Source organism: Rhinatrema bivittatum, chromosome 11, assembly GCF_901001135.1.
Source record: "Rhinatrema bivittatum chromosome 11, aRhiBiv1.1, whole genome shotgun sequence".
NCBI classification, from domain to species: Eukaryota; Metazoa; Chordata; class Amphibia; order Gymnophiona; family Rhinatrematidae; genus Rhinatrema; species Rhinatrema bivittatum.
The window spans coordinates 95,184,317-95,328,495 of record NC_042625.1 but is presented as its reverse complement, the minus strand read 5'-3'; the positions used below and the strand labels follow the sequence as shown (position 1 = coordinate 95,328,495).

The 144,179-nt window shown below is 45.1% G+C and overlaps 2 protein-coding genes across 3 annotated transcripts; both read left to right on the top strand.

Moving 5' to 3' along the window:
- Positions 1–45,853: 45,853 nt before the first annotated feature.
- LOC115073419 (angiopoietin-2-like) lies at positions 45,854–109,735 on the top strand. Its single transcript, XM_029571828.1, has 9 exons — positions 45,854–46,348; positions 70,327–70,482; positions 70,612–70,733; positions 75,778–76,010; positions 76,834–76,958; positions 86,426–86,527; positions 96,269–96,435; positions 104,000–104,130; positions 105,828–109,735. Exons 1-9 carry the CDS (start codon positions 46,046–46,048, stop codon positions 105,986–105,988), a joined length of 1,500 nt encoding a protein of 499 aa, XP_029427688.1. The 5' UTR covers positions 45,854–46,045; the 3' UTR covers positions 105,989–109,735.
- Positions 109,736–124,608: 14,873 nt separating this feature from the next.
- Positions 124,609–136,678, top strand: LOC115072957 (probable beta-D-xylosidase 5). 2 transcript variants are annotated; one of them, XM_029570999.1, is made up of 15 exons: positions 124,609–124,714; positions 126,992–127,309; positions 127,825–127,985; positions 128,608–128,767; positions 128,851–129,021; positions 129,396–129,487; positions 130,489–130,646; positions 130,727–130,830; positions 132,696–132,920; positions 133,009–133,094; positions 133,607–133,743; positions 134,226–134,315; positions 134,568–134,776; positions 134,961–135,167; positions 135,563–136,678. In XM_029570999.1, the coding sequence occupies exons 2-15, from the start codon at positions 127,157–127,159 to the stop codon at positions 135,848–135,850; spliced, it is 2,241 nt and encodes a 746-aa protein (XP_029426859.1). In that variant the 5' UTR covers positions 124,609–124,714; positions 126,992–127,156; the 3' UTR covers positions 135,851–136,678. The 2 variants fall into 2 exon arrangements, with proteins under 2 accessions (XP_029426859.1, XP_029426858.1); XM_029570998.1 differs by having other exon boundaries at positions 124,658–124,829.
- Positions 136,679–144,179: the final 7,501 nt, after the last annotated feature.

Genomic DNA, 144,179 nt, shown 5'->3' with positions numbered 1-144,179 from the left:
CCAGTCTCCTAGCCATTGACTGATTGTCTTTAACAACAGCAGCGTGAAATTTTAAGTTAGTCTGCTCTTTTTCCTCCAGGGTTGTTACACGTTTTGAAACCTGGTCAAGTTTCTTTTGTAAATCAGTGGTATTTTGAGAGCTTTGAGAAGCTAATGTTCTTACTTCCTCACCCAGATGATTTACGACTGAAGCTACTCCCGCCATCAAGTCCCAAAGGGCAGCCATTGTCACTACATCAGGGCGATCTGGTATTTTCAGGGGTTTAAAAGTCGGGGTAAGTGTTTGCGGTCTTTGCAGGATAAAACTCGCAGAACTTACCCCCGCTGCCCCTTCTCCCAGTCCGATGTCCGTTGTTCCCGCTCTGGCTGCTGTTCCTTCAGGGGCGACCAAAATTGTTGCTGGTGTTAGTATCGCATCAGTCAGCGTTGGCGTCTCTGCAAGTGACCCGGAAGGAGTTCCTTCAGTCAGAGCATCGAGTTGGAAAAAAAGCCCTGACCCTTGCGTTGGAACTGCTCGCTGTTCTGGGCTCAGAGTAGTCTCCTCCGGAGTGGTTTTCTCACTCTCCGATTGCCGCTCCAAGGGTTCCTCGACCTCTGGATTGATGGTTGAGGAGCTAAGGAACTTTGTGATCTCCTGCTGCAAAATCGATAACGGAGGGGGTGCTGAGGGATAAACCCTTACTTTTCCCTTCCGTTTCGGCGACATGTCCACAAAGTATTCAGTAGTAAAGAGAACAAGCAGGAGATTCTGTGGCTCCGGCTCTTAACGTGCCGCCATCTTGGATCCAATAAACCCAATTTAATGGGACTTAACCTCCTTTTATGTTAGTATTGAACTATTTGACCACTTTATGGAAGGGATTTTGTAAATTTTCATGGGACTTGCAGGCCACCGGCCTGTAAATTAATTTTCAAAGGGGAGCTCCTCACCCTGCAGGCCCTGCTTCTTGGTGGTGCAGCTAAAAGTCTCAGCACAGGTACTGTTACCCACACAGAACTTACATTATGTGGGCAAATTCTGCCAGCTTTTAGCCAGCATAACGTGTAGCGTGTGGCGCTGCCTTACGTTCCCTTTCTTCTGTCTGGGAGGAAGACGTGTGGTGTGCTCTAAGGAGACATAGACTGTTGCTGTTTAATTTGCCTCAAGCTGAAATTTCCACAACCAAACCTCTGCTGATCTTATCCAAAGACAATTTCAGGAACCTGGCTGCATTTTCATATTTTTCTGCGTCAGCACATGAAAATCCCAAGGCACTTGGCACCAGTGATGTCTGAAATATAACTGAATGAATCCAAGTTGGGCCAGGGCAGGACAGGTGCATAGTTGTTCAGCAGCTGACTTGGGTGGAATAACAGGAAGTGCTGTTACAACAATGATACTGAAGTCCTGGGAGAGATTTTCTTTACGCACAGCTGGAGAGAACAATGTTTAGAAAGAAAACCTTGGTATCTTGAGAGGGCTTGTTCTCTGCTGCACACATACTACTGGATCTATTGTACTCGGTGTCCAAATTGATAGTTTGGGACCATGCACAACTTGTGTTTTCCATATCCTGGGTAGGACTCAACAATTTAGCTTTTATTAAACTACATTTTCAAACAACTTGTGGGAGCTTCCTTTTAAAAAATGCTGGAAACAAATCCATTGTAGTTTCGGGATACTATCACATGAAGTGCCCCAAATTTTAAGTGATTGTTCTAGAACTGGTAGGTGCTGACATCTGCTGGCCTTTCATAAGTCTAGCCAACATAAACGATGTACTGGATCTAATCAAATTTTGGGAAACTCAGCACATATATCCACTAATGAGCAAGTTATGGCCAAAAACATTTTTTATTTGCTAAGACCTTAACAGTCTACCTATACATTTCTGCTTTCCTTCATGTGTTAAGTACATTTTTCTAAGGATTTGGGAGTGCTCTTGCCCCCTGAACTTAAGCTGGAGTTAAAAAATTGCTCATCTTTTTATCAGGCTAATTTAGACACTCTTACATAAGAACATAAGACGTGCTGTACTGGGACAGACAAATGTCCATCAAGGCCAACATCCAGTCTCTGACAATGGCCAGTCCCAGCCCCTTGGAAGTACCCAGCAGATCCTAATGGGGCGATCCTTTCCCTGTTGCTCATTCCCAGAGCCACCCAGTTCATAATGATAAATAATAAATTAGAGATTACAGGAGTACAGTCAAATTTAACAGTTGTACATGCTTTCTGGAGAGAGGGGTTGCATCATTTCGGGTGCATTGACAGGTTTTAATGCGCACTGTTATATTGTGCACATTACAACTCAGTGCACACTGCAGGCTAGGTAGCAAAGAAGGCATGCCTGTCAGATGCAATGCTTCCTGGCCCAATAAACAGCACTCCCACATATGTACAGCCCATGGGAGTACACTGCAGACTTGTCTAATTTGAATGACAAAAGCTTCTTTCCAGAAACATGAACATGCATTGCTTATAGAAGTTTTACAAACTAAAGTCTTACTTCATTGAAAGCTGGTCTTGTGTATTTTTGCTTTTATGTGTAAACCATGTTGATCCCTTTATGTATTTACAGTATACCAAGAAATAATTAAACTACTCTAAAACTAAACCTCATTTATGGAAGTGCTAAATAACTGTTGTAGACATTTCAGTTCATATCATTTGAACATGTTAAATGAGCATATCAAGTCAGTCCATTTGCTGGTCTGATTGTTGAAAAAAGTCACAAGATGGATGGATGGATGGACACGATCTACCCATATGGTGTGTGTAAATCAATGCCTGAAAATGGTTTAGGTCTTCAGCCAATGGAAAACACATAATCTGTATGTTAAACTGTACCTGTGGACTTCCGGTCATACATGGCAACTGAGAAGTCCAAGAGGGCCTATTTTATTTTTGATAAGCGCCCAAAGTTGCTGTTTTTCTTTCACCTTGGGAGCTCTTTATTGTTCCTGCATACTTCTTGTGGCTCCTGACTGGTAATGTCGGTAAAATCTGTATGTGCAGCAAAAGAAAAAACGAAAACGACTGAGGACAATATGGCAGCTGATCTGGAGAAAAATCTCACCACCATTAAAGAAGACCTGATCCAGGAGATTTCCAAATTGCTCTCAGTAGCTTTAGAAGATCACCTTTCTAAGTTCAGTCATCTTTGGATGAAATCAAAGATAGTACGAAGAAACATACCGAAGCTTTAGTAGATCTGGAAAATCAAGTGGCTGTGCAAGAAATATCTGCTGATCAGTTGCAGATGCAGGTTGCTGAACTGAAAAAAAGATAATTTTGTGTTGCATGACTGGCTTGAAGATCAAGAGAATTGGGCTAGAAGGAACAATTTGTGGATCATTGGTCTCTCAGAATCAAAGAGTTGATTCTTTCTCACTTTGTTTAAGTCTGTCTCCCTGAACTCCTGAGCTTTTTCTTGGAAACAGAGCCGATAGTGGTGGACAGAGTGCATAGAATCGGCACAATAAGAGAAAATATGCAGCATCCCAGACCAGTCATTGCCCATATTCTTAATTTTGTGAATAAAGTTTGCACTATGAAAGCTTTCAAAGAAAACGGAAAGGGTTACTGAAGTATGAGGGTCAAAAGCTTATCTTGTTTAATGACTTTTCCCAAAATGTTTCTGAATTGCACAGAAAAATGTCACCCATATGGTCCAAGCTGCATCAAAGAACTACCCAGTGTACACTTCTCTTCCCAGCCATCATTAAGATTTTCACAGCTCAGAGACCATTTTGTTAAGAAACAAAAGATGAAGCTAAGAAATTTATGGACTCTCTGGAAGACAGAAGAAGAGGTGGAAGTGCATTTGAAACCATTGTCTGCTGGTTAGCAATTTGTGTTGCAGTTTCTTTTGAAATAAGTGGGAAATTAGTTTGAATGCGGAGAGCGACTTGGAACAAGAGAAGTAAGAAACCTTTCTAGTTCTCAAAGGAGGTGGCTGATAAAAGCAAAAAGAACAGCGTTCAAGAAATACAAAGGATCCCAAAAAGAGAAACACAAGGAAGAATATCTGGTGAAACTGAGGGAGATGAAGAAAGTAATCAAGAAAGCAAAAAGCCAGGTGGAAGAAAGGATTGCCAAAGAGGTAAAGTGAGGTGAGAGAACATTTTTCAGATTCATCTGAGAAAGGAGAAAGGTCTGAAGTGGGATAGTAAATTTGAAAGGTGATAAGGATCAATGTGTTGAGAGAGATGAAGAAATAGCGGAAATATTAAACAAATACTTCAATTTGGTGTTCACTAAAGATGACCCTGGAGAAGGACCGTCGCTAGTTAACAAAACTCTATTTACAGAAGAGATTGTATGGGACGAGCTAGGAAAACTGAAAGTGGAGAAAGCCATAGGTCTTGATGAAGTTCATCCCAGGATATTGAACACCACAGGAGTGGTGTCGAGTGATTGGAGAAGAATGGTGATGGTCCCGCTTCACAAGACTGGGAGCAGAGAGGAAGCTGGAAACTACAGGCCGGTTAGCCTCACCTCAGTGGTGGGAAAAGTAATGGAGACTCTGCTGAAAGAAAGGATAGTGAACTATCTACAATCAGGAGGATTGCTGGACCCAAAGCAGCATGGATTCACTAGGGGAAGGTCCTGTCAGACAAATCTGATTGACTTTTTTGATGGGTGACTAAAGAATTGGATAGAGGGAGAGCACTCAATGTGATTTACTTGGACTTCAGCAAAGCTTTTGATACGGTCCTGCAGAGGAGGCTTGTGAATAAAATGAGAAGCTTGGGAGTGAGCGTCAAGGTGGTGGTGTGGATTACAAACTGGTTGAAGGATAGAAGACAGCATGTGATGGAAAATGGAAGAGAGAACGGTGTTAAGCGGAGAACTGCAAGGATCGGAGTTGGGTACGACCTGTTCAACATCTTTCGGGCGTAAAAAAAAGTGCGGCAGTGTCCGGCACCCGCTTATTTGACGCGCGCACATTTTGGTTCGCAATCCGCTTGATTCAGTATTCAAATTAGAAGCAAATCCAAGTGGTGCCAAAGGAGCGCCAAAAGCGCGCCTATCAAGTGGTAGGCGTATATATTAGTCAAATCATCAGCGTTCACAATCGATTTTACTGTATAGGATGTTATAGCGCGCTTATACAATATCCAGGGTGCACTGCTTCCATACCTGTCATTTCTATGGAACGGCAAATGTCATTTTGAAAATGTAACGAATGTTACATTCCAAACTTTTCATCGATCTGGAAACTTATCCCGTTGTTCCCCCTTTGTGACATCATCGCTGCGTCATAATCCTACCTTGGACGTGTATATAAGTCGCATCGCCAAGTAAAAAAGTCCCTTTGTATTTGGTTCGGGCCAGGACAGAGTGGTTACAGGGGTACCTTTGGATATCATTCGAAAGATCGGCAACGCTTTCAGCAGGTAATTGGATGGTTCTTTCCAACAGACCCCACATGGACACCGAAGGACACCGGGACCGCTGCCCTGAGCATCCGGACGTCCATGATCGGAGGCCCCACTACCTTCCACGTCCGGGCGCTCAAGGTAGCGGCCATGGATGTTGGAAGGCAGCAGGCCCTCTGATCATGGACGTCTGGAAAGAGGCGGGAACGTCCATGATCGGAGACCCCTACCTTCCACGTCCTGGCGCTCAAGGCGTGAAAAACAACACAAGAAAATCAGCATAACCTAATACATCTTGATTATTCATTTAAGAAATAGAAGCGGAGCCTCAAGGACGCCTAATTCACGACGCCGGAGGAAGGTCAGGTGCAGCGTCCATACAGGTGTCCATGTCTGCGATGGACCCGCGGAGCTGCAGGGACGCCTAATTGTAGACGCCGGAAGAAGGCCTGGCGCGGCATCCTTCTCCCGGCGTCCGTGTATCTGCTGGACCTGCGGAGCCTCAGAGACGCCCAGACAGAAAAATGCTACTGTTAGATATTAAAAAACAACACATATACATACCTCCTCCAGTCTTTGTGCTGGGTTCTCCTGTTGGCTGTTGTCTCCAATAGGGCGTCTAGAATTCGCTCGCAGTGCATTTCTTAATCTCGTTCTCACCCATAGAAAAAAGATCGCCAAAGCTATTATATACATGTAATCCATGACGCTGTCCGATGCTGTCTGTTGGATATTCACGACTGTCAAGAGCACAGCCCCACACTAATGCCAGGGTCAGGGTAGGCAGTAAATATTGAGGGTAAAGACGCGGACAATGTGCAGGTTAAAGACGCGCTATTTTGGGCGCATGTTACTGTATCGAGGGGAATAGCTAATCAGGTCATTAAACATCATTAAACACTTTTAACATACCATCTACATGTGGCGGGCGCTAATTGTAACGCATCGTTCTCAGCACACGCTAAGGACGCAGTAGAGCATATACTGAATCGCGCGTCTGTCTTACGCATCTAAAACGTGCATCCAATTTGTGTTAAAAAGCATGCAAGGTGGGCCGCGCTTTACTGTATCATCCCATATGTGAGTGAAATTGCAGAAGGGATAGAAGAAAAAGTTTATCTTTTTGTGGATGAAACTAAGATCTGCAACAGAGTGGACACGCCGGACGGTGTAGAGAGAATGAAACGTGATTTAAGGAAGCTTGAATGGTGGTTAAAGATATGGCAGCTGGGATTCAATGCCAAGAAGTGCAGAGTCATGTATCTGGGGTGTGGTAATCCAAAAGAGCTGTATCGGATGGGGGGTGAAGGGCTGATGTGCACGGAACAAGAGAGGGACTTTGGGGTGATAGTATTTAGTGATCTGAAGACATTGAAGCAATGTGACAAGGTGATAGCTAAAGCCAAAAGAATGCTGGGCTGTATATTCCCCACAATAAGGAGGACACATCTGACACAAATAAGAGATCATGTGTTTTCCATAGCAGGTCCAAAACTCTGGAATTCTCTGCCTGAGACATTAAATACTTTATCAGATAGAAAGAAATGTAAAGGAGAGCTAAAAACATGGATATTAAAAAATGCATATGAATTGATTTAAAAAGTTAAGAATATATAGAGTACAGTCAAGAAGGACATAAGATAATAATCGAATCATGAAGAATAAATCAAATGACAGAACGTAAGATTCCCAAAATAACCCACTGACTAAGATATGAAAACTATCATTTCCATTTATTTTAAATACTTTTTTCCTTAAGTACCAGATCTATTATTAATATGTACTAGAAAACTCACTTGATAAATATTAATGCTTGTCTATGAATAACACCTCTGTAACAAATCGTTGATTGTGTGCTGAGCTATAACTATGAATGTCACTTTGTAAACCGTTGTAATCTATACATGGAACAACGGTATATAAAATGTATAAATAAATAAATAAATAAAATAGAGAGGAATAACCAGTATGAAAAAGTAGGTGATAATCCCCTTGTACAGGTCCTTGGTGAGGCCTCACCTCTAGTATTGTGTTCAGTTCTGGAGACCGTATCTTGAAAGGGACAGAGACAGGATGGAGGAGGTCCAGAGAAGGGCGACCAAAATGGTGGGAGGTCTCCATCAAATGACTTATGAGGAGAGGCTGAAAGATCTAAATATGTACACCCTGGAAGAGAGGAGGTGCAGGGGAGATAGGATACAGACCTTCAGATACCTGAAAAGTTTTAATAATGCACATTTGAAAAACCTTTTCTGTTGGAAAGAAATCAGTAGAACTAGGGGTCATGAAATGAAACTCCAGGGAGAACAACTCAGAGGGTGGTGGATGCCTGGAATGCCCTTCCGGAGGAGGTGGTGAAAGCAAAAATGGTGAAAGATTTCAAAGGGGTATGAGATAAACACTGTGGATCCCTAGAGGATGGGAATGAGGAAAAGAGTGCATGGGGGTAACTTGCTGATGTGGTGGTTACTACCCTTAACCAATAAGCCTTCATACTGTTGATGCAGCTCATTAATGCTCTCTGCTTTAAGAGCAGGGGGGAAAGAGGAATTAGTTTCGGACAGCAACCAACAAGGACATTTAATTTTACGGTCTGGGAAAACAAGCATGGGGGTAACTTGCTGATGCGACTGTCACCACCTTAACCAATAAGTCTTATACTTGTGATGTAATTCCAACATTGCTCTCTGCTTTAACAGCAAAAAGATATAAGAGATAATGGGGAACTGGACTCGGATAGCAACCAACAAGGGCCATGATTTTAACAGTTTGGGAAACTATGGGGGTAACTTGTACAGCACAGCAGTTGCTACCCCCTGATGCTAACACTATAGGGGAGACCTGTATGGTGCGGCTGATGCTACCATAAGCTTGCTGGGCAGACTGGGTGGACCGTTTGGTCCTTTTCTGCCATCATTTCTATGTTTCTTTGTTTCGTGGATAGAACTTCCTCTATCACTATTTGGTAGGACTGCATTATTTAAGATGGTTCTTTTTCCTAATATATTATATAGATTGCAGATGTGCCCCATTGGCTTCGGAAGAAAGATGTCCAGCGGTTGCAGTAATGGGTTTCCTGTGGAAAAACAAAGCTAAGCGTATTAGTTATACTACGTTGCAGCAAGAAAGTGGCATGGTTTGGAATATGCTTGCCTGATTTTCATTTGCATAATTTTGCATGCCAATTTTGATTTGCAAAAGAATGGGAACTTCATAAATATCAAATCTGTGTGCCAGGGTTGGTTGACTCAGGTTTCTCTCCTGTTTCTCCATGGGCGGTGTTACATTTCCCCAATAAAAGTATTCTGAAGGATTTAAAGTCTTATCTATTGCTTCAAGCCATACATCAAGCCTGGAAATTTGTATGCTCCTGGTGGGGTTCTGATTTTGAAAAGTCAGGCTTATTCTGATAATGGGCAATAGTGCATTTGAACCTGGCATGCAATATAATGTATGCCAGTTGTGGCAAAAGAAACCTTTAATATTTGTATAAGATCTATATTCCCTGGCTGATAACTATATTTTTTCATTTGAGCAGCTGAAAGATTTGTCTGATTTGCCATCTTCTCACTTCTATGTATATCTCCAAGTCAGGCATTATGGGGCAGATTTTAAAAAACTACGCCCGCATGCACTTTTGTTCGCCACACGTATCTTTTGAAATCCGGGGTCGGCGCACGCAAGGCTGCGCAAAATCGGCAGCCTGCACACGCCGAGCCGCGCAGCCTGCCTCCGTTCCCTCTGAGGCCGCTCCAAAATCGGAGCGGCCTCAGAGGGAACTTTCCTTCCACCCCCCCCCCCCCTGCACCTTCCCCTCCCTAACTCACCTCCCCACCTCTGCCTATCTAAACCCCCCCATCTTTGTTCGAAAAGTTATGCCTGCCCGAGGCTGACGCTGCAAAAAGTCAAAAAAGCACATCTAGAAAACTGAAAGATTTCATTGCTTGAAGGTTATGAGCACAGAAGGAATTGAGACAAGTTGTAATCTGAATAGCACTTTAGTGCAAATCAGCTTTTTGCTTCCCAAAATTGAATATATGAAATCCCTGGCATAGGTTTCAATGAAAAATAATAATCAAAACAACTAATTATAGCAACCTCCTTCCAAACTGATCTCAAAATTATGATGTCTGGAATAAATTAAAATTATTTGGGGGGAACTGGCAGTAATTATTATGATGTGACCTCCTGGGGCAGTGAGAGTGATGCATTATGATTTGTAAATGGAAGATTAATGCTGGAGGAGATTGGTAGGGCTTCTGCGGAGCAATAATTGGCCATTATTAATCCTCTGGCATTTGGCAGTAGGAGCTTGTCAGGAGTTTAACAGTAGAATTTCAGCAAAGTAATCATTTTTTTCAATGCCTCTTAGTCTCCTGTTTGTTGCTTAATAATCTCTTTATAAATATGCATTTTGAGATCATGCAAACTACATTTTCTTCAAATGTATTTTGAAGGGACTTTGGCCTCATGCTCCTTTCTTAAAGTGACAGAGGGCAGTGTAGATGAGATTGCACAACGTTAGACACCGTGCTCATCACTTTCACCAGGTTTCCCATCCTGTCACTAGAGATCTTCAGAAGATCGGCTTCCTGCATAGCTCAGATGGTTACCAGAGAGCAAGCTGGCAACTGTCACTGCTCTTCAGCTTCCGCTTTTTTTAATGGCTCTTCTGTAGCCAACAGCGGCCAGCTGGCACCTTCATGTAATGCCCTGCAGTAGACTGTGCCACATATCCAGTAAGCGGCCCAGAGTCAATGTTTGCTAATCACCATAATTTGTGTTATTTTCACAGCTACCTTGATATGAGATGGTTTCAGTTCAAACTTGTACTGTTTGGAGAAGTTCCTGAAAGAAAAGTCAATAAACCACTATTAGCTGCTTATCCCTGGGGGGGTGAGCAACTGTGGGATCCTCGGGCTCCTTCACGGTGACCCTGGTTGGCCACTATCGGAGACAGGATTCTGAGCTGAATGGATCCTTGGTCTGACAGTCACCCAGACACTTTTACGTTTTTCTGCCTCTAGGAATGCTTGGTGCTAATCATCTGTCTGTGTCTAGAGAAGAGGGTTACTTTCTATCTATAGTGGCTAAGGTTTTGTTTATCTGGCCACTATTAACAGCTATTAAGTGAGGATATGCAGATCTCAGATACTGCTTAACAGGCTTATGTTTACCCTATGCTGAACCCATGAATTAGAAAGGGAGAAAAATGACCAGCTACCCATAAGATAACTCCATTTTTTTTTTTTAAACCAAGGAATTTCACTTAAGCTTTGAAGATATCAAAATGGATGATGTGAGAAAGGCAAGGAGCATGTCCAGAATTCTTTGCTCTGCTGCTGGATTAACAGTCAGATGTATGTAATTTATCTGGGTTTTAGGTGGATCATGTGGAAAACCATATAATGGACCTTTTAAACTAACAGCCACAGCACTTTAAACACTGTCCTACATCAAACCTCAGTCATAAGACAGACCGTTATCAGCACAAGGTTAGCTGCCCCCATTTTCAAATCTTATGAAGGAAACTTGTTGAAAACAGAGAAAATTAATGCTGCGCTCGTGCTGAGCTTGCAAGTAACTGTATTGAAATAATCCCTGGACACACGGTGTTGACAGTTTGCTGGTTCTACACCTTTAGTTATGTGCGGCTTGCAATGTCTTATCACAACTGATTGAGAAAGGGGGCTGCCAGCTCACTGGATCCTGACATTGGCTTTATTAGCAGAAGCCTTCAGGAGCTGGGGTGGGAAAGGGAGGCTCATAGATCTGCCTGCTGACATACGTAAAGGAGGACCACCACTGATTTTTTAACAAATGCGTGAAAACTGATCACTCACCCCGGGTGGCTGCAATTTTGGAAACTATTTGAAAAGGCACTCCTTCTTCCTATGGTGCTATGAAGTGGGAGCTGAACGTTCTTTCATGTTTTCCCTATATCCATATTTAGAAATTTAACTGATTCCTTCAGTGAATCCATAAATTCCTTCAAACACAAACCAGGCTGACCTTGTGTTTGACCTTGAACTGTTCCCTCCTCTCTGAGGTAAAAAGAAAAAGCGTGACCAAGATCACACGTTGAATGGGCCCGCGGCTCGAAAACAGGATGCTCAATTTTGCTGGCGTCCGGTTTCCGAACCCGTGGCTGTCAGCGGGTTTGAGAACCGACACCAGCAAAATTGAGCGTTGGCTGTCAAACCCGCTGACAGCCGCCGCTCCTGTCCAAAAAGAGGCGCTAGGGATGTGCTAGTGTCCCTAGTGCCTCTTTTTACCACAGGCCCTAATTTAAACAAATTAACTTACTGCTCGCCCACTCTCCCGCGATTTTTACTGTATCGGCCTGTTAGAGGGAAATGATCAAACTGCCCATGTTACTGCAAACCCTGTAGGTAGATTTCACTCTTAGGGTTTGCAGCAATAATCAAAACAAAACGTTTGTGTGTAGTTTTTCTTTGATTATTGCTGCAGGAAAAAAATACCTGCAGAGCTTTATAATAAGATAGTAAATGATGGCAGATAAAGACTTTGTGCTGCTATTTCTGTGGGTATTTTATTTTCGCCAAAACAATGCATGTTGTCACCTCTCTTTATCAACCCTGCTGGTGGGAACATGGGCCAATATATTCAAGAGCCTTGCAGCATTGCAAGTCACCAACTGCTATGTTCCGGTTATGCTTGGCCGGCTCTGTCTTACTAAAACATTGCGCCAGGCTTGCACCAATAGCTCCGTTTTAGCTGGGATACTAATTTTTTTCTGAAAATTCTGATGCTTGTCCCGGATTACTAGTGAGGGTGCTGTCTTGTTCTCTGAAGATTTCGAGTTCCAGTGCTCTGCTATCATTATTACATCAGCGCCACTTCTGTGCGCTGACAGAGAAAGAAATCAGCTGGAGAGAAAACGGCGCTGTCTGACCCCAGCCAGCTTTCTCCTGAGAGCAACCAGGGACACATCTGGCTCACATTCCAGCACTGAAAGGGTCAGTTATAAATTTGTGGATTTTCACTTAAAAGTGCAGGGGTACAAAGAAAATCAGTCAGTAGCTGGTAGCTGCAGAATTTTGAAAGTATGGCATTGGTCCAGGGAAATGAGACCATAGTATAGTACATAGGAACAGCTAGCCAGTCAGGTTTTCAAGATTGCCACAATGAATATGCATGAGAGAGATTTCCATACCCGGGGTCCTCAATATACGCAAATCTAACTCATGCATATTCATTATGGATATCCTGAAAACCCGATTGGTTAGGTGTGCCCTGAGGAGAGGGTTGGGAAACCTGGTAAAATATACATATGTTCTCTCTTTCTTGCTCCTGACTACGGATTACTAACCAAAAGCTGGCTTTATTGGTCTTATAAACCTCAGAGTAAGAATCCAGCTCTATTCTTTCTACATTATAGACAATAATAATTAGCAAGGAATAGAAAAACACAGCCCAGCAAAATGAGTTGTGGTTCTCCTAGTGGCTTAGCAGGGTAACTGCTCAGAGGTGGTCCCATCGCTTGGGACCAGAAGGTTGCAATTACAACCCACAAGTCCTCCATTTGGAAAGAGTCACAAGTCCCCCACTTGTATGGTTAGGTCTCTGTTACGTAAGCTTCAGCCATGCACGGAAAGCTGTGAGCTGTTCACGCCTTTTTTTGATGACAAGCTGGGTAAATTGCTAGACTTGTTGCAACAAGGTTGCCCCTCATCTCAGCCCTCTGTACCCTTTGATGAGCCTTGCTTGGCGGAGTTTCAGTCAGTAGGGCAGACTCCTGCTTACGTAACATCCCTCTTCTCTGATCCAAGGGAGACTTTAAGTAAGCCTTGGGCGTATTTGATTGATATAAAGTGCGGGGTTCTACCTAAAGCCACTGCTTGAGAAACCTCAACTTGATGTTGACAATTTGGATAGCTTTAGGCCTGTGGCTAATCTTTCTTTCTTGGGTAAGGCGATTGAGAAGGCTTTTGCATCTCAGTTTTCTGATTTTTTTTTTTTTTGGAGGACAAGGGCTGTCTCAAGATAGATCAGTTGGGCTTCTGCCAGGGTCACTGTTCTGCTAGCTCTGTTGGATGAGCAGTGAAGATAGCCTGCTTGTTTTATTTGATCTCAAACCAGCTTTTGACACTTGGAATTGTAACACATTGAAAGCAGTGGGCAGTGGGGGGAAGGTCTGGGCCTGCTTTCACATTGTCCTGTCAGGTTGCACCCAGTCCCTATGTGGTCAGGTGGCCTGCAGGATTCGGTGCCCTCACCACTGTGATTTAACCTTTACGTGCCGCCTCTGTTAAAATACTTTACCATTAGAGTTGTTATCTGTTTGCTGAAGATGTACAACTCCATATCCCCCGGGCTAGTGCACCTCCTCTGCTCTGCAGAATTTAACCTGCTGTTTGATGACTTTTCAATCGTGGCTTAGGAGTAGATTTCTCTGTTTAAATCTTGCAAAACTGAGATTACACCCTAACGCCTTAACGCACGTGATAAAGGTCCATCCCTATTTGATGAATGACCCTGTTAATTAATTATTCCTAAATGAGCAGATAAGAAGATAATATTAGAATCTGGAATGAGTCAGACTGCTTTGTTATGGGAATCTTGACTTCATGTTTCAAAAAGAGGTCTGTGGCATGTTTTCCATCTTGGCACAGTGATAAACTCCATTAGTCCTTTGCATTCAGGGATCTTTGTAAAATGAACACCTCTAGGCTGTTTTTCACCAGCCCGAGGACCTCAGTTAATCAATTGAGCTACAGTAACTGGAAAAATTATCCTGCCTGTTTACAATACTTTCTAGATGTAATCCTTCAGTTTTTCACTGCTTTGAAGGTTTGACATAGGACCCTATCTATTTAGATCTTGGTCCAGGTGTGTTAGAGAAGGCAAAGGTTAACAGTAATAGGATTACCAGTCCTTACAAGAGAGATGCTCAGTGCCAAAAAGCTATTTCCTCTGAAGGAATAAACTGAGAGAGGTTCCTGAAATGGGATCCAGGTGATGAAATGGATGAGTTTCTGGTGGAGATGAGCCACCGCTCATACAGCTATTGTTAAATACCTTAGGGATTAGTCTAATGAATGAATTGTTTTCCAGATATACGTCTATGAATAGCAGTCTGTGTATCCATCATTTCATATTCAGTCCTAAGGCATTAGAAAGGACACACAGCTTTCTCCTTGCTATTGTAGTCTTTTGCATTGTAGATTTCTCTTTCATGCTGTGTTTCATCCTGTCCTCAACAGGCTGCTGGAAGATTAAAATATCACTTCACAAAAACAAGACCCTCCAAGCTTTATTTGGGATTTTCAAGCTGAACATATTTAGAAAGAAGCACTCTTTGATAATCGAGTTGTTGCATGGGCTTTGCGTGCTTTCCCAAAGAGCTTTGTGGTTAGACATGGAAGGGCGAGGTCCTGGGTGTGATATAAGTGAGGGATCTGCCTAGGACTATAGAGTACAAGGCAGAAAGATGACAAAAACTATTCTGGATAAGAAGAGGTATCTTTACGGCTGGCAACTGGGATATATCCTTGGCAGTGAGGACAGGAATTACTACAATGTTATGGTAATACTGCAAATTGTACAATTTTATAGAAAAATATTAGAGATAGCTCTAAGAGAAATAGAAATATTGTCACTGAATCACATTTTTACAGACTCTTTTGGAGAGTCTCGCTGAAAGGGACACCTCTCATCAGGTTGTGTTAAACAAAGAATCATTTTTTATATGCTTTAGATTGACTGGTTGATGCTGCAGATCATGCAACTAGTTCCGAGCTTGTTACAATTCGCATCTCTCAGGAAGTCAGCATGTGCCATTCCATGGCTTTGCTCTCCATTGATCAGACAAAAATTCCCTAAGGAGGTCATCACACGATGGGGGCCTCGAACAGTAAAATATCATTTTGAATAATAGAATCCTGTATGAGATATTCAACACATAATTTACAGGGGATAAACACAGGGAGGGTAATTTTACCTCAGATTTTCAGCATGAACTCATGTGCATAGGTGGCCTGGAATTTGCACAAAGTTCTGCAGGCTCTATTGAGCACATAACTTGTGTGGGTGAATTTGCACTCACTCTTTAAAATACAGAAGTGTATGGGTAAGTCCCAGTTCCACCCCGGAATGCTATCTGCAGTGTGCACAAAGATATGCAGAAAATTGGGTTAGGACTGTACTTGTAAGCTACCTGATCCCCATGCTATTTTATAACAGCGTTTTATGCTGGGAATTCACCCTTGGATTGTAGATTATGGGGCCTAATCCAAGCTTTTTTCCAGGTCTATGTCTACCACTACTACTTATTACTTCTATAGCACTACTTGATTTACACAGCACTGTACAAAAACAGATAAGGGACAGTCCCTGCTAAGTAGTGTTACCATTAAAAAGTCAAACATACAGGGCAAAAGAGACTTTGGGAATTTCATTTATTAAGAAACTTGTTAAAATAATTAGGCTGTGAGCACGGTAATCAGGGATTAAGATTTAAAAACAAACTCAAAAAGATGGATTTTCAGACTGGGTTTGAAAAAGGCCAGAGAGGAACCTGATGCACCAACGCAGGAAGTCTGTTCCAAGCACTCAGCACAGCAAGGTGGAAAGCATGGAGTCAGCAGTTGGCTGTGGTGGAGGAGACGGGCATAGATAGGGAAGAGGGGATTGGTAGTGAGGAACTGCAGGATGAATGCTCTTGTAAGTTAAAGGAGCTTGAATTGTATGCAGACATGGATAGGGAGGCAGTGACCTGAGAAGAGGGGTTACATGGGTGTAGTGACTTTGGTGAAAGATAATTCACACAGCTGAATTTAGGATGGATTGTAGTGGAGAGAGATGGTTCACTGGCAGAACAGGTTGCAATAGTCTAAGTGGATGTGATGAAAGAGTGGATAAGGGTTTTGGCAGTGCGCTCAGAAAGGAAGGATGGATTCTGGAGATGTTATAGAGAAAGACACCACACATTTTAGTAGTGTTTTAGATATTTGTAGAGAAGGACAGTAAGGAATCAAAGATGACCCCAAGGTTACAGGCTGAGTGAACTGGGAGGATTACGGTGTTAGTCACAAAAATAGAGGAGGAGGAAAGATAAGGAGTTCTGGCTTGTCCACGTGGCAGAATAAGCAAGCTGAGATTTGGGACTTGATTCCTGATGTAATTTCTGATTAGAGAGGTAAAAACATAAGAATTTGCCATACTGGGTCAGACCGAGTCCAAGTCCAGTGTCTGGTTTCCAAAAATTGCCAATCCAGGTCACAAATACCTGGCAAAATCAGCATAAAGATGGTACTGAAAGTTATATAAGGAGATCAGAGCACTAAGGAAATGAGTATGGAGAGCCAAGAGAAGAGGGTCCAGGACAGAGCCCCGAGGCACGGCAATTCATAGTGGGATGGCAATAGGGGAGGCTCCACCAGAGGACACAATAGAAGCTAATGGGAGAGGTAAAAAGAGACACAAGCAGGACAGAGACCTGAGAATCAAGGGAAAAGTGATGATGACTGATAGCATCAGAACCAGTGGATAGGTGAAGGAGGATAGGAATCGAGTAAAAGAACATAAGAACATAAGAAAATGCCATACTGGGTCAGACCAAGGGTCCATCAAGCCCAGCATCCTGTTTCCAACAGTGGCCAATCCAGGCCATAAGAACCTGGCAAGTACCCAAAAACTAAGTCTATTCCATGTAACCATTGCTAATGGCAGTGGCTATTCTCTAAGTGAACTTAATAGCAGGTAATGGACTTCTCCTCCAAGAACTTATCCAATCCTTTTTTAAACACAGCTATACTAACTGCACGAACCACATTCTCTGGCAACAAATTCCAGAGTTTAATTGTGCGTTGAGTAAAAAAGAACTTTCTCCGATTAGTTTTAAATGTGCCCCATGCTAACTTCATGGAGTGTCCCCTAGTCCTTCTACTATCCGAAAGAGTAAATAACCGATTCACATCTACCCGTTCTAGACCTCTCATGATTTTAAACACCTCTATCATATCCCCCCTCAGTCGTCTCTTCTCCAAGCTGAAAAGTCCTAACCTCTTTAGTCTTTCCTCATAGGGGAGTTGTTCCATTCCCCTTATCATTTTGGTAGCCCTTCTCTGTACCTTCTCCATCGCAATTATATCTTTTTTGAGATGCGGCGACCAGAATTGTACACAGTATTCAAGGTGCGGTCTCACCATGGAGTGATACAGAGGCATTATGACATTTTCCGTTTTATTCATCATTCCTTTTCTAATAATTCCCAACATTCTGTTTGCTTTTTTGACTGCCGCAGCACACTGAACCGACGATTTCAATGTGTTATCCACTATGACACCTAGATCTCTTTCTTGGGTTGTAGCACCTAATATGGAACCCAACATCGTGTAATTATAGCATGGGTTATTTTTCCCTATATGCATCACCTTGCACTTATCCACATTAAATTTCATCTGCCATTTGGATGCCCAATTTTCCAGTCTCACAAGGTCTTCCTGCAATTTATCACAATCTGCTTGTGATTTAACTACTCTGCACAATTTTGTGTCATCTGCAAATTTGATTATCTCACTCGTCGTATTTCTTTCCAGATCATTTATAAATATATTGAACAGTAAGGGTCCCAACACAGAACCCTGAGGTACTCCACTGTCCACTCCCTTCCACTGAGAAAATTGCCCATTTAATCCTACTCTCTGTTTCCTGTCTTTTAGCCAGTTTGCAATCCACGAAAGGACATCGCCACCTATCCCATGACTTTTTACTTTTCCTAGAAGCCTCTCATGAGGAACTTTGTCAAACGCCTTCTGAAAATCCAAGTATACTATATCTACCGGTTCACCTTTATCCATATGTTTATTAACTCCTTCAAAAAAGTGAAGCAGATTTGTGAGGCAAGACTTGCCCTGGGTAAAGCCATGCTGACTTTGTTCCATTAAACCATGTCTTTCTATATGTTCTGTGATTTTGATGTTTATAACACTTTCCACTATTTTTCCTGGCACTGAAGTCAGGCTAACCGGTCTGTAGTTTCCCGGATCGCCCCTGGAGCCCTTTTTAAATATTGGGGTTACATTTGCTATCCTCCAGTCTTCAGGTACAATGGATGATTTTAATGATAATTTACAAATTTTTACTAATAGGTCTGAAATTTCATTTTTAGTTCTTTCAGAACTCTAGGGTGTATACCATCAGGTCCAGGTGATTTACTACTCTTCAGTTTGTCAATCAGGCCTACCACATCTTCTAGGTTCACCGTGATTTGATTCAGTCCATCTGAATCATTACCCATGATAACCTTCTCCAGTACGGGTACCTCCCCAACATCCTCTTCAGTAAACACCGAAGCAAAGAAATCATTTAATCTTTCCGCGATGGCCTTATCTTCTCTAAGTGCCCCTTTAACCCCTCGATCATCTAACGGTCCAACTGACTCCCTCACAGGCTTTCTGCTTCGGATATATTTAAAAAAGTTTTTACTGTGAGTTTTTGCCTCTACAGCCAACTTCTTTTCAAATTCTCTCTTAGCCTGTCTTATCAATGTCTTACATTTAACTTGCCAATGTTTATGCTTTATCCTATTTTCTTCTGTTGGATCCTTCTTCCAATTTTTGAATGAAGATCTTTTGGCTAAAATAGCTTCTTTCACCTCCCCTTTTAACCATGCCGGTAATCGTTTTGCCTTCTTTCCACCTTTCTTAATGTGTGGAATACATCTGGACTGTGCTTCTAGAATGGTATTTTTTAACAATGACCACGCCTCTTGGACATTTTTTACTTTTGTAGCTGCTCCTTTCAGTTTTTTTCTAACAATTTTTCTCATTTTATCAAAGTTTCCCTTTTGAAAGTTTAGCACGAGAGCCTTGGATTTGCACACTGTTCCTTTTCCAGTCATTAAATCAAATTTGATCATATTATGATCACTATTGCCAAGTGGCCCCACCACCGTTACCTCTCTCACCAAGTCCTGTGCTCCACTGAGAATTAGATCTAAAATTGCTCCCTCTCTCATCGGTTCCTGAACCAATTGCTCCATAAAGCTATCATTTATTCCATCCAGGAACGTTATCTCTCTAGCGTGACCCGATGATACATTTACCCAGTCTATATTGGGGTAATTGAAGTCTCCCATTATTACTGCACTACCAATTTGGTTAGCTTCCCTAATTTCTCTTAGCATTTCACTGTCCATCTCACCATCTTGACCAGGTGGACGGTAGTATACTCCTATCACTATAGTCTTCCCTGATACACAAGGGATTTCTACCCATAAAGATTCAATTTTGTATTTAGTCTCATGCAGGATGTTTATCCTGTTGGACTCTATGCCATCCCGGACATAAAGCGCCACACCTTCTCCCGACTGCTCCTCTCTGTCATTGCGATATAATTTGTACCCCGGTATAGCACTGTCCCATTGGTTATCCACTTTCCACCATGTCTCTGAGATGCCAATTAAGTCTATGTCATCATTTACTGCTATACATTCTAGTTCTCCCATCTTACTTCTTAGACTTCTGGCATTAGCATACAAACATTTCAAAGTTTGTTTTTTGATTGTATTTTTATTCTGCTTTTTAATTGATAGGGATAAGTTACAATTTTTTAGCTCAGGTGAGTTTTTAGTTACAGGCACTTGGACTACTTTTCTAATTATTGGAACCTCACTGTCGGGATGCCCTAATTCTAATGCATCATTAGTATCCTTTAAAGATACATCTCTCCGAACCATGCGCTGCTGAGCGACTGTCGGCTTTCCCCTTTGTTCTAGTTTAAAAGCTGCTCTATCTCCTTTTTAAAGGTTTGCGCCAGCAGCCTGGTTCCACCCTGGTTAAGGTGGAGCCCATCCCTTCGGAAGAGACTCCCCCTTCCCCAAAAGGTTCCCCAGTTCCTAACAAAACTGAATCCCTCTTCCTTGCACCATCGTCTCATCCACGCATTGAGACTCCGGAGCTCTGCCTGCCTCTGGTGACCTGCGCGTGGAACAGGGAGCATTTCAGAGAATGCTACCCTGGAGGTTCTGGATTTAATCTTTCTACCTAAGAGCCTAAATTTGGCTTCCAGAACCTCCCTCCCACATTTTCCTATGTCGTTGGTGCCCACGTGTACCACGACAGCCGGCTCCTCCCCAGCACTGTCTAAAATCCTATCTAGCCTTTGGCTGTAGCCACGGATCTTGATAAAGGAAGCCCAGTGTGGTGAAGTCATCACCCCAGGGAAACAGGACCCCGAATGAACGGAGCAGAACAGTGTTGTAGTGAATCCGTTCCAATCTTGTTCTTTTTTAGCATAAATTTTAGTGAATTATTACAATAGCAGCCAAATGTACATAATAACATTCCCAAACCAATAATTCACCTTTTTCAACAAATAATATACTTAAATCATAATCACTCCAACAGCTGTTGAAGGAGATGGGTAATGTTCCCAGGCATATTGTATTGGCTGGGGATGTGACATACCCTCAGTACTTGCCGAGTTAATAAGAGTTTTTTCAAATGCCTCAATCTATTGTTTCGAGGTGCTGCAGCTCCTCAATCTTTGAATGGAATGAAAACCAGCATGGAGGATCCTTCACTTCCCGCAGAAAATGCTCCCCAATTCACACCTTCTGCCATTTGATTTATAAACAAAATATTCCATAGAATGAGGGTAGCGAACTCAGCTTGCAGAAAACCCAAACCTTTTACATGGAATGCTTGCCAGCATTGCCTCAGAAGTGTGTGGGGGAGGGGGAAGAGTGAAGGGATGGAGAGGGGGTGTCTAGTGGGAGAGAGACCCATCTTAAGGACAATATGTCAGATCTAATGCAACAGCAATAAAGACCAAGACTTTTCAATATGGTCTGAGCATTTGTAAAATATTTATTACTAGTAGTAAAAGTCCATCCAAGGATGGGGAAATACGGTGAAGTGAAGGAAGCACATAATAGAGAGAGGGGGAGGGTGGAACTGGAGTGTACAGCCAGAGAGAGGGGTGGAGCTTAATTTCCATATTTGTTAGAATAGAATGGATTGCACAATATGGGGGGGGGGGCCCAGAGCCGAGAGAGAGGGGCGGAGCTCAATTCCCAGTCACGTCCAAGTATACTTTATGCACATAAATGTGATAGTATGTTACGTATACACGTGTAACTCCTTTGACATTTACCTCCTAAGACTGCTCTGCTTTTAGTGCTGTGTTTCTATGGGTACAGGTCTTGCCTCGTTCAAAGAAAACTGAGGCAGTCAGAAAACTGGTGTCTGTCAAGGAAAGGCACACGCTGCCTAAATGCTAGGCTTTAATAGTGAACCTCCAGGGAAAACTATGGGTTTAGTATTTGGCGTTCTGCATTAGTGTTTCAGCATTTGACAAGTAATGGAGCCTGATCTTCAGAACACATTTGCACATATAAATTAATCCAAAAAGAGACCTCTGTCAGCATGCCCTGCTGAAATGGTGTTGTGGATTGAACGTGTAATAAAAACGTTATTACTGGGACACACACATACCCTGATATGGCAGTCTCATAAGCCTTCCCTTCAGAAAGTAATCTAAAACTGGGAACTCATACTGAATTTGCTTCTCTTTTGTTTCTAAGAACATAAGAAATTGCCATGCTGGGTCAGACCAAGGGTCCATCAAGCCCAGCATCCTGTTTCCAACAGAGGCCAAAACCAGGCCACAAGAACCTGGCAAGTACCCAAACACTAAGAAGAACCCATGCTACTGATGCAATTAATAGCAGTGGCTATTCCCTAAGTATAATTGATTAATAGCCATTAATGGACTTCTCCTCCAAGAACTTATCCAAACCTTTTTTGAAACCAGCTACACTAACTGCACTAACCACATCCTCTGGCAACAAATTCCAGAGCTTTATTGTGCGTTGAGTGAAAAAGAATTTTCTCCGATTAGTCTTAAATGTGCTACTTGCTAACTTCATGGAATGGCCCCTAGTCCTTCTATTATTCGAAAGTGTAAATAACCGAGTCACATCTACTCGTTCAAGACCTCTCATGATCTTAAAGACCTCTATCATATCCCCCCCTCAGCCGTCTCTTCTCCAAGCTGAACAGCCCTAACCTCTTCAGCCTTTCCTCATAGGGGAGCTGTTCCATCCCCTTTATCATTTTGGTTGCCCTTCTCTGTACCTTCTCCATCGCAACTATATCTTTTTTGAGATGCGGCGACCAGAATTGTACACAGTATTCAAGGTGCGGTCTCACCATGGAGCGATACAGAGGCATTATGACATTTTCCGTTCTATTAACCATTCCCTTCCTAATAATTCCTAACATTCTATTTGCTTTTTTGACTGCGGCAGCACACTGAACCGACGATTTTAAAGTATTATCCACTATGATGCCTAGATCTTTTTCCTGGGTGGTAGCTCCTAATATGGAACCTAACATCGTGTAACTACAGCAAGGGTTATTTTTCCCTATATGCAACACCTTGCACTGGTCCACATTAAATTTCATCTGCCATTTGGATGCCCAATCTTCAAGTCTTGCAAGGTCCTCCTGTAATGTATCACAATCTGCTTGTGATTTAACTACTCTGAATAATTTTGTATCATCCGCAAATTTGATAACCTCACTCGTCGTATTCCTTTCCAGATCATTTATATATATATATATATATATTGAAAAGCGCCGGTCCAAGTACAGATCCCTGAGGCACTCCACTGTTTACCCTTTTCCACTGAGAAAATTGACCATTTAATCCTACTCTCTGTTTCCTGTCTTTTAACCAGTTTGTAATCCACGAAAGGACATCGCCTCCTATCCCATGACTTTTTAGTTTTCGTAGAAGCCTCTCATGAGGGACTTTGTCAAACGCCTTCTGAAAATCCAAATACACTACATCTACCGGTTCACCTTTATCCACATGTTTATTAACCCCTTCAAAAAATGAAGCAGATTTGTGAGGCAAGACTTCCCTTAGGTAAATCCATGTTGACTGTGTCCCATTAAATCATGTCTTTCTATATGCTCTATGATTTTGATCTTGAGAATAGTTTACACTATTTTTCCCAACACTGAAGTCAGGCTCACTGGTCTATAGTTACCCAGATTGCCCCTGGAGCCTTTTTTAAATATTGGGGTTACATTGGCCACCCTCCAGTCTTCAGGTACAATGGATGATTTTAATGATAGGTTACAAATTTTAACTAATAGATCAGAAATTTCATTTTTGAGTTCCTTCAGAACCCTAGGATGCATACCATCCGGCCAGGTGATTTGCTACTCTTTAGTTTGTCAATCTGGCCTACTACATCTTCCAGGTTCACAGTGATTTCGTTCAGTTCATCTGACTCATCACCCCTGAAAACCATCTCCGGAACTGGTATCTCCCCAACATCCTCATTAGTAAACTCGGAGGCAAAGAATTCATTTAGTCTTTCTGCAATGGCCTTATCTTCCCTAAGAGCCCCTTTAACCCCTCTGTCATCTAATGGTCCAACCGACTCCCTCACAGGTTTCTTGCTTTGGATATATTTTAAAAAGTTTTTATTATGAGTTTTTGCCTCTATGGCCAACTTCATTTCAAATTCTCTCTTCACCTGTCTTATCAATGTTTTACACTTACCTTGACAATGCTTATGTTTTATTCTATTTTCTTCAGATGGATCCTTCTTCCAATTTTTGAAGGATGTTTTTTTGGCTAAAATAGCCTCTTTCACCTCACCTTTTAACCATGACGGTAATCGTTTTGCCTTCCTTCCACCTTTCTTAATGCGCGGAATACATATGGACTGCGCCTCTAGGATTGTATTTTTAAACAATGTCCAAGCCTGTTGAACACTTTTAACCTTTGCAGCTGCACCTTTCAGTTTTTTTCTATTTTCCTCATTTTCTCAAAGTTTCCCTTTTTAAAATTCTGATCTGAATTGTTTCCTTTGCAAGGTCTGACATAAAGTCCTGCAGGTTGCCTGTAGATCTCAGACTGAAATTTGTGCTGTCAGCCAGATGAGTATTGAACCAGGTGTGCCTGCTGGTACTGCTATTGTCAAACATGAAGGCAATATGAAAACGTTATTTCTGTGACATGGGCTTGGATGGGGAGTGGGCAGGATTATTGAAAGGAAAAGAAATAGCAGTTTTGTACATGGGATGGCAGTAATATAGTTAGGGCTTCTGATTTTAGGTTTTAACTGATAAACCCTAATAAAACACCCCCAATGCAAAACAAAACAAAATAGGTGTTTATTAGATAAACCCTGGAAAATCACCCCTTCCCCTCCTACTCTCTCACCTCTCCTTTGCCTATCTTGAATCTTCCATTTTCTTTTTATGCCTTTTCCACACTAAAGGCTTCTCAGCTGCACAAATGTCTGTATTTGATTCAGCTGGAAAAAGTACCCAACAACAGTGCAGGTGCCATGAAACCACCGATAAACACCGAGTTTTGGAACCCACAAAGAACCCCTAATTAGATGGAAAATAAACCCTTAGATTTACAGTTTATAGTCATTTAAATCTAGTCGATAGCAGCAGGTACAGAGTCGATAGCAGCAGGTACAGAGTCGATAGCAGCAGGTACAGAGTCAGAGTCTTCCCAGTAGTTCTGGGCTACACTCTGAAGGACACTTTCCAGCTTTCAGCAGTAGAAGCTTGACTGCCTGTAATATAAGTTGTCATCTTCTCTCGGTCTCTACCATCCTGAGTAGATTTAGCCAATACTTACACCAACATCCAGGAACTCTTCCAGATATCTCACCTACTAAGCTTTATAATAGTCTAAACAGCTACTACAACTAGGGACACTGCTCATGGTGAAAAGGAGGGGGGGGGGGGTGTTAAGCCTTTAAAAAGGAAAGGTAAGAGGCTACGTTGCTTTGTATTTGCCCAATGTATGTTACTCAGCCATTCCTGAATTTTGCACAAGCCACAAATATTGTACCCGAGCTGTGTGGAGAGGGAGTGAATTGTAAGACTGAGCAGATGAACTATTTCCACTGCCAGAGCAACATTTTCTGGGCAACTGGAGCTGCTTGCTACGAACGGACTTGTGTGCCAGTAGTCGCTTAAAGACCCACCCCCTTAGCGTAAAGCAAGGGGTGTTTGTATTTTAAGAGCCCTGAAAGACCCCATTGTCCTAATATATAAGATCTCCCTCAGCCAAAAAGAGTTTTCTGTTATTTTATCAGCACATGAATGGCTTTGGTTTAGAAAGTCATTTTTATCAGGTACTATGTAGTCGCTGAAGCTCATTTCCAAGGTGCATGGCACCCGGGCATGTGGGCAGTACTGGGAAGGCACTGGAACACAGTCAGCTTGAACATGGGCTTTTGGCATCTGATGCCAGGGTCATAAGTTAAGCAGCAGTTTATTACCAGAAATGATGGCCTTCCTGCCAGGGGATATCATGCTACTGTTATCTGCTGTCAGGGTGATTTTAGACTTTAGTTTTGTATCATGGACAATTCAAGCTTTCATTAACGTTCTTCACTAAATATATTTCTTTTGCATGGCAGAAACTGCATTTGTGGACTTTTTCTGACCTAATGAACCCTAACTCTTTAGAGTACACCCCTTTGGTTAAAAAATAAAACACCACATAAAAATAAGAGCTGTAGCTTGTGTGTCTGGATATTCTAGTTTTCATGTCAGATCTGTGGAATTTATCAGTTTAAAGTCACTTATTCTCCACCTTCTGTTCCTGCACATTTAAAATGAACCACAAAATCTCGGGGTTTTCATTTCCTAGATTAACATTGGAATGATTTTTAACATAATTTCCCCAGTGCCCTCCAAATAAGAATTCATTGCCACTCTGCCACAAGCCACTGTCCCAAGCCTGACTCCAGTAACCTGTGCTGCTTTCTTTGGGTAAATCTTCTATCCACACATCAGCACGACAGCCCATTCATTTCCTGGAAGGTCGGGCATTCATCAGCTTGTTTCCTTTGCCTTTAGCATTGTTTTTCCTGAATGGACTAGTCCAGGGTTAATGCAGCAGACATTTAGTGGTGTAATTTAAGGGAGCATTTGCATAATTTAGCTCTGTGCAATTATGCAGTCTTACCTAAGACTAGGACCTATGTCCATCCCATAACATAACTGTTACAGGATACCGATCTCGAAAAAACCAAATAGAACAATATTTGGATATACAGAATGTCAACAAGTGTCATCAACTTAAATAAGAATGATATTCATTGAAGAAAAGGCAAGGAAGGACAGAAAGTGACATTTAAAATCTATGGTTTGCAAGATAATTACAGGCAGTGATTGTAAAATTACTGCTTTTGCTTTTCTGCATTTTTTTCATACAAGGAAATGAACAGGCTGAACCATTCACAGAAACATGATGGCAGGAAAAGACCGTATAGCCCATCCAGTCTGCCCATCCATCCAGTTAATTTAGCATTATCATTCCCATCGCTTCCTTAGAGATCCCCTGTATTTATCCCATGATTTCTTGAATTCAGATGCAGTTTTTGTCTTTGCCACTCCACTGGGAGGCCGTTCCATGCAACCACTGCCCTCGCTGTAAAGAAGTATTTCCTGACCTTTCTTTTTGAGGGGCAGGGTTCAGTAAATATTCATTATTACCTTCAACATTAAGGAGGGGGGGGGTTCCAAAGCATTTATATGCATAAAATGGCTTTTAGAAAATTACCCACAGGTTGTACACACAAAAGTACACACAGAAGCGATTTTGCATGTACTTGGAAGAGGCATTCCTGGGGTGGATTTTTAAAAAAGTGAGCATAAATGGGCACGTATACATTTACATTTGCTCCGAAGCAGGCATAAATGTGTGTGCATATGCCATGCAAGGGTTCACATGCACCCACTAATTTTCAAAGCAGACTAGAGCTAAAGACCACTTGCACTTCCTGTGTAGACCCCAGACTTCACTGGTGTTGTCCAACTTTCATTGATGGGTGTCATGGAATGTGAGCCCTTGACTGTGGTGTGGTTGACGCAGCCTAGCAGGCAAATCCAGCAGGTGGACACGCTCTTACTAGGATTAGGTCTAGGTCTCCACCTATACCAGCTCTATTCTCCATAGGTTGAGCCCTTGGCTTCCAGGGGCGGCAGGGCTTAGGCGAGAGTCCTGTAAGGAGTGGCTAGACAAAGTCAGGTAGAAAGCCAAGGTCAGGGCAGGTAGCAAGCAAGCAACAACAAAACCTAAGCAGAGTTCGGGGCAGACAGAAATCAGGCAGTGTCGAGGCCCAGGCAGAGTTTGGGGCAGGTGGAGATCCAGAAGCATAGTCAAAGTCCAAGGCCAAGGTCAAACCAGAAGTCAGGCAGAGACAGCCAGACAAGATCAGGGCAGGGGCAGGATAGGCAAGGGAATGATAAAGCAAGGCAGGACAAGAGCGACATGCACTGCAAGGCTGCAGGAGGACCTGCTGCTGAGGTATCTGCTGTAGCACAGCCAGACATGTGACATCATCATGGGCACCGGCCCGGGGAGGAGCAGCATGGTGGCATCCTGGCCATGTTGGAAGTGTCCCTGGCCACAATGTTTGGGGTGAATGTGGCTGGTCATAAGGCCATCCTGCGGCCAGCTAAAACATGAGAGTAGGTACCTGAAGACTGGAGGATAGCTATTGTAATCCCAATATTTAGAAAAGGCTCCAGGGGCAATATGGGAAACTACAGACCGGTTAGCCTGACTTCAGTGCCAGGAAAAATAGTGGAAAGTGTTCTAAATATCAAAATCACAGAACATATAGAAAGACATGGTTTAATGGAACAAAGTCAGCATGGCTTTACCCAGGGCAAGTCTTGCCTCACAAATCTGCTTCACGTTTTTGAAGGAGTTAATAAACATGTGGATAAAGGTGAACCAGTAGATGTAGTGTACTTGGATTTTCAGAAGGCGTTTGACAAAGTTCTTCATGAGAGGCTTCTAGGAAAAATAAAAAGTCATGGGATAGGAAGTGATGTCCTTTCATGGATTGCAAACTGGCTAAAAGACAGGAAACAGAGAGTAGGATTAAATGGACAATTTCCTCAGTGGAAGGGAATGGGCAGTGGAGTGCCTTAGGGATCTGTATTGGGACCCTTACTTTTCAATATATTCATAAATGATCTGGAAAGAAAAACAACGAGTGAGGTAATCAGATTTGCAGATGATACAAAATTGTTCAGAGTAGTTAAATCACAAGCAGATTGTGATAAATTGCAGGAAGACCTTGTGAGACTGGAAAATTGGGCATCCAAATGGCAGATGAAATTTAATGTGGATAAGTGCAAGGTGATGCATATAGGGAAAAATAATCCATGCTATAGTTAAAATATGTTAGATTCCATATTAGGTGCTACCACCCAAGAAAGAGATCTAGGCGTCATAGTGGATAACACATTGAAATCATCGGTTCAGTGTGCTGCGGCAGTCAAAAAAGCAAACAGAATGTTGGGAATTATTAGAAAGGGAATGGTTAATAAAACAGAAAATGTCATAATGCCTCTGTATCGCTCCATGGTGAGACTGCACCTTGAATACTGTGTACAATTCTGGTCTCCGCATCTCAAAAAAGATATAGTTGCGATGGAGAAGGTACAGAGAAGGGCTACCAAAATGATAAAGGGAATGGAACAGCTCCCCTATCAGGAAAGATTAAAGAGGTTAGGACTTTTCAGCTTGAAGCAGAGCTGGCTGAGTGGGGATATGATAGAGATGTTTAAAATTATGAGAGTTCTAGAACGGGTAGATGTGAATCGGTTATTTACTCTTTCAGATAATAGAAAGACTAGGGGGCACTCCATGAAGTTAGCATATGGCACATTTAAAACTAATCAGAGAAAGTTCTTTTTCACTCAACGCACAATTAAACTCTGGAATTTGTTGCCAGAGGATGTGGTTAGTGCAGTTAGTATAGCTGTGTTTAAAAAAGGATTGGATAAGTTCTTGGAGAAGTCCATTACCTGCTATTAATTAAGTTGACTTAGAAAATAGCCACTGCTATTACTAGCAACAGTAACATGGAATAGACTTAGTTTTTGGGTACTTGCCAGGTTCTTATGGCCTGGATTGGCCACTGTTGGAAACAGGATGCTGGGCTTTGATGGACCCTTGATCTGACCCAGTATGGCATGTTCTTATGTTCTTAGGGGCAATGGCAACAACAGTGCATAGTGTTGGTAAAAACCTAAATTCTTCACTGGCTTGTGTAGGCTCAGCCAGCGCTAGTGAACAGAAAATATATGTACTATGAATCTGAAATTCAATAAGTCTAGGCACCTCTACTTTTGAAATAAAAAATGTGTTGGCATGGAAATGGTCTTAAAGATACCCAGATAAACTTATCTGGATAACTTGGAGATAAGAACATAACATAAGAACATAAGAAGTTGCCATATTGGGTCAGTCTGAGAGTCCATCAAGCTCAGTATCCTGTTTCCAACAGTTGCCAATCCAGGTTACAAGTACCTGGCAGAATCCCAAACTATAAATAGATCCCGTGCTGCTATTGTGCAGTGATAAACAGAACTAGTCCCTAAGACTACTTGGTTAATTCCAGTTTATGGGCTTCTCCTCCAGAGACTTGTCCAAATCTTCTTTTAAACCCAACTAAACTAACTGCCTTAACCACATCCTCTGGCAATGAATTCCAGAGCTTAATTGTGCATTGAGAGAAAAATAATTTTCTCTGATTTGTTTTGAATGAGCTACTTATTAATTTCATGGAGTGTCCCCTAGTCTGTATTTTTTGAAGCATAAATAACCGATTTATAATTATCCATTCTATTCCATTTATAATTTTATAATTTTATCATATCCCCCTCAGCTGTCTTTTCTCCAAGCTGAACAGCCCTAACATGCTTAGCCTTTCTCATAGGGGAGCCATTCCATCCTCTTTAACATTTTGATCACTCTTCTCTCTATCTTTTCCAATTCAACTATATCTTTTTTTGAGATGCAGTGACCAGAATTGTACACAGTACTCCATGTGTAGCCTCATCATCGAGTGATACAGAGGCTTTATGGCATTCACCTTTGTATTCTCCATTCCTTTCCTAATAATTCCTAACTTTCTGTTTGCTTTTTTGACTGCTGCCACACACTGAACTGAGGATTTCAAAGTACTGTTCGTTATGACACACAGGTCCTATTCCTGGGTGGAAACTCTTAATATAGAACCTAACATCATGTAACTACGGTGTGGGTTGCTTTTCCCCATGTGCATCACTTTGTACTTGTCCACATTAAATTTAATCTGCCATTTACATGCCCAGTCTTCCAGTTTTGCAAGTTCCTCCTGCAATTTATCACAATCCCCTTGTGATTTAACAATTTTGTGTCACCTGCAAATTTGATCACCTCACTTATTTCCCTTTCCAGATAATTTATTAATTATATTAAAAAGCACCTGTCCCAGTATTGATTCCTGAGGCACTCCACTGTTTACCCTTCTCCACTGAGAAAACTGTCCATGTAATCCTACTCTCTGCTTCCTATCTTTTTACCAGTTTGCAGTCCATAATAGGACATTGCCTGTCTCCTATCCTGTGACTTTTTAATTTTCTCAGGAGTCTCTTTTGAGGCACTTTGTCAAACGCCTTTTGATAAGTTTTAACTGACCATTTGCTCTCACAAGGAAAGCCATTTGCAGGCTAGTCCTAGTTGGGTTTTTCAGAGTCTGCCCCCTCTCTGTAGAATGCTCTGCCTCTAGACCTAAATGGTGAATTAAAAAAATAAAAACTCATCTATCCACCTTAGCTTATCCGATGACACCTTAGAAAGAAACACTACTTGACTAATTATGTAATGATTCACTGTACTATTCTGAATTTTTGACCAAGTTATATTTTATTTCTGTGTTTATTTATCATGACTGTCTATTCAGTATGCTATAATTTTAGTCTTTCTTGCTTTAGTGCATGAGAACTGTGTGTATTATATGCTGTTTATGTTTTATTGTGATTCAGTTTGAACAGATGGCTGGAGTTGGCAGAATATATATGTTTTAAATAAATAAAGATCAGTATATACATGTTTTAAATAAATAAAGATTAGTACTCCAGGCCATCATTTTTTCCAAATTAGACTATTGCAATTCAATTCTACTAGGTCTTCCCAGCTCTTCCACCAAACCGCTTCAAATGCTGCAAAACTCCTAACCAAATCCTATATATTTATCCTAACCTAATAATATCCTATTATATTTATCCTAACCAAATCCCAGTTCTTACTTCCTGTTATCTGTAAGACACTCATATGTTATGTCATCCCAAAGTTACTTGTAAACTGAAGTGATTAGTAACATTGTTACTAGAACTGCGGTATATAAAAAATGTTAAATAAATAAATAAAATAAAAACTCGGCCGCCAGAATCTTATCAAACGTCAACAGAAGAGACCACATCACACCTATTCTAAAAAATCTGCATTGGCTTCCTATAAGCTTCAGAATCTTACACAAATGTCTCAGCATCATTCACAAATCCGTTTACAATCAAACCTCCATCGATATCCAATACCCACTCACTCTACACACGTCCCTAAGACCCATCAGAGAAGCCTACAGGGGATCACTTCACCCCCCCCCAGCCAAATCCACACTCCACTCAGCCACCAAAGAGAGAGCCTTCTCGACAGCGGCGCCTACCATCTGGAATGCTATGCCCTCTGACCTTAGACAAGAACCCTGTCTATTGACTTTCAGAAAAAAAGTGAAGACTTGGCTATTCCAACAAGCCTTCCCTTAATCTGGGACCTCCCCAGCTACAGGCTCACTCCAAGGCCCTCTAGTCATCGCATCCCCTTGTTGTATTGATATGGTTTCGTTCAGAATTCCTCTTATTCCCAGTTTGAGTACCCCTGTTTTATTGTAACTTTCGCTTCTTCTTGGTTATGTTAATGTTATTTCCCTATGTTCCATGTAAACCGATATGATATGATCTGTATCATGAATGTCGGTATATAAAAGCACTAAATAAATAATTAATTAAAAATAAATAAATAAATAACAAAACCTAATTAGCCTGTGATTGTGCTATTTTAATTTTGTGCCCGCTAACCTCATGTAACCTGGTTTAGCATGCCTACTAAGCAGTTAGTGCATAGCGTGCTATTTTTGTGCGTTAGCATGTGGGCTAAACTTTACTGTCCAGCTCCCAAAGGTTGGTTGAAAGATAAAGCTGAAATTGGATTCAGACAGCACCCAACAAGGGCCCTGACTTTAACAGTTTGGGAAACTAAGTATGGGGCTAATTTGTACCACGTGGCAGTTGCCACTCCCTGATGATACAGGGTGGCCCATGGAAACGTAGCCTGCCCTGTGTGGCACTGGTATTAGAGGCGGGCTGCTTTTCCATGGGCCACCCTGCAGCATTATAGAGGAGACCTGTATGGCGCGGCTGATGCTACCATAAGCTTGCTGGGCAGACTGGATGGACCATTTGATCCTTTTCTGCTGTCATTTCTATGTTTCTATTATATTTTTTTTTTTTAAATAAAAAGTGTGATTCCCCACCTCTCACCCTCCACACCCATTTGTGAAAATAGTGAAGCACTATGAATGTGTACAATGAGCAATTGTGAAAATAATGAAGCACTATGAAAGTGTACAGTGAACAATTGTGAAAATAGTGAAGCACTATGAATGTGTACAATGAGCAATTGTGAAAATAGTGAAGCACTATGAATGTGTACAATGAGCAATTGTGAAAATAATGAAGCACTATGAATGTGTACAATGAGCAATTGTGAAAATAATGAAGCACTATGAAAGTGTACAGTGAACAATTGTGAAAATAATGAAGCACTATGAATGTGTACAATGAGCAATTGTGAAAATAATGAAGCACTATGAAAGTGTACAGTGAACAATTGTGAAAATAGTGAAGCACTATGAATGTGTACAATGAGCAATTGTGAAAATAATGAAGCACTATGAATGTGTACAGTGAACAATTGTGAAAATAATGAAGCACTATGAAAGTGTACAGTGAACAATTGTGAAAATAATGAAGCACTATGAATGTGTACAATGAGCAATTGTGAAAATAGTGAAGCACTATGAAAGTGTACAGTGAACAATTGTGAAAATAATGAAGCACTATGAATGTGTACAATGAGCAAGGCAGGTGGAAAGCTCTGAAAGAATGAGGGAAATAACCTGAGAATGAGAGGGAGCCCAGCAGTGAGGGAAGTAAGGTGGCAATGAGCCAGATTTCTGAAAAACGTGGGAGCTGTGCTGGAGATGAATGCATGGGAGTCTGCCCAGCTTATAGGCTGAGTGAAGCTTAGCGCCCATGCCAGAATCTCTGCCTACAGAAAGCAGAGGTTCGCAAGACTTAGGAGCTGATGATTCAGAATTCCAGTCTGAGTAAACGGATCAAAGGTGATCAGCTTTGTAAAGCCTGGATGCATTAACAAAGAACTGATGAATGCACAGAGTTTCTACTGTAAAACAAGACCCTTTTCTGTGTCGTTCTTTTGCTGACTCTGTAAGTTTAGCAGGCACAATGCGCGTCTCCCAGCAGTGCTGGAAATCAATGATGCACTTCTGGTGTTCGTTTGCTGCCCCAGGGATCACAAAGCAACTTATGCTTCAGGGCTGCAATCCGCTTTTGTGCCCCTGAATTGTTTATTGGGGGGGGGGGGGGGGGGGTTCCCATTGTTAGTGTGAACTGAACTCAGAAAGGAATAAATAAAGAAGACGTTTCGTTTTTTCTGTCTGTGCTTTTCATACTCTGGTGTCTCCCTTGGAATTCACTCTTTCAGTTTTGACGCGGTCCACATCTGGCATCAACATTTCTTAGTTAAGAGAGAGGCATTGTATTTCTAACAAAACGGCTTGGTCCCCTGGTGAAGTTTGCCATTCTTATCACCAGGACAGAAATCTTAATTTCATTACAACTTCATGCCACTGGAGCTGGGACGTATCCCCTTACCTCTCTGTGCACCAGTGATAGGAGCCAGAGAAGAGCAGTGTAGGCGCCCATCTGCTCCTATGGCCGGTGCTTCCATGAGGCAGAAACCTAGGGCACCAAAAATGTGGGCGTGGCAATATTCCGCCAGCTGTGCCAGAGCTAAATCAGCCGCCCAGAGATACATTTACACACTTGAAACTGAGTTTTATACATGTAAAAGCACTTTACCCTACTACAATATATGCCATTGAATTTTGTTCTACCCGTGTTAAGTGCACTTAATGGGGTAGATTTTAAAATCCATGCTCGCGGCGCACGCAGGAGGGTGAATTTTAGTAAATTACGCGCGGAGACACAATTGGAACTTCCCTACCTAAACCCTTCATTTGAATTTACCATTTTTTTGTTTTATTACTTACTGGTCCCCTGGAGCAGGAGTAGTTTGCGCTTCCCCTCTGTCCCGCCCTGCCCCTCCCTGCCTAGACCATGCCTCCGTCCCGCTCCTTTTTCAGGGCCCAACATTTGTGCGTGTATCGGGCTTTACGTGCGTGGCCGGGCCCTTTTGAAAATGCTAACGGTGCACGCAAGGCCCGGCCACGCGCGTGAAGCCCGATTCTTGCATGCATGGGCCTTTTAAAATCCAGCCTTTTGTGGGTAAATGGCTTCTGAAAATTGCTGCAATAGTACATTTGCATGCATAACTCCTTTAAAATTCACCTGTAAATATGTAATTGCATATTTTGAGCTTTATTTTTGTATTTTCTTTCGGGTAAGAGATTCTCTTGAGGAACTCATCTTCAGAAAAAATATTTTCTGTTTCACATGTATATTTTTATTTTTGTAAATTTGACATTAGGTAAGAAATCTCATTTCAACGTTTTTAGCTCAGTATTGTCTTTAGAGTTTTCGAGATTTTTGTGAACTTGCTTCACACTTTTGGAGGCTCAGGTTCAATATGTAACCTCTTCAAGATTCATGAACATGCCATGACTATGTGAAACACTTTAAGCAGAGGGCAAAATACTAACTTGTATTGATTTTATTGCAGAGACGAATGTTATAAAGAACTAGTAGTGATTCTATAAGGAACTAACATCCACAAAAAGATGATATTTTTCTAATAGTGTGGAAATGATGATGCCTTTTCAACCTGAACAGTTTTTAAACTTCTGCATACAGTCAAAAGGAAAGAAGACTCAGCAGCACTTCATATGTAGCACGGAGAGCCTGAAACAAACCAGAACCATCTGTTCCAAGCCTGACTATAAAGTCTCCATAGATTATACTTCTCAGTTTCTGTTGAGATACTGCTCCCATATCCATAATATCTGAACCTTTGACATCTCAAAATGCACTGATTTCAAGTGTCAGCTATCTTTTAACATTTAAGCGGGCACATATTCAAGGACTCCTGCTTGCCAAGGAAACTGATAGAACAGCCTGGAATGCCTTTAAAGATTTCCTTGCTCTTCCAAAGTCATTGACTGGCAGATACAGAGCTTAAGACGAATGATTCATATGTGTCCATATTTTGGGGGTTTACTGCAGAATCTTCTGAAAGTTTGATCCCTCCCCAGGCATCAAACATGAGACAAGAAACATAGACAGAAGACAAGCCCAAAGAGTTATGCTTTCTGAATCCCACTGGCCTTTTTCTCCTCTTCTCATTGAGTAATTTAAATTTTCAGTGGGAAACCAAGCCATTTTTATTTTTGTCTGCTTAAGTTTTTCAACATGATTTGTGTCTTTGAGCCTATTCTTTGTAAGGCTATGAGATATCCTGGGAATATTGATTTAAAACAATACAAGCCTGTTTTTATTTTACTGTCAAATATTTAAAGTAACCCATTGGTATAAGAGCTCCGAGGTTACTTTATAAAGAGACATTTTCAGCCTAGCCAGCTCAAAGCTTGCCCACGTTGAATGTGCTCCTTCAGTTTTGGTTCTAGTACCAGAGACACCTAAGAGGAGCCAGTGACTTTAAGAAGAAAAAAAAGGGTTTCTTATTTTGTATATATGATTCGGCATCTGGTTTATGCCAAGTGATCATTTGTTCCTTTTCTGGCAATGGGTCAGCACCCTACTGACTGTCTCACAGCATTACGTCTGTCTGAGGAAGGAAAGAGAAAAGTGTCCAAAACTTGCACTAAAACTGTGGTTTTCTTTTCTTTGGGCCATAAAGATGCTACATTTTACTTCTACAGAACAGTTGGAAGCATTTCAACTTGGCTAACTTTTGATTTGGAGAAGCTGAAAAGCTTCTCCAATGTACTGAAGTCTAAAATTACAGATAAATCGGGCCAGAAAGCCTGGATGGTTGACACAGGGAAATGGCCTTTCATCTCTGGGGCAGCAGTTCAGATCCATCTGAAAGTTGTTAGCAACTCAAGGCCTTCCAGTTGGCAGTCCTGATCCAGCATCTCTGCAAGGTGACACCTCCACATCACTAAAACCCCCAGTTTTGACTGGCTTTCTATCAGGTGAGAGGCTGAAGGCTGAGACTGAGCTAGCATGGAGGGTGAACTCCCCTGTCATTCAGAGATCAGTTTTTCCAGATCAGGATTGAGGCACAGTAGGTGGTCTGGTTTGGAAGTTAGCAAACAAATGAATGCAAACTATAGGTCATGACATTAGAAATTGTACTGAATAATACAGATAGCATTCCAGAAAACAATAGAGAAAATGTCCATTAGACAGGTGAGATCAAGGCATTCCTTTCATTCCAAAGGTTAAAAGTCACGTTCTTCCTCTGGTCATTCTAAGCTGGGGTTTTATATGCCGCCTTCACATCTCCATGCAGATAGATGTAGTATTAGCTGCAATTGCACATGACACATGTTCATAGACTTGTAAAGAGCATATAATTACTGCAGAACTAGTCAAATCCCTGGCTTCTATGAGAAGAATTTGCAGACAAGCTATCTATTGTTCATGGTCATGTCTGCTGTATGTTCATAATAATTGCTGAGTTCAATCATCAAACTCTCAGGGTTGGGGGGGGGATGATTTATTTATTTATTTATTTAATTAGAAGTATTTATATACCATTTTTAAAAAATACATTTTGTCAAAATGGTTTACAAAAATATGAAATAAACAAAATTAGAAGATAAATTAAAAGAATAAAAATACACAAACTGGTATATAACTAGTAGGTAACTAATTTTAACAAAAAATCTTAATACATGGGGACTGGGCCATGGATCGCTTTATGGTCATAGGAAGGGGGAGAGACAAGGGAAGGACTAGAAGGTGTCTAGGGGATAATATTCTCAAGAGAAGGAGGGAAAGGAGTGGATAAGTCTGTTTTATTGAAATGGTTGGTGGGGGGGGGGGGGGATACTATAAAGGGAGAGGGAAGGGGGTTGAGTAGTGGAGGTTGAATGGTTGGTAAGATGTTAAATGCTAATTGAAGCAGATATGTTTTTAGAGATTTTTTGAAATGAAGTGGATTTGATAATAAGTGGAGAGGGTTCTGTAAAGAATTCCAGAGGAAGGGTCCTGCTACAGAGAACGCTCTCCTTCTGGTGATGTCTAATCTTGCCTGTCCAGGTGCTGGAATGTCTAATAGATTTTGTGTTAATGATCTTAAGTGCCGAGTGGGTTTGTAAATGCAAAGCAGAGAACAGAGCCAGCTGGAGGAAGAGTTGTGTATTAAGCCATGAATGATAGTGAGTACTTTATATTTTATCCTGAATTTTATGGGTAACCAATGGAGGGATTGGAGAGTAGGTGTGATGTGATTTCGGAGGGAGATGCCAGATAGAATGCGGGCTGCACTGTTTTGAACTAGTTGTAGAGGGTAGATTGAGGAGTCAGGTAATCCTAGATAAAAGAGCGTTGCAGTAGTCTTGGCCAGAAAAGATTAAGGACCGTAGAATAGTTGGGGGGGGGGGGTTTTGCACGAGTGCTCAATACCCTTGCACCAGCCCTGCCCATAGCACCAGCCCATTAACACCATGCTTGCAGCAGCCTGCATAGGCTCGCATGGGATGAAAGACAGTAGAAGGGGGATTGCTTGCAGCAGCCTGCACAGGCTCGCATGGGATGGAAGACAGTAGAAGGGGCTATGCTTGCAGCAGCCTGCACAGGCTCGCATGGGATGGAAGACAGTAGAAGGGGGATTGCTTGCAGCAGCCTGCACAGGCTCGCACGGGATGGAAGACAGTAGAAGGGGGATTGCTTGCAGCAGCCTGCACAGGCTCGCATGGGATGGAAGAAAGTAGAAGGGGGCATGCTTGCAGCAGCCTGCATAGGCTCGCATGGGATGGAAGACAGTAGAAGGGGGATTGCTTGCAGCAGCCTGCATAGGCTCGCATTGGATGGAAGACAGTAGAAGCGGGATTGCTTGCAGCAGCCTGCACAGGCTCGCATGGGATGGAAGACAGTAGAAGGGGGATTGCTTGCAGCAGCCTGCACAGGCTCGCATGGGATGGAAGACAGTAGAAGGGGGTATGCTTGCAGCAGCCTGCACAGGCTCGCATGGGATGGAAGACAGTAGAAGGGGGCATGCTTGCATCAGTGCACACCAGTGTGCTTGCATCAGCTTGGGTGCCTGGAAGGAGGCGGCAGCATGCAACTGCCCTCCCATCAGCCGGGGCGGGGGAAGGTAGCTGTAGCAGCAGGTCAGCAGCATCAGACTGCTGAGGTTAGGAAGGAGAGGGAGAATGGTGGTCAGCATGGAAAATTCCACAAAAGTTTGCCAAGGGTTTCTTAAATGGTTGTATTAAGGAGGAAAAGCCTGGTCCTGTTTACTGTCCTTTATTCACAAGTGAAAGAAAACCAACTAAGTACTAAGTAGTTGTGTCTAGATGCAGACTTGTGAGACTATTTAGATTTATTATGCCTTTTGGAAGTAACGAGCTCTTATTTCCCAAGGAAGGCACTTGCATAGTCCAGAAACAGTGGATCTTAACCCAAGTTATGTCAGAAGTGGTCCAGATGTTCTAAGGGTTTTCTCCCATCTTGTGTCTGTGGGAAACATGCTTGGTGCATAGACCCCAGCAGAGGGTACATTTTCAATACGGTGCCTAATGGGCAATGTACACATGCACTTTTCAGCTGTCACAAGGCCAGCTGAGTTTCAAACATAAGATACATTGTGTTTGAAGGCTGGCTCTTTATGTGGATAAAAGTAGATGCGTACACTTGCAGGGTCTCAAATAGCAGGCCACACAGTTTGAACATGTAATGTGCATAGTTTCCAAACATTCTCTGAAAGCGTCCTCCCCTTTCCCTGGAATGTCTCTTCTCCGTACGCACTTTATAAAACTATGCACAATGGTTCTGGCTGCTAAGAATCCACTTGCCTGGATATAGTAGATCCCGGCAGGTTAACTTTACTTTTACATGAGTGAAAGGAATCTAAGACTTTGAAAATGTGCCCCAATTATATATCATGAGAACTTTCATGGCTGAAATAAAGTTGTGTGGTTACCAAATTGCTCCATTTGAATGCTCAGCACTTTAGGTCAATAATCAAAAAACATTCTATAAGGAGAAGCTTTTTATTGCACTAACTGAATGCATTTTTTCCTAGCTTTACTCTATTCCTCGGGTGGATAAAAAGCCAAATGACTCTGTCATGCCTGCAGATCATGTTTGCATCTCAGCTGCTTTTCCTTCTAGTGAACATCTGGTTGAATATCTTTCAGAATCTGCAAATCCAAGCATATTCTTGGATATCGTTGCGGTATGCTACTTATTCATAAACAGCTATTTAAGTCTCTGCTCGGAAACATAACAGCAAAAGCAAGGACCATGACAAGTACAAATCTGCTCTCCCAAAGGTGAGAAGGTACAGAGTTAATCTCCAGGGCATGCTTTTGGCAGCTTAAGTTAGAAAAGTCTAAATCTGCATTTCATTTGTGGCTGTGTTGTGAAATAGCAGAGCTTGCATCAGGAGCAACGAGAAGGTGTATCATTCATTTTTGTGATGCCACCTGCACCATGGCAGGGTTTCATTACCGACAGTAGGGACGAATGATGCGCATCATTTTTCCTGACAGGCTGAGTAGACGACATTTCTGTTCAGCTGCAAGAAAACCTGCAGTTCTAAAGGGCTCTGTTTTCTAATCTGACTGGCTGATTCCAGATTCAGCCATGGATTTGATGAATTTAGGTTTGAATCAGGCTTTGACTGGAGATGCAGGCTGCAATGTATAGGGTGGCTTGACCCAGTGACTGCATGAGCATCAGAAAGCTATTACATAGAAACATAGAAATGACGGCAGAAGAAGACCAAATGGCCCATCCAGTCTGCCCAGCAAGCTTCCCTCATTTTTTCTCTCATACTTATCTGTTTCTCTTAGCTCTTGGTTCTATTTCCCTTACATAGAAACATAGAAACATAGAAATGACGGCAGAAGAAGACCAAACGGCCCATCCAGTCTGCCCAGCAAGCTTCACACATTCTTCCACCCCCACCATTAATGTAGAGAGCGGTGATGGAGCTGCATCCAAGTGAAATATCTAGCTTGATTAGTTAGAGGTAGTAGGGGTAGTAACCGCCGCAATAAGCAAGCTACACCCATGCTTATTTGTTTTTACCCAGATTATGTTATACAGCCCTTGTTGGTTGTTTATCTTCTCCCCTGCCGTTGAAGCCGGGAGCTATGCTGGATATGCGTGAGGTATCAGTTTTTTTCTTCTCCCCTGCCGTTGAAGCAGAGAGCTATGCTGGAAATGCATCGAAAGTGAAGTATCAGGCACATTTGGTTTGGGGTAGTAACCGCCGTAACAAGCCAGCTACTCCCCGCTTTGTGAGTGTGAATCCTTTTTTCTTCTCCCCTGCCGTTGAAGTTATGCTGGATATGCGTGAAGTATCAGTTTTTCTTTTCCCCTGCCGTTGAAGCAGAGAGCTATGCTGGAAATTCGTGATGTATCAGTCTTTCTCCCATGCCGTTGAAGCAGAGAGCCATGCTGGATATGCGTCGAGAGTGAAGTATCAGGTACATTTGGTTTGGGGTAGTAACCGCCGTAACAAGCCAGCTACTCCCCGCTTTGTGAGTACGAACCCTTTTTTCTTCTCCCCTGCTGTTTAAGCAGAGAGCTCTGCTGGATGTGTGAAGTAACAGTTTTTCTTCTCCCCTGCTGTTGAAGCAGAGAACTATGCTGGATATGCATTGAAGTGAAGTATAAGAATGGAGTGATCAAGCTAGTTGAAAGGCATCAGGAATAGAGGAAGGTGGAGGTAGTAATTTGGTTATTTGGTTTGGGGTAGTAACCGCCGTAACAAGCCAGCTACTCCTGTCTTTGTGAGTGCAAATCCTTTTTTCCACATTTCCTCTTGCTGTTGAAGCTTAGAGTGATGTTGGAGTCACAGTAACCATGTGTATGTTTATTGAATAAGGGTATTGTCTCCAGGCAGTAGCCATCATTCTGGCGAGTCACCTACTCTTCATTGGCGGCCTCTTGACTTTATGGATCCACAGTGTTTATCCCACGCCCCTTTGAAGTCCTTCACAGTTCTGGTCTTCACCACTTCCTCCGGAAGTGCATTCCAGGCATCCACCACCCTCTCCGTGAAGAAATACTTCATGACATTGGTATTAGATATTCATCATTTATTTATTTATTTTATTTATTTAAGTTTTTTTATATACCAACATTCAAGACGGTGGTCCCATCATGCTGGTTCACAAGAAACAGGGGTGAAACTTTACCATTTAACAAAAGTGCAGAAAAGCAGTTACATAAAACAAGGGAAAACAATAACTTGGAATGAGAAGGGAAATGAAGATTAGATAGTAAAATATAAGTATAAATAACATTTTGAAAGGTGGCTGTTAACGCTAATACTAGCGGAGCTTGTTGTGTGAAGGGAGATTAGATGGGGTTGGAGTTAGGAAAGGCCTGCGTGAACAGCCACGTTTTGAGTCTTATCTTGAATGTTGAGATGTTGGGTTCCATTCTAAGATCCGGGGGAATGGAGTTCCATAATGTTGGACCGGCTGTGGAGAATGCCCGATCTCTAAGCGTGATGTGTCTGGTAGTCTTGGCTGGAGGTACTTGAAGTGATCCTTTGTAAGCATCTCTTGTCGGTCTTGTGGAATGGTGTAATCGGAGGGGAATATGGAGATCGATTGGGGCTAATTGATGGATGTTTTTGAAAATGGTGAGAATGGCCTTGTAGATTATTCTGAAGTGGATGGGCAGCCAATGGAGGTCCATCAAGATAGGTGTTATGTGTTCTCTTCTCCTGGTGTTGGTGAGTATACGGGCGGAGGCATTTTGTACCATTTGTAAAGGTTTGGTGTGTGATGAAGGGAGACCAAGCATGATGGTGTTGCAATAGTCCAGCTTTGCGAAAATGATTGATTGTAGGATCGTTCTGAAGTCATGTGTGTGGAAGAGAGGTCGTATTCTTTTCAGCACTTGGAGCTTGTAAAAGCAGTCTCTGGTGAGACTGCTTTTACATCATCACTTTTACATCATCACTTTTACATCATCACTTTTACATCATCACTTCTAAAACCAACGCAAGGTCTCCCTCCACTTTTGATCTTGTGTAAACCGATGTGAAGGCCTGTCCGATGTATCGGTATATAAAACTTAATAAACCATAAACCATTACAGAAGGTCCTGTGTGTGATAGGAAGGAGATCAGAGAACAGACCCAATTTAACTCCTTTCCATCAAGCATGGAGATTAAACTGGCACCGTCCCCTAGCTTTGCAAGGAATTTGGTAAAACCTAAAAAGAAATAAATTATGAGCTGGGAAGACCTTTGGAGAATCTGAAAGTGCAGGCTATGAACAGAGAAGAACTAATAAGTGTAAACGAGAAAAGCTTAAGCTGCAAATGAAGAAATGTAATACTCCATGCTGTGGTTTTATGCAGCTCCTGTAGCATTGATTTGTGAGTCTAAGCTCTGCTATACAGCTTTCTAAACCATATAACAATCTCAAAGCTTTCTGTTTTTATTTGTTTAATTTCAGTTTAAACCCCACGCCAGACCTCTGTCCCTTCTGCATGTAAATGTGGTGCCTTTCATACAAACGGGATTCGAATGCAGACAGACCCCGGCTTGGGATGAAGTCTTGCTGCCTCTTTTGGTTTCATTTTGCTCTGCTTCTTCCTCCTGCCTTCAGTTGAAACCAGGGCCGGGATCTGGCACCCTGAGCCTTCCCCCAACACCACCATTTTAATAGACCCTGCCACTGTTTCCAGTCAAGTCAGCGACGGAGCCATGTCTCATGGGCTCTTAGTCAGCGGCGGAGCCATGTCTCATGGGCTCTTAGTCAGCGACGGAGCCATGTCTCATGGGCTCTTAGTCAGCGGCGGAGCCATGTCTCATGGGCTCTAAGTCAGCGGCGGAGCCATGTCTCATGGGCTCTTAGTCAGCGGCGGAGCCATGTCTCATGGGCTCTTAGTCCAGTCGCAAGGTGCCCTCCTTAGAGATGACCATGACTCCCTCTCCCCCAGCCCAGGGGCCGTGAACGCTGACTCTGCAGTATCCTCATCCCAGGCTGATCCCAGGATCCACTGTCACCGAGCAGAGTGAACTTCTACTGCCCCAAAAGTGACATCGACGGGCACATGGGATGGTTTGTTGAATCTCACGCCGAGTCAGTGGCAAATCAAGGTTTGAACCCAAAAGATCAGGAACTCTCCTGGGTCGCGCCTCACTGCTGCACCCCTTTCATAGCCCTGCCAGACAGCAGCACCTGAAGCTGTTTCTAGTTACCCTCGTGCAGGCAGCATGACGCTCCTAGCCTGATAAAACAGTCCTGCCGGTACAATATCACCAAAGATGTCCTTTAGGAAAAATGAGGGCCAAACTGCCAGGAGCCTGCAGGTGCTGAGGCTGAGCATCTGGAAGGGAAGCCATTGTGCTGGTGAACTCTTCTCTACAAACCTCTGCCTGAGCATCACATGGAAAAGCTCGGCTTTTGGGTCTGCCCTTGCAAAGCCTTGGGCTAGAGATGCACTGCTTCAAATTTGAGCAAGCAAATAAAGGTCACCAAACACACTTCTTTGTACAAGCACATCCCTATGTCTGGCCTACACATTTCTAGTGCCGTTCCATGAAATCTGTGACCATCTCCATGAAGAATCAATCTGTACCCTCTCCCTAGTATCCAGCTGTGCCTGCTGTTACAGATACATTGATCCAGCTGTGCCTGGTGTTACATATAAATAGCTTCCTCCCCCTTTGATCCAGTTGTGGCTGCTGCGTTTGGCAGCCCCGAGTGCAGCTGCTGTGTCACCGGGCAGCCTTTGAAGATAGATGGGGACCTGGTTTTCTAAGGCTTTTCTTCCATTCTGTGTCAATGGGGAAGAAAAGCAGAGGAAGCCTGACCCATAGATATGGAATCAGTCTTGTCTGCTCTTTATTGCTTTTACAGGAAACCTCCCAGTAACTTTGCTCTGGTCCGGCACGTTCAGGTTTTCTGACTGCGTGTGTTCCTCAGAGCACGGGTGTCCGGGCTGAACTCTTATCTCCTGCCTTGTCTGGCAGGCGCCCTCTGACCCCGCTGCTCTTCCTTGCCTGTATCTGGTTTCCCCCCATTAAGATGGCCACTAGTGCTGCCTAATTTGTAGTCGATTCAGGTAGAATGGGCAGGCTGGTCAGACAGTTCCGGATGGGATGGCTCTTAATGGGGAAGCCCAGGTTTGGAAGAAAGGTTAAAGTGCCACATCTTCTATTATTCTGCTGCCAGGGTCTTTTCAAGGACCACACAAAACGTCCCTTGCTGTGTGTGGACACCAAAGAACTGCAGAAGGAGAGTAAAAGTGAATGAATCCGCAGCCCTGTGAACTGCTCCGGGCAGCTGCCTGCTTGTGTGCACAGAGCTTGCACGGAGTGGTGGATATTAGAATAGCCCCGCAGCTGCTCTCGGGGACAGGGAGCTGCTCCTTATCTCAGGGGGAAACCCGTCCAGCGAGTGGCGGGGACCCCAGCTCGGGCGTTTCGCATCCTCCCTATGAGCAGCCCGAGCTTCTTCCGCTGGATCCACTTTAATACTCTTGTTCATCCTCCATTCCTGCAGCCCGAGCCGACATAAGTACATGATACTTTTGTTTTTCATTTGATTGTAATGAATTTGAAAGTTTGCTGTGCTGACTCAGTCCTTCTTATCCCCCTAAAAGTCAGAGTCTTCCTGGCTGCTGCCCACAGATAAAATCCATCCCCAGCCCCTCTTGCCTGGGAGCTTATAAAATGATCCCAGTTACTAAATAGGTTTATGCTATAACAAATAGCTGAATGTGGTTTACTGCTAAATTGTTTAAAATGGTATTTATTAAAGAGGAAACAATATTTCTAATTGGCCTAATTTGAATTTTGTTTTGGTCATCAAAGAAACAGGGAAGAGACGAATATTCCCGGTGCATGAACTGTGCACCTTCACTTTTAGCAGAGAAAAGCCCAGCAGCGGCTTCCTGAGTCCCCCTGCCGGTGAGAAAGCCTCTGAACTGCGCACATTTACCCCGGGCGCTGAATTTACCGCGCCGGAGCGCAAGCCACACTCTGGAGATAAGCTTCACGACCCCCCCATGGTGTCGGACCCTGGAGGGGCTGGAAGCCATTCTCGTACTCTAATTATCTCCTCAGATGGAGCTCGGCTCAACTGTTTGGTAGACAAAGACAGGACTGGGAATCCTTCCAGCAAACTTGCTCATGGAAGGGGCGGGACGGGGAAGGGGGGAGCGCCGGCCTTTGCCAGGAGGAGCAGCTTCCAAAAAAAAACAACCAGACCTTCTGTAGCTGTCGGGACAACGTGGGCCAGAGGTATAGGAAGCAATAAAGTGCTTTCTAATTGAGAGGCAGGCACGAGGAAGCAGACGTCCTGGCCAGGCTGCCCCAGGGACTTGTGAGCACTGCGTGTGCGCTCGCAGCGAAGGCGATAGGCGCCCATTTGCAGCCCTTGCCGCGGATCGCTATGCCAACCCTGCCCGAGTTAGTGGCGCTCGGATGCTGCATGATGAGCCTTGCCAGCTCGGGGCTGGGCTCCCATCTCAAGGGCATGGACCAACCCGAGAGACATCACCACCAGGTCCAGCACGGACCCTGCAGCTACACCTTCCTGCTGCCCGAAATCCAAAACTGCCCGCCCTCTGCAGACTTCCAGGTGACCAACTCTCTGCAGAGGGACGTCCCCCCGCCGGTGGAAGCCGCATGGCCCAGCAAGAAGCTCCAGCAGCTGGAGAACATCATGGACAACAACACCCAGTGGCTGCAAAAGGTAAGAGCTGAGCGCAGCCGGCACGGCGGGGGCAGGGGCAGGAGAAAAGGGCAATGTCCAGACGGAGAAGGAGGGAGGGAGAAGCGCGCGCGCGCGCACCCACAGCGCGACTTTTCAGCTCCAGGAGCGCAGGTTTGCTTTTAAAAGGCTGCTGGCGTCTGTCCCGCTCCGTGGCAGGACAGAAGCCGCGCCGAGAAAAGGCATCGCAGGCAAAGGCATTTAAACCACTCACAGGTGAACTCTTCCAAAAGTATTCAGGGAGGCTGACAGGCGCTTTAAGGAATGTCAAGATGCATCCCAGTGACCCCAACAGGGGGTAAATCTTCAGGAGTGCGAAGGGAGCAATTCGACTTTCGGACAGCAGGTACCCGTTTAACTTTAGGGTTAGGGTTAGGACTGAGGTTCCCCACCTGAAATGCGCTGCTCCCTCCCCCTGGCACCGCACAGCTCTCATGCACGGTAGGAATTTGCACGCACAATTGTAGGCGGCTAAATGTCCAGCACATTCAGCCCTTGTAGAGGCACAGCGCCTTACTTTCCACTCGGGCATTTGAGAAGGTTAGGGGAGACGGGAATTGTGCTGTGCTAGGAGTCCTTTTCGGGGCTGGGCACCAAGCTGCACCACTGATTTCCAAGGCTGGAAGGAGCGGGCGCCCTGCAGGTGCCCATTCCTTGCAACCATCACATCCCGTGCCAACCGGTTCACACCCTCAGTAGGCAGGGCCTGGCACAGGAAAATAAACGAATTTTCAGCGAAACAATAATGCTATCCACTTCCACTAAAGAAAAAAAAAGCTGCGGCCAAGATGGCATAGAAGATAAAAAGAAATCTGACATAGATGAGGCCAAACAGCCATCAGAAGAAGCTAAAACCCAGTGGCAGGCAGGGTGGCAACGTCTTCTCGTGCGGTCTTTTCTCTCGAATGCTTTTCAAAGGCAAGGCTTGTGCCCATTATCGCCAGCAAATGCTTAATTGCAACAGGAGTTGGCCTGATAGATTTTTGCATTGCTGAAATAAAGTAAATCCGGAGCTCGGCACGAGGAGAGAAGATGGCAGTCACCCTAGACGCGCTTCGGGCAAAGTGCGCGGGGGAATTGAAAACCTCGGGCTTTCGGCCCCAGGGCGGTTTTCCGGAGTCAGAGTGATTTGTCTTTTGCTGTAATGACCCCACCGACGCTACATATAAATAGAAAGGTTTTCTCATGCACAGTAGGGAGAGGGACCCTGATGGTGCAGGCTTGCAGTGAATCCAGTGAGGGACCAATTACAGGGGAAATGCTCCCCCCCCCCCTCCCGAGGCCTGGATTCCCCAATAGGTACACAAGGCCTGTGCCTAGGAGGGGGCACAAATCTGGGGGCGCAGCAGGCCCGCCTAAGATCTGCTGCCTCCCAACTGTGCTGAATGTCTCTCAGCCTTCTGCTTCCTGCTGCAGCCTCCCCCCCCCCTCCCCTGCAAAGAACGTGAGGGGAGGGGTAAGGCTGGAGGAGACAGAGCACAGACAAACTGCTCTGTTCCCTACTCCCTCCCATGCCCTCCTGCTCTCTACAGGGAACAGGAAGAGAAGGTGAGGCCAGTGTAGACTGCAGGGAGCAAAGAAAGGCCAGGCTGCTCCCTAACCCCGCCCCCTCCTCTGAGGGGAGGAGCCAAGCCTGAAGCAGGGAGAGCCTGCGCCTTATACCTCCTGCTCTAGTGTTCCTTGGGTGGGGGAGGGGGCAGGAGCATCAGCACCATCAGTGCCTGGGGGGGGGGGTCAACATCCCTAAATCGGTCACTGCCCCTCCCCTCCCCATGACTGACTCTATTAGTTCACTGCTCCCGCATCTCATGGTGATCAGCAGGAAGAATGTGCCTTCAGTTGAAATGAAATGGGAAATTTTAATGAAGGTTCCTGTTTTGTTTCAATTCATTTTAAAACCAAAATTTAAAAAAAAAATTTTTTTTCATTTTTTTTTCATTGTATTTTTAAATTTTACTGCCATAGACAGAGCCTCCCCCTCCAATCCCTTCACTGCCCATTTGTTTCCTTTCCGGCTCCTGCTCTGCCAGGAAACAGAGAGTAGGATTAAATGGACAATTTTCACAATGCAAAAGGTAAACAGTGGAGTGCCTCAGGGATCTGTACTTGGACCGGTGCTTTTTAATATATTTATGAATGATCTGGAAAGGGGCAGGATGAGCAAGGTGATCAGATTTGCAGATGACACAAAATTATTCAGAGTAGTTAAATCACAAGCAGATTGTGATAAATTGCAGGAGGACCTTGTGAGACTGGAAGATTGGGCATCCAAATGGCAGATGAAATTTAATGTGGACAAGTGCAACGTGTTGCATATAGGGAAAAATAACCCTTGCTGTAGTTACACGATGTTAGGTTCTATATTAGGAGCTACCACCCAGGAAAAAGATCTAGGCATCATAATGGATAATACTTTAATATCATTAACTCAGTGTGCTGTGGCGATCAAAAAAACACATAGAATGTTAGGAATTATTAGGAAGATAATGGAAAATAAAATGGAGGATGTCATAATGCCTCTGTATCGCTCCATGGTGAGACCGCACCTTGAATACTGTGTACAATTCTGGTCACCGCACTTAAAAAGGATATAATTGCACTGGAGAAAGTGCAGAGAAGGGCGACCGAAATGATAAGGAGCATGGAACGGTTGCCCTATGAGGAAAGGCTGAAGAAGTTAGGGCTGTTCAGTTTGGAGAAGAGACGGCTGAGGGGGGATATGATAGAGGTCTACAAAATCATGAAATGACTTGAACAAGTTAATGTAAATCGGTTATTTATTCTCTCAGATAATAGAAGGACCAGGGAGCACTCCATGAAGTTAGCAAGTAGCTCATTTAAAACACATCAAAGAAAATTATTTTTCACTCAGCGCATAGTTAAACTCTGGAATTCATTACCAGAGGATGTGGTTACAGAGTTAGTAGTGTAACTGGGTTTAAAAAAGGTTTAGCTAAGTTCCTAGAGGAAAAATCCATAAACTGCTATTAATTAATAAGCAATAGTAGCTCATGATTTATTTAATGTTTGGGTACTTGCCAGGTACTTGTGACTTGGATTGGCCATAGTTGGAAACAGGATGCTGGGCTTGATGGATCCTTGGTCTGACCCGTATGGCATCTTTTATGTTCTTATGTTCATTGTTTAATTTTGTCTATTTCTTTTTTTTTTTTTTCATTTTAAATAAATGAAAAGAAAAAAACCCAACAACAAATGAAGTGAAAAACAAAGCATAAACAATGTCTGTGTGCACTCCTACAGAAGAGCATGACCTCGCTTTGTCAGGATGCTCTTTGATATAAAGTATGATTTTGTCTTCTACCACAGGAGGATGGAAGGTTTCCTGTATCTTTAAGTCATCTGTCTTATCAATTAAACTATGCTACACTTCAGGAAATGTTTTCCATCAGTAATTGCACTGTACTAGGATTAATCTAAAGAGACACATTGATTGTACTGTGTATCTGAGAGCAATCAATCAGATCCTGACAATGCTTTAGCCTGCTCTGAATATTATAAATACAAACAGATCGGGCTGACAAGCTTGGACTGTTTCTCCTTCCGTGGGCCTGGCGCCAGGTGCACTTTAGAGTGACGACTTTGAAGTCGATAGTCCAAGGGTTTGTCTGGCTAACCTTAAGAATTTTTAATATTTCTCACCTCTTGTCAGTTAAATTGCCCACACAAATTAAAAAAGAAAGAGGAGATGCTGTGAGTATTCGAACCAAGGGTAGTGCACATCAGGTCATGCTTAACAAGAGAGAGCTGCACAGTTTGCAAGAAGCAAAAATTTAGAAGGTGGTTGTGTAATTTGGACTCATTATTAACAAAAGTCATTTAAAATTTCAGTTTCACAGGAATTTATCAACTTGTACTTTGACTTGAAAAAAATGCGGGAATTGGTAAAGGACAGAATGCAATAAAGAATGAATGACCCAAAGCAGAGTAAATCGCTTGCAGCATTGTATTTTAGGAGGCAGCAAACAGTCGTAGCCCCTTCCTATTTCCCCTCAGTGCATGGCAGGGAGGGCAGCACAGGACAGGACAGGGCCACCTCAGCTGTACTGAGCAGATAGCTCCACACGGACCATGTTCAGCTCTGGTCAATATTATCATTACTGAAGAGGATCGTCAATTCTGAAAAGAGTTTACCTGGGTAATGAAGTGCTGCAGCCACAGGACAGTGCGGATAAAGCAGGAGAGCTGGCACGAAAACTTCCAAAAGATAGCAACACATTATCTCGTATGTCAGCTTCCACAATCCCTCTTCTCAAACAACACGGCTTCGTGAGTCTTGCTTTTTTACAATTTTCTTATTTAATTGCTCTGTCCAAGTTAAATAAATGGAACTGAGCTGATATATTGTATCACCGGCTGGGATTTAATGACTTATTTTGAGAGTTTTTTGTTCCAGAGCTGGAAAGAGAAAACATGTTAGTGAAGTCTGTGGCAAGGTCGCGTGGGAGAGGAGGCCACGGCCCCAGTCCTGTATAGCAGAGAGCTTATTACATGAGCACACAGGACTCTACCCCATGGGGTTATTGCTAATGCCCCACTCTCAGGCAGCATTCGGGGAATGAGAGGAGATAGGGGCAAGCCTGGATCAGACAGAGCACAGAACCACTCTCCTTCCAAATCCAGCCCCTCCCCTCCTGACTATGTACACTCTACTGAATGACAGGAGGGGAGGGGCAGAGCCTGGAGAAGACCCTGCAGAGCAAATCCAGCCCCTCCCCTCCTGTCATTCAGAGACAGGAAGGGAGGGGGATAGCCTGGAGAAGACCCTGCAGAGCAAAAAGCCACTCTACTTCCAAATCCAGCCCCTCCCCTCCTGTCATTCAGAGACAGGAAGGGAGGGGGATAGCAGAGAAGACCCTGCAGAGCAAAAAGCCACTCTCCTTCCTAATCCATCCCCTCCCCTCCTGTCATTCAGAGACAGGAAGGGAGGGGGATAGCCTGGAGAAGACCCTGCAGAGCAAAAAGCCACTCTCCTTCCTAATCCAGCCTCTCCTAGTTTCCCCTCCCTTCATTTCTTCAGGGAAGAGGGAGGGGGGGGGGGGGGGAGGGTTGAGGCTGGAGTGCACAACAGAGCAGAGACAATGCTATTTATGTCTGCATATTTCTGTTTCAAATTTGTGATTACTTATTCTGTATTTGATGAGGGTTTGTATTTTGCGTGTGTGACCAAGGTGATGCATTCTGCTAGTGCATAGTTTTCTGAGTAAGGATCTATAGTGTCTGACATGTTCTGTTTTCCTAACAGGGGTTTATTGGTGTTCTAAGGCTCAGTGAAATGTTTGCAGTGTTTCTGTTTCATATAGGGTTCTTGCTGTTTGAGTGCTGGGAGTTAGTGCTGTTTTGGTGTGATTGGTTTCTGTATAAATTATAAGTGATTTTTTTCAGATTTTTGAGTTACTGCACAAATATCTGGTAATGGAGGGAGTTGGTATCACTGTAACTGGAGTGCCAACAGAATTTGTATATATTTTTTTCTATGGTGTTTATTAAGGGGAAATATCCAAATTCAGGCTAACCAGATAATTCAGAGATTGCCTTCAATGCAGTATGGATTTTGTTTAATTTATAGCCCTTGAGACTAGTCTAGGATGTATGGAAAAATGAATGAATTTCTCATTAAAACAAATTCATAGACAAATAGCTATGACAACAGTATGGCCAAGGAGCCTGAGGTCAGCTGGGGAAATGATTGAAAATGCCATGTATCCTGCCTTATTTTGCTTCGCTGAAAATTTGCCATTAAAAACCTTGGAGTCTGGGAAGCCACTGATGAGTTCTCTAAAGATTAATCTGCCTTCTCGATGCCTCCGCTACATTAAGCCATTGAACATAATTTTTGCTTCTTGAGAGATTCTGCAAAGGAGCTGATTTCCTTGCCAAGAAAACTGCTTATCAAGAGCCTCTTGCTTGTAAAAAAACATTCTGCTGGTGTCTGTACTTATGCTGCAGATCCCAGAGTTGATATTTTACAGAGAGTAATACACGCTCTAGTAGAAGTGGCTTTAACACATGGGACTTATTTATTATTTATTTTATTTATTTAAGATATTTTTATACTGGCATTCTGTGTTCAGTCATACTGGATTACAATAAAACAGCTATATAAATATAAACAAAATAAAACATACATAAATACATTAATAAATGAAATCATCCTTAAAATACAATCTATAAAATAGCATTAAAAAATCAATACTTAACTTTCATTACATATTATTTAATTATATATTGTGTGCTCTTCTCCCTGTTCCTAGCTGCATGCAGAATGCCTTTCCTACATGCCGGATGTCATATTCTGCAATATTTTGTCTGACTCAAAGGAATTCCCTGTAAGAACTTTACAAGAGATTCCCTTTTCTTGGGAACAATGGTCTTCCACCTTATAGAGATTTAGATGAAGGACATTTTCCTCTTCTGCAATATATCCAACCTGTGGGAAAGGCATTCATCATTGCAAAATTGAACTATAAATGGAATAACAACAAAAATTACTGATAATGCAGATAAAGATTTTCATTCTTATTAGGAATGGCAAAGGGCAGATTGCTTGGCCGAAAGTCGATGTTTCTCAAGCTAAAGTGAAGCTAGCTTAGCCATGAAGTGAAGAGCTGGCTTTGCTGATTTATACAGCGTTATGCTTTCATTGGTTTCTTTGGATGAAGAAACATCTCTGCGTGCAGAAGGCCTGCAGGAGATGAGCAGCCGTACTCTCTGTTAGTGCTCTGCTCTGCTCTGCTCTCCGTGCATTGTCTCTCAGTGAGACCTAACTTCGGCTTGGACTGGCAATTTTCATTCAGTTTCATTTTAATTCTTTGCTTTGTTTCAAATAAAGATGGGCATTGCCTTTTTTCAACCATTAGATTACGGAAGGATATATAAATATTCAGTGTAGAGCAGGATATTGGTGGAGGGATACCAACTAGTTTGCAAATGTTCAGAGGTCCAGGCAAGTAAACAGATGTTCTCCAGCTGTTAATTGCCTTTGATTAGTAATCATATTCATTCACCTACATGGACTTGACCTCAATCCTGCACAAGCACAGCTCCACCAAAGATATGACATATTATATCTGACTTTAAATTTTATGCTGTTTTGCCTTCTAGGCAGAATGTAAGAACTTGATCACAAGGAAACATCATTTAACAAAATAAAGCTTATATTTGTAGAATAATAAGATACAGACATTTTTTTTATATTCTTTCTATTTTTCCTTGATCATGGAAATCTCTAACTCAGAGGTAGGTGACTCTGGTCCTCCAGTGCTGCAAACAAGTTTGATTTTTGGAGTATCCATAGTTAATATGCATGTAATATATTTGCACACAATGAAGGCAGTACAGATAGATACCCCAAAATCAGATCTGTTTGTGACATAAGATGACCGAAGTTGTCTACAGCTAGAATCCTGCTAGTCTAAGGGGCTCCATTTTCTGGCAAAGGAAGCAGGATAAACTTATTTGGGATATATCTGGTGACCTGAAACCTAGCTGGTTAAGATTATCCTCTCCAGCTGTCCTAAAGATACTGGCTACATTGTCCAGATAAAGCTGAAAATTGGTGTTATCCAGCTACTGCAGCCGGATAACAGTGCTCTGCCTGACAAAGCCCCAGACTGCCCCGACACAGTCAGGGGTGCTCAGACTGCAGTTTTAAATCCCGGAGCTTGTCCAGCGGAACTGCTTTAAATATTAACCTCTAAGTTTTTATATGCTTTAGAATAATTTAGCTGGAATAAAACTACATTGGGTTCATTCAGATTCTGATATGATATTTTAATGGATGGAAGTCTGATTTCTTTTATGAAAAACCATCTACCCCAAACACTGAGAACAAAGCGGAAAGTGTAGCATTATCCCGAGAATCCTGACCGTTTCATACCTCTCAAATCACCAATGCTTGAGAGCCAGACCCTAGGCTGTGAGCAATTCTTCAAGACGAATGGGGATTAGAAGTGCAGGGAGACGGAAGGACCGCCAGCGACCCAAAAGTAAAATGGACAGGAAGTTCTGCAATGCAGACTGTATAACTTGCTGTCTTATAAACTCCCTTTCTTTCACTTTCTGGCCTGATCCCCCTTTTATACTGTGCAGTTTGTTGTCACTGCAGAAGCAAAGCTGGTTTTGAAGATATTTCTGGGATAACTATTCTTTAAATGCTTTTTCTTTTCTACTGACACTTAAATCAGTTCTTTTGTGATTGAGATAATGGATCTCACAATGTTTAATTTACAATTCAATAAATACATAATTGAAATAAATAAAATGTGCAAGTGAAGGCTTCCGTTACATGGCTGAATACCACTGTCTCTTGTTTATGTTGTCTAGTGATTTGTTAATAACATTTTCAAGTGTCTAACGATGTTCCAGAGCTTGTGTTTATCTAACTCCATTGCCAGTTACCACAAAAGTATTCTTGCATTTTTTGCACAAAGCCTTCTTCTTAGGTACTGGCCGGCCTTTTTCACTCATGGTTTTTTTTCTCCAGGATCTAGGCCTTGTTAGAAGCACATTCCAGTGTCCTGTCAAGAGGATATCTGTGAGTTCCCCAATAGATTGTGGTTGTGATGCTCCATTAGATTCACTGTGTGTGACAGCAATGTGCAGCTCATTCCGATGGGCGGCAGCGCCACGGTCAGCAGCAGCAGGATCACAATGTGTTTTATAATTCACTCACTTAAGAAATACTGTAGTTACCTCTGGGGTGAATTGCATGGCAGGATGTCATTGGCACTGGGACTGCACAAAACCTTTTACAGAGGATGGAGACAGAGAGATGGAACAACGGTATTATTATTATTATTATTACGCAATTTCTAGAGAGCTAAGAATGATTTGCCCAGGGTCACAACAAGAATCAGTGGCAATGGGGGGATTTGAACTCACAGCACAGGCTCTGTCCTTGTTCATTCTTCATTGCTTTAGATACTAGACCTTAAGCCCTAAATTATCGTGCTGCCAAGCATGATGTTTGCCTTAACAATGCAGCATATCCCATTGTGCAGAAGACACCTCATCTCCAGTGGATTTCATACGACATGTTTTAGGCTGTGGTCATTTAGCAGACTGCACACACTGCCTTTTATTTAGATAGCCAAGCCAAAGCAAGTCAGTTAACTGTCTAGGATCTAAAATTGTGTGCCCGGCCCTGCTGGCAGACAGTTCGTAATTCCTTGGGGAGGTGGCTGAGACTGCTGTAACCCAATGTCACAATCAGATGCACGGGTGCTGTGATGAAAACTCTCTCACAGGTGGTCACAGATAATGTCTCTCCTCTCAGATCTCCCAGCACAGTTACTATTTCAGGCTCCAAAGCAGGAATTTCCTCCCCGTCGCTTGGACACAATTTATTCATGTTGGGCCAAACGTTCATTCATTCATTCATTCATTCATTTATTTATTTATTTACGTATTGGGCTCTCTCTCTTGGCTACCTATTCAGTGTCTTGTGGCAATGAAATTCCCATGAACCTTTTCTGATGGTATTTTCAGGGCTGCCAAAGGTGAGCTGCTGTTTCTGCGGGATTTAGAGAGATTCATATTGGTGGGAAAAGAGCCGTGTTGGAAGATTTCTCAGCAAGTTCCAAGTTGCACTGTGGAAGACTCTTCTGCTTGGATAATAAGCCATGAGAGGAAGCAGGTAGAGAAGAGCCTTTTCCTCCTGGTGACCCTGGAGAACCTCAACCCTTTCATGAAATGAATGAAAGGGATCCATCATGCTGGCTACTCAACAGTCCAGCCAACAAGGGAGAATGCCAGAGTATTGTGAGGTGATTCTCTGCACTTGCACGTGGGGGCTTCCTAGGTTTCTGTCTGACCTGACAAGGCACTCTGGGAATGCGTTTTCACATAATGACTACGAGTACTCTACAGAAATGCTACATTACATTTACGTTTACAGCCTGATCTTCTCCAACACAACTCAGAATGGTTTACAGTATAACTGAGCATACAATTAAGAAACAACAATTCAAAAAGAAGGTCTTTTTCTAGGCCATTTCTATGAATGGGCACAGGGGTGGTTTGAGGTTTTTTCTTGTAACCTGATTTTGTGCTCACTTTTACATGCACAAAAAACAGGTTCCTGGGGATAAGTGGGAGGGCATTGGGATTTATCTGCATATTTTTCAAAGTATGAGTATAAATTAGCTGGCACAAGCGAGGCTGTCAGCCTCCACTTTTGCGTGTTATTTCGGAGCATTTCCAGTGAACTTATGTGCATAAGTTTGTTCTGAAGACTGGCAGAACTTCTGCATTTTGGCAAGGTTGTTATAAAATTACCCTTGAAAAGATTACAATTCAGTAAACAATACAATAATATCACTAAGACGATCTTTATTCAAATCCTCCTCTCTCACAGATGGGCAGGAACAAGAATCGCATGACCCCACCCACCAAATAACAAATCCCAAATTCTAGGTAGTGCCAAAATATATCCCCACCTCCCCCCCATGGTGCTCATAAACCTAAACCCGTTGTTAATGTCAACATTTGCTACCAGATTCTAATGCTCTAACAGCATTATCTCCTTCAGGGAGCAGGATAATGACGATTTTCAGGATGGGATGGGCAGATTTCCTTCTCCGCTCACGCATAAATAGGTTTGTGATCAGCTGTGTTCCCTTAGTGCGGCAGCTCACTTTCTTTCCTGATGCTGCAATGTTAGAATAAGCTGATTGGCTAGCACTTCTGAAAGAGAAGATCCCAAGTCTACTGACTGCAAATGAGCAATATAATCACCACTTAGCATACAGGGGAACTTTTGTGTTGTGCTCACCTGGAGGTTACTAATCATTAATGGGGGAGGGGAAGAGGGATGAATGTGCATCACCCCTCACCCCTCCCATCCTTTTCTCCCCTCCAGGAATGACCCTGGCATGTCCCCCACCCCACCCTCCTATAAGGGAGAGATTCCTGATTACCCTTAGCTAAATCCCAGGTGCTGGAATCACAGCTGCAGGCTGGGTTTGGTCTGTGCCAGCCCCTCCCCTCCCCACACGCTGTCTGCAGTGCCTGCTCCAGACTCACCTCTCTTCTCCGGTTCCCTGCAGGCTTCCTGAGGAAGGGGAGGAGCAGAAAACAATTGCTTTGGCCTCTTGAAGGGGAGGGGCTGGAGCAGTATACAGAGGGTCTTGAACCTTAAATTCATGCAGTTTCCAGTGAAATCTGGATAATTCCCAGGTATGCACATTAGAAGCTCAAAGGTCTAATTGTTAGTGATTAATGGACTTTGTAGAATGCAGAATTTTATAATAATTTTGTGATGTCAACTAAGGAAAGGGATTCAGCTGGAAGGTAAAGAAAGTCTTCACTAGACAGAGGCCGATTCAATATTGGCTCGCATTAAACAGGTGCTCATGATTGAGCACCCGCTCCCTTAATGTGCACCGATCCATCTCTCCCGGGTGCCCAATATAATATTTAAATCCGGTGCTGAGGGAAAAAGAAAGCGCTAGGGGAAATTGCGCACCCCTAGTGCCTCCTCGGTAGTGGACACCCAGGAGGGGTGGATGTCAGCCATTTAGGAAAATGGACGCTTCATTTTAGAGTGTTCGTTTTCCTAAGCCGCGCACAGCCACAGATTAGGAAAATGGATGCTCATTAATTGAGCGTCCCTCTTCCTAACCTGACTGCAGGCACCTTTTTTCGGGGGGGGGGCATTTCTAATTTTTTAGTTCCTCTGACTTAATATTGCCACGATATTAAGTCAGAGGAAGTACAGAAAAGCAGTATTTTCTGCTTTTCTGTACACTTTTTGGGCTCCTCCAAAATTAACGCCTGCTCCGGGCAGGCGTTAATTTTGGTGAGTAAAAATGTGCTCATCGGATGCATATTTATTTTTTACATCGGGGGGAATAGATAATAGCCTCATCAACATGCATCTACACGTGATGAGCGTGATTACCTACGCACGCGGTTGGACGCACATATTGGATGCACTAACCCCCGTTTTGCATCGGAGTTATGGATGCTCATCCAAAACGCATCCAATTGTGCATTGAGCCATGCGCTGTGGCCGCACATGGTATTGCATTGGCCTGTTAAAGGGTAATTTTCAAATAACTCTCACCAACCCCATATGCATGTGTATTTGGCCACGCGGAGGCGGAGATCTACTATATTATTTTATAACCTGCGCATATCAGATAAACACGGATGGCTCCTTACATGTACCATGAAGTGAAAGCGTGTACTTTTCTTAACTATTTTTAAAACATACGCACATATATTTTACGCATGAAAAAAATTGTGACTTGCTCACATAAACCCCTGATATGCTCGGACGTTGGCATACTTTAAAATGTGTCTATAATAGAAATGACCAGTTTGCCAGAACCTTCACCAGTTCACCCAGTCTTGCTCCAGGTCATTGAGATCCTTCTAGTTCTTCACTCTGCACTTCGCACCCGACCAGTAGTAAACAAAAGATGAATCTGATATCAACTGTGCAGGATAATTAGCAAGTGTAAAATTACAGAAATGAGTTCCCAAGTGTACATGTGTAAGTTTCTTACAAAATAGCAATTTGCATGTCTACCTCTGGCCTTGCCCCAGAATACTCCTAGACCACCCCTTTTTTAAATATGTAAATGTAGTGAAAGACCGAAAATATGAGCTTACTTTGATGTTTGTAAAATAGCATGTATGTGAGTACAAACTACTTATGCACATATCTGCTAATTTTATGTAAATAAATGTTTTTAAAATTCATTCCATAATGCGGTTGTCAGATGGAGGGAAGGAAGCCTTCCTGGTCTGCCATGATGAACCGCCATCATCTCCAACATGTGGGTCAGGAGGGATACAGAACACAAGAACAGAAAAAAACTGCCCTGCTGGGTCAGACCAGGGGTCCATTAGGCACAGCATCCTGTTTCCAGGGGGACAGCGTGGAAGCGTGCGCCGGCAGCCGGCTGGCACGTGGAACTTACTGCTGCTCGAAGGAGCAGGTACGTTTAAAAAAAAAAAAAAAGAGGTCAGTTAGGGTGGGTTTAGGGGTCGGGGAGGAGAGGGGAAAAGGGAGGACGGTAAGGTAGGGGGATAGGGAAGTTGCCTCCCAGTCCACTCCTTAATTGAAGCAGACTGGGAGGTAATTGGTGTAGGCCTGATTGCATCGCTGCACATTTCTAACTAAAATCCCCCCTTGCGCGTGAGTGGGAATCGGATTTTATAACATGCGTGCGGCAATGTGCGCATGTTATAAAATCACCGTCTCTATGTGTGTGTGCTGGGAACTGCACACATGGACGCAAGCGCACAATTTTGAAAATCTACCCTTAAGTCAACTTGACTAATACCAGCTCATGGACTTCTCCTCCAGGAGCTTTTCCAAACCTTTTCTAAACCCATCTCAGCTAACCGCCTTAACCACATCCTCTTGCAATGATTTCCAGACCTTAATTGTGTATTAAATGAAAAATAATTTTCTCTGATTTGTTTTAAATGTGCTACTTGCTAACATCATGGAGTGCCCCCTATTCCTTCTATCATCTGAAAGGGTAAACAACCGATTCACATCTACCCGTTCTAGACCTCTCATGATTTTGTAGACCTCTATCATATCCCCTCTCAGCCGTCTCGTCTTCAAGCTGAAAAATCCTAACCTCTTTAGTCTTTCCTCATAGGGGAGTTGTTCCATTCCCCTTTATCATTTTGGTTGCCCTTCTCTGTACCTTCTCCATCACAATTATATCTTTTTTGAGATGCGGTGACCAGAATTGTACACAGTATTCAAGGTGCGGTCTCACCATGGAGCGATACAGAGGCATTATGACATTTTCCGTTTTATGTCGCGGCGGCGCGTCATTTGGGGGCGGGGCCGCGGGCATGGTTCCAGCCCGGGGGCGTTTCGGGGGCGTGGCCGAGGCCTCCAAAACAGCTCCCAGGCCTGGGAATCGTGTGCTGGCGGCCGGCCTGGCGCGCGCAAGTTATGCCTGCCTTGGGCAGGCATAACTTGCGCAACAAAGGTAGGGGGGTTTAGGTAGGGCTGGGGGGGGGGGTGGGTTAGGTAGGGGAAGGGAGGGGAAGGTGCAGGGGGTGGAAGGAAAGTTCCCTCCGAGGCCGCTCCGTTTTTGGAGTGGCCTCGGAGGGAATGGAGGCAGGCTGCGCGGCTCGGCACACACAGGCTGCCGATTTTGCACAGCCTTGTGTGCGCCGATCCCGGATTTTAACAGATACGCGCGGCCACGTGCGTATCTATTTATTTATTTATTTATTTAGAATTTTAGAATTTTTTTTATACTGAAATTCTTGTTGGGAAACAAATCAGTCCGGTTTATAGGTAACAACAATAATGCCGCGGGACGGGAAACAGTGCCCCAGACTTTACAAGAAACATATTAAACAAGGCTTTACATAACATAATGAATAGTATCTGTTAAAATCTCACATACTCTTGTTTGTGCCTGGTGCGCAAACAAAAGTACGAGTGTGTGCAAATTTGTAAAATCTACCCCTAAATATGTAGGCAGTTAGATAGACATTGGTATGTTATTTATTGTATTTGTGTATTGTTTATGTTGTTATTTATGATTTTATGAATGGTTTTTGTTAGACCGCTTGGAAATTTTGATTTGCGGTATACAAATTTAAAATAAAATAAATAAATAAATAAACTTCTAAGACAGAACCTAACATTGTGTAACTACAGCATGTATTATTTTTCTCTATATGTATCACTTTGCACTTGTCCACGTTAAATTTCATCTGTCATTTGGAAGCCCAATTTTCCAGTCTCACAAGGTCCTGCAATTTTATCACAATCCGCTTGAGCTTTAACTACTCTGCAGAATTTTGTATCATCCACAAATTTGATCACCTCACTCGTCGTATTCCTTTCCAGATCATTTATATATATATTGAAAAGCACTGGTCCCAGTACAGATCCCTGAGGCACTCCACTGTTTACCCTTTTCCACTGAGAAAATTGACCATTTAATCCTACTCTGTTTCCTGTCTTTAACCAGTTTGTAATCCACGAAAGGACATCGCCTCCTATCCCATGACTTTTTAGTTTTCTTAGAAGCTTCTCATGAGGGACTTTGTCGAACGCCTTCTGAAAATCCAAATACACCACATCGACCAGGTCACCTTTGTCCACATGTTTATTAACCCCTTCAAAAAAATGTAGGAAATTTGTGGGGCAAAACTTCCCTTGGGTAAATCCAAGCTGGCTGTGTCCCATAAACCATGCTTATTGATATGTTCTGTGATTTTGTTCTTTAGAATAGTTTCTACTATTTTTCCCAGGACTGATGTCAGGCTCACTGGTCTATAGTTTCCCAAATCACCTTTGAAGCCCTTTTTAAATATCGGGGTTACATTGGCCACCCTCCAGTCTTCTGATAGAGAATAATATAATCTCATTCTTGTGGTACAACTGGAATAATCACATTCTTCAGACACCAAGAGATTCTAAAGATTTTAACTAGGTAACTAAGCCGTTAGCAGGTGAAAGCGGGAGCTGAAAGTAGCAGTCTTTCCTCTGAAGGTAAAAGTCTCTGAAGTAGTAGTCTTCCTCTGAAGGTAAAAGTCTGCACAGCTCAGGTAGTGTTATTGCGTCTCGTAAGGGAAGGGCAGGGCCGAGGTTGATTTCGCTGTCATTTAATGCTGCTTGCTGTGGCCAAACAATTGTGAACACACCCAGCTCTGTGATATTAGTGTAGATTTTTCTTGGCCATGAATTTCATGCCACTGAGGTGCTGCAGTCCCATGACTGAAGCTCGCTTGCTATCAATGAAATCACTGGATTACTAAATTCTGGACCTGATTTTCAAAAGGATATAGCTGCATAAAATCCGGTTATATGCACATAAATGAGCTTTTAAAATTGACCTGGGGGGTTGTGGGCGTAGAAGCACTCACCAAAGCAATTCTGTGCATTCCAGGGTGAGAAGTTGGGAGTTGATTTTCCAAAATATGCACATAAATCTACTCACACACTAGCGAGCAGGTGTAAATGAGTGTGCGTATGCTGGGTTTCATGCATACCGCCTAATTCTCAAAGTGGACTTATGCATATGTCTGCTTTGAAAGTCTGGGATAAAGTCAGGTTATGAGCACACTTTTGCATGCACTGAGCACCAGTTAATTTTGGAAAAAGCCGTTTACGTGCATAAAACCATGCTCTGTGCACATACATGGCTTTGAAAATTCAGCCCTAAAATCTTTTTTTTTTTTTTTAAAGGGTCTCAGCGCTCTATTTCAGAGATTAATATTAATAATGTGCCTTCAGAACAGATTCCAAATGTGGTAAATGAAAAGCCAAGATTCTACTGCAGCTGATTATATCAATATGCGTCCAGCGGTTTGCATGGGTTGGTCTTGAGAATAGATTCTGTGCACTAATATTGAAGCAGTAATGGCCCACAGGGGAGGGCATTTCCTGAAAGCTAACGACCCATTAATAGAGCAGGAGCCTGAGGTACAGCCTCTGGCACTTCTCACAAACAGGAAGTTATCAACCCCCCACCTCCGTTGTCTTTAATAAGTAATGTAAGCCATTATCTTTCATGGACAAAATTTACTGCACAAAGTACAAAGTATTCATTTTATAGCAAAGCCTGTTGTACATGCCCTGTCCCCAACATGCATTGTTTGATTTGCGATGTATTTTCCTGCCCTCTGTGCCAGACAAGGCAGCGCGCTGGCAGCGTGAAGTGCGCAGAATTCCTCAGAACATTCGCCTTCGTGGATTACTGGAGGCCAAGTAAAACACATTTTCTAGAAAGGTCCCTGGTATACTTTCTGATCTAAACATATGTTATTGGTTTTTTAAGTCTTCTGACCGGGGATGCTTTTATGACTTCTCCTTTGGTGATTTAGCCAACTCCAGCTTGGCAGGGGGTGCGTTGCCCTTAACATAAATAAAGAATGTCCCAGGGGGGCCTCCTCGTGAGACTTTGGCCTTCAGATTTAATATTCAGTGGGAACAAAAAAAGGACAATTTGCAGAGCCATTTCCAGGCAGAAAACAGAAATGGGCTCTTTGAAAATTGCACACTTACAGGTCAATGCAACATGGGTCGGATTTTCAAAACGTAATGTGCGTAAATCCAGAGACTGTGCGCGCATAAACGGACTTACGCGCGCTGGGACTATTTTAAAAAAGGCCCGGCGACGCACGTAAAGCCCCGGGAGGCGTCTAATTCCCGGGGCTTTCAAAAAGGGACGGGTTAGAGGCAGGGTGGGTGGTCCGGGGGTGGGGTCAGAGGCTCCCGGCACAGCAGCTATTTGCACGCACAACAGGGTAGGATACATTTTTTGGTGGGGTTTAGCTTAGGGCTGGGGGCTAGGGGAGTTAGGGGAAGGGAAGGGAAGGTGGGGTGGAGGGTAGGGAAGTTCCCTCCGAGGCCGCTCTGAAAATTCTGCGCGACGTGTGCAGAATTCCCAAGAACATTCGCATTCATAGACTACTGCAGGCCATTTATGTATTTATTTATTTAGCATTTTTTATATACCGAGGTATAGCAGAGTTGCCTTCACTCCGGTTTACAATTATAACAACCTGTTACATTAAAAAGATTTAAAACATTTACATTTAACAAGCTGAGAACTGTCATATAATATTAATATAAACAAGGCAAGATATACCAGAGGATAGGTGCATTGAAAAGACTGAGTTCAGGCATAATAGTAGAACAGTAGTAGACATCTGTAGGATGCAGGATAACTTGTCGGAAGGGAGGATTGAATGATAGGAAGTTATGGGAGGCTGTGGTATTATGTTTTGAGATCCTTGTGCAAGCTGTCAATATGAGATTGGCAGAGTAGCCAGGCTTTTAGGTCTTTCTTAAAAGATTTTGGGTTTTCTTTAAATCACATTTTCTAGAAAACTCCCTAGTATACTTTCTGATCTAAACATATGCTATTGGTTTTTTAAGTCTTCTGACCGAGGATGCTTTTATGACTTCGGAGTGGCCTGGGAGGGAACGTGGGAAGGCAGCGTGGCTCAGCGTGGGCTCGGCGCATGCAAGGTGCTCAATTTTGCACCTCCCTTGCGCGCACCGACCCCTGATTTTATAACATGCGTGCGCCTGCGCGAGCGTGTTATAAAATCGCGTGTCCATGTGCGCTCGCTGGGTAGCTGAACCTAGTGCACAGGTTAACAAGTGCTTGAACGCACGTTTTGGGTGCACATCCATAACCCCTTTGGCAATAAGGGGATTAGCGCATCCAAAACATGCGTCCAAACCAGCACGTACCTAATAGCGCTCACCACATGTAAATTCATGTTGATGTAAAAAACAAGGGGTAGATTTTAAAATAGGCCCGGCGCGCGTAACCATTTTAAAATCCGGCCCTGAATATGCACCCAAGGCGCTCATTTTTACTCTCAAAAATTAAAACCAGCCCCAGAGCAGACATTAAGTCTTGAGGAGCCCCTAAAGTTAACAGGAAAGCAGAAAATACAGCTTTTCTGTAGTTCCTCTGACTTAGTATTGTGGCGATATTAATTCGGAGGATCCAAAAAAAAAGAGTAAGTTAAAAAAAAAAAAAAGTCTTGCCGGCAGTCAGGTTAGGGAAACGGACGCTGAATTAACGAGCGTCCGTTTCCCTAACCCGAGGCCGAGCACAGATTAGGGAAACAGATGCTTGTTAAATTGAGCGTCCGTTTTCCTAACCAGCGCGCAGCCACCTCCCCTGGGTGCCCGCTGCCGGGGAGTGGCTAAGGACGCACGGTTTCCTCCAGCGCCTCCTTTTTAGCGCAGCGGCTCATTTGCATACTGCACCCTGCACCCGGGAGAGGCGGATGGGGCGCGCGTCAGGGAAGCAGGCACCCAGCTTGGACGCGCAGTTTCCCCCAGCGCCTCCTTTTTAACCCAGCGGCTCATTTGCATACTGCACCGTGCACCCGGGAGAGGCGGATGGGGCGCGCGTCAGGGAAGCAGGCACCCATCTTGGACGCGCAGTTTCCCCCAGCGCCTCCTTTTTAGCGCTGCGGCTCATTTGCATTCTGCACCCTGCACCCGGGAGAGGTGGATGGGGCGCGCATCAGGGAAGCAGGCACCCATCTTGGACGCGCAGTTTCCCCCGGCGCCTCCTTTTAAACGCAGCGGCTCATTTGCATTCTGCACCCTGCACCCGGGAGAGGCGGCTGGGGCGCGCGTCAGGGAAGCAGGCACCCAGCTTGGACGCGCAGTTTCCCCCGGCGCCTCCTTTTTAGCGCTGCGGCTCATTTGCATACTGCACCCTGCACCCGGGAGAGGCGGCTGGGGCGCGAGTCAGGGAAGCAGGCACCCAGCTTGGACGCGCAGTTTCCCCCGGCGCCTCCTTTTTAGCGCTGCGGCTCATTTGCATACTGCACCCTGCACCCGGGAGAGGTGGATGGGGCGCGCGTCAGGGAAGCAGGCACCCAGCTTGGACGCGCAGTTTCCCCCGGCGCCTCCTTTTAAACGCAGCGGCTCATTTGCATTCTGCACCCTGCACCCGGGAGAGGCGGCTGGGGCGCACGTCAGGGAAGCAGGCACCCAGCTTGGACGCGCAGTTTCCCCCGGCGCCTCCTTTTTAGCGCTGCGGCTCATTTGCATTCTGCACCCTGCACCCGGGAGAGGTGGATGGGGCGCGCGTCAGGGAAGCAGGCACCCAGCTTGGACGCGCAGTTTCCCCCGGCGCCTCCTTTTTAGCGCTGCGGCTCATTTGCATACTGCACCCTGCACCCGGGAGAGGCGGCTGGGGCGCGCGTCAGGGAAGCAGGCACCCAGCTTGGACGCGCAGTTTCCCCCAGCGCCTCCTTTTTAGCGCTGCGGCTCATTTGCATTCTGCACCCTGCACCCGGGAGAGGCGGATGGGGCGCGCGTCAGGGAAGCAGGCACCCAGCTTGGACGCGCAGCTTTCGCGCGTCCGTATCGCATCGCCTGGTAGCGGCAGGCACGAGGTTTCCCTTTCCGTGAAACAATTGAAGTGGGAGTCATAACGAGCCCGCGACTCACCTCCAGGGAGCAGGGCGCAAGGGGGCGTGGAAGGCAAGGTGGGATCATAAGAGGGGCCTGCGAACGGCCTTCGGGGGAGCACCGAGGTCTGGCGGCGCAACGAGTGTCCTGGATTTGGAAAGGGATCCCAGGGACGATGTGGGACCGGTTATTACCGACTGCCTTGGAGCTAAGCAACCACAACCCCCCATCAATCATCTCGGAGGTAAGGACCTGCCCCTTCCCAAGTGCATGACCCTCGTGCACAAAAATTCAGAAAGATTTATTGGCGCTAAATAATGTGTTCCCGCAGTCTGTGATAGTCTGGTCCTGCGTCACCCCTCGCAGGATCGGGAGAGGGGAGCGATCTCATCAAGCGATGGAGAAGGTCAGAAAGAAAACCAATAAATGGGTGAAAAGCTTCATGCACTCTATGGATGGTTTATTTATTGCACACGACTTAACAGGTGAAGCCCTGCTCTATGCCCACCAGATGGGGTGCATCTCTCGGACATAGGCTGGGATATCTTTAATTCCGATCTGCAAGACGGCGCCTAATGGCCGCAGCCCAGATAGGAGTTGGGGGAGTCCCCGGTGAGCAGATTCGCTATCAGGGAACCGTGGCGTGGTGACTGGCGGGAGCGACACCCCCCCCCCCACCCCTCCCCCGGCACTTAGGAGGATCGAGCAGGCGGCTCGGACTGACCAAGCGGCCTAACAGATCCGGCGCGGTCCCTCGACGCTTCAACGGCCAAGAGGGAGGACGAGGGGAATGCTGAGGCGCTTAGAGCAAACGACCCCGACTTCCACGGTCGCCGGCAATGACGCTACGGCTTTAACGGCCCGGTGTCAGTGGCAGCTCCCCGGCTTCTACGGCCGGGGGGGGGGGGGGGTGCGCGGCCTCAACGGACTTTCATGCTTGGCACCTAGAAGCAGGGGGTGTTCGCTGGTCACAAAGTTACTTAATAAGTTGTTATGTTGTTTTTACTATTTATGCTAATGTTGTTTTGTGTTATTTATTGCTGGTTAATTGTATTGATTCCAACAATAAACTGTTATCGGGTGGAGTTGTGTGAGCAGGGGTGGGTGGGTGGGTGGGGGTTAGACGCAGCCTTTCCGCTGCCCACATTCAGCTTTGCAGGGGAATTTCCTTCAATAGATTTCTTGTCCCCCAGTCAGCCAGAGGGAAATCCTTGGGTTTCATTGCAGAAAGGAAAGACCGAAAGTAAATGGCTTTTTATTTATTGAAATCATGTATAAAATGCTTAGGCCCAGTTCAAAGCAGTTTATAAGACTCACACTCATGGACGGGGGCAGATTGGCCTATCGGGGGCTCGGGCATCCCCCGGTGGGCCGATCGCTCCAGTGCCGTGACAGAGCCGCGCTCGGCAGACCACGTGATGTGTCCTGGGCCGGCGTGGGCTGCGAAAACCCGGGCCGGTCCAACATCGTGAATCCGCTGCTGCTCATGGAGCAAACAAATCATATAAAATGCAGCTTTTTGGAAGCTGTGAGATTTGTGGAGAAAGAGGGTGAGATATTTTAACCTGGATTCAATGAACTTTCATGAAGGAGAGTGCGGAGAGGAGAATAATTGTACCACGCAGAAGGGGCTTTCTCTCCTAAACCAGGTGAGTTAGTAACTGTGCTCATCACCAGTACAGAGTCAGTAAAAGTAAAGGCAGATAAGGATCTTAGCACCCGTCTAGCCTCTGGCTTTCACGTCAATTCTTTGCAAATTAAGATTCCTCTGTGCTTGCCTTCTTGAATTCACCTCCAATCTCCTCAGCACAGAGTGAATACAATTTGATTTTAAAATGCCCCGATCTTTTCACCCTTCAGCAGCCCAGCAGGGTCTACAATTGTAGTACTTGGGAAACACAACTGCGACCCGGGGTGAAGGGTCCTACACCCTGTGCCTTCTGCAGGGGGTTCAGGCGAGGGAAAATAAAGCAACTTCCCCACAGACCCCAAATTAGCAGAAAATCCATTCTCAGCCCATCTCTGTCTTAGCTCCTTGATCATGAGATGCTTTGTGCTTGTGTTTGTATTGAATGTGCTGGTCCTCTCAGTCTTACTATGGGTTAAGTAAAATTAGTGCATTCCTGAAAAATGCCCATTTCATCCTTGTCGCTATGAAAAGGGAACGGCCAGGACTGGAGCTCTCAAGGCCTCCGTATTGCAGACTTCTCTGTAACCACATCCTCCCGCAGCTGAACAGGGGCCAAGCAGACATGAAGACATCAATTAGAAATGTAGAAATCGATTGACTGCGTCACTTCTCGCTGCAAGCATCTCTAGCACTCATCATGTGCACCCTAAGCAGCAGGCAACTACGTTTTGTGCTGCTTTGTGGACCTGAGTGTGCGACTCGTAATGCAGATGCTGAGCTTCTAACGTGCATTGATGCTTTGGGTTTCTGGTTTTCTTTCAGCTTTTATTAGTCTTGTTTCACTTACTGGAGAATGCAACAAACCTGAATCCCAGAAGCCTGGTGGGCAGAATATGATGGCAATAAAGAGCACAAGGTCATCTAGTCTTTGCCCATTTTCCCTTCTGTTGCATTACCCCAGATCCGACTTGATCCTAGGGTTGCCGATTGTCTCCAGATTTTCAGGACGGGTTATTCCAGTCCTGGTTTTACCACATGGCCTGCATGCACCTGTAGTCTTGGTGTCCATATTTGCTTTCCCAGGTGCAGCTGCACAGAATCCAGTGCGGTGCAAAGCTGTGGTCAGCCAACCCTCCTCCTCCTGCCACCGAACAGCTGCTTCCTGCCCAACCCGGCCATGGATCTCCTGCAGTGATTCTGTGGGAAGGGTCAGATGTTGGTGCAGTCGTGGCCTCTGTGGCCTCTGTGGCCCACCCCATTGCAATACCTGTTTATTTATTTCAATTTGTTAAATGCTCACTTCCAAAAGAAGCTCTGAGCAGATTACAAAATCAACATAAATTTATAGTAAATAAAACATACATAAACACACACCAACAACGATAAAAAGCACATAAACAGACAAAACACAGAAGCAATAGATAATTACCATACAACTCTGGCAGTGAGCTGTTCCCTTCAGGGTAAGAATTGACTTGCGTGCCTCTGTAGAGCAGAAGAAACACAGGGCACAGCTGAGCACTCGATAGCTTAAAATTCAATATGAGTGACTGCTCGGGCTTAGACAGCAGCCAGGAAGCCAAATACATTCCTTTCTTTCTTTCCCCTCATGTATAAGCAATACAGAGAGAGCAATATTTACAGAAAGAGGCACTGATAAAACAAGATGTGTTACCCCTGTCACAAAGGCAGCAGCACTTTTCGTGAAGAAAAACAAAGGATCTTTATAGAGAGGCAGAGTTACAGAGAAGTGAGATTATAACAAAACATGCACAACTTTTGAATCCTCGAGCTTCCAGATCAGTCCCTCTTTTTGCAGACCACAAATGAAGAAGGAGAGAGATTTCCCATACGCTATAAGAGGTCTGATTTAAGCCATACTATATGTACTTTGAGTATGGATAAGGCCTGTATGCATGCGCCTCGGGTATCTGCACATGCTTTTCCTCCTCAGTCAACCATCCGTTCATTTAGTAAAGACTGAAACTAGTCCTTGAAATGCAAGTTTGCTAGATTACCTCGCTTTTATGCTTTTCTAACGCTTATTCTGCCTTTATGAGTCCTCCTTATCAAAGCTCTAGGTGACATACAATTTGTCACATACAACAGCAATACCATGAAGGATTGGAAAACTCAATTCACGTTCTTAGCTGAAACAACCAAAAGCAACATCAAGATACATTCTCCTTTAGACTCTGGAGATTTGTAATAAAAAGCCTAACACTCGGTTACTCCAACTTAATAATCAACATTACTATTACAGACCCTTTTATAACTCTGCCCCACATTTGCATTGTTTTTGCACTCTACATCTATGAATTAAGAGGCTCCATAAACAGCACTTCTGCTGTTTCTCATTTCTATAGCGCTATAAGAGACACACTGTGGTAAATTCACATTTCCTCTATGACTATTTTGCTGCAGTTGGAAAGCTACATCCAGGACAACGTGAAGATTGAGATGGCTGAAATCCAGCGCAATGCAGTACAGAACCAGACGGCGGCCATGTTGGAAATTGGTACCAGTCTGCTCACCCAGACTGCAGAACAAACCCGTAAACTCACCAATGTAGAGACACAGGTAATTCTTATGGGATCTATTTGCAGGACTAACTGCAGATTAGAACTGCTAGCTACCTGAACATAAGATATGAACTTCATTAGGCATTGCTTACTCAATTTTTCCATCTCTTTCTTCTGCTCTTTAAAGGTCATCAACCAGACTTCCAGACTAGAAATTCAGCTGTTGGAACATTCCTTGTCTACAAAAAAGCTGGAGAAACAGTTATTGGTACAGACACAGGAAATCAATAAACTACATGAAAAGAACAGGTAAACATCTCTCCTTCTATATAAGTGAGGTACCAAGGTGAGTTAGGTGGGAGGGAGAGGGGTGAGTTGATTGCAAGAAAACTTCTCTTCAGGACTTTTATATTTCACTTGAAAGTGTAAGCCTTAGCTCACTGTTGATACCAATTTTAGCACAATTTCCCTTTGAGTTTGATGTACTGAGGTCTTCAGCCAAGCAAGCCTTTGTTTTATCCGCTCTTGCACTCTGATGACTGGGAAGATGAACCGGAGCAGTATTTTCTTTTGCTTTTCCTTTGTAAAACGGTCTCTGCAGACAGTACAGGAACATAAAGAAGGATGTGGTCAGTAGTAAGGCGAGACACAGTTCATGTTTCTGTTTTCTCTGATGCACCTGGTTATTAGGTTTCCCCGTAGTGACAGCAGCTGGCATGCACGGTGTGCGCTGTTAATGCTGGGATGCTACAGGCAGCACTTCTGAAAACCCCCGGCCAAGTGGCTGTAATCCATGCTCTTTCAATAATAAAAGGAGCTATAGTTTTCTTGTGGGAGAAAATAGATGATTTGTGTGATCTGGACATTTATTCATCTGGCAGCGCTGGACTGAAGGCACCAGCAAAGAATAGCCCTAGGCACCCCCTTGTGTTATCAAAACCATGAGCAGAGCCTGAGCAATTCAGTGCACCTGAAGGAACTCCTTTTGTGCTGCGATGATGGCAGAAGGGCTGCCTGTGGGCACTGGAAACACGGACGAGCAAATCAGTCTTGTCAAGTGTAAGGACCCGTGAAAGGTTTATGATTTCCTCCTTCCCTTTGCATATCATGAAATTAATTCTTCTAGTGCGATGGCTTTCTTCTTAATCGCAGGGTTTAGAATACGCAGGGAAGGTTAGAGCTCCAGCTCCTTAGCACTGGCTTTATTGGTTTTGAGAGTCCCAACTGGAAAGTTGCCTTTTTCTTATTTTTTATGTAAAAGGTCCAAGATGTTGTTTAAGTGAATAGTGTGAAACAAATAAGAACTCCAAAAGCTGTTTGTTGCAAAGCTAGAACGACAGCCTTTCCTCTGGTTACGATATCTTCCAGCGTCAGTGCAAGAGGTTTGTAATGTGTAATCTTGCATTTTATCATGGGAAGTCAGCTTTGCAGCTCGCTGTACCATCTGAACCATCTCCCATGCAGAACGCGTACCATCTCAACCTTTGCCATTCCAGTTAGAAAACTTAAAGATTCATTCAGTGTGTGCCAGCAAACCAGAAGAAGCAGAACCAGATAATCTGAACTTAGTATAAGTGTTGTTATTATTTCATGATGTATAACTATGATATTTTGTATTTTTGTAAACCATCCTGATCTAAAAATTTAGGAAGGGCGGTATATACAGTGAATACCTGTAAATAAAAATATCTAACTAAATAAACTTTTCTACTTCAGAAAATCTCTCTACATGGGAAATGTATGCCAACAGAAAAGTTTAAATTGACCCCTTAAGATATCTGAATCTAGAAGCCCCGGTTCTGTAGTTATATTCAGTAAAACACCGCGATAGGTATTTTAGTCCTATCAAATCCATAGATAGCAAGACACCAGCAGGTGCTACTCTTTATTTATTTACTTCTATTTGTATTTATTAGTCACCAAATGCATGTGCCCTAGGTGATGTATAAAATAAAACAATCATAAAATAATAAAACATCCGCCATATAAGCCAAAATAATCTAATGAACATTAAATAAAATGCCATAAAACCAGAAAGGTAAACTGATGCCATTGCAATACAATGAGACCAAAAAGGCTAGGCTGATGCTCCTGCAGGGGCAGTTCAGTAAAAGGCTTGCTGGAACAAAAATGTCTTCAACAGAGATTTAAACATCTTAGGACAAGTGGGAAAGTGCATTTTTTTCCAGTAATATGTTCCAAATAGTTGGTGCAGACACTGAAAAAGTTCTTTTCCTCATCTCAGCGAGGTGCACAACTTGCAAAGATGGCGCTAACCCCGCTGAGACGATTACCCTGGGTTACCCTGGGCAGATGCGATGTTGTGATTATAAAATCACAACATCGCATCTGCCCAGGGTAACCAAGTTAGACTAAGAATTTGTGAGCCAAAAGAGCAATTTTCTAAGAAATGAGATCTTGGGCAGGTAATCAGAGAAGCGCAGAGAAGGCAGGCACAATGTGGTCTCTCGTGCTCTTTCCAAAAACGAGCCTAGCTGCAGGATTCTGCAGTATCCTCAAGTCATGGGAAGGTGACCCCCAAATAAATGTAATTACAGTAACCTCACAGTGGGAAAGGAGTGCCTGCACCACAGTTCTAAAGTCAGAGTCATCCAGGAAGGCTCTGAGGCTGTGCTTGAACTCAAAATATTTTCCGTCAAGCTGTTACGAGATTGACTTCCATCATCAGTCAATAGCACTGGATCAAGTTTTTCCTAAGTCAGAATGAAAGCTGAAAATGATTATGATGGACATGTATCACCTGCAACTTTTTCTACCTTTTCATTCTACTTCTATGTGGACTCTGTAATCCTAGCTTTCTCACACTAAGAAACAGAGACAGGCCTACTCATTAAACCTTGGGGGTCAAGTGCCCTGAACAATAAAATACAGAGGAAACCCAAAACCAGGATAAGCTCTTTCTAGCAGAAGAAAGTCCTGGGTGGTTTTCCTTTATATGTTGGGCCCTTGTATGACTTTGGACAAGGTGAATTGCCAGTGCTTGAACTACAGGTTCAGTTCAAGATGAGTCAGATGTAACTCAAGGAAATACTTTGTTCCTTCTCATGAAAAGGAAGATGTCAACAGAAGAGGTATCCAATGTCCCGTCCCAGAACACATTGGGTAGCTGGAAGGTGTTATAGAGCTCATGCTAAAGTGTTGTTTTGAAAGGTACTGACATGATGTAATTCCCAGTCATTATTTTATTTATTCATTCTGTGTATCATATCTCTGTCTAATTTTCATCTTTTATGTTTCCAGTAAAGAACCTGATACCCAAAGGTTGCTGTGTCCTGTATGTCATAAATACTCTCCCATTTTCATAGCCATTGACTTTGGTCCTAATGCCACAAAAAACCCATTTTCAATTAAATAAAAAGTGGAACATACATATAGTTTCCACCAAGACCCGATCCGGATGTGCATACAAGGGTGAATGTCTTATTGAGAATCACAAAGGTTACTTTATACCAGCAAAATGATGCAAAGCTTTTCAGAGGGAGAGAGAGCTCATTCTAGATTTTTATTCATGTCCAAGACAATTTCGAGGTGCAAATTGCATCAAATGTAATATCTGGTAATCTATCAGGAAAAAGCTTCATGGTATGATCTATTAAAAAAAAAGCGAGTGCTGAGAGGAAATCCAGGGTTGTAATGTCAGAATGTAGACTTTTTTCTTTGACAGACATTAGTGCTTGTAAAAGGTTCCAGACTGATATATTCAGAAACAGAAGTCCTCTGTATTCTGCTCCCCGCATAGAAAGGCGTGAGCAGCGGAGGTACAAGCTGCCTCCATATATCCCAGACAGAACGGCGTGAGTGGAAGCAGCCCACTCAGTGCAGAGACTCAGGCCTTCCGCTTCCAGGGTTGACTGGGGCTGGAGGTGCCGCAGAGGCAAGGCAATCCCAGACATCATGCAGTGCTGATACCTGAAGGTGTAACTTCCGTGTTGCCTACATACCAAAGAACAATTTTTCCAAAGCATTTATGTGCATAACTGGACTTTGAAAATTGCTACTCTTACCCACGTAACTCCTTTGAAAATTCTCTTCATAAGTTACGCCGGTTTTTAGAGCCCACTTATTCGCACAAGTTTCCTTTGAAAATTATCCCGAAGAATGTGCACAAACTGACCCAAAGTTACACCGGCTCTTTGTGGGGAATAACTTCTGTGTATTAATTTATGTGCACACTTTTAAAATCAAATGCATGCACGTAAATCCCAACTTTGCCTCGGAATGGGCATAAAAATATGTGCAGGATCTGGTTCCGTGCATTCCTTTGTATGCAGTTTTATAATGAACTATTTATTAGGCACAAACAACTGCCCAGGCCAGCAAATATTCAGGCAACGAGGAACCTGCTTCAGCACAGCTGCCATAACTCTCTGCCTATGGGCAACAAAATGTTAAATCCAGCCCTGCTACCCCCTCCCACCCCCAGTGGCCGGATTCCGAGCCCACACGTGCAGAGTCCTGGAAGGGGCCCCTGCCGCGTGGCTCTGCAATGACTGCTGTGAAGAAAGGCTCCTGGCACCATATCCTGGCCCTGGTTCTGACTGAACTGGAAACCCAAACAGCAGAAGAAAACTGCCAGGTCCCAAGAAAAAAATTACAAGCCTCCGCCACACATTGCTTATTCCTCTCCCCCTACAGAACGGCATGAGTGGTGGCAACAGAGTAAGCAGCAGCCGCAGGCGATTCCCTGCAGTGCTCCCCAAATGCATGGCTGCTCGGGGGGAGTCGTGACCCTTCTAAGCAGATTTCATTCAGGTACTACAGGAATTGCCCTGTCCCCAGGGCCTCGCTTACTCAGACAAAGACGTAGTAAATCAGGCCCTGAGTCTGTGCCTGAGGGTGGCGTGGCTTACCCAAGGTCACAAGGAGTGCCAGCAGGATATGAACCCAGGTTTCCCTGGCTCTCAGGCTGCTGCTTTAACCATGTGCAGTCCTGGGCCGGTGCACAGTCTCTTTACTACAATGACTAATGTCAGAAGATGATTTCGTGATATGCGCAGCTGTCCTTCCAGGACGACATTTCTAACTGGGGGAGCTGAATGTAAAATCACAGTAGGAACTGCATCCTCTTTTCCACTGCTTTTTAGATTTTGCAAAGTGCATGAGGATCCCAGGAATATTGTAGAAGGAAATTAGGCAGTAGATTGCTTGAAAAGCACAAATGCTTCCACCTCTGGAGCCCTGTACACTTGTGGGATCATTCAGTTTTTCACTTTCTTAGACAGGAGTTATCTGCTCTGAAATGGGAAATCACCTGTCCAGCCCGGCTGTTCTGTTGCATGAACTATTTGAGATTTGTTGAATTGCTATAACCTTGCTTTTGGTCTTCCCTTAGTTTCCTGGAGAAGAAAGTCTTGCACTTGGAGGGAAAACATGAGGAGGAACTTCAAGGGATCAAAGCTGAGAAACTGCAAATGCAGGACCTGGTATCCAAGCAAACTGAAATCATTGGGGAGCTGGAAGAACAGCTAAAGACAGCTACACTCAATAACAGCCTCCTCCAGAAGCAGCAGAGCCTGCTCATGGAAACAGTGGCTCAGCTGCTCAGCCTGGTCTCCCAGTACAACCGTTAGTAGAAGGCATTGTTTGGGTTCATTCTTCTTTTAGCACATGAGTTTGGCATTAGTGAGAGGTAGCAATGCACTCATCAGCAGACCAGCAATAGTGCAAGCTTCTTCTATGTTGCCCTCAGTTGGGCTTCCAAGGATACAGTGGCCAACTGTTCTGCTTTTGGCTTGAACCGCAGTACAGTCTAATGCATGCCTCTGGGTTTCCCTCAATATTCAGATCCCAAAATGTCCCTCAAAGGCATTTGAAAGTTGGCCATGTTGGAGACTACCTTTAGTAAGCCCTCTTAATCCTTGGTCCATTGTTGTGACTCTGGATTTAGTGATCTGGACATGTGTCCACTGGTGGCTGACCCATGATCACTTTCTCATTTCCCATGAGCTTATGAACAGCTGTAGCAATCTGAATGTTACCCTTATTCCAGTTCATAGTCTCACTCAGAGTACTACTGAGTGCTATTCTTTATTTTTCATTTTTGACCCAGCAGCCTCCTGCTCCAATAGGGGCTACAGAACCATGAGATTTCATTTGGACTGCATGGGGTTGTCCTTGCACTCTGAGCCTGCCCAGTAATGTGCTTGTTGTATGATGGCTGGATCTTCCTCACTCCCAGGGGCTATGGATGCAGCTGGTCCAAGGATCAGAGTCCAGCCTCTAGAAGTCAATCTACAGAGCGCTGAACTAGTGGTCAAGCTGAGTTCTCTATCTTTTACTTCAATCTGACTCTTGAATGAAAATGGGGAAAATCCTAGCTAGCTCTAGCAGTCGGAGATACCGTAAGATGTTCAGAATGTCTTTCTAATTTTCTCATCTTTCTTCACAGAGATTTCGGTTGTCACCAAAGAAGAGCAAGTGACATTCAAAGACTGTGCTGAGGTCTATAAATCTGGAGCAACCACTAGCGGGATCTATACACTTCAGTTTCCAAACTCAACTGAGACAGTGAGAGTAAGTCTTACAAGGCACACATGGCTTCTTTCTGCCCAAATCTATGTCTTACAAGAGGTCTCTGCAATGACTAAGGAACACCCGATGTTCTTTTTTGGTTTGAATGCTTACTCTTTCAAACCAAAATTACTTTACTGTTCAGCTTTTACATTGTCTGCAGGTGAATTACACTTTTCTTCTGCTCCTATGCATTGGATCCTAATGCAAAAGAGCCAAGGAAGAAATTTAAAACTGTAGGCGAAATGACGTAATCAATGCCATAATGCTGGTTGCAGAGTTAGAGCCCAACTTTCAGAAGTGCAAGTGGGCCCATGGAGATTTATGTGAGTACTTTAAAACTGTCTGGCAGGAACCTCTCACTCTATAAAACAGCGTGTATTTCGACCCCCAAAGTATGTGCATATGTCTCAGAACACTCGTAAGTTTGTAATGCAGGGAAACGTAGACTTTCTCTGCCCATTTGATACAAATATTTTCATATAAACACAATAATTGTAGCAATGCAGGTGCGATAACCCAGAGTCCAATGCAGAGGCGTGCATTATATACTCCACTTGTGACAATGTTTGATATTCTCTCTTTACCTGGCTGCTCTCAGGATGGATTAGAATGAAATATAGTTGAGTTCCTGAACATTAGTGCACTTGGAATCACCACCGAGACCTCCCACCCAAAACCTATAGACAAACGATAAGTGCAATTTCAATTGCCCAAGTCAAGTAGCAGGTGTAAAAGTGTCCAGACAAGTTCGGTAATGAGCTCGCATATATCACTTAGAAAATAACAACTTGTGCATGTCCTTCTGAACCCGCTCCAGTCGCCCCTTTCCCCCCATGCACGACACCACAAGTGCACTTGTTCTGTCAAGGTTTATACAATAGCGCGCACACACATGTACACTATCTTTACGTGGCAACCCCTTTAGCTGTAACATATAATAATGTCAAAGCAGTCAACTTGCAGGCACTTCCGGACTCCCTCCACACTTCATGCCAGCCAGCAGTACTGAGTCCTGCAATGGCTTGGAGGCTTTGTGCAATTTGTGTAACATTTTGCTGTGCCTGTCAGCTGATTGCTTCCCAGTGCAGTAGGTCATCATAGGTCTGACCCCAGACTCATTACCTGCAGGGACAGGAACTGTCAACACATCTAGGAAGGGAGGTCAATAATAGGATTTAAAAGCGCATTCTTGGATGAATGTGCTCCTTTGAAAACAGAGTGGATAACCAAACTCTACAGACTGGGGCATGCAGATTCCATTAGGAGCCACCATAAGCAAAAACCAAGAATGTCACCATCCTGTACCCCAAATAGAAAGCTTTAACAATCCATGGTTTATAGTAAGAACAACGACGCACTTGAGATGTAATCTTGGGTTAAGTGTTGATAAATGGCCTAAAGAGAACGAAATGGTAACTGCTCAGTACTAGAACGAGACTTAAAGTCCACACTCTGCCTCTGGTTTCAGATCTGGTCCTGCCAGGGGGTAGCTGAGCAGGAACAAAAATGCAGTCATCATAGCTCTTGCCACTGACTGTAAGTGACACAACTCACAATGTAGCTCGTCCATCTGTTCCCATTCCTGACATGTCCATGTTGTGACCTGGGCCTATGGCTTGGCAGCTGGTTGGGGGCAATGCAAGCAGGGCAATAGCCTTGGAGCCCCCTTGATGAAGCCGTGTAATGTCACTGGGGCACTGGCTGGGTCCCCTCTTTATTTATTTATTTACATTTCTAGTCCACATTTTGCAACAAAATTATAGAAGGCAGGCTATAATTCAAAACCAAAACCATTAAGATAAATGATGAGGGGTAGCCTAGTCATGGTTAGAGCAGCAGGCTGAGAGCCAGAGGAGCCAGGGTTCAAATCCCATTGCTGCCCCTTGTGACCTTGGACAAATCACGTCACCCTCCATCACCTCAGGTACAAACATTATGAGCCTTCTGGGGACAGGGAAATGCTGTATCTGAATGTAATCCGCTTTATAAATCACTTTTCAGGCATTTCAAATAAATAAAAACACCCCTTACCAAAATATTAAAGGGGCTGGAATGATTCCCCTATGAGGAAAGGCTAAAGAGGTTGGGGCTGTTCAGCCTGGAGAAGAGAAGGCTGAGGGGGGATATGATAAAGATCTATAAAATCATGAGTGGAATGGAAGGAGTAAACGCTAATCAGTTTACTCTTTTGAAAAGTACAAAGACCAGGGGAGACACAATGAAGTTACTGGGTAATACATTTAAAACTAATAAGAGAAAATATATTTTTACTCAACACATAACGAAGCTCTGGAATTCATTGTCAGAGGATATGGTGAAAGCTATTAGTGTAGCTGTGTTTAAAAAAGGTTTGGACAAGTTCCTAGAGGAAAAGTCCATTAACCATTAAGGTAGATTTGCAGAAATCCACCTCCTATTTTTGGGATAAGCAGCTTGGACTCTGTCTACCCCTTGGGATCCTGCCAGGTACTTGAGACCTGGCTTGGCCACTGTTGGAGACAGGATATTGGGCTCGATGGACCCTTGGTCTGACCCAGTGTGGCAAGCCTTAGGTTCTAAAACAAAACATAGGTTCTGCCCTGGACCTCAGTGTGTCTAACAACGGCCCTGCAGTTGGCAGGGTTTGCTGGCCCCAGGGAAGGATGGATGATTGCCCACTGTTGGAGTAACACCTGCTGGCACTAAGATGGTCCTGATATATTTAACCTTCAATACACTTCCTTTATCAGCCGCTGGGTGTTTTAAGCTTTTATTTATAGTTTTCAAATATATATATATATTTAAGATTAACTTGAAACAGAAAATGTTAGATGATAGAACATCTAAAGAAAAATATCAAACAGAAGTTTGTTGCTATCAAACTCAAATCAAGTCCACAAAAATAACCAAAGGATTCAATACACTTTCCAAAAAGAATTAATTAAAGAACATTCTGAGGTAGCCTTATCCAAGGATATATTGCAATAATGATAATGAATGCTCTAATCAAGTGATAGCAGGGGGAAGAGGTGGCAAAGAAGAGGGCTGCAGTTTTATCACTCAGAAGAGAGCTGCTTAGGGTCATGGAATAGAATTATAGCTGATACAGCATTTGCATGGACATTTTAGAAAGAATAAACTCTGGCTCTCAACAATAAGAACTGCTTACGCTTTCTCTGTGTTCGCTTAGAAACAGCTGGAAAAGTCGTAACCCTCTGTTGCAGAAACAAATCTCCATGCTGCCTAAAATAAAGTTTCAATAAGCAGTCTCTATCGGGTTCTAAAACCTATGAGACTCTCGGAGTTTGAAGCTTTAATAAGGTGGTAACATCTAGAGGGTGATCAGATATCTTGATCAGAGTCTTCGACGCTCTTCGTCTTCTTCTTTCCTCTTAAATGGAGGAGAATACTGGTGGTCTCGAGGACTCCAGAACATGAAGTTCCTCTCTCAAATATCTCTTCTACATATCTTTGGCAGAGACCAGAGGTAAGCAAGGAAAGTTAATAAAACGTAAATCCTGTCTCCTCAAGGAGTTCTCGGCTCGCTCCAATTTATTAAACAGCTGGAGATTGTCCTTAACTAATGCTTTTTGTGAAGATTTAAGATAGTCAACACGTTCATTCATAGCAGAAACCTGTGTCCCGAGTCCAGCAACTGAGGTTTCTAAAGAAATCAACAAAGGCATTTTTTCAAATGTGATTGACATTTGCTGCATAACAGCATTTCTTAGACCAGTGATGGTGAACTCTCGTCCTCGAGTGCCACAAACAGGCCAGGTTTTCAGGATATCCACAAAGAATACGCGTGAGATAGATCTGAGAAGGAGTTTGCTGTCGTTATCCTAGACCTTCAATAGCCTCCCAAAGTTTCAAGTGAAAAAGCTGTAGGTCTCCCGAAAAGGTGGCAATGAAGACTCAGAAGCTTGCGCTGCTGAAAAGGGACTTGCCCCACCAGTTTCTGCACATTCACCTTGAGATGGGAACACACCCTGGTTTTCTTCGTTGCCACACCGAGAGGAAACCTCCGATGCCGCTGCTCCTCTTCCTCCCTCCACGCCTCCAGCTGCAGGGGATGGGCCAGCAAGACATCATCCAATGGTGACTTTCTCTGCCACGGAGAAGAGGCTCTGCATGCGATTGGATCCAGGCGGGGGCGGGGGAGGGGGGGAGTTTGGCTCACTGGGCTCAGAGAAACTGGCAGTCCTGGGGGAGATGAGAGCAAACCTTCCCTTTTGACGCTCTCCAACAGAGCCCCCCCCCCCCCCAGCGAGAAAGCACCTCGGACAATGTGAGCGTCCGTTGGTCCCCAGAACCCCCAGACGGAGCCTTCCTCTTACAACTTTCTTGAAAACCCTAGTCACATTGTAAACCGATGTGATATTCCAGATCGAACACCGGTATAGAAAAACAAACAAATAAACCCATTGCAGGGTATTTATTTTAAGAACAGAGCTCAGCGTGCTACCGTCTGGCAGCCACCACCTTGAACCCCCTTGACTCAGCCTTGCTCATCTCTATTGCCAGTGCCTCATTCTGCACAGGCCAAAAAGAGTGAGCATGTGAATTCCCACAGAGGGGCTCGTTTGGATGGGCATTTGTTCTTGGGAAAAGTCAATAATGAGCTTATAATGCGGGAAATTGAATTATTTCAGTTTATACTGCTGAGACTAAGTGCTAGTAGCTGAGCTTCAGGGAGTGGTGTCCTATCTCCTGGTCCCAGGAGGCCACTCCAGTATCTACCCTACACTTTGCCTGGTATGACAGGAGGGAAAAATAGTGGAAACCATTCATAAGGAATTTGTGGCACCAGGACTTGGGGTCTGTCATCAACTGGCTGGTGCAGATTCAGCAATGCCAAGCAGTGCAGCTTTCCTTATCTGTCTGTCTCTGTCTTATCCATCCATCTCTGCTCTCTGCTCTCTCTCTCTCTCTCTCCCTCTATATATATATATTTCCTGTAAATTAGAACAACTTATGGTACTTATGATTCATCAGAAATGCTCTGAACATGTTTTCTTATAATTAGAAAAGTTTTTCTGACAAACAAAACACTTTTAGGAATGATGGGTCAATTTACTTAAAAACATGACAGAAGAACAAGAATGCAAGCGAGTGGGAGGTAAAAAATGTAGAAAGGGATTTGGTAAGTGCTTGGTAGTTTACTTAAGCAGGGCAAAGTGATAAAAACATAAATTTAAAGGCTGAAAGAATGATAATTACTGCTCTTTAAAGCCCCAGCAGTCTTCATGTGGAAAATATTCCTAGGGCTTACAGTTGTAGCCAGTGAGAAAACGGGAGATCAGGTCCTAAAATACTGGGCACTTCTGTTCTTCACAAACGTCCATGATAATCCCAGCCCCAAATTTACAGCAAATTATTAAATAGCAGCAGTAAACTTTGTGGTCCATAATGTAAGTCCCTTCCTTGCAGTGTACGGTTAGTGGAGGTTATGTGACCTGTGAGTGGTGGAGGTGACCTTCTCTGCTCCACATCTGGTTAGGCTGCTTTGCCAAACAGTCCCTCACTTTACAGAAGAAAACCTCTACCATGACCAGAGATGCTGGGTATATAGTCCCACACGACGCGTGTTAACATGTTACCTTACACAGGCACAGCTAGTGCCAGACCTTCAGGGCCAACCCCCCCTCACACACACACACTCAGAATGAAGGGGGTTAGCACTGTTTTTAATTGTAATCGCGATTGGTTAAATTTGCTTATACCTGGGCAAAGGAGACTGGTCTCGGATCATTGGGTTAACCCAATGCGAGGGAATGGTGGGGGCTGAGAGGCGGAGAGCTGTGGAGCAGTCCATAAGCCGGGGAGCTGTAAAAGTGTGCAGAGAGGGAGACACGTCAAGGAAAAACATAGCGAGAAAAGAGTGAAGTCCGTGGAACATGTCCATCCCCACAAAATGTTTCGTGGCACCTACCCATTCTGCTCTGAGCTGCCTGCCACCTCTTCAAGTGTTGCCTTAAGTTCATTTTGAAAGCCAGAAGGTCTCATGGGAGACACAGAAACAGCAATAAAACAGTACGAGCAGCAGAAGCATCAGCCCATGGCGCACAAAACTCTGGAAATCACATGTTGTGAAATAAAAGAATAAGATTAGCTGGGGACGTGAGGCATGGAACATGATTAGGACCTCTTCGTTTTGGTGGAAAATTTCGAAACAATGAAAGATTTTGTTTGCTTTAAGAGGAACATCAGGCAGGGTCATTTTCAAAGGGATTTCTGTGAGTAAAAAGTATTTTATCTGCATTGATCATCAATCAGAAAATTCTCCACCCTCCCTGGGAGCGTGCTTAGGTCCTGGGAGGAAATGTGCACAGGTAAATTGCATTTACAAACCTCTTTCTTCCAGCTAAATTCTACCCTGACAAAAAGTCCATGCAAGCATTTGTGAGCACTTTGTATCCAGAACAGTGACAGTCCTCATGTACGTTTCCTTCAAACATTGATGCAAAGAGTGTGAGTGCCAGAACAGGCAGTTTGACTCTTATCCCCTGACAGTGGAAGTGACTAGGAAAAACTGTACAAATGCAGCAGAATTATGCATTTTCATTTCTTTGCTGGTTTTTGGAGGTGCTAAAATTAGCAAACTGCTAGAGATTTCACACTTTACCATCTTGCACTGAATTGCCAAGTTTGCAGAGCCTGCTGCGGCGTGCTGCGCTGACGCATCTTGGGACGGGGAAATCACAGCACCTGTGGCGCTCCTAGAGGTGAAAAGCCAGGAAAGGCCTGCACTGCACCACCGGCACCCCTAAAGCCAGGGGAGCCGTTCTGATCACAGAAGTGATTCCTGCTGCATCCTCACACATAAGGAGCCTGCTGGTCTTTGTTTTGGGACAATATCCTTGCAGAGAACAGGAACAGTTTTAGAGGAATTTCTGCATGTATGAAGCCTGCGTGACTCACGAGTATTTATTCATGCTTCCAATGGAAAGGAGAAATATTTCCTCTGCGGCAGTCAGAAGGCTGGAATATTCCTATGCCAGGCCTCTTGTGGTATCTGCTCCCTACCCTCAATATGGTGCTACAGGCAAGCAAGCATGGGCCAAGACGTTGCAATCCATTTAAATAACAAAAACATTTAGCAATGTTGTGCCAGGCTAGCCTAGGAAATAGCCTTCTCTTCTCAGCCATTTTAGGGAGTCTGACTCATCCTTCCATTTTTAACCCCCGTCAGTGATTCACACTCACTCCCAGGCACTTCTGTGGAGTCCGGCCAGTTCTGCCCCAGCTCCTGACAACCTTTGTGCCACTGAATGGCAGAAGCAGCTACAGGAGGAGAGAGTTTGCCTGAGGCAGCCCCATAGCACTGAGTGAGTCCTGCGCCCTCGCTCAGTCACAGAGACACGGGTGCCACCAGTTATCTCCCTCCTTTCTAATGACCTCCAAAGAAGAGCTTGAGGTTTTGAAAATCTCCTCGCGTGATCTCAGCACGAGGGAAGCCGATCACCAAGCTGCCTCTGATCTGAAGTCCTCGTCTCATCACCACTGGACGCCAGTCCTTTCAGGATGGGAAGAAATATTTTTTTTTCTCCCAAGGAATTCTTCTTATTTTTCTGTGTCGATTCAGAAACTAGATTAGCGAAGCACAGCAAAAGTGATTCCTCGCTCTTGGGAAAGAGCTCTGCGCAGTGCGCACTGGACAGTAGGAATGGACAGTGAATATGGAGGAATGGGCTCAGGCCAGAAAACACTATAAGTCGCAGGTTTATGGCTTATAGACTTTGATCATAGACTATCAGTGTTCAATGATGTTTCACTGGTAATCCCGTTTAAAGCATGTTAATTGTAGATGTACAAAATTATTATTATTTTTTTAATGTCAGAGGCATTTTGCTACATTGGCTAACCCACATTGGCTTTATCAGCACACCTAAAATAACCAAGTCCTGAAACGTGCTAGTCATAGCCATTGCACTGATTTTAGCAGAATCCCATAATGCAATGAGCCTGACAGGCTATTGCAGCTCGAGTTAAGATGTTTAACTCATTACAGCTATCTGGAATACAATAAAGCTGCTGTATCTATCCATGGTCTGGGTCTAGTCTAGAGTCAAGGCCAGAACATATACTCATCTGGCAGGAATCCTTTAAGCCCTCTGACCCCTCCACTCTTCTACATCTTATATATATATATATATATATATATATATATATATATATATATATATATATATATATATATATATATACATACACACACACACACACACACACATATACATCTTATACATCAGTATAGAAAAACAAATAAATACATAAAATGTTCCAAAGCAGGTATTTCACTGAGCTGCATCTCTTGAGCAAGCTGAGTTTAGGATTTTACAAGTGTTACTCGCATCCATGGTGCCAGGAGGTGGATGAAGTGCTGCTAGACAGAAATGAGCTGCCAAGGGCTGATCCCTGATTTCCTAGGTGGGATTAAATTTGTTGGTGCTGATTAGCAATTGTTAACTTAAAAATAAATTTTAAAAGCGTCCTGAAGTTTTTGTCTCATATCCATTCAGCAAAGTCCTATTTCTTTCCACCGACGAGCACATTTCAGCAGCTGCGAGCTGGTCCTGGCAAGAGTCTGCACCAGGCAGAAGCCATCCTTAGCAATGGGCAGGTCGTCCAGACTTCCCCATTATATCACCTTGAACGTCTAAACAATTCTGAGTAGTAAACTACTCCTGGAACATTAATTCATGGGCTGCACTAAATGTATTTATTTATTTATTGAGCAGGCGATGTTCAGCGCTGCTTAGCTGGATGCATTCAGCAGCGCAGCTGCACCACTGAGTGGGTGGGCTGAGTTTATCTGGCTAATTAGCAGCACTGCACAGCAGCTCAATAGCTACCTCTGGATTTATAATCCACCTTTTTGTTTAAAATATCCAAAGTGGAGCACAATCAGTTAAGAAATCCCTGTATAAAATATCATGAAATGAAACACATAATAGAAAATTAACAACTCCATGGAGTAAAACCCACAAGATCAATTCACCATAGAAATGGCAATAACCAATTTACAGTAATAAAACCCATCAGAAACAGTTATAAACTGTATAAGCCATAAAAATAAAAAGTAAGTGTTGTGTTATCTCTGTGTGACTTTGTATTCGTCTGTGTTTCCTCTCTCAGGCGTTGCGGGCTCTTTCACTCCCGTCCTGATGACAAACCTCTATCCTGCACACACACTCAACCCCAACTATTTACAAACCTCAGCAAAGATTTGTTCAGCTGCGGGAAATAGTTTAAATAGCTCCACAATGTTGACGCTACCCAGTTATAATGCAAAGAATGATAGCGTGACTGGTGAGGAACTGGCATGATCCCCGCTCGGCTGGAAAGAGGCTAGAGCCTCACATCTGCTGGGTTTATAACATAATTGTTGTAAGGGCGCTTGTCCAAGCTCCTGGCTCCTGACTCTGCATCTGTGGTGCCACAATGAGGAGTCATTGTTGAGAATGGCTGTCTTTTGATTTTCACAGGCCTTCTGCGATATGGAGACCAGTGGGGGAGGCTGGACTATCATCCAGCACCGAAGAGATGGAAGTGTGGATTTCCACCGCACCTGGAAGGACTATAAAACAGTAAGAGGATGGAGTGGGGCGGTGATGAAATGGCTGGCGGGGTTCATTTAAATTCCACTGCCAGGGTTGAAAGTGGTGGGATTCGGGCAGCGACTGCTGGCTTAGCCCACTCTGTCTCCAGATTGTCCCCCAGGACCCAAGCTGAAGGGAAAGTCTCAGACACTATTCCTGGATAAAGAGGAAGTTAGACGTTTTTACATCTTCAAAGACTTATTAAGGAAACAATGATCATTTTCACGATGGGGGCTGCTGGAAAGGCAACAGGGAATAGGTTTTTAGGCACTGGATGTCATGCAACATTGTATCATACCAGTGTTGTTACACCTGTGTGTTTGTTTTTTTTATCCTGCGAGATGTAAAACCTAGCACCAGAAGGACAAAAAAAATATTTTCTCTGCATATCAAACAAAAGGGCAACACAACGGAGCAGAGAAAGATCTCGTGCATAGCGCAGAAATGAGGTCACATGCAATACGTGCAGTTTCCCAGAGAAACTTCCAAAGAAAGTAATGGTGGGGGGGTATTTGCTCGGGGGGGGGGGGGGGGAACGGACAATGAACTTGTCCCGTCCCGTCCCCCGAGCAAAAACTGTGGCTTTCAGGTCTGAGATACATTGTTACGGCGCAGATGAGCGGAATGCCAGGCGCTAGCTATATTTATTTTTATTTGACATTTTCTATACCGATCTTCATGACAAGATTCATATCAAACCGGTTTACATGGAACTTAGGGATTAGCAACATAACCATATAACAGGAAGGCCAAAGCACAGTTACATATAACAGGGAGATTAAACTTGGGGGCTAGAGTAGCCAGGAAGTAAAAGGATAGCAAAAACTAGAGGTAGAATCCATATGTATATACTGGGGCTGGACCAAGAGTCTAGCCAATTGGGCTGAGTCTGTTTGAGATGTATGTTGAAAATAAGCTATATACAGTTTCATGTTGTGGCTTTCAGGTCTGAGATACATTGTTACGGCGCAGATGAGCGGAATGCCAGGCGCTAGCTGCATGCAGTTTCATGTTGTGGCTTTCAGGTCTGAGATACATTGTTACGGTGCAGATGAGCAGAATGCCAGGCGCTAGCTGCATGCAGTTTCATGTTGTGGCTTTCCAGTCTGAGATACATTGTTACGGCGCAGATGAGCAGAATGCCAGGCGCTAGCTGCATGCAGTTTCATGTTGAGGCTTTCAGGTCTGAGATACATTGTTACGGCGCAGATGAGCGGAATGCCAGGCGCTAGCTGCATGCAGTTTCATGTTGAGGCTTTCGGGTCTGAGATACATTGTTACGCGCAGATGAGCGGAATGCCAGGCGCTAGCTGCACGCGGTTTCATGTTGTGGCTTTCAGGTCTGAGATACATTGTTACGCGCAGATGAGCAGAATGCCAGGCGCTAGCTGCATGCAGTTTCATGTTGTGGCTTTCAGGTCTGAGATACATTGTTACGCGCAGATGAGCGGAATGCCAGGCGCTAGCTGCATGCGGTTTCATGTTGTGGCTTTCAGGTCTGAGATACATTGTTACGGTGCAGATGAGCAGAATGCCAGGCGCTAGCTGCATGCAGTTTCATGTTGTGGCTTTCCAGTCTGAGATACATTGTTACGGTGCAGATGAGCAGAATGCCAGGCGCTAGCTGCACGTGGTTTCATGTTGTGGCTTTCAGGTCTGAGATACATTGTTACGCGCAGATGAGCGGAATGCCAGGCGCTAGCTGCACGCAGTTTCATGTTGTGGCTTTCAGGTCTGAGATACATTGTTACGCGCAGATGAGCGGAATGCCAGGCGCTAGCTGCACGCAGTTTCATGTTGTGGCTTTCAGGTCTGAGATACATAGTTACGCGCAGATGAGCAGAATGCCAGGCGTTAGCTGCATGCAGTTTCATGTTGTGGCTTTCAGGTCTGAGATACATTGTTACGCGCAGATGAGCAGAATGCCAGGCGCTAGCTGCACGCAGTTTCATGTTGTGGCTTTCAGGTCTGAGATACATTGTTACGGCGCAGATGAGCAGAATGCCAGGCGCTAGCTGCATGCGGTTTCATGTTGTGGTTTTCCAGTCTGAGATACATTGTTACGCACAGATGAGCAGAATGCCAGGAGCTAGCTGCATGCGGTTTCATGTTGTGGCTTTCAGGTCTGAGATACATTGTTACGGCGCAGATGAGCAGAATGCCAGGCGCTAGCTGCATGCAGTTTCATGTTGTGGCTTTCAGGTCTGAGATACATTGTTACTGCACAGATGAGCAGAATGCCAGGCGCTAGCTGCATGCAGTTTCATGTTGTGGCTTTCAGGTCTGAGATACATTGTTACTGCGCAGATGAGCAGAATGCCAGGCGCTAGCTGCATGCGGTTTCATGTTGTGGCTTTCCAGTCTTTGATACATTGTTACGCACAGATGAGCAGAATGCCAGGCGCTAGCTGCATGCAGTTTCATGTTGTGGCTTTCAGGTCTGAGATACATTGTTATGGCGCAGATGAGCAGAATGCCAGGCGCTAGCTGCATGCAGTTTCATGTTGTGGCTTTCAGGTCTGAGATACATTGTTACGCACAGATGAGCAGAATGCCAGGCGCTAGCTGCATGCAGTTTCATGTTGTGGCTTTCAGGTCTGAGATACATTGTTATGGCGCAGATGAGCAGAATGCCAGGCGCTAGCTGCATGCAGTTTCATGTTGTGGCTTTCAGGTCTGAGATACATTGTTACGCACAGATGAGCAGAATGCCAGGCGCTAGCTGCACGCAGTTTCATGTTGTGGCTTTCAGGTCTGAGATACATTGTTACGCGCAGATGAGCAGAATGCCAGGCGCTAGCTGCACGCAGTTTCATGTTGTGGCTTTCAGGTCTGAGATACATTGTTACGCGCAGATGAGCAGAATGCCAGGCGCTAGCTGCATGCGGTTTCATGTTGTGGCTTTCCAGTCTGAGATACATTGTTACGCACAGATGAGCAGAATGCCAGGCGCTAGCTGCATGCGGTTTCATGTTGTGGCTTTCAGGTCTGAGATACATTGTTACGGCGCAGATGAGCAGAATGCCAGGCGCTAGCTGCATGCAGTTTCATGTTGTGGCTTTCAGGTCTGAGATACATTGTTACGGCGCAGATGAGCAGAATGCCAGGCGCTAGCTGCATGCATTTCATGTTGTGGCTTTCAGGTCTGAGATACATTGTTATGGCGCAGATGAGCAGAATGCCAGGCGCTAGCTGCATGCAGTTTCATGTTGTGGCTTTCAGGTCTGAGATATATTGTTACGGTGCAGATGAGCGGAATGCCAGGCGCTAGCTGCATGCAGTTTCATGTTGTGGCTTTCAGGTCTGAGATACATTGTTACTGCACAGATGAGCAGAATGCCAGGCGCTAGCTGCATGCGGTTTCATGTTGTGGCTTTCAGGTCTGAGATACATTGTTACTGCGCAGATGAGCAGAATGCCAGGCGCTAGCTGCATGCGGTTTCATGTTGTGGCTTTCCAGTCTGAGATACATTGTTACTGCGCAGATGAGCAGAATGCCAGGCGCTAGCTGCATGCGGTTTCATGTTGTGGCTTTCAGGTCTGAGATACATTGTTACGCACAGATGAGCAGAATGCCAGCCGCTAGCTGCATGCGGTTTCATGTTGTGGCTTTCAGGTCTGAGATACATTGTTACGCGCAGATGAGCAGAATGCCAGGCGCTAGCTGCATGCAGTTTCATGTTGTGGCTTTCGGGTCTGAGATACATTGTTACTGCACAGATGAGCAGAATGCCAGGCGCTAGCTGCATGCAGTTTCATGTTGTGGCTTTCGGGTCTGAGATACATTGTTACGCACAGATGAGCAGAATGCCAGCCGCTAGCTGCATGCGGTTTCATGTTGTGGCTTTCAGGTCTGAGATACATTGTTACGCGCAGATGAGCAGAATGCCAGGCGCTAGCTGCATGCAGTTTCATGTTGTGGCTTTCGGGTCTGAGATACATTGTTACTGCACAGATGAGCAGAATGCCAGGCGCTAGCTGCATGCAGTTTCATGTTGTGGAAGTGCTGTAGAAATGCTTTGTGCAACTCCATATGAACTGTAACAGCTCTCACTCTATATCATTTTCTGTTTGTGTGTTGGTCATTGGGTCACAGTCCATATTTGCGCTGCCTTTTCTGGAGATGTAATGATTGATTTTGTTCCATAGGGATGAATTTTGAAAACATTAGGTGTGTAAAAATTAGCATATACACACATAAGTAGCATCTACTTGCGTATTTTCACTTTTGCGCATACAAGCACGTATGTGGAAAGGGGCAATGTAGCGATGTTCCCCACACATATGTGTGTACGTTGCTGTTATAAAAGACTCACATACATTTGCGAACTAACACGTAGATTTTAAATGCCTGGTGCATGTAAATCCCGGGGGTTATGCACGTATTTTCAAAGGGGCCCGGCCACGTGCATAACCCCTGTTACGCGCCGAAGTGCCAGGCCCAAAGGGGCGGGGAGGGGTGGGGCTGGAGGTGGCCAGCACAGCAGCCGTTTGCCGCTGTGCTGGAGAAGCGTGCGCCGGCAGTCGGCCGGCGCACGCAAGTTAAGAAAGGTAGGAGACAGGGTTTAGGGGGTGGGGAGGAGAGTATGGGTAGGAGGGGGAGGAACTCAGGGAGGCCCGATTGTGTCGCCACGCATAATCTTATAAAATAGGGCCCCCCCCCCCCGCGTGAGCCACCCACACATGTGAGTACGGATTATAAAATCCCACGCGCATGTTATAAAATCAGCACATCCATGTGTGCACGCATCTTTTAAAATCTCCTGCAACTCACATATTTTTCCACCTATTAATTATCTGGACGTAAGTGATATTAAATGTGTTTATAGTGTACTATTGGCTGGGTGGGAGGTCTGGGTGAAGAACCAGGAAGTTTGCAATGACCTGGATAAGAACTGGGCAAACTAGTGGAGTAATTGGTAAAAGTAGTAATTACATGCATATTTTAAATTATATTGTCTTAGACTTTATTTTCACATGTAAAATATATGTGCATATCTTTTTAAAATAGGTCGGAAATGTGCACATGTTCAGTGCATTGCATACATGTATTTGTGGGGTAAAGATACCTGTATTTCATAAAATGCACATATATCATAAACACGTGTTATAAAATGCTTGTGTATTTCTGCTCTCAGCCAATTATGTGCAGATAAGCCATGGGTCTGCTCTCGGTACCCCACCAAAAATCGTCCCTTAACAGCCTTCATTGAACACGATGTACAATTGATGTGTTTCTCTTAGGACATGTGGAAAGACACTTTTCTGAGCATGTCACGTGGCTAGGTGCATGTTTACACGTGTAAAACTGGTTCAGAACATTGCCTGGGCTCTGTGTACCCACTGCAAAAACTGTGCATGCTATCTTTCCATTCTTGGGTGGGTGGGGGAAGGATGCTACACACATAAATACCTTTTTTCTCCATAATATTTTACAGACCCATACACTACTTACATAATAATAATAATACAAATTATCCAAGTTCATATGGCAACAAAATCTAGGAATATGGGGAAGCAAAGAGAGCAAAGTTATCACACTTCTGACACCATTGGTGAGTCCTTTGCTTATCAAACTGCTGCTGTTTATCAAACCCTTGTAGCATTTTCTGGGATATATAAAATTCATATCCCTAATTTTGGATTCCCACCATATGGGGGATTCCAGTGCTAATTCATGCTGACAGTGTGTTATGCATGGCTGGAATTTCCTATCTTTGCATCCAGTATAATGTCAGGACTTGCTGACCAGCTGTCTGTGTTGCAGAGATGTCATTGAGGCCATGGATTATTTATTGTGAACCTGGCTTAGGCACATTTCCCTAATAGGCGCCTGAAATGTGATTAATAGATTTACTTAATTGCAGAGAGGTTTCTACTGATTCACAAAGAGCTGGGGTAGGTTGAGATGCTGCAGTTTGTTGTTTGCTGTTTATTGTAACATTCAAACTAGATAGCCATCAGTGCATGTTAGAGATTTATTTGGATGTTGCAAAGCTGTTGGCTGACTTATGTGCAGTAACAAAGTAAATGGAAGGCAAATGGACTGTTAAACTGTGTCTTGCATCCTTGGAGTCTAGACATAGATAGAATGTTGTAAATGTTATTTTTTTCAGTAATTAGTGTTGATAGCCATTAAATAGGCAAAGTGACTACTTGATTACTATTGTAGTTATTTTACATGCTTGACAATGAGTTATAGTCACCTGAACATTTATTTATTTTTTTATTATTTTTATATACTGACATTTGATCTCAGTTGAGATATCACATGGGTTTACATTCAGGTACTGCAGGTATTTTTCTATCCCCAGAGGGCTCACAATCTAAGTTTTTGTACCTGAGGCAATGGAGGGTAAAGTGACTTGCCCAGGGTCACAAGGAGTGACAGCAGGACTCAAACCCTGGTCTCCTGGTTCATAGTCCACTGCTCTAACCACTAGGCTATTCCTCCTCCCTGATTCCTCTTCCATGGTTGTGATATAGAAACTTGAAAACCAAAAATGGCTGAAAATGTTAAGCACTTTGATGTGTTTACAGCAAACTGGACTGTGCTGAAAGACAGTGCACGAAAAGCCTCAAACTCTTCCCTGTTGTCAGTGGAGCCTCGTTGCTGTCTGTTGATGGCATCATCAGACAGGTTTGTGGTTATCATTTGATGTTGTCTTGAGGCTACGTGGTTCCTTTTTACACGGCAGGAAGAATGACTTTTAACCGGTGTGAGGGAGTGTACTGGAAACTTCCTCAGAACCGCTTAAGGGACCATCCATAGCTATCTGGCCTGGTCCTCCTTAAGGACCAATCCTGCAAGGGATTCTGGGTGAAGGGAGGCTCCCCTCACCATATTATAAGGAGTCAGGGCCCAGATGGGTTAGCGGGTCCCTGGGGAGCAGGCGGGAACCCAGTCTATGTGAAGGCCTGCTATGTTTGATATTTGACTGCTACCAGAACTGCAAGGTGAGCTGCATTATTTTCTGTTTTGCTTTTCACCATAAATAAAATTGCAAAGAAGGAAACAGCCAGAGTCTGTCTCCATATTCCTCCTGGCTGTTTCCAAAGCCACTATCGCCCAAGCTATCATAACTGCTGAGCTCTGAGAGGAGGCATTCCCCATGGCGGGGAAGGAAAAGTGTGTGCGTGAATTGCATTTTCACACTACGCACATCCTTGTCACCCAAAAAGCAGGTGCAAGTTACCGAGTCTTCTTTGTGTCTGTGGCAGTTTCCAAAGTGAAGGTTCTCATGTACAACCATTGGTAAACACAAGCTTTGCATCAATGAGGGCAGTTGGAAGATTGGTCTCATCTCTAATGCATGGCGGCACTTTTCAAGGCTCAGAGTTATGATGCAAGATCCTGAGAGGCACAACTGCGCCATTCTAACCATAGGTGACTGTGTCAATAAACCACGGGATACATTTCATAAAACTGCAGCAAAGCAAAGTGTGCCCATTAAATAAATAACCGAGGAAAACTGCTGTTGTGGAGCACTTGGAGCCATGTGATCACAACTCTAATAAACATCCACCGTTTCATGAGTTTGGTGAAAGTGCATTCCACAGACTTCTTGTTTGGAAAATAATTATAATCAGATCCAAATGGCTGAGCCTGCAATGCATTCTAATGACCAATCTGAAATGTAGGACGTAAATCATGACCAGGAAAGGCCAATGCATCAACAAAGAACATTCAGTCCTGGCCATAACATGCTAAAAATAGGGCAAGAAGCGGCAACATGGTAAATACATCTGCACTCTTTATAAGAAAAATCCCTTTCATGTGCTGGTATTAATGGCCCTTTCAGCTGAGTGCAACCCCTGTTTCACCAGGTAGTAGGATTGGCATTGGTGAGGTTCCCTGGGTCCTTTCCTGACCAGGGGGAAAGAAATTCTTTCAAGGCCCTTAGGATTTCTGACACTTCCCAGTATGAAGAAGGGTGGGATTGTTAAAAAAAAAAAAAAAAAAAAAATCCGTTCAGTGCGATAGCAGCTGCAAATGAACCATCGGGCAGAGGGAACATTCAGACCCCAGTGGCTCTGCTGCGTTAGTCTGGAATCCTTTTCCCCGAACGCCCTCACACTGTGCTCTTTAGAGCTGCTCACAAGCCAGGGATTTTCCCTATACTGGTACCTGATCAATAGGGTGCAGAGCTCCAGGTTCCAGCTGATAGAACTGGAAACCTTTCCTGAAGAAGATGAGTCCTTCACACTCTTCCATTAAGCAGCAACTCTGTGGTGGGTTCCCCAGCGTAGCAGCAGGCAAATTCACTCTTCCAACTATTGAAGTAATCTCCCAAGGCAGAGGAGGGCTGTGGCACTAACTCTCCTCTCCTCTCACGCACGGGGTCGTCTTGGGCCCCAAGAAGACTCCCAAATCCTGGAGGTCCAGGAATTCCACCCTTGAGTCCCAGCCATCTTCTTAAGCTAGAAGGAGAGAAAAGAACAAGGAGCTCAATGGGCTCCTTGATTTTATAGGGCAGTCGTCCCTGCAAGACATCGCCCATTGGGGAGTGCCTGGTAATCACCACAGCCTCTGTGCTGCACGCCATTATATGAGGAGGTTTTTCAGCCTTTTGCAACCAGTTCAATATTTTCTAAGCAAAGGGAGAGAACCTGCCTCCCTCTGAAGTGCCGTGTGCTCGGTTGGTGGCTATAGACCATGCAAGGTGCATAGCAAGGGAACCCCTCCATCTGCATCAGGTTGCACTCCCATAGGACGTGCTGGGAACATTGACTTTGCTTGCTGGTCGTCAGCTCAGAGTGAGATGGTGTCCCTGAAAGCACAGATTGGAAAATGTGGTGCTGTAAGCGCTCCAGGCTGCCGTGGATCAGATCAGATTTCATTAATAAAACGATTTGTGTTTTGGGGGACTGGTGCGTAATTAAATCTTAGGCTATTGCATTGACAAACTCATGACATAGCCTTTCTTTGGCTGAAAAGATAACTGACAGTAACATTGCAACCTGTTTGAATTATTTCTCAACAAGAATTATCCAGCAGGGCTTTTAGCCATTTGTAAGCTAGAATGGTTTAAGTTTATATTGTTCTCTGAATTATCTTTCTTTACTGGTGACGCTGCAAAGTACAAAGCATAGCAGGACAGACTATCAGGATCAAGATACTATTTAAATATATTTCTTTGAAAGTACTTACAAAACAAATAGATTTTCATGTTAACCAATCTGGGCAAAATTGTCCACTAATCCAGCAGCTCCCTAATGATCGTCCAGTTCAACCCCTACAGCTCCGAAGTGTAAACTTTCCAGCTGTGTCCTGGCAGGACTGGATCTCCCAGTGGGTTCAGTAAGGCAGGTAGGCGCCAGCACAGGAGAAGGCAGACACAGGTAAGAAATGCCAGCAGGAGGGAAGGGGCAAAGGGAAGAGAGGATCTCACCGAAGGGTGGGGCGATGAGGGGGAGAGCAGCTCAGGAACAGGAGGGGCCCCACACAGGTTCATTTGCCTAGCAGTGTAAATTCAGCACAGTGTCCCAGTTTTAGACTGCAGTGCAATGCCCTTTATGGTAACATTTTTGCTCGCTGTCTTACAGTCTGACCCTTACCTGGGGTTAACAAATGTTCTTCAGATGAAAACTAAGTCAGTTCTGGTTTCTTGCTCTCATCTCACTACTGAGACTATCAGTCACTCGAGGCCTGGCTCAGCCAGTCCCTGAGGCACTGAAGCCGTCTGGTACCCGATGCCTCACCAGCTGTAATGTGCTTGTATTTTGCAGGGTTTCGGGTCCCCATCAGGAGAACACTGGTTGGGAAACGAATTTATTCACAAGCTTACTTCACATGCCTTGTACACTCTCCGGATCCAGCTGAGGGACTGGGAAAGCAACGAAGCTTATTCACACTATGAGCAATTTTCTTTGGGCAGTGAAGGGCACAATTATCGGTGAGCATCGCAGACACTGGCAGATCCTCGTTTCCCAGCAGGCGCAGACAGGGGAAACTCCTTCAGACACGTGTCATCAGCTTCATCCGTCCTGTGGACTTCATGTTGGCAGTTTCAGCAACATTCAAAATTACGAGGCATAATCAACATTTTTGCTGTTTCTACTGCTTTAATCATGTTCAGGGATTTCTCTTTTTGCTCTTTTGCACATTTCCCATTGCCCCCATGACTGGGTTGACTGAAAATAGCACCAGAGATGCCAACAATGATGTAATGATATGAATCTGCCATGGCAAACATTACCCTATGCCATATAATGCACAAAAGTGCCCCTGTACCACCCACGGAGTGACAGCTATCTGAGAGCACAACAGCTGTATCCCTCTACAGCCCTTATTCCTTGTTAGCCAATAGACAAGCCACTACCAGCAAGCTAGAAACATGAGCCAGGAGCTCTGTCAGCTTGCACTCTGGCTTCCCCGAGTCCCCTAGTGAGATCTTAATTTTAACCAGTGTTTCACCAGTCTGCTGCGATGCTGTGTTTGGCTGGTTTCTCATTGGTCCCTTCCTTCTGTGCAATGAACCATTAAGCCATGCAAGCAGCAGAAACCATGACTTAAGGTCTTTACTGCTACTCATCTCTCTCTCTCTTTCCTGCTTTTCTTTCTCACCCTTCCATCTTTCAACCTTCTTGCTCAAGGCCACCCACAGTGTTTGCAGCTGGGCAATGTTGTGCCAGCTGGCAACCACCCAGAGACGCAGTGACATAAGGAGGTAGACTGTTTATTTCCTGGGACCATGCGTACCCCTTCCATAATGCTCTTACTTCGCATCCACCCATAGTCTAACACTTCCTTGGCTCCTTACAAACCCAGCGAACCAACATGTGGACAAGGTGCACATTGCAGTGGCTTCCCAATCACCTGTTATTTATTTTATTTATTATTTTTATACACCGACCATAAAGGACTGGACTGTTGCGCAGCTGATGGCACCGTACACTTCATGCACTTATTGGTGATGCCAGTAGCTGTATGAGAGTCTGTCCTTTTCTCAGTGATGCAAGGTCAGCAATATTTCAAACTGCAACAGGATTTTATTATTGTGTGGGGGAGGGAGGAGAAGGTAAGAAGTCAGATATGTATTTTGAACAAAATCTGATTCTCTTCCCTTTCACTGAAATGAAAAGACAGGCCAGAAAGAATGAGTGAGCCAAAATTGCTTATTTATCTACAGTGACGGTGCCTTCTGCTATACCTAATATACCCCTAGATTCATCAAAATGAGTTATTAATGCATTGATAATAAAATTTGTACTATGTTCTCTCACCGTAGCTTGATGGACTCTATAACAGGGTACCATCAAGCTACTGTGCTGTTCGTACATCTCACTCTACATGCAAAACTGGCCCCTAAACCCTAAACCACCACCAACACCTCACCTCGACATATTAGATGGCCCTCCTATAGCGATATAAATAGGTGCACACAGTGAGGCCCTCCCCAGAGCCTCTCTCTCTCCCCTCATAAGAACATAAGAACATAAGAACATAAGAACATGCCATACTGGGTCAGACCAAGGGTCCATCAAGCCCAGCATCCTGTTTCCAACAGTGGCCAATCCAGGCCATAAGAACCTGGCAAGTACCCAAAAGCTAAGTCTATTCCATGTTACCATTGCTAATGGCAGTGGCTATTCTCTAAGTCAACTTAATAGCAGGTAATGGACTTCTCCTCCAAGAACTTATCCAATCCTTTTTTAAACACAGCTATACTAACTTCACTAACCACATTCTCTGGCAACAAATTCCAGAGTTTAATTGTGTGTTGAGTGAAAAAGAATGTTCGCTGATAAGTTTTAAATTTGCTACTTGCTAACTTCATGGAGTGTCCCCTAGTCCTTCTATTATCTGAGAGAGTAAATAACTGATTTACATTAACTTGTTCAAGTCCTTTCATGATTTTAAACACCTCTATCATATCCCCCCTCAGTCATCTCTTCTCCAAGCTGAAAGTCCTAACCTCTTTAGTCTTTCCTCATAGGGGAGCTGTTCCATTCCCCTTATCATTTTGGTAGCCCTTCTAAGAACATAAGATCATAAGAAAATGCCATGCTGGGTCAGACCAAGGGTCCATCAAGCCCAGCATCCTGCTTCCAACAGTGGCCAATCCAGGCCACAAGAACCTGGCAAGTACCCAAAAGCTAAGTCTATTCCATGTTACCATTGCTAATGGCAGTGGCTATTCTCTAAGTGAACTTAATAGCAGGTAATGGACTTCTCCTCCAAGAACTTATCCCTCCCCCCCTTTAATGGCCAAAATGCAATTCAAAAAATTTAGCACAAATTGTGTTATGGCCATTTCAGGCATATCGCACAGCTAGGAAAAAAGGTGTAGTTATTTCCAGTGTTAAAACTGTGTGATAGTGTGCGTTATGCTATTGCACAGTGCGATATTGCCCCTCATTTAACTAAATCCTGCCCAAACTCCTCCCTGACCCTGTCCCTCCAAAAAATTTGCATTTGCGCCATGCGTTATGAACAATAATGTGTTATGGCATTAACGCATACTTTAATACATTATCACGTGCATTAACGCCATAACGCATTTTAATGAATGACCCTAATAGTCTTTTCCAGATTAGGAAATCAGTACTACAAGACCCAGTATGTAAAGGGATAGGACTTATGAAGCACCCCTGCTTCTTCTGTTTCTCATGACCCCCATGATCCAGAAATGACAATAAAATGTTATTTGATTTAGTGCCTGGAGCCAGATAACCTTAAGACCATAAGATGAGCCATACTGCCTAAGAGCAAGGTCCATTTCTGACCAAGGTAGGTCATTAGCAAGTGCCTGGCAGAGTAGATCCGTTTTCGTCTTGCTCACCCCCAGGGATAAGCAGTTGCTTTCCCTGAGTCCACCTGGTTATTAAGTGTTGATGGACTTTTTCTCCAGTAATTTGTCTAAACTCCTTTTAAGTGCAGCTGTATTGTATGCCTTGACCACATCCTCTGACACCAAATTCCGCAGCTTAAACTTGCAGAGGCCCCCCTGGCAGTTTCAAGCTCATTCTTCTCAATATATTTCTTTAGCATAAACTGCTTCTCTGACAAGGCCCAAGAGTGATATTTTTTGGACAAAAACCAGAAACTTGAAGCTATGATGCCTTCCAAGAAATCTGTGCACTCTTGAAATATTTGCGACTGCTTAGGGGAGCATGGGTGAGAGACAGGGCAGACAATGAGTAAGATCATCTGGGACCATAGAGAGACCTCTGGGAGCTTGCTTCCAGCTCTGTGATGCCGTTAAGGAAATGCATAAGCGTCATCAAATGCAAGAAGGTTGGGCATTCTGAATGACTTCAAAATTCGGAGAATACTCAGTAAGCAACAAGCGCATCTGCTCTCCCATCCTGTTATTCCCTGAACGGTACAGGAGCCTTCATTCCACTCTTCCTGAAATAATATTTTGTTTTTAGGTTGGGGAATGAGTCTCCTGCCTTCAGAACCCAGAGGTGTCTGCCACTACTGTCTGCCGCTGGGACAATGCAAACAGAAAGCCAAACTAAATACCCAGGCAGCTGCTTGTTTTGATGTCTTGACTGGGGTGAGAAATAGAGAGAGCAAACATCAGCATTAGAAAATAAACTGCTTGCCTCCCGAGACACGAGCAGCTTTAGTATTTTCAGCAGCGTTTGATAAAAACGAGGGCCACCGTGGTGGCTCGGTGGCAGTGCCGTGCACTGCCATGTGGGAGGTCTGCGTTCAGATCCCATGCCCGGCTTTTGCTCCTCAGTCTGGCAAGGACTAGGGATGCTGCAGAGGTAGCATTCACAGCCCTTGGGAGGAAAGGAGGAAATGACGACACCTGCAGAGGCTGCCGGAAGGAGCTGTGGTCTGTGGTGCTACCTGAGGATTGTCGCTGGGATAGTTGGGCTGAATGCAAGGAGATTAAAATGGGACAAAAACACCCTGCAAATGAAGGCTCATGCTGCATCAGCCCCAGCAGAGGGCAATTCTGATCGAGCTGAAGCCAAAAGGAACAGAAGGAGTTGTGTGAAAAAGAAAGAAAGAAAACAGAGAAGAAAATATCATGGGTCACGTCCAGTGAAAAGTAGCCCCTAGATTCACAAATTCACCCTTTATCTGGAAATCTGGAGGTGAAAGAACAGAGGTGAGCATACAGGGCCCTTCTATCCAACCTGCTTATCATTTTTTAATTTTCAGTCTTTCCAGCCTGCTGATGCTCTAGCTCCAAGGCCATCCATGCCAATGGCATCAGCAAAGGCCCAGGGGTTTGTGTGCCTTTATGCATCATAAAACATGCAACACTGCGCCTTTGCTGATGACATCAGCATGGGGCATGGATGGACTCAGGAGCACCAACATTGTACATTCCTCTGCTTTCCATTCTCTCCTACCACCAAATAAAATACCTAACTTACACCCCCCACCTCCATCCCTGCTCCTCTTTCTCTTTGGGGAACCCTTCCCCCCACTTCTCGTTTTTCCAAGGCAACCCTCTGGCCCCGGTGGGAAAATGTTGCCCCCCTTTGCATCAGAATCTTATCTCAACTTTAATACAAATCCCACCAGTAAAGTAAATGATTCTCAGTGAAATGATTCACCAGTCTTTCTCTACAGAGATGCAATTAACCCCTAGAAACCAAGATAAGATTTAGAGGGAGCACTGATGGTGGTAGTGGAGGGACCAAGCCTGCCCAGGGAGATGAGGGCTCCCTCGGATGATGCAGCCATGTAAGAGCCCCAGAGAGTTACTGCAGTGCTGGAGCCCCGCCCTCTGATGAGGTGCATTGATGCCCATCTGATGGCCAAGGAGGACCACACCCACTTCTTCCACTCACACCCCCCCTCCCGATCTTGTAGAAAAAGGGATGTTTCTCCTGATTATCCAGGCACACCAATCCACGACACTCTTTACTTTGCAAATATTTGTTCTGATCAGACTGCACTGTCCTGGACCTCTTGCCATGATATCATAGACCTAGTGATGACGGCAGATCAGCGTAATGCAATGTAATTGTGGTGGACTTGTCCCTTTGTTTATTTATTTATTTGTTAGATTTCTATTCTGCCTTTCAGACAATTCAAAGCAGATTACATTCAGGTACTCTAGGTATTTATATGGAACAAATCCACAGCCAACATGGGCTAGAAGTGGTCCAATAACACACACATGCAATATAAATCATCAATATAAAAGCTATAAAAACATCAAGATCCTGATTGTAAATAAGGTATGCAACTTGGATATTGTCATTGATACAATGCAATCTCATCTTAAATCAGGGATTCATATCTCATTTGCCAAATTACGGTTATTGCAACATCTAAAGCTACTTCTCAATCCAACCAATTTTCTCACTGTTCTTCAGTCACTCATATTTTCTGGATTAGATTAATGCAGTCCTCTCTTTATTGGTCTTCCTATTTACAGTAAACTTTGAGATCTATGCAAATCATCTAGAATTCTCCTGCACAATTGCTAACAGTTACTGGGATACACGGTCACATAGCTCTTGTGTTACAATCACTGCATTGACTTCCAGTATATTGGTGCATTGGGTACAACATCACCATTATTGCCCATAATCTCATGAACAATAGATCTTCTTCATGGACCACTGCTGATTTGAAAATGTATCTAATCAAAATTTTCTATTAATGCTGGGCACTTAATCGAAACAAGAGAGAGAGCAATTTTGACAGAGAATCCTCCCTCTAGCTATGAGTAACATAGAAGCCCCCAAGGCTTCCAAGGAAGTCCTCAAAACGTATCTCTTTAGGAAAGAGTTTGAATCTTCCCTTTAGATATCTTATCCACTCATTCCATCTTTCTAGAGGAGCTGTATATTTTGAAGCAGTTGCTTCAGTGTCTGTTTGTTTCACTTTGATCCTTTGTCTTGTTAAGAACATAAAAACATAAGAAATTGCCATACTGGGTCAGACCAAGGGTCCATCAAGCCCAGCATCCTGTTTCCAACAGTGGCCAATCCAGGCCATAAGAACCTGGCAAGTACCCAAACACTAAGAAGATACCATGCTACTGATGCCAATAATAGCAGAGGCCATTCCTTAAACCAACTTGATTAATAGCAGTTAATGGACTTCTAAGAATGTATCCAATCCTTTTTTAAACACAGCTACACTAACTGCATTAACCACATCCTCTGGCAACAAATTCCAGAGTTTAATTGTGCGTTGAGTGAAAAAGAACTTTCTCAGATTAGTTTTAAATGTGCCCCATGCTAACTTCATGGAGTGTCCCCTAGTCTTTCTCTTATCCGAAAGAGTAAATAACTGATTCACATTAACCCATTCTAGACCTCTCATGATTTTAAACACCTCATAGAAACATAGAAATGACGGCAGAAGAAGACCAAACGGCCCAGTAAGCTTTGCACTTTTTATTTATTTATATTTTTCTCATTCTTCTGTTAGTCTTGGCTCTTAGTAACCTTTTGGTTCTATTTCCCTTCCACCCCCACCATTAATGTAGAAAGCAGTGTTAGAACTGCATCTAAGTGAATATCTAGCTTAATTAGTTAGGGGTAGTAACCGCCGCAATAAGCAAGCTACACCCATGCTTATTGTTTACCCAGACTATGTTATTCAGTCCTTGTTGGTTGTTGTCTGTATATAGATCCACCTGTCTTCATTCCCCCTGCCGTTGAAGCAGAGAGCTATGCTGGATATGCGTGAAGTATCGGTCTTTCTCCCCTGCCGTTGAAGCAGAGAGCTATGCTGGATATGCACGTAGTATCAGACTTCCTCCCCTGCCGTTGTAGCAGAGAGCTATGCTGGTTATGCATTGAAAGTGAAGTATCAGGCTTATTTGGTTTGGGGTAGTAACCGCTGTAACAAGCCAGCTACTCCCTGCTTTTTGTGAATGCAAATCTTTTTCCACATTTCCTCTTGCTGTTGAAGCTCTATCATATCCCCCCTCAGCCGTCTCTTCTCCAAGCTGAACAGCCCTAACCTCTTCAGCCTTTCCTCATAGGGGAGCTGTTCCATCCCCTTTATCATTTTGGTCGCCCTTCTCTGTACCTTCTCCATTGCAATTATATCTTTTTTGAGATGCGGTGACCAGAATTGTACACAGTATTCAAGGTGCGGTCTCACCATGGAGCGATACAGAGGCATTATGACATTTTCCATTTTATTCACCATTCCCTTCCTAATAATTCCCAACATTCTATTATCCGAAAGTGTAAATAACTGATTTACATCTACCTATTCTATTGCATTGTTTCATAGGCATAATTTTGAAACCAGCTCCAATCTTTGGAAAGTGCGGGGAAAAATATTTTCAATAAATCAATAAATATAAAATTCCTACTACGGTTGTACCATCTCTCACCAAGGAGCTGGGACAGAGTGCAAAGCAGATGAAATTAATCACATCCAAATAGCTCACCCTCCCAACCCACAAATTAATACAAAGGAACCTATTCCAATGATAGACTGTGATGAGAGAGAAAGAGAGTGAGTGCTGCTTTCTTATTTGATTTTTCTTGTGTTTGTTTTGTATTCACCAACAGGCTACATTTGCATGGATACAGCGGGACAGCGGGAAGGACGAGCAGCTTCAGTCCCACAGGGACCGATTTCAGCACCAAAGATGTTGATAATGACAGATGCAGCTGCAGATGTGCCCAGATGGCAACAGGAGGTAATGAACAAAGGGGGCGGGGCTTAAAGTCACTGCACACTAGTAAAGTTTGTGGCTGCGATCCACTGCTATTCACAGAAGACCTGGAGGAGACCAGGGGTTAACCGAGCCAGTTCCTCGTACAGCAATTTCTTACAAGGCACCAATCAAAATCATTTAAAAGACAAAAGATGATGAGGTGAAGCAAGGAGTCTGTTATTTGATCTTAATTCAATATACAGAATTTGCATGAAGTGGTGTACAAGCCACATAAATTCTGATTTCAAAACAATTCTGCTGTAGGTTCAGAATGGGAGAAAAGCTGGTGGTGCATGAGTGCATGGTCCATGGTTGTGCCAGTGAAAAGGGTTCTTTGTATTCAATGAAATTCTAACGGATAAAGGGGAATTCCAGCAGTGGTTGCTTCTCCAAGTGATCTTTCCTGTCATTGGAAAGTCAGTAGCCACATAGTCCCAAAGAGATTTTGCAAAACAGCTTTTCTATTCCCAAGCCCAGCTTCTGATGTCTGGGTTCACAGCCCTGGGGAAAGGGAGTCTCGGCCATTGTGCAACAGCGACCCCCTGAGCCCATGCTCTGTGTGCCTGGCAGAGAAAGACAAAAGGAGAAGCGCAGGTTACAGAATTAGACGAAACCCCCAGTAGCTGTGGATGAAGGTTCTTGTGTTTTTTGTTTCACAATGGTTTTACATTGAATTTGGAATCCACTTAGCTTAATTTCTTCTTATAATAGGCGGACTCAATTTTTTTAAAATCCAAGAGAGCAGGAGAAATCTTCCAGACCAAAAAAATAGTTGCTAATCTATCAAAAGCAGGAGGTGGTGCTCTACTTTGCTGGAAATGCAGCTGTAAACCATTAAATGTCTCCCAGGTACTAACAGGGTTAAAGATGAACTGATAGGGTAGGTTTGTAGGAAGAGGAGTCCTCCCACTGTGTCCTGCAGACCTTCTGTCATCATCTCTGCAACCTCTGCTTCTGGCTGGGTGTAACTCTGCTTTCCCAAGGTTTCCGAATGTGCAAACAAGGAGATGACATTGGTGAGAGAAAAGGAGGAGATTCTATTGGGTCCTAATACCACAGGCCCCCCTATCTCTGTTCCTCCTGGTGGCTCGTGCACCACCCCACTGCCTGCTGTGCCTTAACCCGGGTCCATAGAACCCAGGAACCTGGGAACAGAACCGGGTTAAGGATAGAAATCGACCGCACTTGCTTTTGCCTTGCTCAGTCCCACTTCACTGTGTCCATCCTTGACTGCAGGACACCGTTACATTTCATTCATGATAGCTCATTCATTTTTTAATCAATGCATAGGGTGGAGTTTTCCGAACTATTTTATATAAATTTGGATTCCCATATTCCTGTCAAAAAAGAGTGATTTATTAAGGGGTTTTCTTCCATCATGTGCAAGTGATTAGATAGACCCTTGCTAAATCAGGGCTGAGTCGTTTCTTATTATTAGTAAAGAACTATTAGTAATTTTCTATAATTAAATTTTAGGCTGCACCATCTGCAGTTTCTGTATGACTGGCTCAGCTTTGCTTCACATGCCTGCGCCCCCTTGATTCCACCTTGGTTTGGGACGGCCCCTGATATAAATATAGGGAATCTTCAAGTTCCCCAACAGCTATATCACATCTCCCGCTAGCAGTTTAACCTTCAGATCTCTTGCACTAATGTACTCTTTCCCCTCTCTCATGCAGGGTGGTGGTTTGATGCTTGTGGTCCCTCCAATCTAAATGGAATTTACTACTCTGGTGGCCTCAGCACTGCTAAGTATAATGGAATAAAATGGCACTACTGGAAGGGACCTAGCCATGGCCTCCAGGCTGTCAGTATGATGATCAGGCCTGCTGACTTTTAAGAGCTGCAAAGCTTGGCACATCACCCAGGTCTTTGGCCAGGACTCAGTAGTGTAGCGTTTCCAGTGAAAAGGGAAGCAGGAGAACCGGCAAACAGCAACCTGTTTTTGCATCCGGACCACTCCAAAGGCGTTTTGGGGACTGAGAGGTCTACAAACTTCGTGGTGAGTTGCCATGCAGCCCCGGGCTTCTACTTTCTAGAGTTAGGACTTCATTTCACTGCCACTGCTAATGGGTGCTGGGAGTTTTTGGCTGGACAGATTCACTATGGAGGTAATTGCATTCTCTTCCTCTTGTCACTCTACCTGACAGCTTTAGCTTTTTTGTTGAACTGAAGAACCAGAAAGCAAAAGGAAAGATTTGTGGATCCTTAAATTCATATCTGCTCAAAGTGTCTGGAGACTAGCAGGAGATCTGGTGACTTTTCCGGAAGCTTAGCCACATTAGATGGGCTCTTGGATGCTGAACATATTGGAGATTCCAGCAAATTTCTGCAGACTTGGAGCATATTTAAGTAGGACACACTTCAGTTATTTGGACTGGAAACAGTGGGACTGTTGGTTCAGTTTTGCAGCTCCATTTTTCTAGATTTCAAAAAGAAGGAAGGTCGTGCCTCTTGGAAGTGTATTCCTAAGGATGCTTGAGACCCCACATTTCACTTCATTAGCTCTACATTTCTTGGACGAGTCCCTGGAAGCTCAAGCGTTCCCAAACGTAACACAAGACTGCAAGCCTGGAATGAACATGCATTCTGTTTCTGAGGTCCCCATGGTCATGAGCTACCCAGAAGAATTGCTCAAAATTATTCAGAGATATCTGAATTAATATTATTTTAATGCACTTTTTAAAATAAAAACAAATCCTGGAGAGGTACTGTTCAGACAATAAAAGCTGGAGCTTGGCAAAAGTGTCCCAAGGTGCATTTCTCACTCTGGCTTGGTTACGGGGACCAACCACATTCATGAAATCCCAACTTCAACTTTGCAGTCATCTACTAACCAAAGTAATTTAAAACAGCCTCACTGAGAAAACATATTAAAAATGAATCAAACATGAAGTATATCATTCATCTGGAAAACTGTGTTTTAGGTAGCAGATGTATTTTGTGAATCTGATTTAAATTGATCGATGCTTTGCTGCCACCCATATGTACCGGGCTCTTTTGCTTCATAAAGAATTACCTTCCTAGTGTGTGGCATGGAGTCCAGGGGTTCGTGCAATTGTCAGAAATGACAGAACAGATGGGGGGGGTGGCTGTGAAAATTGGGGCCATGCGTCATCACTGCTGCTGTGCAAATGTTGCATAATAGATTTTCTGCATTGCTTGTTCCATTCATTGAGCTGTGAGGGGAGACATCAGTAAAACATTATAAAAAGTAATAGTAGTCAAATAGCCCTCACTTGCATGCATCTCTTTCATGTGACCAGGTCAGGTTATCTGAACATCTCTGTTTTCCTAGGACCGGGATCAGGATTCCAAGCTGTGGGAGTTTTTGCTTTTTTGCTATACTGGGTTGATCTTCTCGTGCTTGGTGAACTGGAGACTTGCATAGCATTTTAATCAATGATGCAGAGTTTCACACATGGTTAAATTATCTGCAGGATTTACAAATCCCTAGAGAATTGGACACTAGGAGGGCATTCTGCTATTTGAGGGTCACCTGGAAGACATGGAGTTTCCTACTGAGTGAACTTTGGTGTGGCAAAGTGTGAGCATAGATTTAAAGAGTTAAAGTGCTCCCAGAACGGGGGGGTGAGACCTCATTGCTGGTCTATGAATAAATCCCAATGTGCCTTAGGTTAAGACAAACATTTACTTTTTGCTAAGATCATTCTTGACCACTTGATGCATTTTTGGAATACCAAAGCTGTAAGTCCAGGAAATGCCATAAGAAAAAAAGAGCCTGCAGTTTTCTGTCCCTTTTTTAGGGGTAGAGGGGGATTTAGAGGATGCTGAGCTTCTTACAAACCAGTTCTTGAGATGTATGGCATAGTCATCCTGTGAAACAAACAAGCAATATGCTGCAAATGGGGCTGGTTTATATTATTGTGGGCTTAGTGATCTGCTCTGAGCGTTAGTTCACCTGCATCCTCCCAGGTCCTTCTGGGCAGCAGCACGCTCCTTCACTTTCTCACAGAGTATCCACAGGCTACAGATCAGGGCATACCAAGTCCAGCAACCAAGGACGACCTACCTTTTTCTACATATCACCTTACATTTTACACTTCTGTAGCACCTTAATTTACAAATATGAACCCAAAACATATAAAAATACAATTAAAAAAACATTAATCTATTCAAAATAGTCCCTAATGCATAGCCTAGCCCCGTTCCCCACTCTCAATGATGGATAGGGAACAGTTCGATACAAGGCTAAAATATATTTATTCCAAATAAATCCACAAAAGCAATGTCACGCCTGCCCATTGAATTCCAAAGTACAATATATTAGGGCTGTGCATTTGTTTCTTCAATGTCAGCGGGTACCTCGCTGACTTTCTAGTGCACATGAAAGAACGGATATTATGCACATAACTCATTATTAGAAGTTGTCTCCCTGCTTACCCATTTGTGGCAATCCTTGGATCAAGCCAGAGGAAAGAAGAAAATTCATTACACAAATAACTCAAGTAGGCCATGCTACATTTAATGCTTTTATTGATTATCAAAATAAACAAATATTCTCATTTCAACACTGTCAGGAACCCCTTGGCTTTGGAGCCACTAATGTTTTGCAATATCTACAACTTGCTAACTCTATAACAAAAATGTTAGAGGTAAAAACAGTGCCCCATTCCTCAGGTCCAGTTCAAAGATTATTACTGATGTTTCAGGGGAGGAAGCAATCATTGGCGAGTATATATATAAAGTTCTTCATTCAATAACCACTCACAAACTGCTGCATTAGCGAGGTTATGGAATGTGGACTTAAATTCTGAAATTAAGGTTGGTGATCTTATTTTAAGCACAGACTGTGTTTGGAAAAGTATCTTCTCAATATTGTTAACAATATTGAGAAGATACCTATAGAGTGTATCAGATGAAACTTATAAATACACCGAGATGTGTAAAATGCTTTGCAGTTGTGGCAACTTTGTGTGGGAATGCCCTCCAACTCATGGTTTCTGGGAAATTGTTGTATATGTCTGAAACATTGGGGATTTTGATTCCAACAAACACAACTATGTGAGTATCGGGGTATTCTCTGATCTTAGGGAATAGCCACTGCTGTTAATTGCATCAGTAGCATGGGATCTTCTTGGTGTTTGGGTAATTGCCAGGTTCTTGTGGCCTGGTTTTGGCCTCTGTTGGAAACAGGATGCTGGGCTTGATGGACCCTTGGTATGACCCAGCATGGCAATTTCTGATGTTCTTATGTTCTATGTAATAATTTTGAAAGCAGGTTAAGGGGGCCTGAATAGCTAGGAAATGTATATTACGCAAATGGATCCAAAGCGATGCACCAACCTTTGACTTTTGGTTCTCAGAAATGCTAGAACTCTTGAATTTGGACTTTAAAACTTGGACTATGACTATGCCCCCACTGAGGCAAAAACCAGCCTTCCATAAGATATGAGGTCCCTATGTTAAGAGACTGCCTGTCTTCCTACGAGGAAAGCATGACCTCAACATTTCTGCAGCTCCTACTGGCCGAGGTTCTTTATTGATCCATTGTGAACTGTTTCTCTCACTTCTCCGATCCTTGCTGGATGGGGTGGAGGATAGGGGGAGAGGGGGGCTGTGGGCTGGGTCATTGCTGTTCCTGTTTGTTGTTGTTTCTATTATGTATGTGTCTTAAAACTCAAATAAAGATGCATATAAAAAATACACACATAATATCCATTTTTTTGCATGTACTAGAAAGTCAGTGAGGTATGCACATAGCTGCCGAAACAGAAGAAATGGTCAGGAAGTTGGCTTCATAAATTGTTGCGAAAAGTGGATTAAAAAAGTCATTGTACAGTGGTAGGTAAGATGCAGCATGAATAGTTTCACCCAACTTCTGGGCCTTCAGCAGTGATATTTCCAAGAAAAGGTTCCCTGTTATTATAGCCATGATAGCTGGGTACCAACAAGATGTGTATGTAGTGACCTTTTCCAGACATCTGCTGCCCAGTGCGACACTCATGTTGACCCAGCAATCTTGCCAAGCATGTTGGTTCAGGGTTTGACCTTTGCTGCTGCAGTGAGAAAGGGAAAAGAAGAGGCCACAGTATTAAATCTAATACTGCAGAGACTCCAGCTGAGCTGGCACTGAGTCAGTTTGGAGCCGGAATGGACTCTCAGCACACACGGGATCATTTCAATTTGATGGCATCAGCTGACACTGAGAGCATTTCTTCTCAGGACTAAATGGTGGAGGAACACATTTCCCAAATTTCAGAAAAGATAGTCGCCTTTATGCCAAGAATTTGTCACAAACATAGGTTAAGACCAGAGGTTGGATGAATGTTACGGAAGGCATTTTCATGCTTTGCTTCCTTGTCTTTAGTTTGTTCTTCAAGTCCCAAGAGGTCCAGCATAGCTGACCCTCTGCCGAAGACCTAACGAAACCGAATGCTCCTTGGCATGGGGACTGTGATCTGTAGGGCATTCGAGTTTCTCTCTGGTAGCCCCTCTGCTGACTGAGGTGGAAGCTTGCAGCAGGCTGTACCCCATGTGCTATTATCAAAGGGAACAGGAAGCATGCAGAAAATGAAACGTAGTCGTTATTACTTTTGATTCTTCTTTTATATGTCCCTAGTATTGGCAGTACAACATGGAAACACACAGGACTTCAGGCTTTACCTTCATTTCCTCACAACTGAGGCTGCTCTGTGCTCATCCTGTCACTTTTTCAGCCTTTACTGCCTGTCCTGGGAGACTCTTCCTGGTATCACCACCCTTTCCATGGAGAAATACTTCCTTCTGGTGTTCCTCAGTGTTGTATGCATTAAACAGAGTTAATTTAAGATGGAGCTGCAATGAATGATTAATACAGGTTGTGTGGGGGTCTCAAGCCCAGCCTGAGCTTGGCTATCTGATGTCCAGAACAGGTAATAATAATGTGGGCTGGACATTGGCTTTGAGGTACACACGTTGTCTTCTTTATACTTTAAAGTAGAAGCAAAAAAAAAAAAAACAACAAAAAAACAACTGCACAGGTTCCATTTTCTTTAAAGAAGATCAATGTGTAAGGCAGGGTTCCTTGATTTGAAGACCTGAAAAAGCTGTTCCTGAAAGAGCAGCTGGCTCGGGTGTTCTAGCAAACTTGTTGCATGAGAGATGATTTTATTTCACTGGGATCTTTGTAGGTGCAAAACTTATTAAAGGCCCAACACAAGGCCATGTTACACTACATACATTTTCCAGACCACACGGACCCCCTTCTTCCTGTAAGATACAAAAAGGCTGCACTGAGATCTAAGATAGCCGCCCTCCTACCCACATCTCTCAGCCCCAGAGGGTTCACTGTGCCGTCCTCCTAAACATCTCTCACCCACATCTTTTACCTCTGAAGATCTTAAGGACATTCTCCTCCTTAATATCGGGCTGGGCAGCTTGCGTGGAGTGCGGATGCTGAGCTCACATGAAAGCAAAGCCCTGGAAGTGCAGAATGGAAATAGCGCATGGCGGGACTCCTATCCGAAGGCCATTGCGTTTTCTTTCTTTCTTTTTTTGCCATGGGAAGTAATTGGAAATGATTCCTTTATGCTACATCACTCACTTAGGGAAACCTTGGCTGTTTCTCCTTCAGAAACATCCATCAAAGGTTCAGAAGCAGTCGCCTTCGTGAATGGAAGCAAACTCCGTCTGCACTCAAGGATTTCTGGCAGTCCTCTGATGCACTGCTTGTTTTTGTAATACCCTAAAGTCTGAACTTGCAGATTATTAAAGCCGGAGGGTTATTATTTCTATGAGAATAAATGTTATTCTTCTAAGACGTTTGATTTCCTCTGTGCCAGGCAGTCCTTACAGGAGAATTCTCTCTCTCCTTTTCCCTGATTGATGCTTCTCTCTGCAAACCCTAGCAGAATCTTTTGAAACCTTATTGTAATGTAAAAACTGACATAAGTCCACCAGCATTTCCTGTTTTTCTTTCTTTCTTTTTTTTTTTTAAAAGAACAACTTTCCTGGGCTGATGTCTTCATTGTTTGCTCTGGGTGTGTGGAAAACACAATCACAAGGTTGTTGATGCCATGGGAGCTTGTGAGGTTTTCATGGAAATGGGTTTCACCTGATATATCACAAACAAAGCTCCTGGCCGAGCCCTCACCTGCAAGTCATTTAGGAATAAATGCCCTTTCTACCTGTTTCTTCACCATAACCTTTCCCGCCTTCAGCTAGGGTGGGTGTGGGAGTGGGAGGGGGAGGGGGAGGGGGGCAATGGGAGAAACAGTTGCGTGATATTTGCTGGGAAAAAAAAAATCCTGTAATTTCACTGGAGATCACCTCTGCCAAAATGTGAACACTGGAAATTAGAGGCTAAAATGTAAATAAGTTGGTCCCAGTTGAGGGAGTATTTCTGTGTCGCTTTCTGGATAGAGTCATTTTGCAATCAGGAGTAATGAACAACAGGCAGCAGAACAGGCCATAATGTGGAGCCGAGAAGGGTAACACATGCAGGATTTTATACTTTAAAACAAAACCTTTGGCTGCATTTCCTTCAATGTGGTTTTTCTTTAGGGACTGTCAGTGATTATTTAAATTCTCTCACGGTACATTTTGATCACGACCTCAATCAGTCTTCAGTGCCGCTCCACACAGTCCCAGACTATTAATACTCATTGCAAGGTCAGTCTGCAAAGTACCTTCAGAGCCATCTTAGGCTCCAGAATTGTTGGAATGAATATTAATTTGCTGAAATTGTTTTTTCTCCAGGTTTCAACAGTAGAATAAGAACCTCTCGGTATTTTCTGAGCTCTATTTCTTATTTAGAGGTAGAATTTCTCATCACTAAATTTCTAATTCCAACCTGCATTAATGAAATAACTGTACGGACAAATATTACTAACAATGAGTTTCCCATATCTGCGGTTCAATGCTAACAATAACTATTTAGGACTTGTGCTGGAAGAAAACCAGAATTTTATCAACAGGAAGTTTTTTCATTGCTAAAGCACTAATGTGCTCGGAAAACACTTGGAGACAATATTGGGAGCAGGGTCTTAGTCTTGTTATCAGGTATTACCATGTGCAGCATGAGAAAGTGAACAGAGCTCAGCCTCAGCCAGCGGGGGCTCCAGAAACATTTGTATGAGGGAAACAGAGATGGGGGCACAGTGAATTTCCCTGAAGGAGGGTGGGGATTGAAACAAACTCCTTGGCTGGGTAGGGCATCCTCCCCTTCCTCTGAGGCCACCCCTAGTTTGAGCAAGGACCAGCACCTGACTTATTCAGTCCGAGCAGATTGGAGTCTTCATCAAAGCCTAGTAGGACTTTCTGAATGGTTTCTATGGGTGAAGAATAATACTGCAGATTTGTGCATCCAGTTTTCCTCTACAGATTCTGTCTTTAGTTTCACTTCTCATGCATGGATCCTAGGAGACAGCGGCTGCAGCACCTTCCATAACGAAGCCTGTGTGTGAGTGTCACTGACATTCAACAAGACATCCCTTGTTAGTGGTAGTGCTGTCCGAGGAAATGGGGATTACTGTGGTGTGCCACAGGGATCAGCCTTTGGTCCGCTTTTGTGCAACATTTTTATTAGCAAAATTCTGGAAGGGCTATAAGGAAAACTTTGCCTTTGTGTGGATAATATCAAAATCTGCAGTATGGTAAACACACTGGAAGGTGTGGAAAACATGAGGAGGGATCTAGTGAAGCTTGAGGAACGGCAGCTGAGATTTTATGCTAAAAAATGCAGGGTCATCTATTTGGGTTGCAAAAACCCAAGCGAGCAGTACAGTATCGGAGATGGAAGCTCTTTTGTGCACAAAACAAGAGCTAGATACTGGGTGATGATCATATCTGATGATCTTAAGGGAGCCAAACAGACAGATAGGGTGATGACAAAAGCCAGAAGGATGCCTGGCTGCATAGTGAGAGGACTGGTCAGCAGAAAAAGGGAGGAGATATTGCTCCTGTATAGGTCCCTGGTGAGACATCACCTGGAATACTGAGATCGCACCTTCAAAAGGATAGAAACAGCATGGAGTCGGTCCAGAGGGAGGCTACTAAAATGGTCAATGATCTCCATCATAAAGATTGTATGGACAGACTTAAAGATCTAAACCCTGGTGTACCCTGGAGGAAAGGAGGGAAAGGGGAGACAGGAGAGAGACATTTAAATACCTCCAAGAAGTAATTGCACATGAGGGTGAAAGAGGATAGGCTCAGGAGTAATGTAAGGAAATATTTCTCTACTAAAAGGGTGGTGGACACATGGAACAGCCTCCCTGTGGATTTGATAGCGACAAGAACAGTATCCAAATTCAAGAGAGCACTGGACAAGCAGAGAGGATCTCTGAGGGACTATAAAACTGAGCAGGAGATGGTTTTTATCTGCCATCATGTTCTCTGTGAATGAAGCTGGGGTCCGGCCTTATTCAGCCACCAAGCTCTACTCAGGGTGAGCTCCAGAATGCTCATTACTTAGCCTGCACAGCAAGGGACCTGTCGGAAACAAGGCTTATCTGCTTTCTCTCATCTCTGATTGTCAAATTCTGTTCCTGATGCTGTTTGCCATTGCTTACATTTCTGTATTGATGTGGCCCAGGCAGGAACTCAGAGTTTCCTCTGATTCCTGATGAAGCTCCATTTACATGAAGGCAGTTCAGTTTTCTGGTTTTATATCAGATGCAGCCTCTTATAAGAAGCACTCTTTCTCCGTGTGGGTACTGGCTGTATGGAGTTTAAAATTCTCACTTGTGTATTCATAACTATATAATAATAATAATAAGAAGAATAATAATGTTTATTTGACCACACACCTTTACATCTGATGTTCAAAGTGTGATACAATGTTCCACCATCCTCTAAGAAAAAAAGTACTTTTTTTTAACTATGTGCAAGAAACATGGTCCATTTCGCTCATCTAAATGGAGGTCCTGTAAACAATTATGAGCAAAAGTGTAATATTCAGGAGGGTTACAGCTAGACACTGCACATAATGTAAAAGGGCTGTGTGCAATTATTACATAGCTAAACTGACACTCCTACTATGGCATTGCTGCAATGTCCTCTTTGTGATAATTTAATTTTAAAAAATGTAATTGTCACAGGTAGTTAAATGCCCAGGTAGAAGTTTATGAGATTCCTTTTAATTATATAATTAAGGGTCAGTCTGCAATAAGAATGCTATAGGTCCTACACCATAATCGTTTTTTAAGGGATTGATTGGTAATTTGACTAAGCCAGGAAGGGCTATAAAATAATATCTGTTCTCTTCAGCACAGAATCTGCCCCCTATGTGTTGATATCCTAATCAGCCTTGAGTCCTCTACAAACCAAAGTCCCTTATCAAATCAAACAAGAACTTGGGCTTATGCAGGCTAGAAAAATCTTTTAAAATAAATAAGCACGTCAACCAAATTATCCTATCTGGTTTATTTTGGAAAGGAGCCTAGCTGCTACCTCCATGGTAATAATTCAGCCCAGTCACACTGCCAGTTTTTCCAGACATTTGCATTCCTGAGCTTTGTTTCACACTTACTTCACACTCACTGCTGTCTGTGCCACCACTGCCAGCACTCCAGACATTAGAAGACCTTCATCTTTGTACACATATCTCACAAACCCCAAAACCTCAGTGAGTGGAGGCTTCTATTAACCAGGGTAAATCAGTTACATGATGTCAGCCCGGTGAGAAGATAAAACAGTAATTCCCATTCAAAAGCAGCCGCATTAAAGGCTTACATCTGCTCGTACCTCCTGAAGGATTTCTACATTTTCCAGGAAGAACCTATGTTTGCATTGAGCTTAGGGCCATTATGATGTGAAGAATCATGCAGAGACTGGATTAATATTCAGGAAATGTATTATTCATTAAAGCTATACTTGTAGTCCATGTGGTGCTGCTAGGGCTTTTACTCTGGTATGCAGAGCCCCACATGAAGTGATGGCTCCTCATTACCATGTCCTATAAAAGTCCTAAACTCAGCCTGAGAGATGTGGGGGCCTGCTCTCGATGTCCAGCTGGCGCGCTTTAAACCATGAACAGGAAACGCACTTTCCTTTATCTGCACAAAGTGAACCTGCACTCGGCTCCAGGGAGAGCGTCTTTCTTTTCAAGCAATAATTATATCCCAGGGCTGCTTTTAATCAGGGCCTTTAAGGGAAGCTGTCCTTCTCCTGCTCCTCTGGGTTTTGAGCTTAATCAGAACCTGCCCCAGCTAAGGAGGACTCCCACACCAAGAATGTTCCAGATGCAGTCCTTGGTAGGGGGCCACTGCACCCTGAATCCCACCCACCAGTGTATCTCTGGCTGATGGCTGTGGGTTTCCTTGCATGGCCACCGAGCCATCCCACTGGCCTTACTTTCCAAGAACAGGGTCCTTCCACATATCGGTGTGTGACATCATGAAATAATCCCTTCTCTTTCCATTAACTGCTTCCGCTGCTTGCTGTTCATGTGGCAAAAATATAATACTTCCAATACTATATATTTACATAAATTACTTGTGATTAGTAAAGCATCTTCAGTACCGACAGGATTCAGCGCTTTTCTAGGTTAACCCACAAGGTTCTAATCTTGAACAGGGGGAGGGGATGTGATTTCCTCAAGGTTACACAGTGAATGGTGAAAATGGTACCTGGGGTATGAAGGAGGGGTGCCTATCCAGTTCATAAGAACATAAGAACATAAGAACATGCCATACTGGGTCAGACCAAGGGTCCATCAAGCCCAGCATCCTGTTTCCAACAGTGGCCAATCCAGGCCATAAGAACCTGGCAAGTATCCAAAAACTAAGAACCTGGCAAGTACCCAAAAACTAAGTATATTCCAAGTTACTATTGCTAGTAATAGCAGTGGCTATTTTCTAAGTCAACTTAATTAATAGCAGGTAATGGACTTCTCCTCCAAGAACTTATCCAATCCTTTTTTAAACACAGCTATACTAACTGCACTAACCACATCCTCTGGCAACAAATTCCAGAGTTTAATTGTGCGTTGAGTGAAAAAGAACTTTCTCTGATTAGTTTTAAATGTGCCCCATGCTAACTTCATGGAGTGCCCCCTAGTCTTTCTATTATCTGAAAGAGTAAATAACCGATTCACATCTACCCGTTCTAGACCTCTCATGATCTTAAAGACCTCTATCATATCCCGCCTCAGCCGTCTCTTCTCCAAGCTCAAAAATCCTAACCTCTTTAGTCTTTCCTCATTGGGGAGCTGTTCCATTCCCTTTATCATTTTGGTAGCCCTTCTCTGTACCTTCTCCATCGCAATTATATCTTTTTTGAGATGCGGCGACCAAAATTGTACACAGTATTCAAGGTGCGGTCTCACCATGGAACGATACAGAGGCATTATGACATTTTCTGTTTTATTCACCATTCCCTTTCTAATAATTCCCAACATTCTGTTTGCTTTTTTGACTCCCGCAGCACACTGAACTGACGATTTCAATGTGTTATCCACTATGATGCCTAGTTCTGTGCTTTACTCATTAGAAATAACACCTCTAGGTAAAGCAAATGAAAAGACACTTTAAAAACGATGTCGTTTGATATTACAAAAAAAGTTCAAGGTAGTTTATGAATCTCTGAAAATCAGGCAAAGCAAAAATCAGCATTTCTTTTTTAAACACTTTGCTACCTCAGTGGTTCTGAGAGCTCCATGGAAGCGTGGCTAAGCTGACAACAGATTGCTGGGCAATAAAGGGTTAAAGCAATTCAGCATGGAAGGGAATCAGCTACCATCCCAGCTCTGGAGCAAAGAGAGAGACTGGATTGCACAGCATGACACATCTGGCTGCGCTGATTATTTTATTCCATGTTTTTTATTTTATTTTTGCTTATTTGATGTGTTGTAGTCATTTGTGTTTGTCTATATTTCTTTGTGAATGGCTTACTCCGTATGCTGCTTTGGGCTATAATAAGTGACATATAAGACATTTTGAATAAATAAATAAATCTGGGCATCTGCAGTGGGATCCAGGTTGGAAATGAAATGCATTGGGATAATCTGCACAGAGCAGCAGTTAGACCCCCAAAATAGCAGTGGTACACTTGCAAGGGGGGAATGGACCACTACGGAGCTGTACCAAAACCTGCAGGGGTATGACTTCATCCTGGCTCAAAGAAACTATAGGAAGGCCAACAGTGTGGTGAGGACCAGTGTCAGCATTAGTAACATGATTTCTACAGCTGGAGCAGAGGTGCCAAAGCCCCAAGGTGCCCTTCATATGACTGGGAGACAGGCGTTCCAGATCCCGGCTCATTTCTAGAGCTGGAGCAGAGGTGCCAAAGCCCCAAGGCACCCTTCATATGACTAGGAGACAGGCGTTCCAGATCCCAGCTCATTTCTACAGCTGGAGCAGAGGTGCCAAAGCCCCAAGGCACCCTTCATATGACTGGGAGACAGGCATTCCAGATCCCAGCTCATTTCTAGAGCTGGAGCAGAGGTGCCAAAGCCCCAAGGCGCCCTTCATATGACTAGGAGACAGGCGTTCCAGATCCCGGCTCATTTCTAGAGCTGGAGCAGAGGTGCCAAAGCCCCAAGGCACCCTTCATATGACTGGGAGACAGGCGTTCCAGATCCCGGCTCATTTCTAGAGCTGGAGCAGAGGTGCCAAAGCCCCAAGGCACCCTTCATATGACTAGGAGACAGGCGTTCCAGATCCCAGACTCATTTCTAGAGCTGGAGCAGAGGTGCCAAAGCTCCAAGGCACCCTTCATATGACTGGGAGACAGGCATTCCAGATCCCAGCTCATTTCTAGAGCTGGAGCAGAGGTGCCAAAGCCCCAAGGCACCCTTCATATGACTGGGAGACAGGCGTTCCAGATCCCAGACTCATTTCTAGAGCTGGAGCAGAGGTGCCAAAGCCCCAAGGCGCCTTTCATATGACTGGGAGACAGGCATTCCAGATCCCAGCTCATTTCTAGAGCTGGAGCAGAGGTGCCAAAGCCCCAAGGCGCCCTTCATATGACTAGGAGACAGGCGTTCCAGATCCCGGCTCATTTCTAGAGCTGGAGCAGAGGTGCCAAAGCCCCAAGGCACCCTTCATATGACTGGGAGACAGGCATTCCAGATCCCAGCTCATGTCTACAGCTGGAGCAGAGGTGCCAAAGCCCCAAGGCACCCTTCATATGACTGGGAGACAGGCATTCCAGATCCCAGCTCATTTCTAGAGCTGGAGCAGAGGTGCCAAAGCCCCAAGGCGCCCTTCATATGACTGGGAGACAGGCGTTCCAGATCCCAGCTCATGTCTACAGCTGGAGCAGAGGTGCCAAAGCCCCAAGGCGCCCTTTATATGACTGGGAGAGAGGCGTTCCAGATCCCAGACTCATTTCTACAGCTGGAGCAGAGGTGCCAAAGCCCCAAGGCGCCCTTCGTATGACTAGGAGACAGGCGTTCCAGATCCCAGCTCATTTCTACAGCTGGAGCAGAGGTGCCAAAGCCCCAAGGCACCCTTCATATGACTGGGAGACAGGCGTTCCAGATCCCGGCTCATTTCTAGAGCTGGAGCAGAGGTGCCAAAGCCCCAAGGCACCCTTCATATGACTAGGAGACAGGCGTTCCAGATCCCGGCTCATTTCTAGAGCTGGAGCAGAGGTGCCAAAGCCCCAAGGCACCCTTCATATGACTGGGAGACAGGCATTCCAGATCCCAGCTCATGTCTACAGCTGGAGCAGAGGTGCCAAAGCCCCAAGGCACCCTTCATATGACTGGGAGACAGGCATTCCAGATCCCAGCTCATTTCTAGAGCTGGAGCAGAGGTGCCAAAGCCCCAAGGCGCCCTTCATATGACTGGGAGACAGGCGTTCCAGATCCCAGACTCATTTCTACAGCTGGAGCAGAGGTGCCAAAGCCCCAAGGCGCCCTTTATATGACTGGGAGACAGGCATTCCAGATCCCAGCTCATTTCTAGAGCTGGAGCAGAGGTGCCAAAGCCCCAAGGCACCCTTCATATGACTGGGAGACAGGCATTCCAGATCCCAGCTCATGTCTACAGCTGGAGCAGAGGTGCCAAAGCCCCAAGGCACCCTTCATATGACTGGGAGACAGGCATTCCAGATCCCAGCTCATTTCTAGAGCTGGAGCAGAGGTGCCAAAGCCCCAAGGCGCCCTTCATATGACTGGGAGACAGGCGTTCCAGATCCCAGACTCATTTCTACAGCTGGAGCAGAGGTGCCAAAGCCCCAAGGCGCCCTTCATATGACTGGGAGACAGGCGTTCCAGATCCCAGACTCATTTCTACAGCTGGAGCAGAGGTGCCAAAGCCCCAAGGCGCCCTTTATATGACTGGGAGAGAGGCGTTCCAGATCCCAGACTCATTTCTACAGCTGGAGCAGAGGTGCCAAAGCCCCAAGGCGCCCTTCATATGACTGGGAGACAGGCATTCCAGATCCCAGACTCATGTCTACAGCTGGAGCAGAGGTGCCAAAGCCCCAAGGCGCCCTTCATATGACTGGGAGACAGGCGTTCCAGATCCCAGACTCATGTCTACAGCTGGAGCAGAGGTGCCAAAGCCCCAAGGCGCCCTTCATATGACTGGGAGACAGGCGTTCCAGATCCCAGCTCATGTCTACAGCTGGAGCAGAGGTGCCAAAGCCCCAAGGCGCCCTTCATATGACTGGGAGACAGGCGTTCCAGATCCCGGCTCATTTCTACAGCTGGAGCAGAGGTGCCAAAGCCCCAAGGCACCCTTCATATGACTGGGAGACAGGCGTTCCAGATCCCAGCTCATTTCTACAGCTGGAGCAGAGGTGCCAAAGCCCCAAGGCGCCCTTCATATGACTGGGAGACAGGCGTTCCAGATCCCAGCTCATTTCTACAGCTGGAGCAGAGGTGCCAAAGCCCCAAGGCGCCCTTCATATGACTGGGAAACAGGCGTTCCAGATCCCAGACTCATTTCTACAGCTGGAGCAGAGGTGCCAAAGCCCCAAGGCGCCCTTCATATTACTGGGAGACAGGCGTTCCAGATCCCAGCTCATTTCTAGAGCTGGAGCAGAGGTGCCAAAGCCCCAAGGCGCCCTTCATATGACTGGGAGACAGGCGTTCCAGATCCCAGCTCATTTCTACAGCTGGAGCAGAGGTGCCAAAGCCCCAAGGCGCCCTTCATATGACTGGGAGACAGGCGTTCCAGATCCCAGCTCATTTCTACAGCTGGAGCAGAGGTGCCAAAGCCCCAAGGCGCCCTTCATATGACTGGGAGACAGGCGTTCCAGATCCCAGCTCATTTCTACAGCTGGAGCAGAGGTGCCAAAGCCCCAAGGCGCCCTTCATATGACTGGGAGACAGGCGTTCCAGATCCCAGCTCATTTCTACAGCTGGAGCAGAGGTGCCAAAGCCCCAAGGCGCCCTTCATATGACTGGGAGACAGGCGTTCCAGATCCCAGACTCATTTCTACAGCTGGAGCAGAGGTGCCAAAGCCCCAAGGCGCCCTTCATATGACTGGGAGAGAGGCGTTCCAGATCCCAGCTCATTTCTACAGCTGGAGCAGAGGTGCCAAAGCCCCAAGGCGCCCTTCATATGACTGGGAGACAGGAGTTCCAGATCCCGGCTCATGTCTACAGCTGGAGCAGAGGTGCCAAAGCCCCAAGGCACCCTTCATATGACTAGGAGACAGGCGTTCCAGATCCCGGCTCATTTCTAGAGCTGGAGCAGAGGTGCCAAAGCCCCAAGGCGCCCTTCATATGACTGGGAGACAGGAGTTCCAGATCCCAGGCTCATTTCGTATCAAATGTTCCATCTGCCCTCTGGTGTTCACATGGCGAAAGGAAGCCTGAGAAGCTTGTGAGATATTTATTATTACACCAAGAAGCTATGAGCTTTGCCCTCAGACGGGACAGAGTGATTTAGCATCACCAGCCCTAAACTCTGGCGATCTGGAATGCTTTCCCAGGTGTATCCCACTATTATACAACATGAAGACTGGGAGAGAGGCGTTCCAGATCCCAGACTCATTTCTACAGCTGGAGCAGAGGTGCCAAAGCCCCAAGGCGCCCTTCATATGACTGGGAGACAGGCATTCCAGATCCCAGACTCATGTCTACAGCTGGAGCAGAGGTGCCAAAGCCCCAAGGCGCCCTTCATATGACTGGGAGACAGGCGTTCCAGATCCCAGACTCATGTCTACAGCTGGAGCAGAGGTGCCAAAGCCCCAAGGCGCCCTTCATATGACTGGGAGACAGGCGTTCCAGATCCCAGCTCATGTCTACAGCTGGAGCAGAGGTGCCAAAGCCCCAAGGCGCCCTTCATATGACTGGGAGACAGGCGTTCCAGATCCCGGCTCATTTCTACAGCTGGAGCAGAGGTGCCAAAGCCCCAAGGCACCCTTCATATGACTGGGAGACAGGCGTTCCAGATCCCAGCTCATTTCTACAGCTGGAGCAGAGGTGCCAAAGCCCCAAGGCGCCCTTCATATGACTGGGAGACAGGCGTTCCAGATCCCAGCTCATTTCTACAGCTGGAGCAGAGGTGCCAAAGCCCCAAGGCGCCCTTCATATGACTGGGAAACAGGCGTTCCAGATCCCAGACTCATTTCTACAGCTGGAGCAGAGGTGCCAAAGCCCCAAGGCGCCCTTCATATTACTGGGAGACAGGCGTTCCAGATCCCAGCTCATTTCTAGAGCTGGAGCAGAGGTGCCAAAGCCCCAAGGCGCCCTTCATATGACTGGGAGACAGGCGTTCCAGATCCCAGCTCATTTCTACAGCTGGAGCAGAGGTGCCAAAGCCCCAAGGCGCCCTTCATATGACTGGGAGACAGGCGTTCCAGATCCCAGCTCATTTCTACAGCTGGAGCAGAGGTGCCAAAGCCCCAAGGCGCCCTTCATATGACTGGGAGACAGGCGTTCCAGATCCCAGCTCATTTCTACAGCTGGAGCAGAGGTGCCAAAGCCCCAAGGCGCCCTTCATATGACTGGGAGACAGGCGTTCCAGATCCCAGCTCATTTCTACAGCTGGAGCAGAGGTGCCAAAGCCCCAAGGCGCCCTTCATATGACTGGGAGACAGGCGTTCCAGATCCCAGACTCATTTCTACAGCTGGAGCAGAGGTGCCAAAGCCCCAAGGCGCCCTTCATATGACTGGGAGAGAGGCGTTCCAGATCCCAGCTCATTTCTACAGCTGGAGCAGAGGTGCCAAAGCCCCAAGGCGCCCTTCATATGACTGGGAGACAGGAGTTCCAGATCCCGGCTCATGTCTACAGCTGGAGCAGAGGTGCCAAAGCCCCAAGGCACCCTTCATATGACTAGGAGACAGGCGTTCCAGATCCCGGCTCATTTCTAGAGCTGGAGCAGAGGTGCCAAAGCCCCAAGGCGCCCTTCATATGACTGGGAGACAGGAGTTCCAGATCCCAGGCTCATTTCGTATCAAATGTTCCATCTGCCCTCTGGTGTTCACATGGCGAAAGGAAGCCTGAGAAGCTTGTGAGATATTTATTATTACACCAAGAAGCTATGAGCTTTGCCCTCAGACGGGACAGAGTGATTTAGCATCACCAGCCCTAAACTCTGGCGATCTGGAATGCTTTCCCAGGTGTATCCCACTATTATACAACATGAAGGGCAAAAAATAACTTTTCAACGCCTCTCTAATTTCTCCTACTGTTACTGGGCCCTTTAGCATAAGAGACCAAGACATCCATACTTTTCAAATGACGAATTGCAAAATGTGTGTACATCAATAAAGCTCTTGGATGTGAAGCAGCAGATGCTGAGAGCGCAGGACTTTTCCGAGGACCTTGAGTCCCTTAATCCTTAATGCGAGCTCAAATAACATGTTCAGATTTGGAGCAGTGTGAATCAGTCCCAACATTTATCATGAGGTGTATATTTGGGATTTCAATTTTGTTTCAAGGATAACTTGGACCTTCTTATCTGAACAAGCTAATTACAGCCAAAGCAAAGCTGGTCTGACTCATGCTGCTACACAATGTACCCTCCCTGCTATCTCCCTCACCAGAGAATTCAGATGCTCACAGCTCTGCAAGTCACGGGAGGGGGGAGGTGATGTGTATGTGTGTGTGTGTGTGTGTGGGGGGGGGGAATACATCATTGCGTGTCATTTTCAGGGCCGGTGCATCCCATTAGGCGCCCTAGGCAGTCGCCTAGGGCGCCAACCATTAGGGAGGTGCTGAAGAGCAGCCACGTGGGGCTGCGAGTGGAGCTCATCCCACTCATGGCAGAGAGGAGCAGAGACTCGGCTGGCTGGGAACAGTGGCCATCCTGCTTGCGGGCAAGAAAAGCACACACTCGGCGGGCCACGAGGTCAGGCAAAATAGCATTTCTGACTTTCCAGCAGCGGCTGCTCACAACATTTTCTAAAGTATTCGCATTGTAAAAATCTAGCACGTGCTAAACGCTGTACTTTTCAGAAAAAAAATGAAATAAAATAAATAGAAAATGAACCAAAAAAACCCAAACAAACAAATCGAGTTATTTTCCAGGCACACCTGTTTTCCAATACTTTCAATCTACAAGCACAAAACAAAACAAAACTACAGCTCCCAGCATCCCCGGCTGTCAGTGCTCTTCTGATTGGCCCAAGCTCGAGCAGAACCGGAAGCTGTGCAGCCAGAGGGGAAGCGTGCGGGAGGCGAACGCGTCAGCAATGCGCTCGGAGAGAAGCCCTTCCTAGGTGCTGGAGGTCTTTTCCGCTTTCCTGCAGCTCAGCATTCAGCGTCTTGTTATTATTTTTTTTAATCCTTTGCGCTTCTTTTTAAGGGGGCGTAAGCGAAGCTTGGAGCAGGCAGGTAGAAGTGATTTTGTTTTGCAATACTTCCTGCACAGGGCACCACCACTACCACTGCCCCCCGCCGGGTACCCTGTGCAGTGCCCTTTGGCGAGACCTTTGCTGCCAGGACAGGCAGAGTGACCCCCGGCCGAGCTGTGGAATCTGTTGACGTGGTCAGGGCCACTGGCATAGCGAGGCTTAAAAGTGGTTGGGCAAGTTCCTGGAGAAGTCCATAACGCATTGTTAGAAAGGGAGACTAAAGAAAGCCACGGTTATCCCTGGGACAGGAATTAGATCTGCTGGGTGCTTGTGACCGAGACTGGACACCGTCAGAGACGGGATGCTGGGCTCGGTGGACCTTGGTATGGCCTGTGCTTCAGGGGAGAGCAGAAGGCTGGAGAGGGCAGGCAGGAGGTAGCCAGCGTTAGATGTCTTTCAGTAATTGAGCAAATAAGGAGAATAAAGAGCTGCGTTTGGAATAAAAGGAGTCTGCTGCCTGTGTGTGGAATAAGTGTAAAGTGCTGGGCCCTCAGAACTGGAACCTAGCACCTCGATCACAACTTTAGCTTGCTTTCGTTTTCCTCCTGTTTGTATCTGCTCGGTATCCCCCATGGCCGCTACAGTAAAGCATTGTACTGGGTCCCTGTCATTCGGGACGATACAGTAAAGTCCGCTGGAGAGCAGGCGAATGCCCGCTCTCCTGGCGCGCACACACAGGCCACTCTCCTGTGCGTGCGATTCAGTATTCAAATTAGGGTCGGCGGTAAAAAGAGGCGCTAGGGACACTAGCGTGTTCCTAGCGCCTCTTTTTGGACAGGAGCGGCAGCTGTCAGCAGATGTTCAATTTTGCTGGCGCCTGTTCTCAAACCCGCTGATACCCACAGGCTCGGAAACCAGACGCCTTTAAAATTGAGCGTCCGGTTTTCAAGCCGTGGGCCGACTTCAAATTTATTTTTTTTTTTTACTTTTTGTAACTTTCGGGACCTCTGACTTAATATCACCATGATATTAAGTCAGAGGGTGCACAGAAAAGCAGTTTTTACTACTTTTCTGTGCACTTTCCCGGTGCCTGGAGAAATTAGCGCCTACCTTTGGGTAGGCGCTAATTTCTGAAAGTAAAATGTGCGGCTTGGCTGCACATTTTCCTTTCTGAATCGTGCGGGGAATACCTAATGGGGTCATCAACATGCATTTGCATGTTGTGGGCGCTATTAGGTTCGGGGGAGGGGTTGGACGCGCGTTTTCGACCCCTTACTGAATAAGGGGTAACGCTAGCACGTCGAAAACACGCGTCCAATCGTGGGTTACCAGTGAGCCGCTTCAGAGCGCACTGTACTGTATCGGCCTGATTGATAGAGAGGGTGGCAGGTAGTATCTCCAAAGTACCACGAGATGGCACCAATGCCCCAATAAATGAACAAAATCTGTTTTTGCTTTTTTTTTCAACTAGCATTCAATCTGCGAGCATCCCTAATGCGTTCCATGCAATTTTATCTGTACATTAGAAGAAAGAGCTGGGGTTATACAGAAGTTCACAATATACTATAAAAGTGCTCCTTAATAAAAAATGCTGCACTATATAGCAGAAGTTCAGAAAAATCCCAGGAACTGGCCCAGCCTGGCCTTGATGAGTGGAAAATTCTGGTGCTCTCACCCATAAGCTTTTGTTTCCAATCCACCAATTCAAGACTGGATTAGACTGATAGTGGCCAAAGGAGCAGGAGGCACAGGTGAAAAGAGTGGGTTGAATATTTAGGTTACACACAAAGGTGCTGAATTAGCACTCAGAGCAGTAGCACCACTCATCAAAGCTTCAACCTTGGCTGCTCACCATTCACCTATCTCTCATCAACTTTCATAATTCAAGTACCTTAAAAACAAGTTAAAAAACCTGTCATGTAACTTAAAACATTTCTGTACCACCTCTGGATTAATTCATCCATTTGAAGTGGTGTACAATTGGATAAAATAATGTATTAAAAGTAAATCATTCACTCATCTGCTGAATGGCTCAGTAAGTAGAACAGGATATTTTAGTTCTGCGCTCATATTAGCACCTGAAATATCTATAGGAAAAGGAGGCTTTGCAGGGGGATGTCGTGGTCTAGGGAGGGGAGAATGGGAATTAGGAGACAAGTACATAGCAACAGAGATAACAAATGGATTATTTTATTAATTCAGGATTCTGAATATTACCCACGACTGTGAGCTCGTGACCCCTCTGGGACTTTGCTCCAGTTCTGCTCAAGGATTGGTCTGCAGAAAGCCGGGCTCCTTTGCTCGCCCAGGCTGGTATTGAGTGACTCTGAAGTTCACGCCGGCCCATCGCAGTCTGAAGGCTCCAGAATGCATTTCCAGGAGCTTGTGGTGACTTTTCTCTTTCTGAGCACAATGGTGTCCTCTGAGCAGGAATACCCATTCATGGACCCCTCGCTACCCTGGCATGATAGAGTTAATGATCTGGTTAACAGACTGACCCTGGAAGAAATGGTACTTCAGGTAAGCAAAGCTCAAATTAATAAAACACACAAAATAAGCCATATGGTCATCACTTGTTCTCTTCTCAGGCGATGAATCTCTGCATCGGCCACTGAAGACCATTGTGCCTTCTGCTTCAAATGAAATGTAATATTTTATTGAATCTGTTTACTTCTCTCTGCCTTTTCCTTCACTGCTGATTATATGGGTTGTAATTTTGTAGCTTTCTAATTTTGCAAATTTTGGGAACAGTCTAACCACAAAAAGCAAGGAAGCAGCTTTTCAAAGTCACAGGTATCAAAGCTGACTTAACTTAGCAAAGACTCTTCATAGGGATCATAGAATCGTACATCTGTTTAAAAAAAGGACACTGCTACAAGTTCATCTGATCGTTAGGAAAGAAATAAACGTCTGTCCCTTGTAGTGTGAAATAACCTAGTTGCGTTGTATCACAAAAAGTGCTACGCAATGGTTTCTAAACCGCCATTTTGTACAGGCACTGATAAGAGTCATGAGAAACCTTATTAAATTTACAGATGGCCAGAGGAGGTGCACGGAAGAATGGTCCTGCCCCGCCCATTGAGCGGCTTGGAATAAAACCCTACTCCTGGAACACGGAGTGTCTCAGGGGCGATGTAGAGGCTCCAGGATGGGCAACTTCATTCCCGCAGGCTCTTGGGTTGGCAGCTTCCTTCAGGTATCCTCTGTTTGCTTGCCTCAATGGGGGTGTTGGCCTGGCAGAATGATCTGTAGGCTAGAGCAGTTTTCTGCTCCTCGGATGACTCTCACCCAGCAAAGGAGCTGTGTCCTGATTAGATTGTAAGCCATGCTGAGAAGAGACTATCTGGAACGTTTCTGTACAGTGCTGTGTAGGTTAAGCAGTGCCGCAGAAGTGGTGATTAGTGGTAGTAAAGAGGTTCCTGAACATTTCTAGAAATACAAGGTTGGCGGGAGCGCTGGCAGTGGATCTGAGGAGCACTTTGTGAGTTCATGACATGGGTCCACCAGTTGATCAGAGCTCTGCAGATGCATTTCTCATAAAAGAAATCCTGGTGCCCCCGAGGATACGAGAAACCTTAGCAGGCATCACTGCAGTCAAAAGACACAGTCAGAATGTTTCTTCTGCTGATTTTCTTTAGTTGATAGTATCTTGAGTTTAATAGCAGGAAATGACCAGCATTAGAAATAGAAGAATTGTGTGTCATGGGCTCCTGGCCCTGTGTAACCAGGTGTCCCTGTGTTAGTCAAGCAGCCATTCGGTCTCTCCTTTGGGTTGTGTCTTGTCCCAGTTGTTCAGTCTTTCTCTCTCCCTCTCGCAGCACTGACCTGATCTACCGTGTTGCCAATGCCACAGCAACAGAGGTCAGAGCGAAGCACAACTATTTCATGTCCGTTGGCAACTATGATGACCACACTGGACTGAGCTGCTTCAGCCCTGTGATAAACATTATGAGGCACCCGCTCTGGGGGAGAAACCAGGTAGCGTTTACAGATCCTACAACTTGCAGGTACCTTCTGCATATCCAGACTGCTCACGGCATCCTCTCTCTTTTCTTTCTAAGGAGACCTATGGTGAGGATCCTTTCCTGAGTGGAGTCCTTTCTGCAGCTTTTGTAAAGGGGCTGCAGGGAGATCATCCTCGATACCTCAAAGCAAGTGCTGGCTGCAAACATTTTGATGTTCATGGTGGTCCTGAAAACATCCCCGTGTCCAGGTTCAGCTTTGATGCCAGGGTGAGACTTTCAGCCACCCCAGAGGACAGGGAGATCGGGACAGGTTAAGCCATGCACCTTCCGTTTTAGGATTAATTACTCGATGCCCTGCTGGAGCTCCCTGACCTCTCATAGTTATAAGAATGCACTTTCCTTATATTCCTCATTTGTAATTAGGGATGCTTAATGTGAATAAAATGATTCTCAACTACAGATTTTCAGCTAAAGTCAAATCAGCATGGTCCATAAAACTACCTGTTGTATCTTTTGAAGACCTGGAGTAGATTACTACCATTAATAACTGCTCAATCCCTAAGAAGGTGACAAACGGTGAAAATGTGCACTAAACCTCCGAGTGCTTGCTGTGTGAATACCTGCTGTCCCTGTGCTTGCAGGTCGAAGAGAGAGATTGGAGAATGACCTTCCTTCCACAGTTCCAGGCCTGCGTCCAAGCTGGAACCTATAGCATCATGTGCAGCTACAACAGGTGAGCCGTGCCTGCAGTGACTCCTAAGCTGGAACCTATAGCATCATGTGCAGCTACAACAGGTGAGCTGTGCCTGCAGTGAATCCTAAGCTAAGAACAGAAGCCCATGGATTGGTGGCAGTGGTGGGGACACTGGCACAAGAGACTGATTTGGTGGGGATACTGTGGCACAAGACACTGATTTGGTGGCAGTGGTGGGAACACTGGCACAAGAGACAGTGATTTGGTGGGGACACTGTGGCACAAGAGAGTGATTTGGAGGCAGTGGTGGGGACACTGTGGCACAAGAGACAGTGATTTGGTGGGGACACTGGCACAAGAGACTGATTTGGTGGCAGTGGTGGGGACACTGGCACAAGAGACAGTGATTTGGTGGGGACACTGTGGCACAAGAGAGTGATTTGGAGGCAGTGGTGGGGACACTGGCACAAGAGACTGATTTGGTGGCAGTGGTGGGGACACTGGCACAAGAGACTGATTTGGTGGGGACACTGTGGCACAAGAGAGTGATTTGGTGGCAGTGGTGGGGACAGTGTGGGACAAGAGACAGTGATTTGGTGGCAGTGGTGGGGACACTGTGGCACAAGAGACAGTGATTTGGTGGCAGTGGTGGGGACATTGTGGCACAAGAGACAGTGATTTGGTGGCAGTACTGGCTGCTATGGACTTCCATTCAGGAACAACTTTGTCATTGGTTTCTTGGGCATATAGTTTAACCACCTTGCATAGTTGTGTTTGAGCCATAATTAGAGAGTAGCTCCTGCATACTTGGCTTTTGTTGAATTTGGCCTTGGAAAAAGCCCGTATTGCCCTGGTATGACCAGTGGTCACCGTGGCTAGCAAACGTCTGGCACAGAGTTGTCATGCAGCCACGGTAAGAGATGGGTATAGTGGGGTATTGTCCTCCGTTAATAGACAGAGGAGTTGTGGGATACTGACCCACATTTTCCAGCTCTTTGGCTTGGAGACGGCCATGGATTCTAATTGTACGCGTCTCTTAGGGTGAACGGCGTTCCGGCCTGTGCCAACAAGAAGTTGCTGACAGACATACTGCGAACAGAGTGGGGCTTCCCAGGCTACGTTGTGAGTGACGAGGGAGCCGTGGAATTCATCATGGAGAAGCACGGATTCACCAGGAGCTTCCTGGAGACAGCAGTTGGTTAGTATGGCAGGAAGGGACCACGCGCACGCCACGCCTGAGCTGCACTGACTCTGCTTTCTTCTTTTCGCCTGATCCAGCCTCGGTCTCTGCGGGCTGTAACCTTGAACTGGCCTTCGGCCTGGCAGATAACGTCTTCATGAAAATCCAGGAAGCTGTAGCAGAGGGTAACATCAGTTTGCAGGTAACTGCTGCTGCTTGGCAGCTCCGGCTGTCATGTAAAGTTATGGAAAAAGGGTGCCTGAGTGACTCTCACTGCCTATGCAGAAGCTCCTCATGTATTCTCAGCGGGTTTCCACGGGACGCCATGGGTTTTAGATTTCAGCATATCGGTTCATTTCCGCCTTGCATGATCTTTCAGGGCTGTCCTGGTTTTAAACAGACTGCAGCTGTTTCCTGTGGTCATTGCCCCTACCTGCCCCTCTCATAGGCAGACCTTCCTCTGCCCCCCCCTACCTGCCCCTCTCATAGGCAGGCCTTCCTCTGCCCCCCCCTACCTGCCCCTCTCATAGGCAGGCCTTCCTCTGCCCCCCCTACCTGCCCCTCTCATAGGCAGGCCTTCCTCTGCCCCCCCTACCTGCCCCTCTCATAGGCAGACCTTCCTCTGCCCCCTACCTGCCCCTCTCATAGGCAGGCCTTCCTCTGCCCCCCCTACCTGCCCCTCTCATAGGCAGGCCTTCCTCTGCCCCCCCTACCTGCCCCTCTCATAGGCAGGCCTTCCTCTGCCCCCCCTACCTGCCCCTCTCATAGGCAGGCCTTCCTCTGCCCCCCCCTACCTGCCCCTCTCATAGGCAGGCCTTCCTCTGCCCCCCCTACCTGCCCCTCTCATAGGCAGGCCTTCCTCTGCCCCCCCTACCTGCCCCTCTCATAGGCAGACCTTCCTCTGCCCCCTACCTGCCCCTCTCATAGGCAGGCCTTCCTCTGCCCCCCCTACCTGCCCCTCTCATAGGCAGGCCTTCCTCTGCCCCCCCTACCTGCCCCTCTCATAGGCAGGCCTTCCTCTGCCCCCTACCTGCCCCTGAACACGGCTGCCTCTGGGGTTCTTTTTGTCTGAATCTCCTCAGCTTTGCTCTAGAAGTAAAGCAGAGGGGAAGCCCAGTCACTGCAGTGCCAGGGGTTGAATAAATTGTTCCAACATTGCAAACAGGCATGGAGAGGAAATGTCGGGCAGTAGGACATTTAATTCATACCTGCAGTGTTAATTTTCTTAAAAAATAAAAAAAAAAGTACCGGGTCATGGCCAGTAGTGGCCTCTGCAACTTTAAAAGAGTTCCAGGGAAGTAGAGGTTAACAGAGAAATAATACAACTTAATTCTTAACAAGGGTAATTTTCAATTGTGTGCGCCACTCCGCATATACACGCATAAGGAGCTGCGCCTAAGGTTAGGCCTGGATTTTATAAAGTGCAGTCGGAGCAGCTCAGCTTATAAAATGCCAAAGCTGTCCGTGCACATACAGGTTTGCAATCAAGCAGTGCAAATAATTTCTGCAAATATTTTATCAAAATTTACATAGAAGGTAACCCTCGGTTTGTGTGGCGGCACGGATTCGATGTCTGACTGCGTGCATCTCACTTATAACAAATAGTTACTTGTGTGCGTCCTTTGCTGACAGCTACACCCGTTCACCCGCACCCTCCACTCCTTCACAGCTTGCTCCAGACCCCCCCACCCAAGAAGAGAAGTCCGGTTTCATTTCCGTGACTTGATTAGGAGGTGCAAAAGCACGCGTACGTGTTTGAATGTACATCCACGTTCTCCGTTTTGTAAAACGCGGAAATGTGCGTGCCAAGTCCACCCTAGAATGCGGTAAGATATGCAAGTCCTCCCGCCCTTCTGAAAATGCGCTTACAGCATAGGGAGGCTACGCCCCCAACCCCTTAATCCCTCGCGGTTCCAGGCCCGTGGCCTGGCAGAGAAGAACAGTAAAGAGTGGAAAGCTTGGTTTTCTGATGTTTCGTACCCTGGCAGGACGCTCAGCTTGTGAGACGGAGGTCAGGTAAGTCCCGGGACCCTGCTTCTCGGCCGTGACGCTTGTCTGTAATTGCAGTTGGTGAAGGAGAGGGTGAGCCCGCTGTTCTACACACGAATGCGCCTGGGGGAGTTTGACCCACCAGACATGAACCCTTACAGCACCTTCGACCAGAGCCTGGTGCAGAGCCAGGAGCACAGGAGCCTCTCCCTGGACGCCGCCACCCAGAGCTTCGTCCTGCTGAAGAACCTCCGGCGCGCTCTGCCCCTCAGCCTCGCGGGAATCCGCGGCAGGAAGATTGCGGTAAGAGGCTGCCTCCCCCTGCCTGGGCTGCGGGGCCCTCCAGGACGGCGGCGCCTGACCCCACGTGTCGCCCTTCCTCTCGCTGCAGGTGGTCGGCCCATTCGCCGATGATCCAGGGGTGCTGTTCGGCGACTATTCGCCTGTCCCCGATCCTCAGTACGTGTCCACGCCCAGGTAAGGACCCTTCTCCCTCCACCCGGCGCAGCACAGAGAAGCCCCCCCCGTAGCATTCCCGTAACGTCGGGCCACAGTGTTGACGGGCACCAGCCATGGCTCCCGAACCTCAGGAAGGTGTGACTGCTGCTCGGTGACTGAGTGTGCGGGATAAGCGATATCTCGCTGCTGAAGCCAGTGGATGTCAGCACGGCAGCTGACCCAGTGTCCTGCGAGATCTTATCAATACGGCGCACACTAATTGCACTAAGTGGTGCTTAGACGATGGATCCTTACTTCCTTACTTGATGTGAAAGGGCCAAGGACTGGAAGCTATTTAAGTCCTAGGACAGATGCACCAAACTGCCTTGTAGCCTGTTTACGGAGAGGCAGTCGATAAATCTGAAAATAAACACATTAGTCGGCTCCTCCCGGGAGCAAGGGAAGCTTGTGTTTACAGTTGGAAGTGGACTGAAGATTGTTCTTGCTTCAGGACGCTTTTAGCCATCTCTCTCTCTCTCTCCCCTGTCTAGGAAGGGCCTGGAGACACTGCCGGCTGAAGTCCGCTTCGCTGCAGGGTGCAGCAATCCTAAGTGTGACCAGTACTCCCCCTCTGAGGTGAAGGCAGTGGTACGGCCCGCTGACATCATCATTGTGTGCCTTGGAACAGGTGATGAAACCCAGGGCCTGGCTGGCTCCGCACCGGGTGGTGCGGCCGTTCCCAGGTTCCGCCCGAGTCCTTTTGGGCTGAGCCAGGAAGGATCCGATAGCCTGGTAACCCTTTTCCATGCAGTCTTAAGGATGTGTGTATGGAAAACATTGAGGTTGGCTGAGGCCGCAGAGTTCCTGTTTACCCTGCCCCCATCAAAATAAGTTTTTAGTGTATATTAAATCAGCAGTATGTAAACATGCACAGAAACAAATCCCCACAGGATAGTGCTGGAAAAGAGTGCTGCAGCTCCTATATCCCCGGCTGGCCATAGATTGATGGATCTCAGGACATTTGCAGAATGGGGAGGCTGCTAGGAGGGTGTGTGTGACCCGTATGCTCAGTATATGAGGCAAGGCTAGGCACACTACAGATTATGTAATGAGACATGTTACCTGTTTGTGCCTGGACACAGATTCCTAGTTAAAGTCACTTCTCTGCAGGAACCAGCATAGAGGCTGAAGGAAATGATCGCCAGGACCTCTCCCTACCTGGGCATCAGGATGACCTCCTGAAGGATGTGGTCAGCACAGGTACGTCAGCTGGAGGCTGTCGGTGCACTCTCTGGGGCCAGAGAGCACCGGCAAGGGCTGAGCCTGGGGTAAACCTGTGCGCCTTTTCAGTATTATAAGTGCGGCCTTCAGTGCTGAGGCAGACGTTCCCACTTATTGTTGTAGTCTTGTCTCTTACTGAGAAGACAGGGGTCAGTATCCATCCCCTGCAGTGCGTCCTTCGTGCCTGCTCTCTGCTCTTAGCCGAGCACGCTTCTTTCTCCTTTCTCCCAGCTGCAGGTCGCCCAGTTATTCTGCTTCTCTTCAACGCCGGTCCCTTGGATATCTCATGGGCCAAGGCCAATGAGAGTGTGAGCGCCATCCTGGAATGCTTCTTCCCAGCACAGGCCACTGGCGTGGCTATCGTCAAAACCCTGGTTGATGTGGACAAGACTGATCCAGCAGGCAGGCTTCCTGCCACCTGGCCAGCAGGGATGCATCAGGTGAATTTACTGGTCCACGTTCTTCTTGTGTCAGGGAGCGGGGATGTGCTGCCGGAGGCGACTGCATTCAGCCTGGCAAATGTGGGGAGACTTTTCCATGACTGCAAATGCGATGTCTCTTACTGTCATGACCCAAGTGCCCCCTGCCAGGAGACTAACGGCTTCCTCACTGCACTGCTTGTAGGTGCCCGCAATGAAAAACTACAGCATGGAGGGTCGGACTTACCGTTACTATGGCAACCAAGCGCCGCTGTACCCGTTTGGTTATGGGCTGTCCTACACCACCTTCCACTACAGCGACCTCCGACTAGTGGAGTCCTCGGTGCCCATCTGCGGAAATCTCACCGTGTCCGTGGAGGTGGAAAACACTGGCCAGAGAGATGGCGAGGAGGTAAGGGGAGAGAGCGGTGAGCACAAGAGGAGAGGAGTCCCTGGGCCTAGCCCGGAGGAGAGCCTGGCTGAAAGGGGCTTGCAGGCGCGCCCTGTGAAGCTGGCTCTGGGCACAGAGCACTAGCAGTAAATGCGAGAGACCCCAGGGCTTAGGAGCAAGGCTCATGGGAAACCCTGTCCGAGAAGCAGAGTCCCTAGGCACGTTCTGTCCTGTATTGTTCAGTAGGAGGTAAATGGGAGCAGAAAGGTGGTATTGGCGAGACAGACTTGTTGCGTCAGTGTTTTGTACGTTACCGCGAGGGTGAGACAGAATAAGACGCTCGGTAACCTTTCCATTCTCTGAGGACTCCAGCCTCTGTGCCCGCTCTCAGCTTGTGGCCCTTGCTTCTCCCGCAGGTCGTGCAGCTCTACCTCCGCTGGGCTCAGGCATCGGTGCCGGTCCCTCGCTGGCAGCTGGTGGGCACCCGTCGCCTCCCCATCCCCGCCAGGCGCTCCGTGAAAGTGGGTTTCCAGGTGACGAACCAGCAGCGAGCAGTCTGGACAGAGCAGTGGCTGCTGGAGCCGGGCTCCTTCTCCGTCTTTGTCGGTGGACAGCAGCCGTTCCAGGAGACGAAGGCAAACTCCAACGTGCTCCAGGCCGAGTTCACGGTCTGGGGAGCGGCCCAGCCCCTCGGGCAGTGCTAGTGCTCGGATCCAACAACCCCTCCCCCTGCGAGACAGCCAAAAGTAAAGATGTGCCTTATGTTAACTGTAAAGGACCTTTTTTTTTTTAACCAGGTAGCCTCCATGGGCAGGATCCCCAGCTATTTCACTGCACATTAGGTATAGTCCACTGCCTAGGCCACCAGATTTTGAAAAGCTGCAAATCTGCAGGCCAAAGAGGACCCTGCTTCTGCTTGCTTTACGGCCATGGGCCAGCAGCATTTGAAAGGGGCACATCACGGCACCCTGCCCGTCGATGCCGAAACCTTCAATCCATGAAAGGGGCACGTCACGGCACCCTGCCCGTGGATGCCGAAACCTTCAGTCCATGAAAGGGGCACGCCACGGCACCCTGCCCGTCGATGCCGAAACCTTCAGTCCATGAAAGGGGCACGCCACGGCACCCTGCCCGTCGATGCCGAAACCTTCAGTCCATGAAAGGGGCACGTCACGGCACCCTGCCCGTCGATGCCGAAACCTTCAATCCATTGCTGCAGGGTTTGCTTGAAGGAAGACACGGTTTGCCTGGTTCAGCTGACATGAACTAATTGTTTTTGGTGACGTAGCAGAAGGCAGTGTTATTTCTGGTGCTCCCTAGCAATGCCATCGGGGGCGGGGGATCTCATGTACTGTGACAGACGTGCTCCCTCCATCAGATCTGAGGGCAATCCAGGGCATTCTCTGCAATGTAACGCACATTTTTATTTCAAAACTTTTGTATACCGCTTATACAAAAAAGCAGAGATCTAGGCGGTTTACAGTCTGTAAACATTCATAATAAAACAAATAAAAGTGAAAAGAATGAACAGAGTACAAGAAGTAACAGTTAAGAGAAGGAACTTAAAGATAGCAGCTCTCGGTCGTATATGTAAGTTGTGCAGATATGGACATAAGTAGTTCATTATCTCATTTTACCTTATTCTCTGACATTAGCAGAGTGAGACGAGATTTGGGGGCCCATTAATTGGACAAGATTTTACTGCCGCTCTCGAGGTGGAACACAGGGGCCAGTGTGGCGATTAGGCAGCCCCTTTGCACCCTCCCGATAGCCTCGAACGTCCTCAGTCAGCCTCTTCTCCCCTCCCTGGGCCCTGCTCACACAGCTTTCCCCCCATCTCTGTGGGCAGAAGGGACGCTTACCTCTTCCTAGCTTCAGGGTTGAGTTTTAAATGAGCAGTGTGCACCTACACTAATTATTATATAGTGAACCCTGAGAGCGCCTTCCACCATCACTTGGGACTCCTCGCTGGAAGCAGACTGCCGGCTCTGGGGACGTCGCACGCTCCCACCTCTGACTGCAGGTTCCCACAGGCCCCGGTCGTTCTGCATGCTGAGGAAAGCTGCTCTTGCGCGGGTGGCACACGCAGGAACCGCTCGCTTCCTGCCGCTTTGGTGCAGCTGTGGGAGTTTGACGTGACATCTGCTTGTGCTCTCTGTTCTGGGCTGAAGCACCAGACGTCCGACCCAGGCCACTACAGCAGAAGCTCAGGCTGCACAGTCCCTCCTAGGTGCCAGCTCTGGCTTTAATCCGCTGCAGAACTGAAAAGTTTCCGGGCATGGTCCTTGAGCACCTCCTGTGTCTGCGCTCCCTGCATTTGCCGCAGATGTTGGAAGTAGATCTGATACCAGAGCACCCCAGAACTGGCATTGATGCTGCGGCTTAACTGCAGGAAAATGGAGGCATCTGAAAGCAGAGCCAGGATTCACTCGGGGCCTGATTTGCTGATGCTTTTTTCCCCATTCTGTGGCTTAGTAAATCAGACTCTGGGTGGGATCTGCTCTTCAGTAGGACCTTGGATAAGTGAAGCCCAGCAGCAGGTCTCGGACTTCACCATTTCCCTTAAGTGTCTCTTGCACCCTCCCCAGTTACCTTCAGGTTTGGGGTTATCCATGTGATGATGAAACGTGTACGGTAGGACTGGGTATACATTGCATTTCTAGTATTTTAGGCCTCTGCATGCAGCCACCTCATGGGTGGAAGGCCTGGTGGCACAATTTCTGTGCTTGCACTGCCAGTTGCTCCAGCAGCTAAGACAAAAGCCAGCCGTACACATGGTGCATTGTAGGACTTGTGCGATCCATGGTCCTTAATGCTTGTTGCAGCTGTGCCTCAGAAATATTCTCCCTGACGAAGTGCAGTGGATGTCAGAGAATGAAATAAACGTACTGCTTTATCCCTGCACCACAGAGTCCTACATACTTCTCTTCCTGCGGGCGCTGTTCCCTCCTGGCCCTCTTCCTACAGCAGCGACGTAACGCTGGGAGATGAGCGCTCAGGCCAGTGACCACGTTTAGCCACTGGTAAGCCCTTCACAGTTGTCACATGCAAGAGAGAGGAGATGCAATCATAGATGCCGACAATACTCCCTCACCTCTGAAGATTGCAGGGGACTTAGGGTCACCCTAGGTAAACACCATTTCTTCCCCTGCTTTCCCATCTTGATTAAAATCCCCAATTTGATCCGAACATTAATCCACTGAATTCTTCCTGTAGGAGGCCTTCTTGACTTAACCATTTTCCCAGGGACCAGAGCTCCCAGAGAACGACTGTTATAAGCTTGTCTTGGCGAGATTGTAAACTTTGTGGAGCAGGGACTCTCTCTTACAGGGATCTGTGTTTTGCTGTATTAAATTAAAATATCACCAGGAAAATATGCTGCAAACACAGGCTTGGCAAACTGGCTGCTTTGTATCATTCAGTCATTAGTGGTGTTCTAGGCACAACACTGCATGACAGCCCACACCAAACACAGAGATCCAGATTGACTACCACTATTTATTTTACAGCAGAAAAATGTTGCATGGCTAACACACACAGACAGAGCTTGGTTAGACCCTGCATGCCGTCACTAGGTCTCTTCCACCAAGAGCTTGCAATCCAAATTGAAACACAGCATGGTTAAGTGACTTCCCCAAGGTCATGCAGAGAAGAGCGGAGTGAGATTAGAACCTGGGACTGCAGGTTTTGTGTTCTGATCTCCCCATCCCCATTACAGATGTTGCTTAAATATTTTAATGGGATAGAAGGGGCAGCCCCGATGCCCACTGCTGGGACCTGGAACTTGTTTTGGAGCCGGTATCTTTTTATCAGCCTTTTTTAACTCCAGTTGGAAGAGCCTTCTGTCTGTCGGTCCGGCTGGAGGCCCAGTAACTTTCCTGCACATGCACCAGTCGGGAGTGCAAGGGCCCTAACCTGATGGGATCAAGGTCTTTCACCATTCTGTAGGTTAAAGCTGAAAGGGCCTGGGGGAGTCCTCTCCCCGGTGGATGGCGTTTGCTTCGTTTGCTGGCTGTAGCTGTTCAGAATGAATTTTGAGCCAATCCACCTGATCACATGGGCACAGTGTAGGCTGCTGGCGGCTGATTACAGGAAACCTCAGCTTTGAAGTCAGCTGCTGGCGGGCTGGGAGGGGGAAATGCATTTCTGTTCAACACAAACTCATGCCAAAAAGTTATAAAAAAAAAAAATAATAATAATAACTTTTCTCAGGCAAGATTTCTCCGACGAGCCCATCACTGCCAGCCAAGGCACCTGCAGTCCCTGCTCGGAGGCTCAAACGTCCATGTCAGATCGTACATCAGATGGGCTCAGTACTCAGCTGAGCCTGATCTGCTGCGGAAATGGTGGCTTCGTGCGTCTGCTCCAGGCCCCTGAGTCATCCACTTCTTTGGCTATTTAACTTGCCACAAGGGTAGCCCAACTGGCCAATAGAGAAATTCACAGGCTGATGCAATACGGTGCGCCCAGCGTAACGCATGGGTTTACTTGCGGTTGGGTGCATGTTTTGGGCGCGCAGTAATAGCGTCTGATGCAGCAAGGTTGGCCTGTTTAAAACGTGCACCCTAACAGATGCCCACTGCATGTCGATTCCATGTAAATGAAGACATTAGCAATCTCTGCCTGCTGAAGGAAAGCACACCCAAAGGATGGGTGCCCAACGCACGTTATTTTATGCTCTGGGGGTGGAGTAACAGTTACTCGCAGTCCAGGGCTGACGAGAAATATAAAATTTTGGTCCCCTGCGTTGCGATAAATGAGCTCCTTGTAGGGTTGTTGAGAGATTAGAATAAGCTTTAGTTATTTGGAGTTAGAACAAAAAATGTAAATTGGAATTAGTGGAGCAAACACCTTAAAAAATGGTGGGTGATTCCTTTGGGTAAACCACAGGCATTGCAGCTTCGCTAACTTCATGTAAGTGATGCAGTTTTTGTTAGGAGCGCTCAGTCGAGACCTCCGTGTGCCTGATGCAATAAACCTTTGAGCAGAGAAATGCACGTTTCTCCATATTTGTAGGCTGCTCCGATTTGGGTTTTGTTTTTGTTTTCTCGTTTATATTTTGCATCGGGCGCCCAGGAGGTGCATTAGAAAAACGAGCGCCCTTTTTTCCCCCGCAGCTTCTTGCATCGCTCTGTGAACGCGTGGGATGACGTCGTCAGAGCAAGAGCCGGGTGTAACTGCAGGCAAAGAGAAAATCTGTTAGGAGGGCGATGTGCAAATGAGGGCTGGAAATTGCTTTTCCTCTGTACTCATTCTGCAGAGGGCAGAGCCAGCACCTGGGAATTTCATTTTGAAATCCCTGTGCACGATTTATGGTTGCGGCACCAGCTGAGCCCTAATTTTCGCTGCAAATTCACTTGTAGGAACTGCAAGCCATGCGGCCAGTTTGAAAATTGCCCCCTCTAATTTCAGGAGGTGAATTTTCAAAATGACTTACACTGGTAGAAAAGTGTTTTACTGCTGTTATTGGGTCGTCTGATAATCACCGTGCTTCAGGTCTGCAGGCTGCGGGCCGCTGAGAGGAGGCACTTGCTGGAACTGTTTAAGTAAGGGGAAGATTACGTTTTCAAATCTTTGCCTTTACTTTCTGAGCAAAAATCTGCCACAGATTTTTGCTCAGAAACCTGCCAAAAACCTGCCAAAAACCTGCCACAGGTAAAAGGGCAAGAGCCCTTTTACCTGTGGCAGGTTTCAGAGCCAGAGTGCACGCATGCTTTCACTTTAAAAGTTGGTGGAAAGGTGCACCTTTTGAAAATTGCCCCCGGGATCCATTTAGACACTGGGCTCTTAACTCTGAGAAGAAATCAATCCCGGCCTTTTAAGCAGCTTGGCAGGAGGTCCTGCAGGGGTGCTAATCGCAGAGCAGAAAGTGCTCCCCTCGATCCCGCCTGCTGTGCCGGGAATCTTTTTGCCTTTGGCAGCGCGCGCTGCTGTTGGCATAGACTCCAGAGCTGCACAGTCACCCCTGGCACCGAGGAGTCTGGGCCCTGCTGAAAGTGCCGAGTCATCAGCTGGAGCACAGGACTGCACGTGCATTGTCCACGTGCCAAGCGTCAAAATACCGACTCAGCACTAAAGGGAAAGCTAGGGAAGAATGGAAAAGCCCCCTACAGAGGGTCCCAGGACTGTCATGACCTTTTAATGATGGGACCCATTATTATTTAGGGACATGTGAAAGCTCATAGGAGTCAGAATTTTGGGAAGGAAGAAAGCAATTCTTGAATTTTGGAGCGGGCTGGAGCCACTGCTTGATGAGGGGAAAACCTTGTCAAGGAGGGGGCAGCTTTGCCTTATGAACAATGAATTCTTCTTCAGACAAGGGCTTCCTCACCACTGGATTTCTCATGTGGAAAGTGCTCGGTTATTTAAGCGCATGTGATCGTGGGTGAGTCACGGACCTGAGACTGACTTTACACCTCATGGCGAGTGGATGAGCACAAACTCCAGTGCAGAAGTTTGCATTCCTGCTGATGGTACAGGAGAAGTGTGACTGTGAATTACTCTATGTAAAAATGAGTTACGTAAAGTACCTTTAATGGCATCACCTTCCCAGCCACTCCAGAGTAACAGTTATATAACTCTCTATCAGGCTCCCAAAAGCTTGCATAAAAGCCAGAAGGCGACCTGCCGCTGGTGTATTCCTACAAAAACTGGTTGGGTTGAAAGCAGACCAGAGATTCCTTGAGTCCAATCTTCTGGTGGCCTAAGAGTGCTCTCTAAGGAATAATCCATGGGAAGGCAAGGCAATCCTTCGGCACTCATAACCAGCTCTGCAGCATTGAAACAGTTTCCTCTGGGACCCTCAGGTATGGGAATCAGGTTAAGCTTCCTGCATCAGCTCTATGGTCTAACCACATCATCATAACCACTCGTATTCATTTCCTCTGAAAACTTCCTCGCTTGTCTTTTGAAAGCCGTTTAGTGATTTCTGTGTGCAGCTTAGTGAGTTTCTTTCTTTCTTTCTTTCTTTCTCATATTTACCTGTGTTCTGCCTGTAGGAGAGAAACGTAGAAATGACAAGCTGGAACAGCAAGGTAGAGGTTTCTTGTAATCTGAGGGATCGCTCTTTATCTCTCTCTCTCTTAACCAAAAACTCAATGCTTCATTTAAAACAGACATGATTTACAGTGAGAGGAAACAGTGTTGGGGCCATTTGTCAACAGTGAAAATAACATGATCAAATTTGACTTGATAACTGAAGGGAGGATACTAAGGAAATCTACCGTGATAGCATTTAATTTTCAAAAGGGTGGCTATGATAAATGAGGAAAATGGTTGGGGAAAAACTGGTTAAGGATTGACATCAGGCATGGATGTTGTCTAAAAATACCATCTTGGAAGCACAGACTAAATGTATTCCATACATTAAAAAAGGTGGAAGGAAGGCCAAATGACCACCAGCATGGTTAAAAGATGAGGTGAGAAGAGGTTATTGTAGCCAAAAGAACAACTTTTAAAAAATGGAAAAGAGATCCGAATGAAGAAAACAGAAATAAGCTTAAACACTGGCAGGTTAGATGCAAAGCATTGTTAAGGAAGGCAAAGAGAATTTGAAAAGAAGTTTGTGGTGGAATCAAAAACTGATAAAATCTTTTTCAGGTACATTCAAAACAAAAAGCCTGTGAGGGAGTCAGTTGGACCATTAGATGAGCAAGGGGTAAAAGGGGTACTAAGGAAGATCAAGGCCATAGCAGAGAGCTTAAATTAATTTTTGCTTCAGTCTTCACTGACACCCATGTCAGAAGTGATATTTAAAGGTGATGAGTCAGAGGAACTGAAACAAATCTCAGTGAACCTGGAAGATGTAATAGAGCAAATTGACATTCTAAAGAGTAGCAAATCACCCGGAACAGATGGTGTATATCCACGTTTATTCGCCCCTTCAAAAAGATTAGTGAGGCAAGACTTCCCTTGGCTAAATCCATGTTGGCTTTGTCCCATTAAAGTATGACTATCTATATGTTCAGTAATTTCTTTATAGTAGTTTCAACCATTTTTCCCGGCACGGACATCAGGCTCACTTGTCTGTAGTTTCCTGGATCACCTCTGGAACCCTACTGTTAGTAATCTGCAAACTATCATTAAACTCAACTACAGTACCTGAAGAATGGAGAGTGGCCAACACAAAGCCAGTTTTTAAAAAGGGTTCCAGAGGTGATCCAGGAAACTACAGACAAGTGAGCCTGATGTCTGTGCCGGGAAAAATGGTTGAAACTATTATAAAGAAATGACTGAACATATAGATAGTCATAGTTTAATGGGACAAAGCCAACATGGATTTTGCCAAGGGAAGTCTTGCCTCACTAATCTGCCCTTGGACGCGCGTTTTCCCTTACCCCTTATTCAGTAAGGGGAGGAAAACGTGCGTCCAACCCGCGGCACCTAATAGCGCCCTCAACATGCAAATGCACACTGATGGCTCTATTAGGTATGGCCCTATTAGGTATGCCCGCGCGATACTTAATATCATGGCGATATTAAGTCTGAGGTCCTGAAGAGTAAAAAAAAGTTAAGAAAAAAAAAATGTAAAATGGGCCGGCGGCTGTTGGGCCGAAAACCGGACGCTCAATTTTGCCGGCGTCCGGTTTCTGAGCCCGTGGCTGTCAGTGGGCTCGAGAACCAACGCCGGCAAAATTGAGCCTCGGCTGTCAAACCCGCTGACAGCTGCAGCTCCAGGTCAAAACGAGGCGCTAGGGACGCGCTAGTGTCCCTAGAGCCTCCTTTTGCCCGTTTCTACCGCACCACCTAATTTAAATACAGAATCGCGCGCACAGGGCGCACGTCTGCTCTCCCGCAGACTTTACTGAATCGGCCCGATACTGTTTGCTTTTTTGACTGCTGCAGCACACTGAGCTGACGATTTTAAAGTATTATCCACTATGACGCCTAGATCTTTTTCCTGGGTGGTAGCTCCTAATATAGAACCTAACATCGTGTAACTACAGCAAGAGTTATTTTTCTCTATATACAACACCTTGCACCTGTCCACATTAAATTTCATCTGCCATTAGGATGCCCAATCTTCCAGTCTCA

Excerpts from the sequence above, each read along its gene's own strand:
- LOC115073419 (XM_029571828.1), top strand. The coding sequence starts at position 46,046 with ATGCCAACCCTGCCCGAGTTAGTGGCGCTCGGATGCTGCATGATGAGC. Across the intron at positions 70,734-75,777 it reads AAACTACATGAAAAGAACAG|TTTCCTGGAGAAGAAAGTCT; the intron begins GTAAACATCTCT and ends GTCTTCCCTTAG. Across the intron at positions 76,959-86,425 it reads ACTCAACTGAGACAGTGAGA|GCCTTCTGCGATATGGAGAC; the intron begins GTAAGTCTTACA and ends TGATTTTCACAG.
- LOC115072957 (XM_029570999.1), top strand. The coding sequence starts at position 127,157 with ATGCATTTCCAGGAGCTTGTGGTGACTTTTCTCTTTCTGAGCACAATG. Across the intron at positions 129,488-130,488 it reads ATCATGTGCAGCTACAACAG|GGTGAACGGCGTTCCGGCCT; the intron begins GTGAGCCGTGCC and ends CGCGTCTCTTAG. Across the intron at positions 133,095-133,606 it reads CAGTACGTGTCCACGCCCAG|GAAGGGCCTGGAGACACTGC; the intron begins GTAAGGACCCTT and ends TCCCCTGTCTAG.